General features: G+C 39.1%; 1 protein-coding gene and 2 long non-coding RNA genes across 3 annotated transcripts; 2 read left to right on the top strand and 1 right to left on the bottom strand.

Annotated features, from left to right (window-relative positions):
• Positions 1–36,712: 36,712 nt before the first annotated feature.
• Positions 36,713–134,954, top strand: CDH6 (cadherin 6). The gene is made up of 12 exons (XM_053942799.1): positions 36,713–36,793; positions 88,393–88,748; positions 110,117–110,411; positions 111,831–111,950; positions 113,915–114,082; positions 115,593–115,780; positions 117,195–117,448; positions 123,183–123,319; positions 127,734–127,855; positions 128,657–128,774; positions 128,862–129,113; positions 132,798–134,954. The coding sequence occupies exons 2-12, from the start codon at positions 88,521–88,523 to the stop codon at positions 133,286–133,288; spliced, it is 2,373 nt and encodes a 790-aa protein (XP_053798774.1). The 5' UTR covers positions 36,713–36,793; positions 88,393–88,520; the 3' UTR covers positions 133,289–134,954.
• On the bottom strand, positions 49,434–59,323 carry LOC128788070 (uncharacterized). Its single transcript, XR_008430953.1, has 3 exons — positions 58,832–59,323; positions 50,095–50,208; positions 49,434–49,565 (listed from the first exon to the last, which is right to left on the bottom strand). It is a non-coding gene; the product is annotated as an uncharacterized LOC128788070 (long non-coding RNA).
• A 391-nt stretch (positions 134,955–135,345) lies between the features above and the next one.
• On the top strand, positions 135,346–139,853 carry LOC128788066 (uncharacterized). Its single transcript, XR_008430952.1, has 2 exons — positions 135,346–135,623; positions 136,600–139,853. It is a non-coding gene; the product is annotated as an uncharacterized LOC128788066 (long non-coding RNA).
• The last annotated feature ends 4,326 nt before the right edge of the window (positions 139,854–144,179 follow it).

Raw genomic sequence — 144,179 nt, 5'->3', positions numbered from 1 at the left:
GAACTCAAAGGGACAGTGTGGGACACAAGCTCAAAACCATCCAGGGCAAATTCTTCAGTGACTGGTACTGGGGTTCTTATAAACCCTGAAAGCTTCTGCTGCAGCTGGAAAGAGAGGCCATGGTGGAGCACCTCAAGTCTTGGATAGCCTGAGGGAGGGAACATCCCACCTCATTACAAGTACTTGTCCCACCTTCCACCTGTGTAACGTCTGGTCATACTCTCCAGGACAATCCACATAGGAACCAGAGTGCAGATTATTTTCTGGCACAGCTCCCAAGTTCTGTGTAACTCAAATGACATTTTTCAAGGATGCTAGTGAGCAGACCAGACTTTTTTTTTTTTTTTTTTTTTTTTTTGGTCTGACCTGTCTCCTTGTCTACTAGTAATATATTAGTGATTATACACGACACATAACATTCTTCATCTGAACTGCTTCACTGCCCTGCAGAAAAAAAAATGAACAGTCTCTGTCTCTACATTACTAAGAGGAACGTAAGGGAGAAAGATGTGCTGACTGTGGTGACAGAGCAGAGCTCCTGAGTACACTAAGCAACAGGACTCACAGTCAGTCCTGAGACTTAACTCTGCATTTCTCCCATTCCACCTTACACTCAAAATCCTCCTCATAATCACTGTTTCCCCAGCACTTCTCTGTTGCATCCCAGGTTGTGTTCAGATTAGGGGTTCTGATGTGTGTTAGCCGGTTCTGTGTACCCCCGCACACCCCCGTGTTCCCCCCCCCGCCCAGCGGTGGCCCGCTCCAGGTTACTTACCATTGGAGCTCACCATTCCAGTCCTGTAACCACCCCCGTGTCCACTCCGGAGAGTTCTGTGCCCGTCACCCTGTTCCCGCAACCCCATTCGCCCCAGAGCCCCATGTCCGCCCCTGTCGCATTCCCGTTGGTCACCGTGGTCCACGGTGCCTGTCCTCATTGGGCAGGAGGGCTTCTGCCCTCCTTGACCAACCCCCTATGACATCCCGCGCCTCCCCGGTCCCGGCACCATTTTCATCCATGTGGCGTTGGGGGCGGGTTGCAGCTTCTCCACCGCAGCTCCCCGCGGCCATTAAAGCTTTCCAGCCATCCACGTGGACAGAGTGGACAATTCCTTCTCCTCTTTGTCTTGTCCCTCACGCCACAGCAGAACGCGGCCAGCCCGCCCCGGTGCTCAGCAGCAGAAGCGCCCGGGAATCGCGACAAGCCTCGGTCCTGCTGAGAAGCAGCGCCCGAGCTGGACGCTCTGGAGCTCCCTGGGACCGGGAAAAATAATGCAACGTCGCACTTGGAATTGTCTTCCCAGGGAGGTGGTAGAATCACCATCTCTGTATGTGTTTAAAAAAAGACTGGACATGGCACTTGGTGCTATATTCTAGTTGAGGTGTTAAGGTATAGGTTGGACTTGATGATCTTAGAGGTCTCTTCCAGCCTCATTATTCTGTGATTCTGTGATTCTGTGATTCTCCTCTTTTGTTTTCCCAGTAAAAATTTTCCCACATTTATATTGTTGTTACTGATTTATGTAATGCTTTCTTCCTCAACCACACAATTCACAGCCAGTACACACCAACCCTTCATTAACTCTTCTCCACAGGACTGAGGCAGTCTTGTGCTGCTGCTTGAGACAAAGAAAAAAATGACTGACAATGCACAAGGCAGCAGGGGCTGGATGCATCTTTCTGCCTGCCTAGACCTTCCTCACTTTAAACTGCTCTGAAAAGCACAGACAGAAAAAATAAGGTCAAAAAAAAAAAAAAAAAAAAAAAAAAAAAAGATGAAAATTAGGAATCATTTAACATGTTCCAAACTGTCTCACTCACCTGATAGACCCACCATGGAAACCTTGCATTCCTGCATCTGAATAAAATTTTCGGTTTATAGACTGACAGGATGACAGGAGTCCCAACATGCAAGTTCACAGGGCAGTGAAGAAAGCATGAGTTTTCCCACTAACATAGGTCACCATATTTCCTTAGCATATGACTGAAGTGCAGCTGTACAATGGTCCTTCTACAATAATAATTCACACGTCAAAGCATAATAATGTCTTAGTACAGATCCCACTGGAACATGAATTGACTTGGGTGTCTGAAGTATGAATGTAACTGCTGGCAGCCAAGTAATTTTGCTTATTACCAGGCATAGTGAAAGTTCTCAGAATTTCAACTTTTGTTTCTTATACAGGAGAAAAATAATTATCAGACATACACTCTGCAGGTTCTTTTGCAAAGAATCTTTTAAGTACAGCCTCATATTTTGTTTGGATATAGACAGAACTGTGCTTTGGAAAATCAGTCCAGAACTGTGCTTTGGAAAATCAGCCCAGAAAACACCTTTTTTAGGTGTTTTCTTCATCTCAGAATAGTCCATACAATGAGATTTCTGTGAAAGAGGCAAAGTATAGTTCAGGTTCCCTTGAACACACAGAAGATCAGCCAGTGTGTTCAGCTAACTAGTTAGTCAGTTTTTATTTGCAAAGGACAGCATCTGGTACTTAATCTCCAGAGTAGAAGGAACCATTTACACAGATCTGAGATCACTCTGTGACAGGTGCCAGAGAATCATCTCCAAAGCCTTGTGAGCTGACCATATGCTACATCTTTCCCAAGTTGGAATAAAGGCATTCAGCCATCATAAAATTCATTAGCATCATAGGACAAATAGATAAATTAGTGATGAAATCACACTAAATATATAGTAGGTATATTGATGTCTCAAACAAACTAAGCAAAACTAATTACAATGCCAAAAGTATGGTTCAGGATTTGATTCCAGAAACATGTAAAGATCAAGCTGAATATTTGGTTTTGCAATGCATTTAAAAATGGTACACCACAATACCACTTCTTTATCATAGTCTATGTTTAATATGTTACCACTCAAACAAGCCTGAAACCATACTTATAGAAAATTCTTTACCAAGATGTAACTAAAACATGGGAAGAGAATGAGAAGAATTCTCTGAATAATCCCTGCAAATAATTATAAAATCAGGAAACTATTCAATAATCAAAGTGGTTTTCAGTCTAATTTAACTAAGTTCGTGTCCCAGGACTGAATAACCAGAAGGAGAGGAACAGGAGTCTGGATACTAAAGCTCTACTTGTGGGAAGTGATGAGTAGGATCATACAAAAACCAATCATAAGATTTTCCTTATTATCATTTTTGTGGAAAAACTCTGACCTGAACTGAGGTACAAAAATTCTGCAGGCCTCTAATTTCCCTAAGTCTGACCTCAGAAGTCCATATTCCTTAATAGAGGGTAAAAAAAAAAGGAGAACATCCGCATGTTGTTCTCCTGGTTGTCAAAATCCCGGAACACTATATATCTGGGCAGCTATTTCTATCACTTTTTCAGAGGCACTGCTTGGGATAGAAAACTCTTCTACATTTCTCAGAAGACCTGGAGAAAAAGGGAAAGGATTGAGGGGTCTCCTGGGCAAGAAAGAAAAATCTTGCCTCTCATGACTGATGCTACACAAATGCTATGTCACACACTTTGTAATCTCTAGTTCTTATTCCAAAGACTAATGCAAACTGGAAGAATCCTTTCTAACACAGGTGGCCAGTGACAATGGGATGGAGTGGATAAGGAGTAGTTCAGAGTAACCAAGCAAGCAGTTTATCCAGAGTCATTCCCTGCAAAAGGCTTTTCAGGATCTGGACTGTGTAACCAGGATAAGCCGAGCACTGATGGGTTCAGCTATCATTAATTTCCAGCCATTTGGGAATAGGTGATTATTTGACAGTAAGATGTGATCTGAGAGAGGTGCTATTAAAATGTGGAGAGAGCTGCTATTCTTGCACTGCAGCAGTGATCTAATACAATGGCAGAGCAGTGTGACTGGTAAAATCCACAGGGGAACAGACTTCTTCCCAGGGCTCAAATTATCAGCACATTTTCATTGCTTCCTAGAAAGAGACATGTAATGCTGTCAGATGCTCTTTGAGTTGGGAGTTTTTAAAAAGAGATGGAAGTGTATGCATTAAAGAAACCAATATTTACACAAGGACATTTCTCTCATGAAATATAAATGCTGGAATTCTGCTGGTTACAATCCTTATTTTGAGCTTTTACATGAGGGCAATAAACTGAAGAGGATGCAATGCTCCCTTCCCACTCACCATTTTGATTATCATATATGAATTTTAAAGGGGTTGGGTAAAATCCAATCAAAGCTTCATTTATAAATGCTTGTACTTTACACTGCTGTCCTTGGTACACACTCATCCTTAGTCCAAACAAAATAACTCCAATTCAGGAAACAGTTCCTGAAAAGGAATGTGACTTGTATGAAATAAAAGGCTCATCATGACAAGTCCAGGTTGAAAATAACACCCTATCCTGTTGCCATTACAGAGAGAGACAGAAATATATCAAAGTCGCCTTGGCATTTGAAAGAGAATGGCAAATAAAAGGGACATGTCCAAGCAGCGCTGATGGCAGGTGTTGGAAAGTGAATATCAGCAGGATCAAATAGGAGATCTTTTCTCTGTTGCTTCTTGAAAAGGAATAAAAACCCCAAGACCCATAGAATTTTATTAAATACAAAGGAAAATTAGATTAAGGCAACACTAAAGGAAGAGCTTGGGGTTCCTATAGCATCGGCTTGCAGAGCTTGGCTTACTTGCCTCCCAGGACACAGTACAAAAGCAGAGTATTTGGCAACACATCTTTGCTAGCTTTTCCTCATGGACTGCCTCAAACAGCTTTTGGGTGGGCTGACAGATATGTGAAAGCGGCTCAAGGTGCATGAGGTGCTTTTTATTCCTCCCACTTTGATACAACCCTTTTGTGATGCCTCACTGAGAAGCAGATGTACATGCCAGAGACGTCAAGATTTCCCATCAGCTGGACCAGATTGGGCTCTAAGAATGCTCACCTGCTGGGATGTCAAGCACAGTGCTCCCATCCCTGCTCTGGAAGGCGATGACTCAGCTTCCATAGTTAAAGAACTAAACAGGGGCTCAGGAAAACTGTTTTTAAATCTCAGCTCTGCCGCATGTGCTACATGTGACTTTAATCAGATCCCTGTGGTCACTTGTATGTCACATGAATGTCACGTGTGTCACATGTATGTCTCATGTGTGTCCCATGTGTGTCACATGATAACTGGGCTGGCACCGCCTGCAGCTGACACCCTCGGTGTGCACAGAGCACGGAGCCCAGCGCCAGAAGTGATTCATTTGCATAGCGCTCAGTGAAATTACCAGCTTGGTTCCGAGCCAGCTTGGAAATCCCTGCATTGAGCTCCACTGATCCATAGAGATATGTCTGCACTTCTCTAATGGGTGATCAAGCTGGTACCATTATACTCATTAATATCGCTGAGTTGCGTGCCCTCCTATGAGTCTCTCGAATCAGCTGCCTTCTAACTTTACCCAGTTTAACCTGTTTGGCAGAAATTTTACTTGCCCATTATCTGTGCAGTTATTTATATCTTTTCCTGCAAAATTTCAGGCAATGCTTTCCAGTCATTTCTAAGAAAAAAAGTAATGAGAAAATACATTATGCTCTTCATGACAATCCTTTCTTTGGAAATCTCTTGAAATTTAGCATTAGGCAAAGACCAGAAATTTGTCTTGAGAGAAAAAGGAATAAATTAGGGTTGTGCCTATATGAAAATTAGTCCAAATGTAGCCAAGTTAAAAGCCTTTGAATAACTGGTGTTTGTGCATATCTACAATAGACTGCTTTGATTTTAGCAGATGAATTCCCCAAAGAATCTTCACAGGATATGCTGAAGGTTTTCACAACTCCTGTACTTGAAGGAAGCATTGCCTGTACTACTAAGCAGAGAACAAGGGAGCGTGTTCAAGCCAAGGGTCATAGGTATGGTTTTCCTCTGTAATGACTGCTTTGATTCAGACACACAGGATTGTCTTTCCTGTACTGTTGGTGCCCCTGCTGCTGGCATCCAGGCAGCTGCCCTATCAGAAGATATGTGAAAATGGAGAGAAAGGAGGCAGATCTGACACTGAGCTGGTACAGAATGCACGGGAATACAGAAGTAAAGAAAGAGACCAGGGAAAGATTAAATAGGGGCAGGACTTCATGGTGAGTGGCACAAAGGACACCTAATTGCATATGGTATTACCATGTTCATTTTATAAACATAGAACTGATGTAAATGCTTATCCCACACACAGAAAGTTTAAATCGTGACATTTCTAAATGTTTGAAAAACACGGGTTTAATTTTTTAAAAAAGTAACATTTTGTGTATACATCATCCCAAATTTATGTAAAAATAACTAAACAATAGAAAAGACAATAAAACATACACAGATATAACTTTCAGTATCTGGAGCCTTCCTAAAACACATGCAGGTCATCAGCAGAGTTGAAGGCTTTCCTGCCAGCACACAGATTTTGCCACTGAGCTAATGGAGTGGCTGCTTGCATTAATAGATTGCTGTCCTCCTTGCGGGCACATGCTGAAGGGGGATGCAACACCCCATTTTGGCAGATGGTTCCAGGCAGAGCAGCAACGTTCAGGGATCAAGATATCTGCTCAAATCTGTTCATGAGCTAGCTGGCTCAGAAAGGGAGTGTGCCAATGCAGCTCAGACGCATCTACTACTACTCATAAGCTTGGGTTTTTTTTCTCACTAAACCACTCCACAGAAGCCTGATCTTGCCTCTTCCTTGCCCTTGGCTCCTAGGGCAGCCATGTACTTGACTGGGGTCTTATACCCCCTTCAACGTGCTTGCCCACCAAGTCTTCATCTCACTGGATGCACAGCCTCTGATTTCTAGACCCAGAGCCCTGTTGCTCTTCTAATGCCATATCCAGCCTCCCCATTCCCAATCTATTCACCATTCTTCATCACCTAGCACCACATGTGCTCTCCATCTGGCCTTCCAACTCTATCCCCCTTGTCTTGATCTTGTAAATCACCTGTTTCCTTCACTCTCTCAGTTAGATCTGTCTCACCTTATCGCAGCCCCACTAGATCTCTGTCCTCCCTTCTCAATCCATGCAGTTTTGTCTTCCTCCCACATGCCCAGATCTTGTTCACTATCCCCAGTCACCACTCTTTTGTAGCAAGAATGGACTTTAATGTCCTGCCATAAAGATGGTGATGTCACACCTGATACAAACGCAAAAATACCCTGAGGGAATTTCAGAACTTGGAAACTTTAAGCCTCCTAAAACTGCTTTAGCACAGTCTAAACAAAAGGTTTCCAGCAAGTTCCTTTCTCAAAAAGAGTATCTTCAAAGCCATTTCAAAGGTACAAAAATTTGGTCTCTTGTTAAAAGACAATAAACAGAAATCGTTGAAATGTTCAGTCACTGCTGCTAAATGACAGGGGACAGGGTTGGTCAACCCTAAAATCAACTAATGTCATCAAACACACATTCACTAAAAGCAACTGCAAATAGAGTTGAAGAGTGTAAGATAAACTGTACTGAAGTCAATATGAAAAACAAGCAACTAGTCTTCCAATTTAAATGCCCTTTGAATTTCCTAGGTCAAGGAGCTTGAAGTCCAGACATTTATGTATGGCTGATCCATTCAGTGAACTGCAATAGCTATTTACTTGGTGTGATTCATGTAATTCATGCAATTTAGCTGACCAGTCATCATTTAGCACCATCATAAAACTGCAAATAGCTGTATATTAAAAGCATCAACAACAGCAAAACAAACAAAAACCCGACAAAAAACCCCTTCCATTCAAGGGCTGGATGTAAAACTGCAGCTGGAAAATTATAATCTTGCAACAAAAAAATCTTTTCACAAAAGAAAAAAAAAACACTAAATATGCAATTTCTTACAAATGAGTCACTCAGATCCATTATTAATTGGACTAACTTTGGCTACTTAATGGTTTTGATTGCTTTTGATATTGTTTATTTTATGATGCTTTAATTATTGTTGTTTATTTATTACAGTAATTGCATTTTAATTGTCTTTGGAGAAGCACCCTGACTGTCTTGGCAGGGAGTCACTAAATAAATAAAAGCATTATTATAAACATAATTGATGGTAATAGTTTTTCACTGTTATTGTTAGCAATGAATAAAGAAAAAAAATATATATAGTCTGTAAGATAGAAACAGTAATCAGAACCTCAAGGTTATATATCCAACTCTGCCACTGATTATATCTGTGACTTTGAAAAGTCACTTAGACTCCCTCTTATCTCAATTTATTCATCTGTGAAAGGATTATCATAACACTGTGGAATCTCCCAGGATTAACGTAAGAATTAGCTAATGTCTTTAAAGCATTTTGATCTCCTCAAAGGAAAAGTGGAAAAAAGCTTTAATCTTTAGATTATTAATGGTAGAACAGAAAAACTGGTATAATCTACTAAACTGGAATACTATTAATAATACTATAAACTACTACTAATATTTTAAATCTATAATTGATACATTTATACTGTCCATACACTTAAAAATAAATCATTCTACGACTAGCTACTAATAATTAAGGCAAGAATGCATTCCAGAAAGAAAACAAAAATGGCTTCCAAAGCTTCCAAGATGAGAAAAAAGGAGGAAAGTAGTGCTTTGTGGTACATAGAATGTTTTCTCCACCCTATTTCTACATCCAGACACTTTTCTTAAAAAAAAGAAAAAAAAAGAAAAAATGAAAACTACAACAATACAAACCAAAGCACACAACACTTTTTTTCTTAGGATAATCAAAGACAAAAGTTGTTTATGTGGACTCACAGAAGCAGAAATAAAAAAAAAAAATAGGAAAAGAAAACTTTCACAAGTTGTGCAGGAGAGGGACATGTAAAGATTTTGTTGAATTTTTTAAAGTTTCAAATATTTGGATTTCATTTAAACTAAGTAATATTGTTCTAGGCTCTGAATCATTATGCTGGGCTTTCACTAGATTAACTGGCTTGGTTTTTTTTTTGTTTGTTTGTTTTTTGGTTTTTTTGGGGGGGTTTTTTTTTGTTGTTTTTTTTTGTTTTTTTTTTTGTTTTGTTTTGTTTTTTTTTTTTTTTTTTTTTTCTAAGTAACTTGTCAGAAACTGCTGCAATTAGTGAAAAAAGCAGAAAGAAACACTTGACTACAGTAGCCTACCTACTTGCTGGGTCCCTAGCCTGAGGTGACCTATCTACTCCTCTTTCTCCATATTCCCAACCAAATTCTTACATGCCTTTTTACTGTTGTAATTAAGAGTTCTGCATAAAATGCAGTAAAATCTCAAACAAAATGTATTCACTTTTGCTATGAAAAGGTTTACTTGACCTCATCGAGATTCATTTTCCTTCTCATTATAGAGGGCTATACCCTGAGATGTGATTTGTCCATAACGGTTTTTTTTTTTGGTCCAGAAAATGCTGACCTGTCTTTCACAGCTGCATGGTTTGAGCCATCCTCCCCCCAACAATCTTTGCCTTGCCATGCTTCACTCGCACACATCAATACTGATGCCTGTTGACAGTCAAGTCCCTGTTCATTCTCCTATTAATTAAAAATTTATACAGCTGATAATTTGTTAACATTGAGAATATTGCAGCTATTATTAATGATATTTGGCTTCCCATCCTTTTCTCCCTCCAGTGCTATTTGCAATGTTATTGATGACTGCAACAGGACATCATCGAAACACTTACCAAATGAAATTCTGGTTTTTAGTAGACTATCTTACTTGTGGCAAAAAAACTACCTAAATTCTGTAAAGAATAAATTCATACTTAGACTGTGAACAAGAAATTAATGCTTTACACATATAGCATCTCCAATGCAAGGATTTAATGTTATTTATGCTTCGTGTTGGGACACCTGAGTTTGGCAGATATCACAATCACAATCAATTTTGTACAGTGAGCTTAGTCACTGTAAGATCATGACAAAATTTTATAGAGCTCTCAGAATACCTCAGGTGAGCCAGATAAACCTTATATGTCAGAAGTGCCAAGCCCTAAGTATCAGTCAGGGTCAATCAAAAGTGCAGTACCAAAGCACCTGTGAAAGTCAGACCCCAGATTATTTGAGCTGGGCATTCAAAAACCCAGGGACCCAAAATTGATGACAGTTTTCAGCAACTTGCCTGAGGTAATGGAGCAAAACCCTGGCAGAGCTAGGAATGTATCCCAGTCCCTGCTGCTCAAATTGCTGCTGCAGCTACTGGGACTCTCTCCCAAGAAAAGCCATGCTTCATGCGTCAAGCTTATCCACCAAACACAGTGTCAGAGCACTCTGCGCACACAGGCAGAGGGATCTCACCCCACTTGATCCCTGCATTTGACTCCTATTAGTTTTCAACAACAGCTTAAGTGTGTTAGAATTCAGGGCCAGCCAAAGGATGTGCTACATGTGGCTGCCCAGGGTCCTATGATCACCTTGGTTTCTATCTGTCAGCATCCTTTCTGGACAGCACCCATGGTTCACCTTTCATTGCAGGATGAATTGAAAAACTCAGTTCCCCAAGATCTTACAATCACAGCATCCACATCAGTTTTCTTAATGCTTTCATGATGAGAGTACACTTATTTTCCAGTCACTAGACAGTCTGTAACCACATTTTGATATCTATGAGCTTCTGAAACTTCACACCCTCAAAAAATGGGCCTCCCTATCACATAATCAACCACTTTTCCAAACCCTCCTTCCATCTCAGTTGCATACCTTAGTCTGCCCAGGTGTCTTCTCAGTCCATAGACACCTACAGAATTTTGCAGGGCAAATTAAAGTATAAATTTGCCCTGCAAAAGTATATATAAAAGTATAAAGTATAAATTGACCTCCTTTCTCCAGATTCTTAAACTTATGATTAATGCATTGTGTTTTATACTTTCTCTTCTTTCACAAAAGGATGAAATACCTTAGGTTACTTTAAAATTACCATGGCACAAGGGTATACATGCAAAAATGTTACCATGGAGCTGCTGAAACACTGCAAATTCACAGCTTCACTTCCTCTGTAGAAACTTATTTGGATGTCTCTACCCACAGCTTATTTGCACAAGTTCTCAGAGAGACCCGAGTCTGGCACCGAGAGAATCAAACCTCCCTGCTTATTATGGTGATTGGGAGTTGCATATGTTGGAGTCTGTGGGGCTCTTCTTGTCTGTGAATAGCTGCCATTAACATTTATGGGGGGTTTGCATATTGAGGAAAGAAGAGAATGGGCACCCACTGAGAAGAGAGCAGACTCCAGCAATTCTATTCTTATCACATTGTGTGCTTTAGTCTTCACTAATCTCAGCAAAGTATCCTCATGCAAGTATTCTGAAATGGTTTTTTTTTTCTTTTTATCTCCATGGAAATTGTATTTTTTTAATAAGAAAGGTGATGAACGGTTAGCTTATGCTCCAGTAAATCCACAGAGTGAAATTATATCATTTAAATATCTATTCAACGTTCAAAACAAATATCAAAGTTCAGACTTTGCAGGCTCATTCTTTGCCAGGGTAAGTAGGAAACTCTCCTTTATACCTGTTCAGGCTACTTCGGGGTCTGCTTATTCCCTCATATGTACACCTGTGTTGTCTTGTAAACATTTTAACCTGTCAAACAAAGGCCTCTTCCTTTGTCATAGGGCCAAGAGACTTTCACAATATGGGCTGTTTCTCAAAACCTCTGCAGCACTACAGCCAACAGCAGAGTTTCACCACAGGGAGGATAAGCACAGGCTAGGCAGTGACAGGATTTTTACTTTTGCCTTCTCTGAGCAAGATTAAAATGCCAGCAGCTAGTCCCAGTTAGCCCTTCTAACTGTTGTTATCACCAAGAGAGGTGAATCAGTGCTGTGCAAACGCTAGGAAATCTAATGAAAAATGTTAGTGCCAGCAGAAGCACAGAGGCTTAACTGAAGTGCTGATAGAGAATACTTTGGACAGCAAGAACTGATAGTTGCATACAGAGAGAAAAAGCCTTCAGAGCTTGCCTTTTCTTCTTCAAAAGCATGCACGAAAATTTTCATTTAGCTAAGATTTAAATTAAGGTTTTGATTTTTAAAAGTTTAACAGTTCTTTCTAGTCTGCAACCAAGGAACACTGGCGTGACTACATCAATATCAAAAGAAAAAGCAAATAGTTTCTTCTCTCTACTTCACACTCACAAATGATGAAAAAAAATCCTGCCTGAACTAGAACAGACTTTTCCCCCTTTAATTCAGAAATACCATGTTCCTTTCCTATAATACCAACTATCAAATGGAAAAACATTTAGTGTCTCCTCAGATTTAGCTGACATTTGAATTCTTACAAACTTGGGAAACAAGTAAATATACAAGATTACTCTTTGCTAGAAATCAGTCATCTTCCTATGAGGTTGCACCAGAAAGTCTCAGCACCACAGAACAAGTAGTGCTTGATGCAGGACAAGGGACAAGCTTGGACTTCAGCCACTCTTCTTGTATAATCTTTCCCCAAAATAATGAAGTCAGGAGCTTACTGAAAGTGACAGAGATGCAACCTAGCAGGACAATATCAGGTTCTCATTTGTCTGGCCCCTTGGCCTTCTGGAGAAGATGCAGAAGAGCATTCCCTGACAAACAACAGCCTCATAGAGATCATTTTGAGCAATGAATTACAACTCAAACACACAGAGTTTGGTTAGGTAGCCTATTTAATGAGAAGACATCCAAGCACACAGAAGTGCTTGCAATGACGCAGGTGCTTCAAGGTATTATGGATTACGTTAACTACACTTGTGCTATTGGGTCATTAAATCTTACTCATTCTTCAGAGATCTTTCCTGCCTACCAGACAGCGCTATGGAAATGAGAATGAAAAGCTCTTATGGCACAGCACTACCCTGCTTGGCAGAACAGGTGATGATGCCCAAGGCTATGACTGAGCAAAACAGAACTAAGTTTTGGAAGGAACATTTGGTAGAGTCTTCTCATTAGCAATATTTAGTCTCTTGACAGAGTTGAGTGATAAATATATTTTCCTTTATTTTAGAATGTTAATTGTATCACAAACCAGAGAACTTGGTTATAGGTGGTATAGGTGAAAATTTGTAACTGCTAGTTCTCTGACCTGCTGTCCCCTCTAGATGAGGAAAAGCCCAAAATGGGTCTTTGTACCCAGGTAATAGGAATATTGCAACCAATTAGGGATATAAACAACCAAATCAAGCAACTTGCTCCAGCCTGTGATAAACAATGATTTTGTGTCACTATAAATGCTCTCTGTCGTCCTGGTGTCCAGGCTCTATTGCCTATTCTCTTTTTATGAGTGCTGTCAATGGCTGCTGTAGTCTTGCAAACTAACCAGGTGCCAAATGACACAAACTTTCTTCCACGTGTCTCATTTCCCTTCAAAATACAGGCTTTTTCCCCAACCTACCACAGTCCTAATAGATGCTTTTCTTTATGAAGTTCCCACTAGGATGGTAGGTTACTGCATCTTCTCTTGTCTGTACTATGAAGTTTAGCACGCAGAGCAGTGCAAAACTGGCATGTCATTGTGACTGAGAACAGCTCCAGGACCTTTTTCTCAGCAACCAAGGCCTTAACCAGTAAGCAGCAAATAGAAGTTGCCATGCAGCAGGAACTTTAATTAGACCCAAAACAGACTGGCAACACTGACAGAGACAGATGACCTTGAGATGGATAGATGATCAATAGATAGATAGTCTGATTCTTTTGTTTTTCAATCATTATTGATAGTACATCTTAAATTAATCCATCATTCTGTAAATCTTCAACTCTTTTAGAATAAAAGCATTCTGGAAGTTTAATTTATCTTTTATATATATTTATATATTTTTTTTAAACTAACACATAAACTAAGCTGCAAATGAAAGGCAGGAAAAATCAAGTCCAGAGCAAACTAGCTGTACTCAAACATTTGTAATTAAGCATGATAACCAGTTACAGAAATATCTGGAATAGCTCCTGACTCACTCTCATATCAGAGGTTTCCTAATCAAATTGAAACAACTAAACATTGCTACAGAAAATAAGCAAGATCACAGCATTTGCTAATGATGATCAAAAATGGATTTTACTGCATGAAAATCTTCATTGTTGGGAGAAAGCCTGTGTTCCCTGAATCTTTAGGGTCACTTCAATTTGCATTCAACTGGAGAGAAGTCCTTTGTTCTTTTCTTCCTTCTTACATCCTCTACAACTCCACACTTTTTTTTCCCCTCTCTCCCTCTGTGAGTTGGTGTTTTGTATCAATGTGCTACTCTAACCGCTAAAAATACATCTGAATAAGGCCCTTTGCGCTGAAGTAGCTTAAATCCACTTCAATTATTATCTAATTTCTCTATGTTGCTCTGATTACTATGAATAGAAATTTGGAGATGTGTGATTTCTGGAAAATTATATGGCAGAAGATGCAACAGCATAACTCTGAAGCACACACCAGGGTAGTGCATTATGTTATGAATAATACCACTTAAACATTTGTAAAATGTAAAGCTTTTCTGAGCTCTTGTCCTTCCCCAGAGACTTGAACTCTTGTTGAACAAGCTGTTCAAAGCTCACAACACTGATAAAATTCTACTCCAACAACAGTGACAGTGACTTTTTTTTTTTTTCATTATTTTTATTACTGAATCACTTTTTCAGGTTGCCAGTTGCTTGGTCTTCCAGCAACAAAAAAAAATAAAACAAAAAAAAAAAAAAAAAACAAAAAAAAAAAAAAAAAAAAAAAAAAAAAAAAAAAAAAAAAAAAAAACAGGTATCCATTTGACCTACTTGTCCCTAACCCAGCAATGTTTGGAGCAAGATGAAATCTGATGATAATGAACTTTTCTTGAAAAAGGAATTGCAAACTATGTCCCAGACCCTGCAATCAATTATTCATGTGAGCAACTTTGAACTCAGCAGGAGCACCCACAGGCATAAACCTTCTTACAGGGGAACAGTTGGCAAGATCAAGACCCACCTCAGGAGGAAGACACACAACACAACATTTGAACCCTTTGTGACTCTTTTTATTTTATTATTTTTTCCCCTTTTTGTCCTTGTTATTGTTCAATTTCATTTGCTAGTATATTTTCCACTTCCAGCTGGGAGTAGAAGTGAAGATGCCAAAACAAAAAGACAAAAGCTGTTGTTATGCTCAGCTGGAAGAGAAAGTCCTAGAAATCTCTCTTTCAAAAAAAAAAAAAATAGGCATAGAGATTTTCAGACTAATTTTTAACTCCCCAATGGGACCATGATAGTTCAAAGAAATTTTGTAAAATTTGTAATGGAAAGTAAAGGAAGAAGAGCAAGTTATCGGTATGTTGCAATTGTCCTGCCTAACTTCCCTCACCATAATCTTTCTTCATCAAGATGTCAACAATCCCTACCCAGATGATGCTGCAGAGCCCTTGAGATGCAAAAAGACCCCAGGTCCACAAGCCATGTAACCCTCAGGCCTACAACAAGAGAAAAGATATCTCTTAGGATCCTCCTCCAAAAAAAAAGAGGCTCAAATACCCCTGGGCAGGGAAGCTGTCACCCTTAGAAAAACTCTCTGCTTTAAAACAAGCACTTCCTTGTCTTTGAGCTCAACAAACTCAGAGAAGGAATGAGATGACTGGCTGTTGATAAAACAAAGCTTAAATGCATAAGAACTATTTTTGTAGACCTGAATGTCTTATACACAAATGCAGAAACTTGGATTTAAAAGTAAATTACTGAGTAAAAGGAATTAATGTCTCACTTCCAGAAGTAAGAGGAAAAAAACCAAAGAAATGAAGACTTTCTAGGGCAAGGTTATAAAACAAATGAGGAACAGATAATGTTAGGCTTGTTGGTGTTCCTGAGGAGTAGCAAGCATAAGACATCTCAAGCTTGAAGCCCTTCAAGTAGACATTGCAATTACTGTCACAGAGGGAGAAGCAGGAGAGCACCTGTAAGCTTCTGCAAGGTGATTAATCTAGGGTAACTAACATACTTAAGTGCATGACTGTATAAGAATTGCTCAGAAGAACTGGAATATGTGGTAAACTAGAAAGGGAAGACATAATCCTGTACAGAGGTGTTCCAAGAATGTTGAAAAGCAAATACACACTATTCATGGCACTAGCCACATGTTTTTACAAGCCATGAAATGCCTCATGAAACACCTAAGTACTCTATTCAAGCTGTGTGGTAGCCACTAACACTTTCCAGTATTCAACTCTGTCAAAATCCTTTGCTAAACAAAATCTGTTCTTCATGCTGCTGCTGGGTAAATAAGCAAGAGGATCCCAGCTGAGATTAAGTTATAGGATGTAAGTGTTTTGCATTGTGTGAGACTACAGCCAGAATACTGTCCTGTTCAAATGTCCACACTACAGGGGGATGACACTAAATTGACAAAGGCTATGAGAAGAGCTGCTTGAATCTTTATATTCAGTGAATCACATGCCCTATAGTGACATGTCATAGCCTTATGACAAGGGGATAAAGGCATGGTTTGATCAAAAACAGGGGAGAAGCAGAAGAAAAGTCAAAGTCTGAAAGTCAGAGCTAAACAAAATTCAAGCTAGCCATAAGGCAGACTTTTTTAACAGTAAGGATAATTAACTACCAGAGTGTTAGAAATATTGCAGAGTGTAATCGCTATCACTGGAAGTGCTTTAGAGTAAGGGTGGGATGTCTTTTTTTTTTTTTTCTGACAAGCTCAGATGATAAGTCAATTAGGAAATTCCTGTGGCCTGCATGATTACTGAGGTCAGAAGAAGTGGCTGACAATGTTTCTTCTGGCTGTGCATTTTGCATGCTGAATGCAAGAAAAAACTCCTCCTGCAAAAGTCCCACAGTGTATAGCTGAATGCCATCTGTAACTCTGGGTTTGTTTTCCTTTCATCCATTGTTTTCCTTTCATCTGCTGAGCATGTCCTAAAGACTGCCAGTGGTTAGGCTTTATATGGTGCTTAACAGCAGTATTCCCACCATGTCCTAATTATCAGAGCTTTAGAAAATATGAAGGAGATCAGTCATTCCCACCAGCATATAGAAGCTTTGAAAAGAAGAGTACTCATAACTGTACATTATTCTCATTGTAGCTCTTATGCTGGATCGAAGTAAAAAGAAACATTCCAAATCACTCTGCATCTTTGGTGCTGTGGTATCAATGGGTGTCTTTGGGATCACAAATTGTTGCTTTGTCAGGGAGAAATTAATTCAAAAGTTAGCTCGAACATTTATGGGTCTATATGAGCCAAATAGAGCCATATTCAGTTCTGACAAGCAAAGCCTGTAGACACAAGGAGGCTTATGCATTCCACTAGCAGCAAGAAAACCTCTTCATTTTGGGGGCTTAGTTCAAACTCTGAGAAGAGATGGAAATCTCTTCAGAAAGAAGAGATTCTAACATATCACTAGTTAACTGAAATTGCAAATGATGCAGCAATAAAGGTAATTTCAAAACCAGACTTCAAGAACAATATTGTGACTATCTCTTATTTGGGAGGTGAGTCTCCCAGGCAGTCAGGGAACATAAGGTCCTGATGATTGTGGCCTTTGTGACTTTAAGCATTGATGAATGAAGGATTATTGAAATAAATAATTCCGTATCCCTGACAACTGTAGTATTCTAAGATATTGCAAATGCTTATATGACAGAAATATAGCATACTCTCCAGTAGCAGAAAAAAAAATCTTCATAAAGGCTAATAAAAAGTTGGCATCTGTATATGAAAGATTTAAATTTATACCAAGATCATGCCAAAATAGTATGAAGAGAAAACCGTGAATCAACTGAGGCAATAGCTTAGAAAACGTGCTAGAAAATTAATAAATTACATTTCATTTTGCTTTAACCAAAAATTTTAGAAAGCATAGAAAAGCAGATAGATAAACTCATAGTATATCGACTAAAACAAAAACCTATGTTCAGCTTTAGTTAAATTCTTCATGGCTATTCGTATAAAAAGCCTGAAAAGAACACCTGAGAGCATGACTGCATTTCATAGAAATAGACGTAACTGTGAGAAAAATGGTAACTCCCAAAGCAGGAATGGCTTTCCAGTGGAGTTTTATTTAAACTCTAACTAAATAACCCCCAGGCTCTCTGATGAGCTCAATGAGGCCAAAAGAGCAGTATCTCACCTCTGACCGAGCAAGAGGTAACAATATGTGTTACTCAGGCTACGGAAGTGATCCTGCTGACTCTGCATGCTGGAATCCCATTTCATTGATAAATTATGACATGATCATTCTTGCCAGAGCCTTCGTCGTCAGTTGGAAGAAGTTACGACTCAAATTATTCACGTAAATCAGGTCAGATTCATTTCATTTTCATGGTTTGGACAGACCACCCCAGGCCATTCATTGAAACAAGTACCATTTCACAGCACTCACAAGAGCCTTTGGGAGCCTTTTTGCTAAATTCTTTCCTTAGATGTGGCTGGGATGTTCCCGTAATTTCTTAATGGCCTACAGTTTGGTGACCAGTGCCGATTAGAGCGGATTAGGCTGCTTCACACCCACTCCTCCTGCCTGTGTGTTTTCTTGCATGGTTACAAAGGCAGGACCACTTCATCCCAACTGGCTGAGTCAGCACTGGTACCACTAAAATGAGCAGCTGTGGGGATTAGAGAGTGCAATGTAGGGGTAAAACTGACCATATAAAATGACGGCAGCAACAGACTGCTTATTTGGACCCAGCACAGACTCAATTCTTGAGCTCAGAAAGCTCAGTGCCCAAACTGTTGAACAGTTTGGCTTCTTGCCTGGATATGGGATTAAAAACAAAAAGACATTGGTGGAATTTCCAATAGCTGTTTTGACTGCCAGGTGAATTTATATATCTAGGAATTACGATTTCTGGAAATTTAAAACAAATGCTTCAGTTATCATACCAATCACAGATAAATGAGCTCTATCTCCATAAAATTTCATAAAATCCTGCTTCAGTGAAATTGTTGCCCAGACAGATCACATGCAAGTAACTCCATTACTATGCTCCACAAACCACACAAACCAAAGCGGCTTTTTCTATTATAGTGTGATACTATTTTCAAATCTGTTTTCCAAAGTGCTACTGCTGTTTGTGTGGATATTCATCCCTCCAAGAGCTTGTTCTTAGCATGACTTTTGAACTCGTTGGCCAAATTTAGACAAGCTGAACAAAAGGGCAGAGGCTGTAACAGTCTTAAATTCCTGTGAGTTTGATGAAAAGAGATGACAGGGTAAGGAGATCATACTACTGAATGGATCACTGAAAGGCTGTGACCTAACCATAAGATACAATTCTTCAACCTCAAATCACCCACTTCTAAGACAGAAGGTTTTCCTCCAGTGCTCATAGGCTACCTTCCTTCTAGAAGAGGGAAATATCCATATGTCTATTTTAAAGAGACTGTACCTACCAGCTGACAATCAGTAGCTAAGATTCCCAGATCTGAGGTGGCATTATGATGCCCTTGTAACTAGTTCAAAACATAGTTTTCTGAACTGTTCTTAATAAAGCAAAAAAAAAAAAAAAAATCCTAGAAAGCAAAAGCTTTGGAATTTTGTAGATTCCAAACATTATGGTGAGTTTTGGGCCCTGACACTGCTCACTGCACAGCAAAAACTTGGTCCACTGAAGTCCTTCCCACTGGCATTAGCAGATCTCCAGGTATGGCTTGACATTGCAGCTTCACCCATGGCTCAGCACAGTGTGGAGATACTTAATCAAGTTTCCACTCAATTAGAGTGAGTACCAGGCACAATAAACTCAACACAGCAACATAGAGGTCAATGTGGGTTATTCATTCTCACTGAATTGTCTCCAACCCACATTAGTCCTTTCATGATAACTTTTCAGATGTAGTCAGTGCAGCAGAACCAGTAGACTAGAAGTCCTGAATAAAGTCTGAATATAAACCCACATGCTTTCATTCTCTCTCATCCAATATCTCTAATCCCAGAGTTTGGCAATACAGAGATGCATGACTGCAGTGCACATACCCCCACATGGGCCAACCTGCACATAATGAGCTAGCAAAACCTAGGAAGGCTTCAAAAAAGCATGCTTCCCACCTGTTTGGGATTGGAATACTCAGTTCACCTCAGGTAGCAACACTCTATATTAAACATATCTGAAAAAACTCAAAATCTGCACACTTGCATCACTGTTTCAGACACACCAATGTGCACTCTAACCTTCAGTGTCACTGCCAGATTATCCACTGCCTCCTTCTTTTTCCCTTTCCCTTTCAACTGCTAACTGCTTCTGCATTTGAAATCACTGGGAACAATGAGAATCCAAGCACTGTATGAACACATTTCACTCTTTCTCCTTTCTAATGCATAATATTTTGGTACCCAAAAGATGCTTGTTTTGCAGTACTTGAACACATAATGTTGGGACCAGGACCCTCAGGTCATTCCCTGCAGAGCTGCTCCCCAACAGGTCAGACCATATTGGTCCATGGGGTTATTCTCCTTCAGAGGCAGGATCCTGCCTTTGTTGAATTTCAGAAGGTTCCACTCTGCCCATCTCGCCAACCTGTCCTTCTAAAGACCTGCACAGCCCTCTGGGGTATCAGCCACTCTTCCCAGTTTTGTGCCATCAGTGAACTTGCTTATCTGGAAGCAGTTTCTCTCATTAGAGGAGGGCTTGTAAACTTGTATCACACCTATGAAATTCCCTTCAAATTTTTTCTTTTCTTCTGATTTTGTCCATACTATTGTAGTTTATGGAAGAGTTTGTTTTAAATACCTCTAGTGTGACAAAAGGGGAAGGAATCCATATGAGCAAGACATTTCAGGGTGCTCTACCTACATCTTTAACTGAAGAACTCCCTCTAAAATCAAAATGCTCTGTGGACTTTAAACCTAATTTTGATTAGAACATAAACTAAAACAAAGTAATATACAGGAAAACTTGTGTAAATTTGAACCTGTCAAGGGGCAGTTTCCAAAATAAATAGTTCCATGGCAGAAGTGTTGCACACCTTCAGTGAGTCCCACTTCAGAGCAGAACATGAACTTTTTCTGATGAAGTTACAGTGAACTGAGAAAATTCACAATACCTCTAAAGTGCTCAGATATTATGATATTACCCATGCAAATAATTAAATAGATAGATTATTTTTTTTTTTTTTTTTTGCAATTGAGATCCCTGTTTAGCTCACAATTCTTTTTTACTTCAGTCAATAACTTTTAAACTACTTCACTTTTAGTAGTCTCTTATCCTTAAAATTTCCAATTAAATTTATGGTTGGAAATTATAGACCTTTATATAAAAAAAAAAAAAGATTGCATTGTTCAGCTCACTCTACAGTATAATTCAACTGGCAGCCTACAGCCTGATTCCTCTGAGATCCTTGGACAGGGGAACAGGGGAAGCGTTTCTCTATTTCCTGTGAATAGGCAAAAGCAGAAAGATAATGGCATCTGCTGGAGTACTTCACACTGCACTCTTTGGGCAGATGCCACTCCTGCCACAGAGGCATTATTCATTTTCCTACCGTGGAGCTGCACTGTCAGCTAGAAAGGGACCTGGGTAACCTTGTTGCCACTCCACCCTCTGCAGGAGTATGTAAAACTGCATATTCTCAGCAATAAATATCGCAGTTTAAATGTGCAACTGCACCTTTTGTTCATACACCTTGCCTACTGGTAATGGCCTGAACTGGAACTAGTAAGGGACCAGGGAACTGGAGAAGTCTTGACATTTGTTTAAACTTTGTTGCAGAGTTTAATTAAGAGTTTAATTATGCAACTCTTTGTTGCAGAGTTTAAAGAGTTTAAATGCTCTTGATATGAATGCAGTGGCAGGGCAGGAGTGAAAACAGAGTTGTCCTCGCAAATGATGGAAACTTCTCTTAGGTGATATTCAGGGCAATGTTTTGGAATAGGTTACTCTGCATAATTACAGATTGCTCATGCCTGGTTAAACAGGAGAATAACCAAATCAAAGAATTACAGAATGATAGAATGGTTGAAGCTGGAAGAGACCTCTGGAGGTCATCTGGTCTAAGTCTCCTGCTTAAGCAGGATCATGTGGAGACAGTTGTCCAGGGCCACGTCCACAATACTCCTGGTGTGGTCTCACAAGCACTAAATAAAGGGGAAGGATCACATCCCTCTACATGCAGGCAATACTTTGCCCAGGATAACCTTAGCCTTCTTAGCTACTAGGGCATGTTGCTGGATCATGTTCAACTTGGTCTTCAACAGAACCTCCAGGTCTTTTTCTGCAAAGCTGCCTGCAGCTGGGTGGCACGCATCATCTGTTGGTGCATGGAGTTGTTTCTCCTCAGGTCCAGGATTTTAAACTTCCCCTTGTTGAACATTCTGAGATTTCTGTCAGCCCATTTCTCCAGCCTGTCAAGGTCCCTCTGGCTGGCAGCATGACCCCCTGACCTATCAGTCACTCTTGCACTCATTCATACCAATACCAGAAAACCACATTGGTACACTAGACCTTGCTTTTAATTCATAGGTGAAGATGAAAAAAAGCAAAATGAAACACTATATAGGTAGACCCTCATAAGTATGGGGCAGAGTCAAAAATGGGATTGGTAATAACTGATGCAAGTGATAAACTTTGAAACTATAATAAAAATTGCTAGTAAAGGAAGTAGGGTGACTATTTTACAAAGCAAAATAGGGTTTGTGTTATGTTTACTTGTTCATCTGTTTTGGGTTTGTTTTTTTTTTTTATTTAGATTTAAAGACATCTATATAATATCAGTAGGAATTAATGGATACATAGCAGGGATTTGAATTTGTGCCTTATTAGTGAGTCGGTTACAGAGAATGCAATATTTCTGCAAACAGAATGTGGTAAGGTAATATGGAAAGACAGACAGAAAGGGATTTTGTTCTTCACTACAAACTAGTCATGACAAGCTTTTGTTTTCTGTGATTACAAAGCCAATGACACAAAAAAGTGCCTTGCAGCCCAAGAACACCTTGGTGACAGCAATAGATCATGCATGGATAGGTAGCAATACATCTACCACATACATAGTAACAGGGGACAAAGCACTGAAAAGAAGAGATAAAGAAAGTTTGTCTACTTCCCAACTTTCTAGTCATCCAAACAAAAAATAGAAAACATCATATTTGTGTTTTTTCTGCTTTTGTCTGCTCCACACCATATCTTTCATCCCACTTCTTGGATAACTCAGTGTTTGAAAATGAAGTATAAAAATTCAATGAGTTTCTCCTGATTAAAGGACCATGAAGATCCAACTTCAAAGTTTAATGCAAACAAAATAAATGGAGTCACTGTGTGAGGCAACTGCCACCATGCTGGGCTTATGATTCTGGCAGCTACTTTCAATACTAAGGAGCAGGAAACAGGATAACAGAGGCCTTTCTCTCCATACCAGACAGACACTTCAAGCCTTTTGTTAACATTCAGAAGAGTTTCTCTGTGGTCTCGGAGGAGAGAACAAACAAGAATAGTATCATTTCTGTTGCAACTACATCAGTTGATGATGATGACAGGGAAACAGGAAAGGAAGGGTGACCTTACCTCCTCTGCCTTCTGCTCATCAGCAGTACAAAGGCCTAGAAAGGCAGAGGGAAGTATAACATGAAAAATTCACATAACTACAGTCAGATCTAAAGAAAAAAAGAGGTATCTGTTTAGCCTGTGTTCCATCAGGCAAACTTTTATTAAGTACTATTCATATGCACTGAATTGTAGTATGCTAAACCACATTAGCAAATATGAGTACATTTATTATTCCAATTAGTTTCTGTGACTGCCCTGGAAGATATTAATTTGAGATCTAATTAAAAAAATGGGATAAACAATTCTTTTGTTGAAAGGATGATGAACAAGACTGGTACAAAGTTGATTAAAATAAGTAGAAATCACTGCTTTCTAATCTGGGATTTTGGCTAATTCAGAGGAACACTGAACACCCATTTTACAATCTTTTTAGCCCCAAGCAGGAGACATGAGAGAGAAAATCCCCAGCAGGGGGTAATGTAATGTGACCTCATCGGGATGTTCCTACAGAGATGATAACAGAAGGTTTTGATCATGACAGGGCACCCTGCAAATGTACTAGTTGGCTAGGATTTGGTAAAAATTTTATGTGTGTGGCTTTTTTTTTGTTACAGAAGTACCAATATTTTATGGAGTTGTTATTGCAATACTAGTGGGAGAATCATATATTTACCTGATCCCTCTAATATAACAACCATTCACAAAATAAAGGGGGAAAAAATACTGCCTGGAATCCTGTCATTAATTTTAAAGGAAGAAATAAGAGTTTACCACCCAAATGCCACTGAAAAGTACAAGCAGTTTGGCAGCCAAGTCTTAATGTTGTCTAAATCTGTCTAGGCTAAATGTTTACGTGCAGTTACATGCTCTTTTAATTGAAGAGAAACTGGAAGAGTCATAGATGAGCCTGAATCACAAATTAAATACCACAGGACCAATTTGCTCCATTTAGAGCTTTTGTTTTAGTGTAAACAAACATCTCTTAGCCTGCTCTATTTTAAGATGAAGACTGTACAGTGAGAAGTGGCTGTTCCTATGATACCTCTGGGAGCAGTGCTGTAAAATATACACCATATTCTTCAACTCTGACACGGAGAGATTGCCAGAGAGCTCAGAGTGGTTGGGTCAGTGCAGTTGCCTGCTCTGCCTCTCACTTCCTGCTGCAGCCTTGCTCTTCCTGATGAGCCACAGCAACTGTTTATCTAACTGCTCTGTAAACCAGATCACTCAAATGCTTGGGGTTAAAAGTAACTCTGAGAAGTTACAGCAAAATAATTTCAGTGACCTAGCTCACTGGTTCAGCTCTCATTGAGCTGTGTCAGCAGAGCTGGAGGAGTTGGGACGGTGAACTGCAATGCAGTCTTCAGCATTTCCCAAGCATCTTTCTCAAAAGTAACACGTAATTACACCCTCCTCAGCCTCTGCAGCCCTAGGAGCTGGATGACTCTTACCAAAAATCCCAAAAATAACAAGGCTATGCTTTAGCAATACAGTATATTTGGCTTCAGAGTTCATCTTAGATCATGGATGTAATATATTAATTCACTCTGCCAGTGGTGACAGGTGAATCTCTACCAGTTGGCTGTATCGGCTGCTGTCTGTTGCCCTATAGCCAGCATGCAGCCACTGTACCAACACATCATAATTCATTACTGTGAATCTGTGCTCTGTTCAACAACCAAAGAAAAAGCAACTGTGAGCCGGTTCTTGATCCAGACCAGATGTCTGTTTTGTAGCAACCTAGCCCACAGATCCATTGCTTGGGAGTGCAGAATTACAGGCTGGGCAAGGCTGGTGTGAAGGCAGCCTCACTCCCACCCTGTGCCTCATGCCTGGCTTGTCCCAGCTCTGTGCCAGCAGGATGGGCCCACGCAAGAAAGCCCAGCAGCTTTCACCTGATATCACATCAGCTCGGCCACAGGAGCTCTCAGTGCTGCTATGGCAATAGATACATTGTTGTGCAAGCTTGGGAAATTGTTTTCATCCAGCTCTAACAGCATTTTCCTTTAAAAGTTTGCCCGCTGTGTAAGAGAGTGAAAGCAGTGATGGATTGCTTTCTACCTGGCAGCTGACACAGTCGGCGAAGGCCAACTGGAAAGGCCTTCTTGAGGAGGGAGAGCTGATGTGCCATTCCAAAAGCCGTACTGGAAGGGGAACTTTTCCATAAAAGGTAATGCTGCAGCTTGGAGATTTTGCAGGGAGATGTTGCAATGTGTCTAGGGCAGCTTCTGCGACAATCAGCTCCCAGTTCCAAACCAATCCTGGTAACAAGCACAGCTTAAGTTCAGATGACTGGTTCAGAAGTAACAGGGACAAACCCTCTTCAAAGCCCTTTGGTCATCTTGTGACACAAACTACACTTTGGTGAGATTACTTTGTGCTTTCAAAAGCAGTATTCACCTCCTTAACAAATATGGAGCCTTTGTACGTGTCACTATTCATTTCAAAATTTTAGATCCCTGAAAAAAGCCCACCTGTCTTTTCACAATAATATTGATTTTTTTTTTTCTGTTGATTATGCCTCTACTCCTTGCAGATTTCAGAGAGCCAGGTTTTGTCTTGCAAACTACCCAAGAAAAGAAATGGAAGTATCTTGTAAATCCCAAACCAAGACAGCACAAGCTAGTGAGTACAAAAAGGATGGAAAAAACATAATATTCTGTAGATGAAATATAAGGGTAAGAAAGGATTCTGTGTGTGTTCTTGCCTCCTTATGTGCATTAGAATTCATTGCAGCCTTTAATTGCTGGTGCGGGTAGATAAAATAGAAGGGCTGAAGAAGAGAGCCAAGGAAAAAATAATGGAAACCTGACCAGTGACAGGAGCTGATTACTGTTGGCAGACTGTATAGGTTTCAAATTCATGCTGTGACTTAGGAAATAAGTCCTGGCTGGGATGCATTTTTCTAGAATATCCCTAAGGAATATCTATCAGTGATTCATCTAAGCAGCCACTGGATATCATTACCACTCTACCAAAAATGAGGATAAAATAACAATCTGGAAGAAATGAAAGAAACAAGTGCCCCAGATTTTCTCTCCAGCTGTAGTAAAGAGATCACAAGGGTGGGTAAAGAAAGGAGGGGGAAATGAGGAAAGGGCTGAACTTTTCATCTGCATGTCCTCAGTTTGCCTTTAAGCCGTGCACATCTAGTTTACTCTTGTCAGAAGCTACCACCACCGTACTTTGTAGCTCTAAAAGAAAGAGATAATTGCCTTTTTTTCCAGTCACATGCTTACTAATACAGAACTTTATTTCTTTTTCCCCAGCCCTACACAGTAGGACCTCCATCATTCAAAATAGCATAAGCTTTGCTAGAGATGTTAATGCACCATCCAGAGCAAATACAATGCACAGGCTTTGACAGGTTCACATTTTGAAGTCCCTTTTGAACTCACAGTTTCTTTTTTGTCAGATGAACAGTAGCCAATTATAAATTATGGCTTTTTCCAAAGGCCCCATCCCAACAGCTCCTTTGAGTTATGTTCCTACTGGGTGTCTGTTACATTAGGCTGATTTTATGTCTCCAGATAGTTGTTGGGCATTTTCCTTGCTGTGGTGGTTAGCTAATATATAACTAATCATATGGGAGAAAATAGAAGGGGAAATTAATTCTAGTAATAAAAAGCCTTATAAACATTTTTTTTAAGGACCTGCCAAGAAAGCTATTTTTATCTATAGCATCAGATACTCATCTGGACCTCAAACAACAGTTCACTAATTTACGTCAGATGCCCCATAGGGTCTATTTGATTTGCAAGTTTAAATAGAAGACTGTTATTGAAATCAGTATTCTTATATATAAGTATATAGCTGATCCAAAGAGAATGTAAATACCTACCACAAACCAAATTCACCCTAGATTCTCTGAACCTTGCAGGAATTAACTGCAAGAATTACACTTTGGAGCTTTTAAAACAAGAGATAATTGCCTCTTTTTTCTGTCATGGGTTTACTAATACAGAACTTTATATTTTCCCATTCCTCCACAGTGGGACTTCCATAAGTCAAAGTAATGTAAACTGTGTGAAAGATGCTAATGTTAAGCACTACAAAAATATTCAAATAGGCTATACAGTATTTCAAGTGTGAAACAAAGTCTGTGGGTTCAGGAAATATTTCCTCACCCAATTCAAGGAGAACATGTAAACACGATTTTTTAACTTTTTATAGTCTCCAGTGGAGCTTTAGTGTAGTGCTAATCCCCATAGTACCTTGAGCCCTTACTCAGCAAAGATGTAAGCTGAACACTCCAGACTTGGGTGGACTACTCCGGTGTCCTAAGTTTAGTCTGTTTCTATTAACTTGCAGAGCTGCAACCTAGGTCAATAAACTAGAATTTCCAACAAGAATCCCAAAGCAGCTACTGTCTTCCCCTGCATTATCATGGGTCCTTGCTAGTATACTTATTTTCATTCAGCTATGAGATGGTTTTTTCCTACAAGAGTCCACCAGCATCACTCTAATTCCTGCTAAAATACTTCCTACCCTAATAGAAGGTCAGCTGAATAAAAGGTTAGAAGGAGGATATAGTAGAGGATGTTTAGTGTTTTCCTTTTCAGTATAGTACCTATTAACGGGATCTAGGTGCATCCCACAGCATTGCAGTCCCTGAAATAGCTACAGGAAAAGGAGACCGTGAAATGCAGAAGGCAGTGTGTTAATTCTCTTGTGAATTACTATTACAGTTTGCTACTAATTGAGAATGTATATAAAAAAGGTCCTGACAATACGTTCTTTCCTAGTGGGGACTATTGTCATTAAATGCAAAATAAAAGGCTCCTGTTTCTCTTTCTGACTGGAAATCCTTAACAGAGGCAAGAATACTTATCTTCATTCAAGGAAAAAATGGTCCAAAATTATATTAACACCAGGCTGAGTAGCCAGCTGCATTATGCAGTTTCAATATTTCCTTTGCATTTCATAGCAACCATTAGTGAGCTGCCTCATCCTTAGGGACTTTACTTCTAATGTCACACATTAGGGTAGTTGTGCAACTCCATTTGAAGGGAGTCATAAAAAAGTCTGCTAAAAGTTTGGCTCCTGGTTTCTACAAGTTCCTTGGAAGTGTCAGGGCTTGAGGACGCAGGATACAGGATGACTCGGGCAACCATGTAAGTAACTTCTGGAGCATTAGGATGAGGGGTCACAAGTTACCAGCATGGATGCAGATGAGATGGAAATCTTTTCAGTTTTGCAGCCTTCTAAGAAAAGTATATGTATTTATAGACACTGCATGGACATTTGTACATTTTCATCTGCAATCACACTTCTATTTGAAATTCAGACATCCGCTTAAATTCAAAGTACCCCCACCTTCTTATGATGAGATTAGTGTCAGTCTCCTACAGTAACAAGAGTTACAATCACAAGAGATAGGGACAAAAAAGTCACAAAAATGTCCTGGTCACTCGACTTCATAAACTGGAGTCACCAATTTTGCCTGGTGGCTTCAAAGAAAGGCATAAGGAACTGCAATTTGCATTCTTCAGATGAAGGCTTTTGTGACAAACCAGATGAGAGGAATTCCAAAAAGAAGAAGGAGGGAGATAAAAAAGACCCTTTTGTAGGGAAGAATAAAATAGTCCATATGAAATGTCACAAGAAAAATTTGCTAGGCCCCTAGCTTCAGCCAAACATCAGGAACAGCAAACTATGTTCTTAGGTAAAGCAAATAGCATACAAAGAACCCACAAAGATGTGGTGCAAAGGGTGTTTGTTTCTGCTGGGATGACAGTATCAGTTGTCAAGTAAAAGGGCAGCAGCAGATCCACTGATTAGCTCAAGTAAATGCTAATACAAAACTCTAGGTCACTTCAAATTATGTGTATAGCTAGAGAACAATCTTTCACAAGTGTCCTGTGGATTTTTCATCATTTTTATTACTATGCTGCTGTACAGCTTCTCCTGAAGAGGTAATGTATCTCTTAATGTATAATATGACACTACATTTTTTCCAGTGACACAGTCATTTAAGAAATTTCCCCCAACCACCACTCTCCTGCACATACACAAAGGTGCAGTAGTTCATAATCCACTCAAATTTACCACTTCAACAAGTGACTCAATTGGTCCAAATTACAAAACTAACTTTGTCAAGAATATTTTGTGACCATATTGATTTCTGTGCCCAGGTTACAGCACATCCCATTGATGTTTTTGATGACAAAACTGGAAGGAGGTGAGCAGGGGCAGAGGCAGGAATGATAAGCCCACAGGTAGAGGAAGGGGAAATTACTTAAACTGCTTTGTCAAGAAAAATGCAATGTGCATTTGCAGACTTAGTGTAAGGGAGGTTTTTGGGTGGGTGGGTGTGTTGCAGAATTCAGTGCTGGTGTAACCCCACAGGTCTCTGCAGCCACACAAGGAACATACTTGGGACTATATGAATAAAAAGTGAAGGAGATGGGGGAAGCAAACCACCACTTTTTAGAAAACTACTCAAAAATTATCTACTATTCATTGTGTAAATGACCCAGCCTGACAGACAGTGTATGTGTCAATATTGTTATCAGGAAAGATTAAGATTTGGGCTAAGTCCTAATCCTGAGAAAGAGGAACTGATCAGCCTGGGGGAAAAGAGTGATCTATGGTTCTCAGCAATACTTATGTGAGAAATGAGAAAGATACACGTGGATCAAAACCTTCGGTAGGGACCTGCCATGACAAGCACTCTGAATAAGAGGGTAAAATACTGGTTTGAGCTAGAGCAGAGTAGGAGCCAGGTTTGAATTTTATCCTCAGATCTAAACTGACCCATGGCATGAATCTAAACTCACTTCATCTCTTCATTTTCCTTTTTAGCATTTGCCTTTCCTCTCTATTTAGGTGACAAATACTTTGGGCCAGGAAATCTGCAAATGGATATGTGTATGTGTGCACTACTGAAAAATACACTGTGATTTTGATGTATTAATTATTTGCATGACTTTTTTAGTGCTTTTTCTCCCATTGTATTAGGTACTGTGCAAGCTGAGGTAGAAACAACAGTTATTTCTCCAGAGGTTATTAAAATACAAAGTATGTTCTTGTCAGACTCACACGCAAGTTATTACTGCACAGTGAGTAGCCTACATCAGCTGAGGCATAGTACCTGTTCAAAGAGGTACTCTTAGCCAGGAACACATGGAAGAGAATTCTTTTTAGCCCAGTCCACAGTGAAAAGGGATTGACAAAATCAAATTACATGGTGTTTTCCACCATCTGACAGTACATACAGACAGTCACTGTGGCTCAGGCAGTGAGAAGTAACTGGTTAAACCATGGTAAATTACACAGAAACTCTGAGCCCCTAGAGAAGAGAGAATGATGGATACAAACAGACAGGGGACTGGTAAGAACATTAGATTCACACAAAAAAATAATAGGTTCCTTCACCAAACTGCGGCTTTGTGACAATAAATGCAATCATGTAGAAGAGTTCTGCAGGTTGCACAATAAATTAAAGGATATGTTTTACAGAAAACTGTAAGTAAGTATTTCTTGAAAAATGTTTATATGTATCTGGTAAAATATTCCCAAAGCATCCAAAACTTTGACCAATGTGGAAAAATGCATTACCTTCTAATTTTGCTACAATAGCATAGCATGTGGAAAAGGGAAGCATCTCCAGATTCTGACTGGTGCCCATGACTAACAATTCCTATAACAGCAACATCAGATTATTACTGATAACCTTTTGTATCAGTTCCAGGGAAGCTATCAAGATTCTGACTGCAGCTGGATGACAGAGACTGAAATTTGGTCACGAACTGATTCCATTGTATAATGATTATTCAGCTAAAGGGATAGAATCTGATTTTTCATTTGCTGCCATCCCTTGCATGCAGATGTGTGCTGGCTCCTCATTTATCCTAATGATGTATGCTTTCATTTTTAAAGACCAAACTGGTTGAGGTTTAGTTGATCTCCATGGTGTTTTGCACAGAAGAAGTCTCTGTCCTTTCAGGCCTTTTCTATGGCAAGTTGAAGTGCTGGCTGCTTGTAGGAATGCTGATTAGTGCAATTATAACGTCATGTACCTGTTGAAGCAATGAAACTCCCCAGGCATTAGCTGCTATTTACCCATCTTATTTGTTACAGTGACATTTTTATGCTTCTGTCAAGAATGATCAATCCGACATATTGGGAATGCAAAAGGTTAAGGATGCTGTTATATTACTTTTAACAGCAGAGTTTCTTGCTTGCTTGGCATGAGTGAGGGGTGAACCCTGAAACACAAAGGTTTTGTTCAGCTGAACCTATTTAAACTATCTGTGTGTGAAACTTACCTGCCACCCTTCTGCTTGTTACTTTTGCAACACAATTCTGTAATTACTGATTCCACAAGCAACATAACAACAGCTGTTCTTGTGATATTTTAATACCACTGGAATTAGGAGAGCTAAGAAATTCAGAGGTATATGACAGTTTTGAAAATATCTGTTTCAGTATGACTTTAATCCAAAATGAAATTGTTTCTGCCATCCATCCCTAAACAAAAAAGGCACTGAAGAAAAAACTGGTGAGGGACCATGATGGTCAGGATTATTCAACTCAGAAGTAAAGCTATTCCTTAAAGAAAATCTGTGTTTCTTTTAAACACAGAGAAGCATAGGAATAGCCACCATGGTAGTTGACTGGAAAATTGAATTTCCAGAATAGTTTTGAAAATAAATTTTCATCTTCAACCTAGACAAAAGGACCAAAGTTCCGGTTTGCTCAGAGGAACTGCACAATTAATGAATAAATGCAACTACTTCAAGGATAAACCAAAAATGTTATTACTATTTTCTCATTACTATCATTCCCTGATTTACACCACTAAAATGGGGAAAGACAGACACTCAAGAAACCATAAAACTGCAAGAATTTGCAGTATCAGGTTCCCTACTTGAGAAGCAGCTGAGAGGTTCAGAGAGCAAGCTAAGAAAACACAGGCAGATTTCATAATGTTTCCACAAAATCAGCAAGCTCTGATTCACATTTTGCTTCTTTGTTCTTTTGTATCTCACAGTGGGAATATTTTTCACCCTAAAATATCTATGGAATATGCAGAAATTGAGTAGTTCCTTCCTCATGTGGCTTATGAAGGAACCAATCAAACCATCTGCTGCTTTTCTTCATCACTTCTAGAAGGGGCTAAAACATGTAACAAACTCAAATTAGAACAAGGCATTCAGATTCATTGGAATAATCTCCTCCTACAATTTTGGGGGCCTCACTGGAAGAAGGACATTGACAAAGAACAGAACTGTTCAGAAATTGAGAACAAATATGCTACTCACGGCTGCATGCAATCACTGGAATCCATTAGGCAAACCATTACTCTTCCAGTGGCCAAGAAGACCAGGGTGAATTGACAGAAGATGGGAAAGTAGTTTGTGCTATCCTGTTTCTTAGGTATTTGCATCAGACTAGGACTAGGAAGACACTAGGGCTGTTTCAGTGCTATGAGAAGCACATCTTGCTCGAAGAATGGTAAAATGTGGTGTTATCTCAACCTTTACAATTGCCTGGCTAATCCTTGATCACTGCATATAGATCTACAGGACTGGGCTTAAAGACTTGAAAGATGTGTCATTCAAGCTTGAGAAAGCAAGGCTTCCCACCCCTAGGAAAAAAAAAGGCAGAAAAGAGGGAAGAAACATTTTCTTAGACTGAGGTTTCCCCTTCATAAATTCAGAGTAAGGTCCCTCTTTATTTCTGGAAGAGCCTGGGCAAACTCTGAAGTGTGGAGTTGCAAAGTGAGACATAAAGATTGTTTTGTAGATACTGCAGCTTGTAGTGAACTATAAGTGGCTGTTTAGTCTTTAAATCCCAAATAGACATCTTCTATTGTTTGGAAATAGTATTTCACCTAAATAGCTTAGAGAATATCACCATATATTCCTAGCTCGCACCGTATTTTGTTTTTGTGGTGGTGACTGAGACTGGACATTTTGGTCAGAGTTGGAAGGGTTTGGGCACTCCACAGAGACTGCAGAGGCAGAAGTTGCCACTCAAGATCTTCGTTCTGGCTAATTCTTGTCAGTCCATGGGCTGGAATGCTTGCTTAAGAGAACAGCCACAGACAAGACAGGCATTGAGACAGTTGTTTTACCTTGAGTACTCATTCTGATTTCCAAATACAAGATTGGTTCAAGAGCTGCAAATAATGTTTTTCTCCTTTCTGGTCTTGGAGTCTTAGACTCATGAACATTCAGTTCTTCTTTGAATCTTCTTATATTCTCCACTTCATGGCAGGGAAGTTGTTTTCAGCCAATCTTGATCAATTTTCACAATCCTAGCTGAGCCTTTCACTCAGCTAATGTATCAGGTATACAGGACTCTTCATTGGCTAATGATGTGATCTAATCTGCTAATTCTATTATCATTATGGAAGAGGGCTGAGGAAGAAAACCATCATCCTGAAATATCTCTCAAAAATGAAAGAAGTTTTCTTCACACAGCTATGGACTTCAAACTGTAAAACACAAGTTCATATAATTGATTAGAACATAAATATCTTATGCACATGTTATGGAGAACACAACAGTTCCTGTACTACCTTTTCCTTTTTAACAAAAATAGATAAGTCTTTCTTGGATATAATTAATTCCATTCTGTCTGAGAAAATTAAAATAAAATAAAATAAAATAAAATAAAATAAAATAAAATAAAATAAAATAAAATAAAATAAAATAATAAAAGCAGCTGATCATTCCATCTAGGAATGAATAATGCCCAAGGAGACCTCAGGGTTAGAGTGGGCAGTGAATCAACAATGCAATATGGCAGGGAACAAGAAAGCCTGCAAATGTGGTCTGTCATAAAGAGAGATAGACTGTGTCCAGAAGGCTCCTGTGGGAATGCTCTGAAAATATTCACTGAGTTCCTGACCTGTCATTGCTGAAAAAAAAAAAGAAAATAATGAGGGAACTAGAGGAAGTTCAAAGAAGAGCAACCAGAATGATCTCCAGGCTGGAAAAACTCAGCCATGGAAAGACTAAAATGGCCAGATAATGGCAGTGGTACCTAAGTGGGTTTTCAGGGTGATTTGCTTGAGTTCACAAATATATGCAAAGCAGAAAGCAGCTTCTTTACACTGCTTTGCCTTTTGTAGTACCATACAGTGTCCTTAAAATAATTAATTCTGCCAAAACAGTGGCTGTGGGAAATAGCTTGAAGGTTTTCTTAAGGAGCCTGTTGTCCACAAAAATCGGATTCGTTACCTGGCGTGCAACAAGCCAATAATTACACACTCAAAAGAGACATTGATTATTTATTTCACAGCTGCACAAGACTGGTTGCTTGGTGGTATTCCACAAATCAAGCACATCAGCTATCAAATTTTTACTATTTATACATTTCAGCAAACAAAGGAGGTAGTGTTCATTGGCGACAAATTACATAGTTCTCTATTAGTTAGTATCCTGTCTTCTACTGGTTAATGATTTTCTTGCTTCTCATGCTAATTAATCTTTATGCTCAATCTTTTTCTTGGGTTTCTTGGGTCGATGGTCCGTGAGTCAGTGGTCATGATCTCTCCCTGCCAGAATTACCTTTTACCCAGTTGGAGCTGATTTCAGCACAATTGCTGAGTTATCTTTATTAGTTTCTTCCTTACCTTGGGAGTTCTGCCAGTTGTCCTTGTGGCCCGCAAATTCTGCATTCTTTGTGTCCACTAATGGAACATCTTTCTTCCCAAGCTCTGGTAACCTTCCCCTAGGTCCAAGGTCACTGTAGCATGTCAGGCCCTAACCCTTAACAAGGCAGTTCTACCAAGAAGTAATTTGTTTTTCGAACACCTGGACATCACTTAGAGCATGCTTGTTAGCTGAGTTTCATGGATTAAATCTCCCTTCTTGTGGACTAGTCTTGAGAGTACACGAAGATCAAACATTAAAGAACATCCTTCCTTAAGAAAATTTTACATATTTCACATTTTACAACAAGCCCAGCACCAGTTTCAGCTGTGCTGTGAACATGGTGCTGCAGCACTGTAGAAATTACAGCACAAGCAGCAAGATTGCTACCTGAATTCCTGGTGTTCAGGGTATTTAAATTATACTAAAAGCTTTGAAATAGTCCAGAAACACGACACAAAGATGGCTTAGAGCCAGCACAGACCCATCCTTAAGACACACAGCATGCAGAAATTGTGAAAGGTGGGTAGGAGCAAGTGAAGAAAAAAGGAAGAGGTGAAGCAAAAAGGAAGAGAAAAAGAAAGAAAACCAAAATGACCTTAGATTTACTAGCCGGGAAAAAATCATAAAGGTCAAACCTAAGATTGTGGAGATGCGAGAGGCAAATGGCAGAAAGCTTCACTTCTTGCAACATTTCCTATGAATCTTAAGGGGACACCGTGCAGCTGAATTGGAGTGGACTCTTGTCAGGTAAATAATAAACTGGCTGGCAATTTCCATCATGTAATTTAAAATATAGATCAAGAAAATGTAAAGCCTTATTTCAGTCTGTATTTAGGCAGTTGGGGGCTGTGGGGGGAGAGATTGTACAAAATGCATGTGTGCAGAGGGGCTCCATGAGTCTCACAAGCAAAAGCTGAGATTTCAGTCCGTTCTGCATTAAGATTAGTCATAACCTCCTGAATGGGGAGCCCTCTGGGAAAAGAGGGACCCAGCAAAGGCAGGCACCTGGAAAATCCCCCTCCGCTGCTTTCCATTCACATAGAAACTGCCACATGCGACCACGAAGTGTCATCTCCATTAATAATTCACCGAAATATCTTGATTCATCAAGTCCAGGAACTTCCTGGGAAGTGTGGGAAAAGACCAGCGGGGCATCTCAGATGTCGAGAGAAGGACTTAAGACGAGCTCGGAGTATGAGAAGCCGCACAGCACAAACACACAGTTCACAACAGCGGAGCGTGCCTCTGCCTCCTCTTTATCCCCCCCTCCCGCGATTTTATTCCGCTTTAGCTATCGCTACCAAACGACTGGGAAGAGGCTGGCTGCCCTCCACCTCAAGCACGGAGCTGTTCTCGGGGGGGAAGGGGGTTCGTTGGCACAACCCTCCCCCTTTGCCCTCCCACCGCATTCAGTTGCAAATCCCTGCCCGTCCGGAGGAATCGGCTCCGCGCCCGCTCCGCGCCCCCCCCCCGGCCCCAGTGCGGCAGCTCCAGCGGCCCCGGCAGCCGCAGCGCCGGCGCCAGGGGTGCGGGTGCGCGTATGTGCGGGTGTGTGTGCGCGCCTGCCAGGGAGCCAAGCCGAGAGGGAGGAGTTTGGCTTTTTTTTTTTTTTCCTCCCCCGCCTCCTTTTTTTTTTTTTTTTTTTTTTTTTTTTTTTTTTTTTTTATTAATCAGGAGCAGTGAATGGAAACCAATCAGATAGAGAGCCCCCTCGGCTCGGGCTGCCTGCATGCCGGAGTTAAAAAGTGCTGCTGGCCGAGTGGGAGCCCTAGTGCGAGGCGGGGAGGCTGAGCGGCGGGAGAAGGGGCCAGGGAGCTGCGCTACCGCGCCGCCAACCCGGGCGAGGCTCGGCCGCGTCGTCCCTGCGTGCCGGTAAGGAGATGCGGCTCTGCACCTCTGGAGGGGCAAGTTGTAGCTCTCACCAGCCAGCCGCCTTCTGCTTTTTTTTTTTTCCCCTCCTTTTTTCTTATTCTTTCTGCCATGCTTATTGGGAATGCTAATTAAGGGGGGGGGGCGGACGGAGGAGGGGGACAGCACTTATTTTGCGAAGTTGGCAGCTGCCTTGCGGAGGGCTCTGCCCCTGCCGCCGCGCCGAGGTGACCCCCCCCCCGGGTTCCGCGCCCTGCCCCGACGCTCAGGGGCGTGTGGGGACCGCGTTTGCTGGCGTTGTAAGTCAGGCGAAGGGATGCGGCGTTTTCCTGGGGGGTTGTCATCGCCAGCAAGACACTTCGGGCGAGGAGGAGTGGTGAGAGCGGGAGAAGGGTCGTGTGTGCTTGGAAGAGAATAATAGTAATAATTAGTAATGACAACAACAAAAGGATGAATAACTAGAACATAATAATTTTTTGAAGTCTGTCTCTCTTCTTGATACTATGTATTGCTTTGAAATGAATACAGGGCAAAGCCCTTCGGATCATGAGCGAAATCCGAGGTAAAGTGCAGAACTGAATGTAGAGCACAGTTGAAATGAGGCTCTCCCTCAGTGAAAAGAAGGGGGCAGAGCGAGCAGATCGGGGGACGTTACAGGAATTGACAAATGTGAAGTCTTTTATTTGATAAAAGAACGGGATGAGGAGTGCTAGAGGAGGTGGAAGTAAGAGGGTAGGCGTATAGGCATTTTTACAGGAAAGAAGTTGGGTAATTGCAGAAAGCAATCGCTGAATTTGGTGGTGTAGTAAATGTTTCTAAGGAGCTGGTAACATACTTTCTGTGTCAGCTAGGTTGAACTATTTATGTATTCATATGCATGTAATATCTACTTACATGCACACGCAGGGAAAACAGTTTGCATACTACATCTGTGTATTCTTATGCAGAAGGTCGAGTCAAGAGATAAGCAATAACAGTAGAGGTCAGTGGCTGTGGAAAGGAGTCCTGTCACTGCTGCAATAAAATCCATATTTTACGGAGAGTTAAATGCATACTTTTTAAGTGCAAGTGGATGGTCACCTAAGTAACTCCTGGTGACATTCAAGGTTCGAGAAGTTTAACGACCGAAATTACTCCCAGCATGATGGCACAGTTACTACTTTTATACAAATCGAGAAGAAAGGGCACCTTTTTCCTTTTATTTGTGTGTGTTTTGGGATTTTAAAGTTCTGTTAGCAGTGCGTGAGAGATTGATTGAGTAGCACAAATTACTTACAGAGTGTAAGGTCAGTCCTTTCTCCAAATTTACTGTTCTTCTAGCACAGCTGGAATAAAGAGTACAGTTCTTGTCTATTCAAGAATCTCAGAGGATGGAATGTACATCCTACATGTGTACCTCATGAACTACATGCATGAACATTTGCGCAAGGAGAGCATCACAATCAAGAGCAAGGTTTTTTCCATTCCCTTTTGTCACAGGACCGTGTGTAGTAGCATTCTGGAAATGACATGATTCCAAGGGAATAAAATTGCTCAATTGTGCAGACTTCTTTGGTTTTAATCAAAATAGACATAGCTCTCCTAGTCAAGATAAAGGCTTATCTCCTGTATTTGCTGGGCTGAAATCTCTATTATGCAGACAGTTCTTTACAAAAGTACTTGCATGTTACTTAAAACATTCCATAAAATTGATTAACATCTGTTCCTGAGCAATATAATGCTATGGGTAATGGTGCATCCCTGTTCATTTCTTTTTTTCTAATTCCTGTTTAAAGGCAATAAGTTTGCATGTCACAGGAGAGTCGGGTAGGGCTCCGAGGCTTGTGATCAAGATTAAGTAGATTCCTTTATCATGGATATACACAGTTTTAAAGGCCTGGCAGCAATGACACAATTGGATAGCTCCTTTAAAGAGCCTAAACATGCTAATAAAGACTGCAAAGCTGAATCTCTTTTTTTCTCTCCTCTCAGATGTTATCTGACACAGCACCAGTAAATATATAATCTCATATGCTTCTGGCTTTCAGCTGCACCATAATCTTTCTGGACATATTTCTAGTGGTTTGCAGTTGACTTTTGAGCTGAGGGAGGGAAGAGGAAAGCAGCCAGTCTTTTCAGAATAACGTAATCAGATCAGCAATACTTTTTTTTTTTTTTTTTTCCAGGGAAAATGCCATTGATTCAGTCCTGTTGTAGTTCTCTGCAATTATCCTTTGCAGCCATTTAAGTAACTGGGGTCCCCATAGGGACTTATTAGTCCCTGTAGGTATTTTAATTTTCACACCAGTTCTCAGCTCTTGCATATCTCCATGCCAGCACTCTAAAGTGCACTCTATATTTATAGACACGGTCATCATTTTCTAACCAAGTTGTTTGGCTAGAAATGTGCATCTTAACTTCTGACTCTTCTCTCCCTCCCTTCCTCCCTCCCTTCTTCCCTTGCACAGCTCTTTCATGCAAACAGTAACCTGCCGCTCAAGGCAGACTTCCCTTTCATAAAGTTTGCATTTTGCCATCTGCTGTTTCAATAATATTTAGTTGAGAGACTTCCTTCAAAGCAAAACATGCACATGTTAAGAAATGTGGGTTTTTTTTCCCCTGCTTTCTGCAGAAGATCTCAAAACTAATGTGAACTTGATAGAAGTTATGAATGTGCCAGCTGAGATCCTTCTCTAAATGAGCAGCCCTCTTCTCAAGGGCATACTGGGTTCCTCTGCGCAGGAGCCTCCCTCCAGACCACTCTCCCCTCAAGTGTGCTACATCATTTTTGCTTTGACTGAAGAAGTTTTCAGCACACTGATATGCTGCTTATTAATAAACTCCTACAGTATTTTGGGTTTGGAAGGAACCACTGTTGGGTTTTCTGGAGGTTGCCTGTGTGCTGTGTGGTGGTCAAGCAACATTTATCTGTTGTTAAATGAAATGGTGGTCACTATCTCATGTTTTAACTGAACTTTTCAGTGTGTTTCACCTGCCCTTTGTTGACTACTTCTAAATTGTGTTACCTTTCTAGTGCAATCTTTCAGCATTATGGCTCAAGATGTGCAGGAAATTACTTATGGATCTCCTTGGAAATGGTGGCTAATTACTAAAATGAAAGGTAGCTGAAATCTATAAAAAAGAGTGGGTAGAATGCATTTGAAGCAGCAGGCCCCACTGTGATGGTGCCTCATCTTACATAATGGTTACAATTCCTCTAGTGGCTCTGCTGCAATTAGACCAGAATGAAGTAGAATTGGTTTTCAGTATCTTTTGATTATCATAAGCATGTGGGAAAGACTTTGCCTTAGAAGCTGGGCATTAGGGTGACTTCTTCATTAACCCCTTGAAGACCTAGTTAGCTGCAGTAACTGTTCCTGTGTCTTCAAAGGCTTTGCATCATTTGGGGTTTACTTCTTTTTTCCTTTTTCTTATTCCTATATAATTTCTTGGGTTCATAACTCTTAGAAACAGGGCTGGTAAAATCAGTTGTGGTTATCCTGACTGCCATGGTGGGGCCAAATTCAGGATCTTTTCAATGTAAATCTTTAAAGTGAGTCCCCCATCCTGTGCAGAAAGTGAAGAGTTCTGTGGCACACAGAGCGAATCTCTTCTGCTGACTTGATGCAGGATTCAGTTTGCAGTATAAACACCATTCTCAAGTTTAGATGTGTTCTGGTTGAGATAAAAGTCCAGTAGCAGCTAGTTTGCTCATGCTACATGCTTAGTCATGGCAGACCTTTCCAAGGGGTCTGAAAAAAACTATGCTGTGTGATAAGAAAGGTATGGCATCTTGCCTTCTTTCATTCGGGATGGGGAGAGTTGAGATGTAGCATGGAGATTTAATATTAATTGCAGCTTTTAGTTGTCTTTATTGCTTAACAAAAGGTACAGGGCAGATTATTAGTCCCTGTTTTAAAAATACCCTTGAAGAATGCATAATTAATACAAAACATCAGCAGAAAAAGTCATCCTCTCTGGGTTGTGCTGTGAGTGTTGCTGCAGTGGAATTAGGTGGGGGAAGTGCTGGATAAAAGCATTTTTAAAGTTTGAGTGTGAGTACTTTATATCCAGTTGTGCTTTCTATGCCATAAATCTCAGCCTAAGAGTCTCTTTTTGGTTCTTCCCCAGTGAAGATATGTGTTGGGGGTCCATCGAGGTTCAGGTTCCTAAGCTTCTCTAGGGCACTCCTGTGTGTCCTAATCCTGATCACCCATCAGCTACTCCCCCATCCCATTTCAGGCAGGCTTATACCTCTTTGTACCTATGGCCATCTCTTTATTCCAGGTGGGGCTGGCTGCCATCATTGTCTTCCACTTTATTTTCCTGCTTGTGCATTTGGCACTGAAACACCCAAACAAAGACTGTAAACATTTGAGTTTATGCTTTTGTTTGTTAGCAAGAGCATTCCCAGAAGAAAACAGGACAACTGAATTTCAGGAATGTTTATAGAGTGGTGTGAATTAATGTTATTGGTCGGTACATCCAGTCTTGTGAGCTGCCTACTCCTTGAGTATTTTTCTCTCTCAAAACAAACTAGAAAGGATAGTCTCCTCCGCAGCTGCAACCCTCTGAGCAGCAGTGAGGACCAGTGTTGATGGGGAAGGGTGAGGGGAGCCTGTGAGCCCTGTCAGGATGAAAAACGCTCCACTGGTATGGTGTCCTTCCTGAGTTAGGGTGTTGGATCTACAAAAAAAATCTTTAAGCAAAGAAGTGATTGCTTAACTGTGATGGTGCCAGAGCACTTGATAGCACCATGCTGAAACATCCAATGTAGAGTGATACTGCATTATCTTTCTTCACACCCAGCCACAAGACACCCTCTCCATACCCTCCTCTGCACCAGGCGCATAGACAAAAAGTGCATATACATTTCCATCTGGTCTCATTCGAGAACACTGCCAGCCTTGCTATGTTTTAAGTAACCTGTTCAATAATGGCTTTATTCTGGCATTGTGGGCAAATATTTTATGGGTTAATTAGCCTGTCTTGTCAGGATGTGCATATATATTTATATATAGTCAGAAAATGCTTAATTCTAGCCAGAATGTGACTATTAGGTACCATTTGCAACATCAATACCTATCATAACCCCTCAGCTCTTCCCTAGTGACACACCACAATGTACAGAAGAGAGCACTTTATGAATGAGATCTGTCCTGTACTAACTGGGTACCATAATTCCTCTCAGCTAAACTAATTTCATTATCATGCTGTAATGTTTACAGCTGCCTCTGAGATAATAGGTGGTGTATCTTTCCAGCATTCCCACTTCTGCATCTAATCTCAGAGTCAGAGCAGGAGGACCTAGGAGAAGGGTCAGCAGGAATTGAAAATTAGCACAAAAATTAAACAGTAGTCAAGTTTCCCCAGGTACTGCAGGTTCGTGCCTATCTGGTGGAGAGCAGAGCTGCCTGTTCCCTCATTACAATTGTCAGCTAATAGCTTCTATAAGCACAAAGGCTGCTTAATCAACACGATCATTACCATGTAGCTCTGCTTTGTTGTGAGGGTAACACCAAACTCAAAGATAATACTTGCCTCTGATGGTAATTCCACTTAGCATTGAAGGTCATAGTGATCCAGACTTGCATGAGAGGCTGTGGAGTGGTGGGAGAGCCACGTGTGCCTGTGGGCCCCAGCTGGGGTGCTGACACTGCAGCTCTGGGGCCAGCTTTCGTACTGACAGTCTCACTCCAGGGAAAACCCTCTCTTAGAAAGATGTCTCCTCCTCCCTCATCCTCTTAGATCCAATACCATAGCAAAAATAATTAAAAGCACGGTTGCTTTTAGTTTTGCCCTGAGGACTCAGGTGAAATCTGTTTCCTCACCGAATTGATCCACTTTGAATGCCTGGTGGTTTGTAACTTTAGGGTGTCATTAGTCTGGCAATCATTATTTGACACAAGTATCTTCGTGGACAAAAAGATAATGATATAGTTTATCGTAGTCTGCAAAAAAACCCCTGCAAGAACCCACAGATACCTTGTGCACATTTGGGAGTCTCCCTTCAAGTAAGGGACAAGGTGTACTTCATTGACATGAAGCCTTCACTCAAAAGCTGTTCAAGTATTCTAGAATTCCACATCTTCACCACAGGGCCCCACTGTGAGGCTGGCCTGTATAATTGGCCGTGTTTTAGCGAATGACCACAAAGGTGAGTGACTTGCCCAAGGTCACAGGAGGAGATCCTAACACAGCAGGGATGCTGAACCAAGCTCTTATAGCAAGTACAGCTTGCAGTCAGCCCGCCTGCCTCTCTCTTGCTCTCTTCAGTTGTTGTAGCTGATCAAAGAATGGATGGGGGGAAAAAGTCAGATTTGGGTTTCTTTTTTTCATCCAAAAGAAAGCCAATTATTTTTCTCAAGGACTCCTTGCATCTGCTTTGACACTCTCTCCCCAAAGGATTTTCTGGATGTTTTTTGCTTGTTTGTTCAGCCATGTTTTCTGTGGTGGGGAAGGGGGGGAAGCTGGATAGCTCCAGAGCTGTCTGAGACAAGACTGAGTATCTTATTCCCAGGAGAAAGTAATCTGAGCTGTCCCCAAGCAAGGTGGCAATGACCTTACTCTCTGCATTGGCCGAGTTGGACTGGCCACAGAGTTTCTTTACCATTCCCTGCCTCATACATTCCCACCTACTTATGCCTGTGGGAGAGAAGAGGATAAAAAAGAAATCTCATAAAAGGCTGCCTATTCTGCATGCTGCTCCCTGTGGTTTGGGGCAGCCAGAGGTCATATCACACTATCTCTTGTTCATGTCCATGCCTGCATGAATTCATTTCAAAGCACCCCTGCTTTGTAAATATCTAAGGAGTAGTATTCCTAGCACATAGATATGAAGGTGAGTCAAAGAGAAGTTACTTGAATAAGGACATGGTGTACACCAATACCCCTGACACAAGTATTGATCTTAGTGTAAATAAAATAGAGGGAGAAGTAGAAAAAGACACATAAAAAAGACACATTAAATTTAAAAGTTACGTGGCCAGTTTAGATCGAAGCAGTACCAGGTCCTGAGCTCTGTGCCACCTACTATGACCTAATGCTTTTGGATCTGGCTTGACAAACTGATCAAGCTCTACAAAAATTCAAGAGAACCTATTTCCTCACTTCCATAGTGTGAAGAGTGCCCTGGCAGATCACAGAGCAGGAATATATAGAGGTAGAATCTCTTTCAGGGAGCAAATTTCTTTTTGTGAAATTGGTGCTCAATTTAGTTGTCAGGGCTGAAAGGGAAAAAGATGCAGAAGCAACTCTTAAGTCCACCAGCCACATCCCTTTAAGTAATTCATGCTGTGCCAACCAGTTTTATAAAACCCTGTATTTAATCTAAACTCCATTTAAGTCTAAATAATATGAATGCTCTGCTATGGCATTTCCCTTCTCACTGCTGTTAATTACCAAGTTATTTCTGCCATAAACAAAGCATGTTCTTCTCTCTGACTTATCATACCTGGTCCCAGAGCAGTTTGCTTTTGAAAGTACCAATAAACTGCACTGAAATCTACAAGGCTGTTTGAATATTTAAGTGTCGTTCTGGATCAAGATGTCAGGGTTTGTAATGAAGTGTTTACAACTTTGCAATTATTTTCATGGTGACCACAACATGACTGCCAAATGTTTGTATAATTTGTATTGCTAAATAACAGACTACTCAAAATAGGGATGGAAAGAAAAACTGTGTAAGGAATAACTATCATTTCCCACTGATGCCAGCAGTATAGCCCTGGATCATCTGTACAGCATGGAGAAGGATTCTCTGTAGTCTCTGTCGGCTCCCATCAGCAGTTGCAGAGGGGATAGCGAGGACTGGACTGAGATTTTCACTTCCTGGCTGTTTCTGCTGGCATGTAATGGGGACATCCTTCCTTTGTGCAAGTGTTATTGTGTGTTGCATCTCTAAAACCAATTCTTAGCTCAGATTCTTCCTCTGGTGCCTGTGTCTTCAGGTCATCTGCACTTAAGAGGAAGAAGAGCATCTGAAGAAGAAATCTGGTTCGGTGTATCATATTTATTAATATTTACAGCCATCAGCACAATTTTGCAGACAATCTAATCTCAAGCAGCTTTGAAATTCAGTGCTTTTCAGAGCAGTGTTTCCCATCAGAAACAGAAGTGTGCACTCTGATTTATAGGAAGGATTTCTGTTCCTCCTGGAAAAAAAAAAACAAACACAACAAAACAACACAAGAACAGGTTCCCACTTTTCTCAGCACATAATTTGTATTGTTATTAAATTAAATGCATTACCGCATGTAAGGGTCTCTTTTGCAGGATTTCTGAAGCAGCTCCTCATTAATCCACCATAATTCATTTGTCAAATATCTCAAAGCTACTTGATATTGGAGTTACTTCAATGTATGACAGAGTTTTCCTTGGCAGCAGGTTGTAATTTCAACCAGGCTGGTAAATGTGAGGTCAGAGGCTGGTTGCTGCAAATCTAGAAGGTTAAAATATGCACATCCTTCTTCCCTGTTGCAAAAACATCCTGAGTCCTGGATGAGCAAAAGTAAATACTGGAATTATTCAGGAAAAACAGGTTTCATCCTCTTGGAATGGTCACTTAATATTGTGTGTTTTTTGTCTATTACAAAAGTATTTATATTTGTCAAGCTGGCATTAAATCCAGCCTTCATGTGATGCAGACACCTCAAGCTCAGATTTAGTTTCGAGCCCTGACCCGGGCAAGTATCTGTTACGTCTCAGAGGCTGTGGGTCTCTACAGACAGAGCTGCTGGAGCCGTGGTGGTGCCTGATGGGGTTGCAGTGTTTACAACAGGCATTCTGGCATGGGCAAGCAAGCATCCCAGCACTAGAAGCAGCCAGAAAACTTACTTCTGAAGGCTGAACTGAGAAAGGCAAGTGGAGAGACTAGCATGTATGAGCAACTGCAGCTTCAGTAAGTGTTTGACTGGGGCCAGCTTGGTGCAATACAAAACACCAGAGGTCTTTTGTTAAGTCCCACAGTTAGTGTGCTTTGCTGCAGATGGTAGAAAGTACCAGATTATGGCAGCAGCAGCAGTTTCCAGCTCTGGGAATGGTGGGATCAGCATAAGCAGGAGATATTCAACCAGATAGTGTTCAAGTCCTATTTTTCACTTCTTCAAAGGTGACATGGTGGAATGTCTGATACTTTTTTATATACACTACTGATGGTAGTGCAGGACTCATGCTGATTGCAGCTTTATTTCCAGGATATGTTGCATAAATGTTAATGAGGACATGCTTTCAGATACCACCTAACTTTCCATATCCTCCTTCCCTTACAGATTTCTCTTCTTCCATGGGAATGTTGTTTTATAAGATAATAATTCTTTGTTCAGCCCTGTGCATGTTCTAATCATAGAATGTTTTAGAGAAGACTACTAAGATCACCAAGCCCAAGAGTTAACCCAGTACCGCCAAGTCCTTGTCTCCAAGTGCCATGTTTCCTCAAGAAGAGTAAGGCACACCAGGAAGCCAAACGTTTAAAAGACTTCAGTGTGTTTGTCCTCACATTGTGGGTTCATCATGAGGCTGGATGAGCTCACTCTTGCAATTGCTGTTTTACCATTGACTCCAAGCTGCCCAAAACGAAGCAGAGACCAAGCAGAATTCATCTGCAAACTGGGATAGGATGAATTATCACAGAATATTCTGAGCTGGAAGGGATCCATAAGGATCTTGAAATCCAGCTTTTAAGTGAATGGCCCATACAGGGATTGAACCCACAACCTTGGCATTATTAGCACCATGCTCCAACCAAATAATTGAACTGAGCCATTAGAAATAAGTTGCTAATGTAAGCAAGATTAACTTGATATGCTGCCTGAAATGAGATGTTAGAGATGATAGGGAGGAGAGAAAACTTTTCATTTAGATGGAAACAGGACTGATTAATTAAGCAGTAACGAACAGGGAACCTTGCCTTGAATTGATATGAGGCTTGCAGTGCTAATTTAACACAGAATATAGCTCCCAATTTGTTATTAAATTAAAATGGCTTTTAAAATTGTTTACTTTTTTTTTTCCCTTTTCTGATTCTGTGTGGCAAAGTGATTATTCTGGCTAGTTAGAGAAACCAATCAGAGCAGCAGAAAGTGTAGGTTGAAAGAGGAAAGATTGTTCTGTTGTGTAATTAAGAAATATACACTAATATCCATGACATCATGAATAAGCACTTCAAAGTAGCAAGTATGCTGTGTATTGCATATTAAATGAAACTATTAGTATGCTAACAAGCTGCTCTGGACATACACTAAAAAGACATCACACTTCAGGAAATGACTGTTCTTATTTTTTACTCTAAAGATCTGCTCACCTGAATGACAAATAGTATTAAGAAATAATGAGGAAGAAACATTCTTCCTTTTCGTCCTTTCCCCTTTTCTTGCAATTTTCAAAGCAGTTTTAATTTTGGAGACTTCATGGTTACCCCACACAAAGGAGCTTTCTCTATCCCAATCAAATTATATGGTGGAAGTGTGAGAGATTGTATGTGATAGACAAATCCTATGGAACAAGAGGGAAAACAACCTTGTAGCGACATTGCTTTTTTTAGCAAAAACAAAATACACTCTTGACAGGAGTGATTCTTTGTAATTTATTGTAGGATAGCTCAACAGTAGCAATTTGTCATGCGTAGTTATGTAATTTGATGGGTTCATTTCTTAAATGAATTATGGATTATGGATTACCTCTGTATATCAACAACAGAGCTGTATCTTTTATGTAAATATTCCCTCAACTTTTCCTTCCTCTTCCAATCCATTTTCTGTCATACAGAGATGACTTTTTTTCCATCTAATCTTTCAACTAATAAGGTGTTTAATAATTTAGCAACCTAAAAAATGAGCATATTTCAAAGGAGTTAGTATCAATGGTGTAGTCTAAGAGCCTCAGGCTACAAAAAAGTGGATGAGGTTACCAAAGTTTTAGAGTCAGGATCCCAACTGTCTTTCTGCTTCAGGCAGCTATTTTATTAAAGTTGGTATTAAACAACACTGCCTAAGGTCTGATTAACAATTTATGACTTCCTAAGAAGGATTAACAGAAGCCTATCATTTTTATATTTAAATCTTGATTTGCATCTAAGAGAAACCATACCCAGATTGATATTTTCATTATTTATTATTTTTATTATTTTTATTATTGCTGCCTCTGAAATGTTGCTTTTGTGAATATTGCAGGCACCAATTTGTTGTGCTGATCTGTTGGTACCTCATCCCCACACGTGTGTCAGAGGGACAACTTGCTTCTTGCATCCTGTGATGGGCTGATGGCTTTTGTCTCATGCTGGGCTCAGTTGCTCTTTTCTGTCCCTGGAGTCCATTGGGACAGAGGGTGATCTGCAGTTGGCAGTCACGCTGAGATTTGCAAGACCAGGAGCTAAATGTTGTTCAGCTAACATTACTTTGGAGAGTAAAATCCAGATGTACAGGACAAAGGCTCGCCTGACATACCTTCCCAGAGGGGAATTTTCCTGTTTGACATTTACTTTGTGCAACCAGTAGCAGTGTCTCAGTTTTTTATAAGCCTCCCAGTCCTGCTTATGGTCCACCTCTGCTAGGAGAGGAGCAGAGGGTGATTCTGCTGCTATGTTCTGGGATGCAACAGAGAAGGAGCTCTGTTGTTGCTCTTTTCTCTTACAGAGGCAGCTTAGAAAAAGGCATGCTACCAGGTGGGAAAGAGGTGAGTAGATACCTAAATCTGCTGGCCAAACTTTTCTCACTCTCCTGTACAAGAGAGAGGCCAAAGACATGCAGCTTAGTGGAGCAGAGTGGAATTTATTCTACTTATGGCAAAGATATTTTGGATTATTTTTGTTTTAATGTTCAAATAGAAAATAATAACAATGGCCTGTTCTGTTACCTCTTTTCAAATTGTCCTAATTTCCCCATTGACTGTCTTTTCCTAGTTCAGTTGCTTTAGAAAATTGTGTGGCTTTTTTTTTTTTGTTTTAGTTTTTTTTTTTTGTTTGTTTTTTTTGGGTTTTTTTGGTGTGTTTTTTTGTTTGTTTTTTTTGTCTGGGGTTTTTTTGTTGTTGTTTTCCCTTGTGTATTTCCATTTCTGATACTCTTCAGTGAATTTAACACTCATTTCACCAAGGGCTGGATGTGGTGGTCATAGCATGTAGAGCTAAGGGAAAAATTGCCAGCTAGAGGCTATGAGCTCCACTGGCTCACAGCAAGGGAGACATTATTTTGGTTTTCCTGAGCTTCTCTAGTCAGTAAAACACTAAAAGGTTCTGAAGAAATGTTGATATTTAGGGATCTTCATTACTTTATTTGAACTCTCAGCATGTCCATGGTTTTCCTTATAACCAATAGCATGGTTTTTGTCTTGGTCTTAAGGGCTTTTAATTTTAAAATACTAGAGCCATAATCTGAAAACTGCAGGTTCTTCAGAGTAGAAACAAGCATTACCACATTCAGAGAAAGATTTCTCATTTTCCTGGTTTTTCAGGATGTGCTAAACTGAATTTAAGTTTTAGGGCTGCATTCACATTTCAATAATCTGCTGTTAGAAAGAGTCCAAGAACTGCAGTCAGAATATTTTCTTGTGACCCTTGCCTTCGGCCTGTGCTTGTGGGTCATTATTGACAGAGGGATTTAAACAAATGCTCAAACGATTGTGCTGAATCAGGGAGCAGTACCTGAGAGGAATAAGCCCCTTAGATGCTGGATTAACAACACTCAAGGTTTCTAGTTTATTCTTCAGTTCTGACTAAAATTTTATCCAGTCATATTCTCAGTCAAAAGCGGACAAACGAATATTATTCCATTGACTTCCAAGGAGCTGTAATGATAAATATGAGCTGGAAAACCAGACCAAGGAAGCAGAAGAAAATGCATGAATAAATTATCAACAATGGACATGCCCAGGAACTTAGAGCAGGCAGCTCTCCCCACTTTCTATTCTCTCTCTCCTATTAAAAAATCCTTAGCCATGTGACTGGAGAGCAGGAGCAATATCATGGGACTTCTGTAGCCAGAGACACAGAAATCAACAGTGCGAGTGGATAGTTCATACTTAATCTGTGCAGTGAATTAGTTATCAAAACTGTTCTACAGCAACACATATTTATTTGTATGACATTAATGTCCACAGGTCCTAATTGTGGGAAGCAGTGCTCTAACCTAATAAAGTCCCAGCTGGCAAATATGTTAAGATAAATCAGTCTTAGCTGCAGGATTATTTGACCAAAATACGACTAACTTCACCAGAAATCATATTAGAAGAGAGTGGTTAAGTGAGTTCTACCTTATAATAGATGTGTAAGTTAAACACGTCAGCTACACTCTTGTCCAATTAAAGCATACTTATTAGAAAAGATAGCTGAATACCTGCAGTACTGTGATTCATTCTGTAGCCACAGGAATGATTTTATAGTCTTCTGTGCACAGAATTTGCAGGTGAGGTCTGTGATTTTTCACTCACAAGAATGGTTTCCTGGTTCTCTTAAATGAATCAAAAATAGAAAAAAAAATATAAGAACAGGTCTGACCATAAGACAGACAAAAGATTGTCTTATGTGTAGGAACAGCATGGTATCAGGCATAACACAGAATATCACAATTCTTTAAAGAAAATAACAGAAAGAAGTAAGAAATAAAAAATGAGGTACAAAACATTTGCTGGGAGTCATGGAAGACCATGCTATGTGACTTCGGTTGTCTTCAGGATAGATTTTGCTCTGAGAATGACACATCTTTCCCTTGTATTTGTGGGTAGGATTGTTGCCAGGAAAATGACCTCTTCTGAGCTTTGATTTTAATTTTATTCCTATTCTGTGACTACACTGTCGGAACTACATAATCTGTTCAACCTTGGTCAATAGCTATTTTGTGGTTATCCCAGGTTGCTTTCTGCAGCAAGGTTAACAGAGTTTGGAGGGAAAGGTTGTCTGTGTCATCACAGTTTGCAGATATGGAAATACCGTATCCGTCAACAGAACTGCTAGATGAAAACAGTCTGTCAGCACCTAGTTTGTAAACATCTCTCAACATCTGCTTTTGGATGCTCATTGCTAGTTGATTTCTACCACACAACAGTGCTCTAATATGTTCTCATGTGGACATTCTTTCCAGGAGGGAATGTGGATAGCAGCTTGCAGTGGAGTGTCAGCTAGCCTGAATCCAAACATAAAGCCAAGTACCTTCCTGTTTTGAGAGTTTTGCAAATGGTCTCATCTTAACATGACCAAATGAGGGAAATATATAAAGTTGTGATCTCTTAACATCTGCTCCTGCCTTGTTTTTTGAATCTCTTTTGAACGAGCAGACACCCAACCCTGCATTCACACACCCGGCTTTAAATGGGTTACTGGTATTCTGCACTCTGCTGCTTGAGTCTTTCTGCAGCTTCAACCCAGCTCTGAAATGTGTCCCTCCAGGTTAGCTTGCATAAACATAAAGCCCCAAATTAGCATTGCAAGCAACCATTGCCCTCAAAAAACAGTAGTTTTTCTGTGCTCAGTGCATATTTGCCATCTGCTAATGCATTAAAAATGAAAAAAAATCTCGGCCAAGTCCTTAATTTGGAGTAGATCTATGTCTAACTCTAGTAACTTTAAGGAACTGTCATTGCCTTTACCAGCTGGAGAACAGGCCTCTGCAACTGCAAAGGAGGGGATGCTTTGAAGCATTTGGGCTGTGCATTGTTTCTACCTGCCTGAAAGGATGACAAAAAGACTGAATACGTTTTCACGGAGGCAGCCTTCTGGTTGCTGTCCACTGTGCAGAACCGGGTATGTACCTATGCACTGCAAGTCTTCTGTACTGCTTGGCTCTAGGCACAGCTCACATACCTATGTGATAAAAATACTCAGCTTTGCTTTCTCAGCTCTAACCCTTCCCATGCAAAGTCAGAACTGTGGACACTGTGCCAAAAATAGGATGCTGAATCCTAGCTCCTTGCAGAAATGATCTCTTTAAAAGCCACAAGCAAAGAGGGAAAATGATCTGGAACCATCTCACACTGTAAAGGATATTTTGGTTGTCTAGCGGATTTTTCTCTTCTATCAGGAAAAAACGCCCCAAACACAATTAAAAAAATTAAGTTATAACACCAGTGGACACAGGAATGTAGACACAGGAATTAGCATTTCTTGTTTCCTGTGTTCTTGTAGACACAGGAATGAAGATTTTACCCAGAGTCCTGCTCAGAATAAGTACTGTGTGACTCTCTGGCTTGTCCTACACCATTACTATTCAGGCCACTGGCACTGGAAAAAAATAGACAATGTCAACACAAGAAATGTAGAAGGGTAAGAATTTGTAGAGATTATGATTGTATTTTACATCTAAAATTCTGTCTATTTTCAAAAAGAAAAAGAGGAACTCCTAGAATTTATATTTTTCCCCGCAGTATGATGGATTGATAAATCACTTTGGGGGAGTGATATTTGTGGACAGAATAATATACTCTCTAGAAGTTTTTAAATAATGCTACCTGGACAAGGTAGTTCACTAAGAGTATTTTAAAAGGCCTCACAAGAAATTCTGCATCTTTATTTCGCAGCTCACCCTCACTTGTCTGTCTCTTTCAATAAAGTGTTACTCTGCCATTGAGGTTACCTGGCTTGCTGGCTGGTGTCACACATCTTTCAGTATGTTGATACCAATGTAGTTGTTATTCCTCAGGAGATTGGCAAGCAAACTGGTGTTTGAAAGCCCTCTACCTTCAAGGCCCTTATTCGAACCCCATTTAGAGCAGATGCTGGCAGTCAAAAGCACAATTAGTACCACCTAATGGCTCTTCACAGGACTGTGTAAGCGAAACAAGTATTTTATTCCCTTTCATACAGACAAAAAAGATAAATAGTAGTGGGTTGTACTAATAGCATCATCTATTGAGAACTTCAGTGGCACTGGCCCATGAACCAGAAGAAGAAGTGGTGTGGAGGATGTCACTGCCAAGTGATCTCTAGGCTCCTTAATGAGATGGGCTGAATAAACTCTCATTGCTGCTGTTTATCCATTATCTGTTCTGTGGACAAATAAACCTTCAGCCTCTGAAGGTGACAGTGTCTATAATGAATAAACATTGCACCAATAAAAAAATGTAAAAGGGAAAAAAAAAAAAAAAACCCTGCACATTCTAAGGTAGGTGATTTATCATGGGAAAATGTCCTGTACTTTTGGGCCCCTGAGTTGCTCAAAGCACCTGTGGCCTGTGTTTTCTCATATCTGCAGAGAGCTACAGGGAAGTCTCTAATCTCAGGGTGGAATTCACTTGTCTCACATTCTTGTCATACAGTGAAAGACCTGAAATATATAAATATGTACCTGATGCATTTAGGCTACATTTTTAAATTGTAGAACTTTGAGTTGTGATATCTTCTCTGATGGAGGAGGCACAGCAAAGGAGCACAAAAGATACAGTTTTGCAACCACCCATTAGAGACCACTTTTTAAACAAGGAATTGGATAACTTGAGGTTTGAGCGTCAGTGCCCTTCCCTTCATGAGTGAGCTCATGCTGAGTTCAATTTTTTTTTTCCTAAAGTGCATTTTACCACTGCCTTTTAAGGTCTTTATACCCCAGAGCAGATCACTTGCAAGTTTACAATGGAAAATTATTTCATTAAGCTGGTGATGACTCACTGGAATAGGTATTTGCAGACCTGGACACTGGGGTTTGAAGATTGTCTGAGTGCACAAGAGAAGCACAGTCATGTAAAAACAAAATACTATATGGCATGTAATTGTAAGTAGAACTGATTTTTGCCCTCACACAAACAGATGTATATGCAACTAGAATGCATGTATCTGTTCATCCCATACAAATATATTTTTCTTCCACTTAAATCCAAGTCAGATCTAAAACTCAGCCTTAAGTTTCAGTTAATCAGACAAGCACATCAGTATTCTTGCAAGGAAAAAGAAAAGCCAAACCCAATGAAATTTATAAAAGGACATTATCCTGTTTTTTGTCATTTACATTGTCTGGCCAAATGACAAGACCTACAATCACTCTTAGTTAAATTGAATTATTGGTCCTTCCTCTCTACTGGAGATCCTGGTGACATTTTCAGTGGGCTTCTAGGAGTTTGCAAGGTTGAGATTTTAGCTCCTAGATTTTAAGGAAATTGTCAGCTTATGTGACTAAAATTAATTAATATGTAATATTTTACAGTTTTGGTGGTGTTTGTTTCTTCTGAAAATTTATTGTGTATGTCACTCCTTGTCCACTAGAATTGATTTCCTTAAAGCTCTGACCTGTTAAGATAAGGATGTTATTTTACATGGATTTTACTAAATAAAGTTAAATCCATAGCTCTTGCATGTGAAGAAGGCCTTGAAAACATGAATTCTACCAATGGAAAAAAATGTAAAAGAACAATCTTGAGTTATTTTTAAGTCAGTCCAGCTTATGATTAATTTGGAGACTTGGAGTTGGCAATACAGTAAATTTAATTGAAAACATTTATAATTTCTTGCTAACTAGTTGCTTATTATCAGCAAACTTACATCTTAGCTTTCTGGAGCAAGGCATATTTCAGGACTCCACTTTTCCATTCCTCATGGAATGGACCATTCCTAGTGGTCTCACTAGTTCACCCATGTACAGCCCGACCAAAGACATGTGGATGCCTTGGTCACAAGTAGCTAAATAAAACAGAAATGTATTAAGTAAAGGTGAATGATAATGACTGTAACACTTAACACTTGCCTGTTCCTCTGTGTCCATGTGCTTCGTAAGCAGAAATTAATTACCATACATTCAGTAATAATGGTACGTTCAAAAAGATGCTAAACTGTGCTCTTCCTGAAATAAACTGTTGTGCTGGGAAATCACTAGATTACAAGATAGAAGGTAGCATCTTTAGGAGAATCCCTATGTAACCTCATGCACCCAGGTCCTCCCATGAGATGGCACACATCCACATTTCCCCACTAACTCCTGTTCGGGAGAGGTTTGTACGTTGACTGTGTTGCCTTTGCTTCAGCTTTGTTGGTGCAAAGGGGCTGCAGGGCTACAGGAACTTCTGCCTTCGGCTATTTGTGATAGGACACAGAAAAAGGGTTGGGAAAACATTTTTTAATGGCCACAGCTTTAAAGAAAGCTGACTAGCCCCTAAAGCATTTTAAGTTACACATTTCAGAGCAAGAGAAAAAAAAAGGCTTTGCTGCTCTGCTGTATTGCTGTAGCAGAGTCATCCTGTGTTTTCTCCTTGAAGTATGTGATGTCACCAAAAATTGATTACTTGGGCAAGAAGAAATAGGATTGCAGGGAAAAAACAGATTTGTTATATTAACTTGATTATAGCTTCAGGTAATAGATAACCTTATGCTTTATTTCATGGGAAAAAAGATAGCTTTTTTAAACACTTAAAAAATTACACATTTTTAATGTGTCTAGAAAGAAAGTAAAAACATTGGAGTTTTTTGGTTTGTTTTTTTGGGTTTTTTTTTGTTTGTTTGTTTGTTTTTTTTTTTTTTGTATTTGCTTACTTGTAAAAAACCTTCAAGAGACAATTCACATTTCAATATAATCCTTTTTTAACTTTAGCCAATAAGCCTTTCCAGGAACTAAGTCCACTGCATGGGAGAGGTGGTGGCAGATACTTTCTTAGAAGTAACTAAATTGTGCATGTTGTGCTTTTCCAGTACTGAACTCCAGGCTCTGTGCAGCTGCCCTGGAGCTGCTCCTTGGGGGTGCCAGGATACATTGATGCAATTGCTGTGGCCCCTCAGGGACCAAAGGCATTTTGGGTAAGAGGGACCCTACAAAGTTTTAGGCATTAAATGAACTTTGGCAATGTTTCTGTTGTCTTGGCTATGCCCCCAAATAACATGTTCATGGCATTTCTGAGCTTGCCCAGCACATGTCACTGCAGGCAAATTTGCCTTTCCTTGTAAGGGATGGTGTGGAGATGAGCTTTGCTATCCATGGATGCTTCAGGCATGGATGTTCTTAAAAAAATATACAGCCACTAAACAGCAGTGGTGGATGTCTTAGTTACTGGAAATGTTCGGGGTTATGGAAGAATACCCACCCCCAACTTTAGTTTCTTGACATTAAAAATTGATCTTGAAATACCAGCCCTGTAAAATCCATTGATCACTCCTTCTAATGCAAGAGGTAAGGCATTCCTGAACCTCTTCAGTGTTTAGAATATAGATTTAATGAAGGTGGATGTTACAAGTTTCATGGATGGTAACAGCTTGAGTTGTATTGTTTTTGCTTCTCATTCTTAAAGCAGCATTGATGGCAGTTTCCCTGGGCTAAGATGCTGAATGTCTTTTTCTCTTCTCAGCTTTCTAAAAATTAAGTGTAATTCAACTCCTGTGAATGATAGCCTGCAGATAACGACCTAGCCAAAATTCCAACTGGAGGTCATTTTTCCTTTTAATTAAATAAAAAAATAGGAAGTTGGTCCTTTCTTATTGGCAAAGAGTATGAATTCTTTTTTTCATTGATCTATGTTCAGTAAATCCTATAACTTACATGAATTCTAAAAGCTATTTTTGAAGGTATTACAGCACAATTTTTCACAAGTAACATACATGCTGAAATCCTATCCTTTTTTTTTTCTTTTTTTCTTTTTTTTTTTTAAACCTTCCTAAACCAGTATTTATTTGACCTAAGCTTTCACAGTTATCAAAGCACTAAAAACATCATGGAGGTTATTGGATTATTGGCAGAGCTAGCATAGCTCATGATCTATTTAACTAGAAGTTAATTTTCTAAAATGCTGATTTAAGAAAACAATAGCAAACAGAAGGTGTTTACACTCAGACGAGGGTAATACATTAAAAAGAAAAAAAAAACTCTACAAAACAGGGTCAAAAGCAAACAAACAAAAAAATCCCCAGCTACCCAAATAGACTGTAGAAAATGGAAATGATTAAAAAAAAGTCTCTGATCAAAAAAAAACATCTGCATGCTAATCCTGGTGTTTTCAAATGGAACAACAGAGTAAGAGGAAAAAACCCACACATTTAAAAAGAAATGTGAGAAGCAAACAAAAATATAATGATGAATGGAAAAATAAGACCAAGTCAGAAAAATTCAGAGAAAGAAACAGATTGAATCTGTGTGTTCTTTCACAATAGAGCTTCTGCTGGTGTGACTGCATATTCAGCAGTATGAATATTATAATTAAAGAATGTCAGCTCAAGCAAAATGTTTTAAAACCTTCCTATTAATAAGCAGATAAACTGCTTAAAAATACTGATTACATTAGGAAAAAAGGGAAGTGTTTGGGTTTTATGTTTCCATTCCTTTCATCTGCTAGAATATATTTAAATAGCAGATGTCTCTCCCAGGCAGTGTTCGACAGTGGTGGTGTTGATTTTGATACCGAGGTGATAAGACCATCTTTGCGGAGGGGCTCAGTGCTGTGCTGCAGGTCCCGGCGCTGGCTGGTACCTGTGCAAGCGCCAAGTCCGGCGCCAGGCAGAGATCCCTCAGCAGCAGCCCATCAGCAGGATGGAGGAGGTGCTGCTCCGGCGGGGCTGCTGACAGTGCCGGGGAGAGCTGGGGGCTCTCCTCAGCGCCCTTGGCTGCGCAGCCCTGCGGAGCTGCAGACAAAGAGCACGGCTCCTCAGGATGCAGGCAGCAAGTGCTGCGCAGCGCCTTATCCCGGGCTGGGAGCAGAGCAGGAATGCGTGACAGCGAGCTCCTTGGCGCTGGGAGGTGTGGATGCCAGGTCAATGCAAATCTCTGTCATCTCAGGAGTTTGGAATTTTTCTCCAACCGCGTTGCAGTTTGAGTCGCTGTTTCTTTTTGTACTGGCAAGGCAAAGCTATGAAAGTACTGGACGAGTGAAAAAAAAAAACTTAATTTAAGCTAGAGTGAGAATAACTCTGGTGCCTACAAGTTAGCCTAGACAAGCCCAATCTTGGAAATAGTTATGCACATAGATAATTTTAGAGACGCAGTCTGAAGCCCTTACATGTATATCCAGTTGCTTATCATTCAGAGATTTAGGGAAGATCTAATCATTACATGCAATGATCTCAAGGAAGATCATCATGGCAGTGTCACTTAAACCCACACCTTTTTATGTCTCTTTAAGATATTGCTCCAACACAAATAATTCAAAGTTGTCTGAAGTGTAAAAAAATAGCAGCTGAAAAATAGCTGCTGGTGTATATATTCATCCTAGGCTCAAAGGAAAACATTTGTCATTTGGAAAGCCACTCTGAGCTTGCTTTTTTAGCACTCAAAACTATCAGAGTACCTTAAGGTTTTGTCAGGTTCTACATGTGAGGCTGCAATGCACTTTTTTCCCCATTGTGGCCAAGCTCTGTGTTGTGAGCAAGACAGTTTACCTGAAGTGTCATTACAAAGCATGAGAAAATTGTCATCATAAATCATCAATGTGAAAATAGAGACAGCCTCTGGGGTTGCAGGATTTCTTCCAAATTTTTCTCCTAGCTATGAAGAGAATTGTAAGCTAGCACTAGGTTTCAGTCTTTCTTAGTTGCTAAAGTGCTGCTCTGCATTTCCAGGTTTCCAGAGAGTCACCATGGCAGTTAGACTGTTAACCCAACCTTGAAGAGCAAACAACAGCACCAGTAACAGCCTGGTTATGAGTCTGTAAACATTGCCTCATCCATTTCAGAGAAATTTTAACTCTCTTCTCCACTCCAGACAGTGACATATGAACTGCCCGCTCCAGTGTCAACTGTTTAGCGAACAAAAACTTTAAACGTTACAAAAAACAATTTTAAAAATTCCAGAGTAATTAAAATGCACATAATCACAGTCTGGTGACACCATGATTAGGCACTTTTTGAGGCAAAGACAAAACTAAATAAATGTTTCTTACTGTATATTGTATTTAACTTTCTTTCCTATGGAAATCTCACCAAAAATGACTTAAGTTCCAAGTTTGGCAGATGAGTAGAAAGGAATGCATTCCACTACACATTTGTGTAGCAGAGCTATGTGATGCAGTATGATGCACATCTAGATAAACAAAAGCTTCACATTTAACAGGTAGAATTTGGAGAGAACAGCATTTAGTAATGTCAGTTCTGAGCGTAATTTTCCCTTCTCATTCTTTCATCCAGTTGTTGCCTTTCCATGCTGTAGTAGTTTTATGGTTTTGTATCAGAAATTTATTTACCTCATGTTCACGGCCGGTCTCCCTTCCACGGTTTGGTCATCACTATTCGGCCACTGTTTCTTGCTGTGTGCTGTTCTGTTTTAGGCTACTTAATTAGAAATGGTTAATTGGCCCCAGAGTCTTATGTCAGGCAAAATAACAATATTTTAACTGTATTAAGCTCCCACAAATATTTCACTTCATGCTAATTTCCTTGCTTCCATCTGAGCTGTTTAAAATGCTAAAAAAGAACACCCTTTTTGTCACAGTTAAATAGTTTACAAGGAAATAGCGTAAGGATTAGCTGTTTGTAGTTTAAAATGTGCATCAGTGAAGAGAGGGTTTTGTTCGTTTGTTTTGGGTTTGGGTTTTTTATAAACACTGGCCATCCTTTCCCTTTTACTCTTAAATTATTTGCCGATATCCCATCAAAGCAGCCATTTAATTATTTCTTTCCCAGAGTATCGGCGGGCCGAGCCTGAGGCCGAGTCCCGGGCCGCTGCAAGGCCTGGAGCTCCCCCGCGTGGCGGCCGCGGCCGGAGCTGGGCCGGGAGCGGGGCCGGGTCCCGCACCTCCCGCTGGGAATGCTGCACGAGTCCGCCAGAATTTCAGCCCTGCCACCAAATGCGAACATGCGTAGTTAAAGGTGCACCGAAGCACCACTTTCAGGGTTTTGTGGTTGTTTTTTTGGTTTTTTTTTTTTAATTCATTGTTTCTGCTGTGTCTCTTTTTGCAAGGTTTTCTCCTGGAGCAGTGAGGAAGGGGAGCTAGTCCAGAGCGTAGTGCAGTCAAACTGGGGAGGCCTGAGCACCCCCTTGGGCTGTACCTCATCTCCAGCCCCGCAGGTCCCGGGTACCACGGCCCGTAGGTGTGATCCAAGGGGATGTCGGGTGCCATGGCAATTGTAAGGTCACATCCCCTAACAGAAGACGGGCCTCCATGCAGGGAGAGCTGACGGAGCAGACACAGCACAGGCAGGTAGTGGGGGGCTGAAAATACCTTATCGTTCTATTGAGCATGAACAGGGGAGGCACTCAGCCGTGGGACAGGAGAGCACCATGGAAGTGCCATAAAAGGTTTTTGACACCAGCTGAATGTCATCATCCTGCTACCAGCAATTGCAATTGAGAGAGCACAGTATTAAGTTCAGTGCCTAGACAAACTCAAAGTATTCTCCACTGACATGTAAATGAAGTGTGCTTTGTGGCTCAGCGGCACCTGTGCGGACCTTGCTGTGTTCGAGTGTGGGGACAAAGACTGTTCCATCTGAAGTCCTGTACCTGACCTGGTCTGAGCTGTGCAGAGATGCCTCCACCATCTGACTACAGCCCTTGCCTGAGCGAGCTCCTGAACCTATGTGTTGGGTCAGCCTGTGCACACCTCGAGTAGTTTGAGTAGTGAAGAGGGTGGGTTTGGCCCTTTTTCACCACTTATATTAGCAATGTGCAGGTCATGGAAGATGAATTTTTTTTTCTTTTTTTTTTTTTTTTTTGATCAAACACAAGAAATAAGCAAGTTAACAAGCACAAGTAGTCACAAGAGCTGATACCATCAAACCCTTCATCAAGTTTTTCAGTGTTATTTTTTTCAATACATGTAATAAGGCAGCATACTTTCACCTGGATGCACTGCTGCTTCTCACAGCTTCAATTTACAGTTGCCTAGCGTCTTTTTAAAATCCTGGCTTTTGAATCACACATAAAGCTTGGAGCTTAGAGATTTTCCCTCAAACATCCCGGCCCTTCTTTACTTTTTACTACCTATAGTGAGAGTATTGAAGGAGCACTATATCATGCTCAGTACATTATGCCCATGTTTAGAGTAAAAGTGCAGTAATATGGACACAATTTTGCCTATCCGTTTCTATATGATGGTTTCTTTAACAGCTTGTTAAAGCACTGATGTAATTCAGTTGCATTAAAGGGACTGAAAATGGTTACATTAACAGTTTAATGAATAAAAAATCAAATACCAAAAAAAAGCCCAGCCTCCAGCCAGCTAGATCTGAAATATCAATCCTTGGCTTTAAATGATTCTTCTATTGTTATTCCCTTTCTACATTCAGACCATGTTTGCATTACTGTAGATTTGCACTATTCATCTAGTATAAATCTGCCCTCACTCAGTCCTGGAAAGCTTGTTCCAAAATAGGTGAATTCTCAGACTGAGCAGAGCATTCCTAGCAATTTTTGTATTACCTCCCTGCAGAGAGTGTAAGTCAGGACTTCATCTAAAATGTCCTTTATCACCCTGTTGAATCCCTGCTGTGTTTAGCAGCTGGCACAACTTAAAATAGCCTTCAGACTACACTAAATATTGCTGAATTTCTAGTGTACTTTCTAGTGCTATGTTCCCATAGCACTAGAAGAAATCATTTGGGACACTGAGTCCAGCTTTTCCATAAGCACAAGTCTCCACGTAATACACATCTAGTTCATGGGAGAGCACAGTTCACCCTTCACTTCATCCTGTAACTCAACTGAGACCTGAAATACAAGATGCAGAAGCAGTTTAAAAATGGCAGAAACATTGCAGTAAAAGAAAGGAAGTGATCAAGGCTATGACCTGGCAGAAACTGACAGAGAACTAGTAGTATATAAGGATGTCACAAAGCCACCTTTAACCTTACCTTTGCTCCCCAAGCTGCTCTTAGGCCACAATTCGGCATGAGTCAGGCTCCCCTATGCTGCTTTTGTGCAGTGCCAACTTTATAATCCTTTCTAGAAGTCTAAGGCACTGACAAAAAGATCTGTGGGATTCATTTTAAAGCCAGAGTGCTTTGCAACCATGTAGGAGTTTGTACCATGTGGTTTCTGCTGAATCATGTAACGTTGTACTGGTAAGCTGAAAAATGCATGATAAAATAGGTTGGTTTGATACTGGCCAAAAGCAAGATCTTCCTCACCATGGTGATGTATGCCCAAGTCTTATATCCCTGTCAAGATACCCTCTTCTGAAACACAGGAAATACATAGTTCTAAAATCTTTGACATGACAATAATAACTTAGGAGTGCATTCCTGCAAACTGTACCTATACTTTACCTACTTTCTTGCTATATTTCCACTAAAAGAAACAGCACAGTCATAGTTAATATCTGATTAATTTTTAGGGCCCACTGAGAAAGATTGTGATAGTTTCAGTCATTCTGGTTTCTTTTAATGAATAATTAAATATGTGAATGTGAAATGGATTCAGAAATTATTTTCAGGAGCTTGAATTTTACTTGCCAGCTTTTCTGTTGCTTATTAGTTCGATTGACAATGACATGTTGTTGCTCACCCAATAAACTTCTATGCAATACTGACACAGTGGAAATGTTTTTTTCATTTTTCATTTTTCCCAAGAAAGAAGCGGTGCAAAAGCAATAACAATTTATCTTCTTCAGAAGTCTAGTTGTTTGCAAAAGTCTGGAAAAGTTTATGTCCTCATTTAGCAGTATGCCTACAGCTTTGTGTTGCAGCGGAGCCAAAAGAGGCAAATGGAAAGACATGTTTAAGAGCACTAATAGGAATATGCCCCAAAAAATAGTCTCATCAGGGCACACATAGCTGTTAGAATCAGTGATAACAAGGGAAGGATCTTGAAATTTTCTTCTGTGTGAAATACAGCAACCAGAAGGTCTTGATGAAGGACTTAAAAAAAAACCTGTTAGCAGTATCTGTAACATGCAGGAATCCTGCCCCCGCTTCCATTTCCTTCTCTCCCTCATGTGCTTGCAATATGTTGTAAGGGTGCAAGTGTGAAAAAGAACACATACGGAGTTACTTGTAGGCAGTGCAAAGACACTTGTGGATTTTCTTGGTGTGTATTTATTTTTGATGGCCAAACATCATAATTTGGCCATTTTCTTGGAGTTAATTGGGCAAAAAGGTTTGCATCTGACATGATTTTTTTTTTCCCTGAAATCTTGCAAAGGTATTAGAAGTTATAGTCTCACTTGAGGTGGATCACTGGGACTTAATTTTCTCTGTAATCTGAATATACTTTACACTGAAAGTCCTCTTATACACATACTAATATACCCATATACTGTCACCATTCACTTAAATAAACCTTGTAAAAATCAGTTTTATATAATAATATGGATAATCTCCATATGGATATGGGTTTGTTGACTTTTATAATAAAGCAAAAGGTCTTACACTGCTTTGTTTGCTGGACAGGGAGAGAGTAGTGTGGTAGGGTTTTGTTTGGAGTGTTCTGACAAGTACATATTGTTTCACACGTTGTATGGGCTTGTCTTGTCTTGTGTGTTTGTGCGACTGTGGGATCAGCAGAGACGAGCATCATTTGTCAGGTATCTGTGTTTCATTGGTTCTCATTCACATTGCTGCTGTAATTCCTGCTGTGTTCTACTCTTACAGCTGCTTTGCAGAGCCTTCCACTGCTCTAAGCTTTATGGCCTCATCCCTAAATGTATAAATTCAGAGTATAGGAAATTTGGGTTTTCTGATCTAACAGGAATATGTACTGCAGGAACCGCTGCTACACATAATCCTGCTAAACCCAACTTTGCTAGTGTCTAAAGAGGTGTGTGTGGACAAACAGTAAACTGGGAATGAGAATTCCTCAAGGTCCCCATAACTACATTTGGAAAGTCCATAATGCCTCAGATTTTTGGAGCTGAAAGAAGTCTGTAACTCTACCAGATGAGGCTCCCCATGTGGAAAGCAGATTATCCCCATAACAGCCTATTGCTTGGATATCTGACCATTCCTCTAAATGCAGATCATCCACCAGATGCTGGCCACCTTCTGGGAAGAGACACCAGACTCCACCTGCTGTGTGCTCATTTTCACAGTGCTCAACAGCTCTAGTCCTATGTTCCATATATTTTGTTCAATGCTTCAGGAGTTCAAATTCTGACTCAGGTTGAACTCTGCTATAATAAAATAGCCATGGCCTGGAAGTGTTATGATAATCAATCTTTTAACAAACCAGGTAGAAGAGACAGAAGAGCACAGACGTAGCAAATGCCACTGCACAGTGTGCTCTCCCATTACCTGGAGGCGTTAGGCTGTACAGAAGTATAATGTCAGCAAGCACTTGGTTGATTCAGCTCCTCCTCATCCTCAATACTACCTTGGTAAGAGGTATAATAGAGTTCTAATTTCTGTTCTTTTCAGACTTTGTCGCCATGTGTTTTTGTAAAGTCAAACAAATAGGAAAATTAATGACAGCATGTGAATATACCACAGAATAATGCTACTTAGGGACTGCTGTGCCCTTGTTTCCATTTAACCTTAGTGTTCATCATAGGTTGCAGCCAGCTGCATCTATCACAGTTACTTGGGTTGGGGGAGAACATGCATCATTATTACAGCCACACAGAGAGATACACATTATTTTCCTAAAGCATCATAATCCTCCACTTAACCAAAGAGGGCCTGGGATAGCTGGGAGGAAATGAGACTCAATTTTCCCTCACATCTGCTTCAGCCTTTGGTATAATCAGCACCACATGCACTAGGCAAGGTCACAAACTTTGGCAGTGTTCATCACAACATGCAATTTCCCCATTCTAGTGCCATTAACTGCTCAGCAACCTCTCTTTCTCCATCCCACTGTTTTTAATCTCCTAGAGCACTTCAGAGCAGGATTGGGAGAGCTTGCAGCACAGACCTGTTTCTAAGATCACTGTGACACACTACACTTAGAGAAAGAGTCAGCAGTGAACTAGTACCCCATTTGTTTCAGTGGAATAAGGAAAAGAACATCACAGTGGGATGCAATTTCAAGTTTGCTGGCCAGCACCTGAATCTGGAAAGAGAGTCTGATGGCACCAGCATTACAGGCATTGTAGTGTTTCCTCTGAGTAACATCCTGATAGTTTGTAGGGACCTGTAGCTGACATGTACAGACAATGGAACCAAAAGCATATTTTTTTCCTTTTATTTCTAAAAGGGTAGAGAGTCATTGTTTTTATTGCCCTCTGTTACAAAGCTGGTTATTTGCAGGATGGTGTGGTCAATGATGCACTATTTCTGAAAGCCTTTTTGCTTAACCTGCATTGTTTTATCTGAATCTTTGTTCAAAGCCTGTAGTTTGTTTGAAGCAGAAATGAAAGTAAAGCATACATCACTTGAAATGAGGGTAGGAGGTTCTTGTGAATCTTGCCTTACACTATTTCATATGGTGCTTTTTGTGCTGCAGTTGCTTCCTTTATAAAAGCAAACCTTTCCCAAGCTACCTCCCTGTAGAAACAATGGATTAAATGCACTCCCATTGGCTTTGCTGACCACCTCTCTCCCAGACATTCATTGTACTCTCCTTCCATGGAGAGCCTTTCCTCCCCATCGCACAAGGCAGCACCTCCACACCACCCTGGGTAAAGGTTTGCCGTGCCAAGGGTCAGAGCACCCCAAACATCAGCCACTTGCTTTGAAGTTGCCCCTAGCTCAAACAAGGGGATGTAAAAGTGAGTAGAAGCATTATGAAATAGGCAAGATAGGCCACAGGTGCACAGAAGTAAAAAGATAACCAAGTCCCTGTCTTCCAAGCAGCAACATCAGCTCTAAATAGCTCTGTATGTATCCAGCTGATGAGCTGACAGATACTTCACAGCCCTCTGGCTGAGGATTTGGTTCTTATGCAAACCTATGCCTTCAGATTGCATTCATGCAAGAGGATCTGGGATTTTTATAGAACCAGATGCATCTTTTGGCAGGAGGTGTATAAGCATGTGTGGAGGGGGGCACATTCAAATTCAAATTCTCCTCTCCCTTCTCTTTCTCTGTAAGGGAAATTGTTAAACAGGGAAGACAGTTATGTTCCCAGAACATTGTTTGCTTTTCCTAGTTTCAGAAATGCTACTGTACTTAGCAAATGCTGTGCTGGTCTCCAGCACAGGGGATAAACAGACATCCTGCTCCGGGTTTGCCAACATGTAGAACAAAATGTATTACTGGAGAAAAACTAAGGCCGTTCTGAACTTGCAGGACAATCAGAAGAGTTCATTCACCTTTTTTCCTACCTGACTCAAAACCAAAATGCCTGTTTGGAAAGAATAAGTTAAAAAACTTGCTGGAAACATAAAACCATTTGTTTCAATGAGTGAGAGATAAGATGCAGAAATCCATTCCTCACCTGTAATCCCTACTGTTTTTATGTGCACTGAAAAAGTACTTCTATCAGCATGATGCCAGCCCATCATTTCTTAGATAATGATCAGCATTTTCTCTGTTATGCTCTCCTTTTTAGGCCCTGATTCAGCAAAGCATTCAGGTACATCTTTATCTGTAGGTCCTCTAACAGCCTTCAGTAAAAGCATACAGTTTGAAAGTAAAGTGCTCTGCTAAATTGGGTCTTTCACAGAATGTAAGAGAAAGCTCACACAAGAGCAAAGCAGCTTTGCTTTCCTTCCAGTCACACTTGGTTTATTCACTTGCTCTTGCTGTGTACAGCTGTGGATTGCTGGCACTGTACTTAGATGGAATTTGCAGGATTCACAGCTTCAAAAATGAGATGTGCCAGCCTTTAGAACAAGCTTGTATAAACACAGGAAACCAAAGCCTCCATGTAAACAAAGGGAGGTAATACAGATATTCACACCTGAGCAAACAGACACACTCGTACACGCAGCAGCAATGCTCCAGCAGGTTCTACAGCATTCACTATATCAGCAGACACAGCTCTCATTTCTGCTATTGCTTTTCTCTTGGCTTTGTTATCAGAGAAGCACTGGGGCCAAGACTGCTAGTTTTGCAGCACACTGTAAAATGTATGAAGAGGTCTCAAAAGCTCTGACAGGGTCTCATCTATACTGAGCTAGCTTTATAGTTGTGCTCAGGGAGTGCAGTACGCTACATGGAATTCATACCTTATTTTTTGTTGTCCGTGTACTTTTTGTGCTTTCTATAATTTTTGCCTGTGAGTGTGAATTTGCCAGCTGTCTTGCTGAGATCTTGGAGGGAAGGAGTTGTTGTTTGATTTTTGAGGAGACAATGAAATTTTAAAATATATCCTGTAATTTGAAAGACATGACTTAGAGACTAAACCACTAAGTGATGTATAATCATAGAGATCAGAAGAAGAAAAAAACTTAGCATCACAAAGATTGAACACTTCTGAACTCAGGCACAAAAAAAGCTGCCAGGTATCTCAAGACTTCAGAAGAAGCAGGTTGCTTCATTGTAGTCTTTGTTGTCTCAGTGCCTTCCCTGCCCTGCCACTGCCTACACCAAGAAGCAGCACTACTTTTATTGCTGGTGTAAGATGAGCTAGATAGTACTTCCTGTTCCATTACAGAGTGGCATGTGCTAGTCACCCCAGAGGTGACTTAGTCTTTTGTGGGCTACCCAGGGCCACCTTCAGTACCAAGTAAATATTGATCCTGAACACACAGTCAGAACATGTGGAGCCTTTCATATCTGTCATACTTGGACAGCTGGTGTGGCAGGCTTCTGGATTACCCAGGCTCACTGTCATCTTGGAGCTGGATGGGCTGACCTTTTGTATAGCTACAAATCCCATTTACTGCAGTGAGAGGTAAAAACATTCAACCATAATCACAGTTAGCTCAGACTTGACATACTCTTCTGTATGAGATTCACAAAGATTTAATGTTACTTCAAGAGACTTGCAAAAGTCCCTGAGGGAGTTCATCCACAGGAGTTAGATTCCTTCACGGGATGCATTGAAGTCAGATGGGTGCCTAATTCCCATTAAGGTAAGTCACACAAGTATTTTTATAAGTCCCTCTCGGCACTATTCCCTCTTGGCTTCCCTTCCCTCTTCTTCCCCCTTCAATCTTTTAAATAAAGATAGCACTTAGCATTAAGATGTGTTGCAAGGCTCTTCTCAGTGCCTATAAAGTGCTTTTAAACTCTGGCAGAAGTACCTAAGTGTACAGTGTTCAGTGAAACTGGAAACAGTGGGGATTTTTATGGCGATGATGTGCAAGCTCTGCTCTATCCTATACATTCATCTCAAATTTCCCAGGTGTCAACATCAGAAGGCTAAAAGATGGTGCTAATTCCCCAGGGCTCTCCCTGCCTTTTGGCACTGCAATTAAATCCCCTAAGTCTGATTCCCATTTCATCCATTTCTGCATGACTGAAGCAGGAGATGTGGTTTTAGCAACAACATAATAGGAGACGTTTCAGCTAAAGCTATGTAGCTAAGTCTTAGTTATACTTTGTTATCTTCAAAGAAAAGACAGATAATATACAACCACCTGCATTACAAACAAAAAACACAGAAAGAAAGTAGGGAAGGGTGGAAGCAGACAACTGACAAACCACTAATATGTTAACAGGAGATTAAATGCAATAACAGATTTATTTATCAGACCATTCTGTTAACCTTGAATGCAACATTTCATCATTTATAATTAAGCTTTCCATTTTGTATTAGACCTTAATAGCTAAATTGGCATCTTGCAGACTAGGCCAGGAAATACAAGCAAGCACAGGAGTTCAGGCACAATTCAGCCCTTTCATCAATTCTCCCCAGAAGCTGCGTCAGCCCCCATTTTTCAATGTGGCTGAAGTCTTGTTCCTGTATCCTCTTCTGTCTATGCTGTGCTGGTGAAGGAGACCTCCTCACTCCTCCACCTGCAGGCCACCTTCCCAGAACTGTTCACATGGACCCCTCCCTGGGAGCCTTCCCTACCTCCTTTGTGTCGACTGTATAGGTTTGCTTTGGGATCTGCAAGCTGCAGTGAGTTTATTTCAACTGAGATTGGTTAAGGCATTGTGCAGCTTAACAACCTTCTTTCCTGGCAGGGTGTACAGATGAGTATTTGGTGACAAAAACTAAGCCAACACAGCTGCAGATGAGAGAGAACATGTGGACAAGACTTTGCTCCTCCATCTGAGCTCATTCAGTTGTGTAAGGTAGAGCTGCAGTACTCTTTATGCTCCATCCATTTAGGCAGGAGCAGGGAAAAGGAAAATAAACAGGAGACAGAACGTGAGCCAAAACCTTCCCTTTGCTACCATGCCAAAGAAAGGCTGCAAAAGGGTCTCAGATGTGGTGGTTGTGCGCTCAGATGGGCAGCCTGGGTGCTATAAATATTAGAGTGTGGTACTCAGCTTTAGCACAACCCAGTTGGAAAGGATTTTCCTCCAAGAGCCCCACCAGATCTCAGTGGCTGGAGGTGAGAAATGGACTTGCATGCCATTCCAATTTGGTAGACACAGTTTGATGTCCCAGCTGAGGCTCCTGAAGGGAAATAGGAAAATGAGGGTCTAGCTTGTGAATCATGCCAAGTGCTAGCTGCCTGCCACATTGCCTGCCACATTGCCTGCCTGCATCAAATTTGCATAATTTTGCCCTTTCTCAATAGCAGAAGTGCACGCACCTGGAGGGTTTTGATGACAGAAGTACAAGTGCCTGGGGAATTCTGGCACCACCAGGGTCAGCTGGCAGCTAAGAAGAGGTTCAAAGGCTCTAAATACTGAGCCTCAGGGTCCAAATTCTCTGTCCAGGAACACTGATCATATTGGTTGTTTCATTTCAATGATTGGACAAATATTACTTCCATAACCTGAAAGTTGCTTTTGCACTTTGAGGAACCCTCTTTTTTCCTCAAATGTCACTAATCCATTAAAAATCCCACATAATAGCCACTCTTACTCCCATTATCCCATTCTTTCTGACGTGCTCACCCTTTTAAAAGGGGACAAATTAATAAAGCTTGTTCTTAAAACTCTGCCAATTACATAAGTGGCAACTGTTATCAGCTGTGTTTGGGAGATAAAAAGGAATCAAGTTACCTAATGCCAGGGCAGATACTATGTAAAATTGGTGTGTTTCAACAAATGATTCTATCCAACAAACTAGGTCACTCCATGACCGTCTTCCATGAGATTGTGGCAGGTTTCATAAGGTAGGGAAGGAAGAAAGTACAATTTGCTAATCAGAAACAGATTCCATTCTCCTCCTCTTGAAGTCCGTGTAAGAAATCCTATGAAATTGAGTAGGCATAAGAAAAAGGCAAAATCCAATGAGTAATAAAAAATTATTTTCTGGCCAGTAAGAGGTTTTTATTAAAATATTACTGAGTAGTAAAAAACAAACTTGAAAGCTACAGAACAGCACTTGACATGAATGTCTTTTTAAAAATAAACAAACATGTTTGATTATTTGTAATCCAGTATAATCCACTGTGTAACATTAAATATTTTAAGAGAATTTTTCTTCCATTTGTTCTCAGCATGATTGGCCTGAAGCCAAAATCTTGTTATTTTTAAAGGCAACACTCCACTAAGGGTTTTGAATTTCTTTCATGTTGGCTCTTTTTATGACATTTTGAAATTGATTGTGCATAGCAAATTCATCAGAGGGGAAAAAAACCCAAAAGCCACAAACAAACTATGGCAGCATATTTCTCTAATGTAGGTAAACTCCTAGTCTTGTTTCCCAGGTTTCTGCAGCGGGAGAGACTTTACAAATAGTTCTTAGGATAAATAAACCTGTAAGTATGGAAGAATGGTTAAAATCCTTCTTCCACAAAGCCAAAATATAACCAGTTCCTCCCTGTGCCACTACCAGAGAAGGAGAAGCAGGTGGGTTTCTGAGAACCCTTCAGAGCTGAGAGTGCCAGTGGTGAAAGAGTTTGCCTAAGCCTCAGCCAGATGTAGAGGTCTGGGGAGAGTACAGCTTTGCTATGGACTGAAACCAGGGCCTAGTTCATTTAATACAGTTTTGAATGCACTGTTTAATGGCATTTTGGTGCCAAAAGATCGAGTAAATCAGTCTCTGCAAGAAACTGGATTCTGCAGTAGAAGGCAACAGAGCAATTTTTCTCTGATTGTGTTTCAGTCCCTGGCAGAAAGCGTGCTTTTGCTCTGTCCTGGATGTACACCTAGCAGATCAAGTTCGCTATGACTGCTCTGTTGCTCCTGGTCACAAGTATTTTGCACCCCTACCACATCCTCCTTCTCACGACAGCCTCTTCTGTCTGCCATTCTCAATGTCTGCACAATTCAGGTCTTGAATTTAAACATCCAGAATTAACCATGCCCCATTTGAAAGTCTGGGGCCAAGCCCCAATGTGTAGTAGTTTGGCTTTCCACTCAAGAGGTGTTTTGTCTCAAACAATGAAAACATATTGTACATTCAGATTAGCTTTCATTGCATTTGAGACCAGCTAGCAGGCTAGGACACAGGTTATATTTCCAAATATTGTTTGGCAAACATCAGACTAGAAACATACTTTCCTAAAAGAAAATGGAATTTCTCCAACATTAACCTGTCTCCAAGAGCTGAGACTTTAATTAAAATAACAATTACTGCAAGACTTGTAATGAAATTGCTAGTCTGATCATCTCGCATTCCTGCCCTACTCAGGCTTCTAAGGTGACATCCCTTTCTTCCTAAAACTTTCTGCAATGTAAAAAATGACCTGCATGAGCAGTCCAATTCTCTTGTAAGGTATTTGTATAGGCCTATAACCTCTTTCAGGGATTTCTTCTTCATTTGTATTCATTCACAACCAGCAGAGAGAATGAAAAGTGTGGCAGGGAGAAACTCATTCCAGCAGTTCTGCAGCACCCTGCAGCTTAGCAAAGGTAATTTGTGTAGTTACAGCTCTGCTTTTATTGAACACATCTGCAGCAGTCATTGGATTGGGATGTTTCCTTTATGCCTCCTTGAGAGCTAGTACATGTCCTGGGTGGAAGGCTGAATTTGAGAAATGTTCATATAGCCTGTGACCAGCTATGAGAATACAAAAGTCAGATTACTTTGATCCTATTAAACCACAGAGATACTATAACACCCACGTATACACACACAAAAAAAGAGAAACAATAGAAAGGACTCATGGGTAAACAGCTATTTATTTGTTATGATCTCACCCTAAAGATTTTCGCGTTAAGGCTTAATGTGATTCGGAACAGAGGTGAGCTGGGGCATGGGGCATGAGATCAAGCCTATAAATAACAGTAAGCACAAAAAACAGTTTAAAATTTTGTTCAGATCTTTTTTCCTTGTCTAAAATAGAATTTATGGATTTTTCCCTTCTACTATTAGGATGAAAAGAAAGTAGGATAAAACAGCCTTAAAATGCAATTAGAAGCAATTCAGGATAAAAAGCTAATCATGACTAAACAAGTGCAGCTGCAGACAAAAGGTGGAAGAGGACTGACCCACAGCCACAAGGTTGATTTTACTCAGCCAAGCAGATTCGGAATAGGGTTAGATACCTGGGGTGGTGTCCCCTCAGAGTGGGTGAAAGAGATGCAATGGAAGCACTCATTCCCTTTTAAACCCAGAAGGAAATTCTGTTTGACTAAACCAAAATTGTCTGCCATTCCTTTCCCGTCCCTCCCAGACTCTGAAATGTTCAGAAGCAAAATAGTGACCCATTCTACTTCTGATTTTCTTCCTGAAGTTTTGCATTTTAGTATAATTCCTGCTACACCTAGCACTATAAGTATTATGTTCACATATATCCAAGGAAAGAAAAAGACATCTAAAAAGTGTAAATTCCACACTACACTACATAGAAGTCTGTCAAAAGTTTGCACAATAGACCAGCTGACAATTAATCTTCCTTTCACCCCCAACCACAAGCTGTGCTTACATCCCTCCACGTCAGAAAAAGCACATTCATCCATTATCTGTCTCTTTCCCATCTCACTCACTAAACAGCTGTAATAAAAAAATCCCGCCTTATAAATTACTTCAGAATACAAAGGGAAATCTCTCCATTTTGTAACAGCTTGGCTAATTTAAAATGGAATGAGGATTCTTTTTCCCTCATGTTTTATGCGAGCATATGCTTTCTAGGACATCATACCTTGTTATCAATTTACAGCAAGTATTCATCCAGATTACTACAGGGTCCTCTAGCAAATGCAGAAACAAATTGACATTAAGAAGCCACACATTTTCTGTAGGGAGTCACCTTCTGCAAACCTTGCCTGCCCATAAGTATGCATAAAAATGCAGCTTCTGGGAAAAAAAAAGATTGAATTCTTATCTTGGGGGAATGGAAGAGGGAAGTTGTGCTATTAATAAATCCAAATGTTGGGCTTAAAAAATTATGCAGAGTTTAAGAAGGAATGATATATTGTACTCTCCCATTTGAGAAGGAATGGCAAGGCAGGCCAGACATTGCCATTTTTTCCTTGAAGACAACTCATTTTCTTTCATATGCTTATTCAGGACTCAAGTCTTGAGTGCCTTTTAAGTGGGAGTCCCCACAGGAACTGCATCCTGGCCCTTTTCCCACCATGTCAGTTCAATGGGTTTGCAACTCCACTGAATGTTCACTGAACACTGAACTTATGTATCAGCCTTTCCACTGAAGTGAAAGGCTCTCTTTCCCCGTTTAGCTTTCAAGAGCAGTAGGCATGTTATTTTTTTCTTTTTTATGACTGAGGAAACCAACTTGTCTGTCACACCTTTTGCTGCAATTGGATATGAATAGGGACCCAGCCATCACTCACAGATTCCTTGTATTTACCAGAGGGTCTGTTTAAGGAGCTGATACAGGAACTTTTAGAAGCCCCAGACACCATCAGGAAGGACATGTTCCCTCAGACTGCATTGCACAGGAACTGAATTTCAGCAGCTCTGCTCACATACTTTATCAGCCATGGGTGCATGTCCAAGGATGGTCTTGGATTCGGTGAGGTGGAGGCTAAACTGCAAAACCCAGGCTGGTGTGGTGACTACAGAGCTCTTCAGGACAGTCTAGGCTTTGTCAGAGGCCACTTCAGGCCTCAGAGCATGGCAGAAAGCAAGGCTGCCTAAAGTCACCCTCATCCACATTTCCCTCAGGCATCCATATGGGCTACACCTCTGAGATGTGGCTCTGAATTTCAGTCAGCCTTGACTAATGAATTGACACTGTCTGTTTTGGCATGGGCCTTGTCCCTGCACTGCAAAACTGCTGAGAATAGGGGCTGCTTCAAGAGCAAAAATTATCTTGTGACCAAGAGAGCAATCACAGCCCTCGTGACACACACAGTGCCCTTCCTTCAATGCTGCTCCGAGAGAATGGCACAGGGGAGGGACACCCACTCAAATCACTTGCTGGGCTGGAACCCAACCCCTGCATTGACGGTCGGTCGGCATGTCAGAGTGCTGCTGGCATGAGATTAATATAAATGCATGAAAAGGTACATCTGAGGGGTGTGCCCTGAGTCTTCCTTGTCTGGCTGCATCCCAGGATCACAGCTGGATAACCAGCTGTGTCCCAGCTCTGAAGCGCTGCCAAGCTGGAAGCCTCTTTGCTGCCACTCCTCTTTCTCCTTGCTGCTACTTATAATTTTCCCTTTTCCCACACTTCTGCTACATAAAAATTGCCTATCTGACACAGAGTATTACAGTCAAATTCTCATTATAGGCACAGGAGGACCCACCTTTTATGCAGAGCTGACAATTAGAGTTTATTGTTATTCTAATTATTATTTCAATAGTAAAACCAACATTAATCAGTTATTCCAAGTCCAGCTACAATGATGCTAATATTTATAGTTCTTATTAACTAATTATTGCTAATTCCCATTAACAGTACAACCCAATTTGTTAGTCACCAACTTCCTTGTATATACCTCCTTTTGTTATATCACACTCACCTTTCTTAAGAGTAGAAACAGCAAATAATTAGCACCTTAAAATCTTCACTGGGAGGAATATCTTTAGTTATGTGGTAGGTTGGGTTTTTTACACGGTCTGTTTATACCATTTTTTTAATTGGTGCCCAACTTTAGTTACCAGTTACTCACTTAAGAGGTGTTGGAACAACATGCATGCTATAATTTCTCTAGGGTAAAACCATGAAATTTTACAGAGTGAAGATAACACCAAAAATAAGTTAGATATTCATCATTTGTTGGACAATTGCTGATTCAGCCAAAACAAGCTAATGTAAGCTAAGGATCAGGTAAAACCTGAAGTGGCCTGTGTTAAGATAAAACAAAATCTGCAATTTTTTGGTAGCAATGGTAATCTTATTTCCTGAGGTGCAGGGCTATAAAAGCTGTGCTTGCTCTGGCACTGCTGATGCAGTCCTGTACATGCCAATTACATCAGTGCTTATGTCAGTAAAACTCTTCTTACCTGTTCTTTTTCCAGCTACAGCCAAATAAACTTCAGCAAAAGTGTTCCATGTTATTCCCCCAAACACCTGAGGTTTTCATTGAAGCTGTTCACATCTGATAGAGTCACACTTCCATTTTGAGGAACAGTGACTTGTGGTTTTAAACCTCCATCCTCTTCTGGATACTAACATCAAGGAATCACTTGAGCTATTCAGCACTGAAATTAAAGTTCATTTCCTACTGACAATAGTAGGATTACAATAGCCATTATCAGTTTAGGTAGTAGGGTATAGCACACAGGTACAGGCTTAAGTATATATATTTAAATACATATATATATACACATGTAAGCTCAACACTTGGAATATGGTACTATGTGACAATGTATCACATTTCTTACAAACTTCAGGCATAGATAAGCAGAAGGGAATGAACATCTAAAACCATAAATCTTAGACAGAAGTAGATTGAATCTTGTTTTTCCAAAGACAGACTGAATCTTGTGTAATCCCTACTGCTTTACAAGTGTCCATACTTGGAAAACAGTCGTATTACCACCTACAAGTTAAAACAGGTTGCAGTAAATCAGAAGAAAGGGGTATTGATTAGTTATCATGAGAAGGGAGACAAGGCAGATAATTCAGGGGAAGAACTCCCCTCACATTACCTGTATGTACCCAACACCTGTGTGGTGGCTAATTTGGGAGTTTGGCTAAGTTTTAAATAGGAGAAAGAATCTAATTTCTGGTTTAAAACAGAAAAATCATGGATTTTTTTATGCAACTGAAGAAAAAACATTTTGTCACAAGGCAATTCAATAGATAATGCATAGATAGAGCTAATAAACTGCTGGTGTAACCTCAATTTTGTTTTTAAACTTGTCTTCAATCCAGCAGGCAAGAAACATCATAAAACTGTAAATGTCTTACAGCTTCTTTAAGAAGAGATCATTAAAAACAAAGTTGTCAAGACTTATGTAGAAAAGCATTAAATCTTACAGAGTAATGAAAAAGAAACATGTATGTATTTCTGAGTATATCCATGTTCAGTTTATGATAACTTCTCAGATTTTTTTGGTGTCCATATAGTCTTCTGTTTCTGCATTAGGTCTAAAATGTTAGGGTATAAGAGGCTTAAATGCCATTGACTTGATTGCAGTACGAGTTAGGTTTTTTAGTGCTTTTAAAGGTCTGGTCTTTACATTGACTTTCTATGTTCAGAAATGGTAGCTTTACAATTCTCACAGAACTACACTGAGAATAAATACAGCAAAGATTATTAAGTGATCAAACTCCTTGTTAATAGAGACTATGTGGGTGCCTTAGGTGAATAAACACTCATGTTCGCAGGACATTTTGACAATTTTTGGCTTACATCAGTTTGCCCATAACTAGAGGTGAGATGGAAACAAGAAAGCAGAAACTGGGAGGACCTTAGGATCAAAGCTAAGTGACCTTGACAGGAAGAAGACTTTTACCTCTCCAGAAGGAAGCAGCCCAAGCTAATGACAGTCAAAATGCACTAAAAGTGCATGTAATATTTAAGATACTGAGGTGGAGCATGTTATGAGTGCAAATAAGTCCAATTTTTAGGAATGATTGAGATTTAATTCATTGCATTCTTTGTTGCAAAAGCATGGATTTCTCTGGATATAGTGAGCAAGCATTTGGTCACTTCAAGTTGTATTTAAGTTCTAGTCATTTAAGCTCCTGTCATAAAAACCAGGTAACAGAAATTTTGCCAGTAACAAAAATTGAAAGAAGCAATAGGAGAACTAAGAAACATTTTTAAAAAAATTAAGAGTGACTTGCTGACTCTACTGACACAAAATTCTTAACAGTTTCAACAAGACTGAGGCTGATTGTTCCTGTTCACTGCTTTCTGTAAGAATGTCAGAGAAGTTTAGATATGGCTCAAGAAAATTCTTAAGACACATGAAGTCTTTCCATTAGTGGAAGAATAGATGATTTACCCCTCTCTGATGTGAAGGAAAGCATCAGAGATTATATTGGCACCTCAGGTGGTCACGTTTCTTTTCTTACTGGAACTCATTTTCTTAAGCATTAACTGCTCAGGGGAACGCCTTATGAAAAGGATTTTCTGGAACAAAAGTAAGTCTATCTCGTCCAGATGAGTATCTCACCGGCTGTTTTTTTAAACAGGGACATCTGTTTACAAGCATAAAAGCTAAAATTATACAGAAATTATTTCTTTTAATTCTGCTCCTCCCAGACTACTTCTCCAGTGGTTTTGATCTTGGCTATCAATCCTGGCAAGTCCATGGAATTAATTCAGAATCAAAACCAAATACTCCAGTGAGCAAAGGCCAATTTTGCTGTATTCATTGGCTTGCACAGAGCAATGTTCTACTGAATCCTGGACTGAGAACAACCACTTGAATCATATGTTCTGTATTTTTAGGATTAGCTCCTTCATTTGTCTAAAACATAAAAGCAGAGTTGTCCCAGAAGCTTCTAATCCCCAATTTGCTGTATATGATGATCACATAGTTATTTAGCATTAACAATATAGTTAAGAGTTGCAGGATGGCTCCAGTTCCCTTACATGGAAAACAATAGAAAAGAGTCTGTCTGGAACAGATTTTAAAAATAAAGCACCATATTCAAGTCTCCATTACACAAGGGGAAGATTTCAGTAATTCCATTATAGACTCCACTTGCAAAAAAACCAAACTCTCTGTATCCCAAAGAGATTCCACATATAATTACAAAGAATTTAGTGATACCGGAAAAACCAATTGTTCTAAGTCGGATTGCAGTCTTTCCTGATGTTCTTTTTTTTCCATTCCTAAGAAGAAACATTTTAACAGGGATTTGATCACATACATTATATTGGTTTCAATGCCCAGAGAAAGCTCCTCACCAGAGAAGTATGCTGTAACAAAACAAGTAAAAGGGTTAGCCACCTGTATAGTATTTGCTTTTCCCAATATATATATGTAGAGCTGTATGAACCAAGAGAAAAAGAAAATTGTGCCATTCAAATTTCCTCAGTATTTCTAATTAAGCAACTCATTAAGGTTTTTCAAAGAAATATTGATGTAAGTGGCATTATTAAATACTTCAGAAGCTATTCAGTCACAAGTAACATTATTCTTTTATACATTTTCATATTCTGAGAAACATAAAATTACTAGGAAAAATATATTAAAAGACTCTTCTCAAAGAAGAAAGCCACCTCTCAGATTAGTGATTTGAAAAGCAAGTATGCATGTTTCCTATTCAAGAAACTTCAAGACTTTCAGAAACATCACTCACTGTTCACAAAACCTCAATTAAATAATGAGTCATCATGGCTGGAAATATACACTGAAGTGGTAAAGTTTATTGCCTCACCTGAAGTCACAGGTTGAGTGTAGCTGCTTCTGCCATGTACTTGAACAATGAATAAATATCATCCCTTCTGGAAACAGAATGTGCTACTTGTCAAATTGCTAGAACATCCCTGCCAGCATAGCATGGTATTTATTCACCCTGAATGAACCACAGCCATGCCTTATTCCCATTTTAATACTCATTATTCAGTCCTAATAACTCTGAAGTCACTCAGAAATGGTCAGTCCCCCTCGCTGCCGCAGCTGCTTCTTCATGCTAGTCCTCCTGGTCTGTCGTGGGTATCGACACCCTCTGCCATCCAATCTAGCCCTGCTTGAGAAGATCTCCTAGATCCTTAACAAGATCACAAGTAGGATCAAAAGATATAAGAAGGGAGACCAGCCCATCTTCATTAGCTCTCCTCTCTTTTGCTACAGCTTCTTAAGCTGTGTAATTAATAAGGGTAACACTAGGAAGCTTTTAAAGAATCTATAGTGTTTTAGTGTAGCCAGTTACTATCATGATCAAAGAAATAACAGACCTTTTCATCAAAAAAGAGGCATGACCTCCTAATCTACGGTTCTTTTAATAGCACATTCATAATGAAATCAGTCTTAATGGGCATCTCTGCATTTTCTAGTTGACTTCTCCCATTGGAGCATATTTGCACAAATGGAGTTTGTTTGCCCACAATGAGCTGAGCATTGCAGGCATTTCTGATTTGGTAGCACTCTGCACCCATTTCACATTGGTAAATGGCCATGAAAGTCTATGAGAGATAAGAAAGCTCCTGACAATCAAATGCAAAGTCAAAGTTTAGCTATTTCTATCATGCCCAGGTTTCAGTACCTCATGTCCCACCTCGTTTGTTTTCACCTAACTTCAGAGAGATAAATTAGCATATGTTTCTGTCAGGATGTCAGGAAGAATGAAATGAGCACTGAGCCTCTAGCAGAGAGGAAGATGCAAGCAGCAGCTGGTGAATAGAAAACTGCTTGAGAAAGACAACTGCTTTGCTCTACCACAGATGAAATGGGGCACACTGGGAGCAGGGGTAGTGTTCCCTGTAGCAGGGAACAGTGAAAAGTAGGCAGAAAAGATTAGGGTCACTAAAAGAAAAAAAAAAAAAAATAAAAGGGACAGCAGCCATCCTATTTGGCATTGTGGCCATCCTAGAAATGTGAAGTTACAGACAGTTGTAAATAAAAAATATAAAAGAGCAATCTCCTTTGTGCATAGGAAAAGTGCATAAATTCTAAAATGCCTAAATTAGAATTGTGAGAACTCTGCTTACCTGTTTGCCCTCACTTGCTAAAATGATTCTGTTGTTAGAGTATCTGGGTTTCTTTTGAAGGGAATAAATCAGGATTTTAACAATTAATATCATATTTCACAACAATATATACTCTGCTCAAAACATCCCTGTCAAAGAATTTTCTTTTACTTGTGTCTGTTACTGAGCTGCCTAATTGCTGCTGTCAAAAATAGTCGGTCTTTGATGAGAAGATATGCCTGTGCCTATTGAAAAAGACACCGTACCTCCTCCTTTCTTTTATTCCTGGCTATGCGTGTGGCAGTATAGCCTCTGCCTTCATTATCACACTACAATACTTCAGGGAGAACTGCAATGCCACTAAAGCATCTGCAAGCCCAGATTTTTCTCCTGTGTGTGGAGAGTATCGCTGACACTTTGGCTTTGAGTAATTGCTGATCAGCGCAGCAAGGATCTGTTGCCTGTGGTTCCGTCTTATTTATGGGAGTTTGTGGATAATTTTCCTCAGATGGCATGAGAGTAGATACCTAATAAATGGTAGCCTGAGTGTGCGTGGAATAAAGCAAAACAGGGCATCTCCCCTAGAGCAAGAGAAACAGTTTTAAGGGCTAAGCTGACCAGGTTTTTCTTTAACATGTCCAAAGATTTTTAATAGTTTCCTTACCAAATATTTTTGAGTAGTGGCATCTCATACCTTTCTCAGACTGGAGTCTTGTTTAAAATAGCTCTGGTTTTTTTTTATTACAATGAAATCCTAAAATGTCACTGATCACTTCTAAGAGCATGTCTAGGAGACTTCCAAACTCCAGTGTCTAAACAGAAATACAACAACAGGTATTCAGGACATTTTTCAGTGGGAGACAAAGAACTTTAAATTAGGTACTTGATGGTTACCTGAGAGTCTTTCTATTATCTGGATAGGAAGGCTAGGCTCCTTTTCAGACATCAAATTTTGATGCATAGTGTAGACTGAATTTCTTTTTGATGACATGGATGTTTTGAAGAGCCTGCTAGTTCTCTGTTCTAACATACTTAAATAAATAAATAAAAAGGGTTAGGGAAAACCACAACCTTATAATTTTATAGTGGCTTATTGCATGTCTGAGAAAAACAGTAACTTGCACAAGATGACAACACTGCAGATTTATATCAAGAACTGCAACAAGAAATAAGATTTTCCTACAGCATTTTCATGGCTTCAGGGTTGCTTTGGGTACTTCTGGAAACTCTGGCTGTAGTTCCATGCACATCTGCTACTCTTTGCCATTAAGGTATTCATCAGGAATAAAAAATATGCATATCAAATATGCATAGAAGTAGGAGCACTGCTGATTTGTTCTTCTACTAAACGTAGTTGATTGCTTGGCTGTTTTAGTCTTCTATCAAGGAACAACTTAATATAATTTACAGTATTAGTCTGTACTATCTGCTAGTCACATACCTGAAACCTGGTTTAGATTAGAATACAGCATTAGCAGGGGGACACTGAAATGTCGTGGAGGTCTGTCCCCACATCACCTGCAAAAGGCAGAAGAAGCTGGAAGCCTTTTGCAAGACCAGTTCCTGCTCCGTGTTAGTGCCACCCAGAGTAACTCACAAAGAGGACAGGATCACCTAGGGCTGTGTCTGTCCTTCCTCTTCCATATCGCTCCTTGCAGAGGTGACCAGCCTGTGATACCTACATAAGGTTGCTGCTCTTGCTTCCACACCCAGGGAATGCCAGATCCTTTTCCAGGTGCTCCAGCTACAGTGTCCATACACCCTTCAGCTCACACCAATGTCCAGCATTGTGCAGCAAAGCTGCTTGTGGTGCTTAAAGAACAGGTAGGATGACTTGGACTTCCATCAGAAAGGAAGAATAGCCTGGTGATTATAATACTCCTGTAAGCCTCAAGAACCTACATCCAGGTTCCAGCCCTTCCACAGATATTCTTGAATAACCACAGAAATGTCACTTAATGCAGCTATACAATGAAAACAAGATTTCCTTTTCTGTGCCATTCTTCTGTCTTGTATGTTGAGACTGTTTTTGAACAGTGGATAAAAGATACTCTCCCAGTGTGGCCAACTACAGAGACTGAGAGTGGGCATCTCTGGAACAAGATGACACTAAAGATCTTTTCAAATGCCAGGTGAGAAAAAAAAATCAAAATATCTGAGAACAGGCAAATACCATCATCAGTTCACACAACAGCTATTGAATAAATTCATACAGTCATCTTTTGCCATGGCCATTCATGAACTTAAGAAGGAGATACACTTCTCACTTCCCCTGTTTTGTCAGTGTGTGCTTTTCTGAGGCCTGGTTCTCTCACTAGGTCCACTAGGATTAAATCAGTTGTATTGTACAAAACCACCATGTTAATAGTTCCCAGTGCAGGATGGAGGTAGTAGTTATCTTAGTATTTCTACTGCATTTAGTTATTTTTATAGTTCTGCACCTTTTTCCTGCTGAGAGAACTGAATAAAAAAATTACTTTGAAAGACATTATAATCAACGGCTGCTGGCTGCAATTACATTGTGTACTTGATGTCTTCATAAAGTACCTCTAGTTTAAACCCACAAATCTTTCAGTTTGAATTATCTCCTGGCTCTGTTCTGTTTTGTTATTTTAGTGGTGTATTTACAGGAATGATCGCTAGAGTATATGGGTTTATATAACAAAGATATAAAAAAAAAAGTTATCAGAAGATTAAAATTTCATCAGCTATCTTTACACTGAAAAAGTGACATTTTGTTCCATTTATGACTGATATTTACAAAGGCAAGCCTTGTGGACAATAAAGAAAAAAAGCATTTGGGTTTCAGTGCTGTAAAAGCTTATTGACACTTGCGAAAATTATTAGATGAAGACTTTCAGATTTAAATTGTCATAAGAGAGACATAATTGTAAAGTAAGCTCAAACTTAACAATGGCGTTTTAAGTCCAAGTCAATTATGGACAAGTCTGCAGTGTTACAGCTTCTGAGCACATGAAACTTAGCTATTACTGAAAATATCCAGCAAGAAATTCTTTGCTATATATGAAAATGTATTAATATGATTTATTAAAATATATTAATATGATACTGAAAAGAAGCGACTATGATAAATTTGGAAGTATCTATTTTTTTGAAGTTATCTGGAATACTTTTTTTTCTCTGAGCAACTAATGTCATTTTAACCTTTACCCCTCCACGGTAAGAAAGTAATTTTTTTGCAGATTTTCCTTAAAGACTTAATAATTTCCTTGCAGTCTGCTTCCAGGCTAGCAGAATCACATTCTTCACATTAGATAGGATGGCCCCAAGGACACCCTAGGGTGCTGGCTTCTCTGACTCATTCAAATTCTCCTAGGGACTTGGACATTGCTCCTTTGGCCTTGCAATAAGGTAAAATCCAAGCACCAGACCACCAGATCCTTACCTAGAATGCCTCATTCCGTACCCCAGACTCTCACATCTGACACAGTAAATGCGGAAGTCACTATTTAGCCATTTTTCTCCTCCTCCATCAATGCTTTCCTCACCTTTGGTTCCTCAGGCTTTGACAGTGAGTTGTTGATATCTTCTCCCGTCGCAGACCTGACAGATTTAACACTTGCACGTGACGTTTGAGCTGGGGAGAGCCCTTCCAGCAAGACTACATGAGTACAGAGAGTTTCTCTCACTGCAGGGTCTCTCTAGGTGACTAGGAAATGACTCTCCTGCATAGGGAAACTGTGAATCCAGAGCCTGTAGTCCAGGTACTGTCACTGCCAGTTGGCTCTGTAGAATTGTTTGGGATTTAAGCAGGCTCAGTTAGCCTGATAGACTTAATTGGTGCTGATGGGGTAAGCATCTAGAAAATGATGTCAGAATATTTTTAATGTGTTCCCACGTCATCTACAAAATTAAATATAAACTAGAGTTTTCAGGGTAGAACCCTTCTTTTCTTCCAAAGATGCTGCTGGTAAACACTTCATATGATGATGAAGCCAGGGAGTAGTTTGTATCTTTCTAGCAACAGCTCTAAATTAGACCTGATTTGGGGGCAGTAAAGGTACCTATACTTGTGCATTCATAGTGTAATCTGCTAGAGTGAGAGAGTAGGGTCTATTCTCTGTCTTTGTGCATCTTTCTCCAAGAACTTAAGCAAACTCCATAAGGATAGAGGCAATTTGTTGTGTCACCAACATAAAGAAATTAATTAATTAATTAATTAATTAACATGCCTCAAGCCCTAAAACATTTCCCATGCTCAGTTTCCTATATCTGATGCCAAAGCGAATATTAACTTTCACCTGCTCATCCAGTTTCTGTGCGAGAACAGCAGGCCCTTATCAGTTCTTCAGAACACAGTTGGTGCTCATTCCAGTGTACCAATGGACCTTAATCCAAACCTGCAAAGCTTTGTATTCAGTGCTCGAACAATGAAACTGTACCTTGATGACCAGAGAATAAAAGATCTATTAAACTGTCACTTCTGTTTGAATAAAGGTTGTATCAAAAACTTTAGAGATGTCAATGGTTGCTAGCCTATTTAGAAGCCATTTAAAATCTAATTATCAGCAGCCCATAACATCCAGGATGTAGAAATTCATACAGAAGCATAATTGAATGCATGGGTTCAGAAAAGAAATTTTCCTAAAGTCCAGACTCTAGTACACTTTATAAAAGCGTACGCACTTTATAAAGAATATTCCTCTCAGAATCTGCTGATGGAGTGACTACTATGGAGTTGGACAGAAAGGAATGAGGAAAAGCTGTTTTCCCTCTCCTTACTGATGCCTCTCATGGGAAGGCTCTTTGCTAGTCTGGTTTATTTAACAACCAGCTGGGAAGACCATTACAACCCACAGAGCTGGGCAGGAGCAAAGGTGGAACCTCTTTGGGGCTCCTCATGTCAGGAATCTGTACCTGATGCCTGCCACTATGCCAGAAAGGCTCTCCAGGGCAGGGCTCCCTGATTCATAGGAGTAACTCCAATGGATGCATTTCCTTCTTGATTTATAGTTGAAATACTTGGATATTGCTCTGGAAGGATGTAAATTTGCACTGAGTTCTCACATTAAGACATTACATTAATGAAGTGTTGGAGAGCATGAATATAAAGGCTGACTATGACTACTATCACCTGGGGGAAATAATTTTGAAATTGATATTTATAGTGATTAAGCAATTGTCTGAGGTTTAAATCTTTCAAAGAGCCATGAACATAAACTTCAGATCTGCATCTTATCACACTGAAGAAAGTTCTGTGGCTGTAAGTGACATTGCTTTTGTCTTAACTATGACCATAGCTAAAGTTAGACTGGGATTTTTTTTAAGCTTGGATGTGCACATTCCTCCTTTTCTAGTAAAAAGCCCAGATTTGCTATATGTTTGAGTTGGCAGAGCTAAGCCAGTTGTCTCAGGCTGTTGTAACTTAAAATTGTTTTTCACTCTTTACAGTTGATTACACAGCAAGTTCCGCAGCCATGATGGTTGAGAGAAATGCCATGTTTAAAGTGCCTCTTTTTACCTGACTTGTGCAACGTGAAGAAAAAAAATTTTAGCCCTCATCCCCGGGTCCCATCAGTTATATTTGCGCAGCTACACTTAGAGAAAATAAAATCTCCACAGTGAATGACTTGTTTCTAGAATAAAGAGAGATTGCACAAGAAAAACTACTCCATTGCAGAGACCTCTCTGGAGCATGAGACACTGCGACTGGAGCACAAAATGGCATTTAAGAGCCACAAGAGCTCACTCTACTAAAGGCTCAGCTCAGAGTGTAGTGCTCTGTCCTTTTTATTCACTCTACTAAATTTATCAATATGACCCATAAAAGAGTAATCAGCACCCATAGGGCAGAGACACCCTGGATTCAGTTGGTACTTACCCCAGTCGCATGCTTAAGCCAGGGTCTGTACAGGTGTGTCTCCTCTCTTGCCACTCACAGGGAAGCTGCTGGGGCTTAGCTGCTCTGCTGCATCACGAAGGCTGTGCAGTCAAGAAGGACATTACAGGATCATGCCCTTATTTCAGCATTTTGGACACATCTCTGCAGGGAAGAGTAAAGGGCTGTATTTCACAGCTATGATATCATTCTTGTAAGCTATAATTCAGCATGAGCCACTATAAAACCTTTCCCATGACATCAGAGCTGTGAAATATAGCTGACTTCAAGTGCAGAAAATTCCCCCACAGGAATAATTGTTTCCTGGCAATTGGTGTTTGAAGAACTGGTCCTTTAAAAGGCTGGCACAAATCCCATCTAGGTAATGTTGGTCCAGGCAGCACTTCTCAGGAAATGTTATGTGCAGGAGCAGAGGTATAGAGCCTCACCATAGGATCTGGCCATAGAGGTGGTGGTATGGGCACTAGAGGAGCCTGTCAGGTGATGATTTTCACTTCCTTATGCCTCAAAAATCCGTGCAGACATCCCTAATAGCAAAGCAGTAGGTTTGCTCATGTGCTGCACTCCCTACCTCAGACTCTGCCTCCCCAGCAAGGGAAGACACATGTGCACAGCCAGAACCACTGTCTAATACATCTTTCCATGTCTGCCTTCCAAACACAGATCATCCTGATACGTCCATCCTGATACATGGCAGCTCACCAGGTCTGCCCCCGCTTAGGGAAGTACTTAACTCCCACAGCAAGCTAGCAAGAAAATGGAAGTCCAAAAATGTTGTGTGAGATGCAATTTCCTCTTCCATATCACATGAAGGAAGATATCCACTTGAATACAGTCCAGTGAGAGCCAGGGTAATAATCAAAGTTGGCAGAGCCATAAAGGACAAGACCTTACACAGGTCAGAAGGGTACAGAAGGAGGAGAAAAGCAACTGTAGACAATGAGAGGGTTAAAGCCACCTCATGTCTCCCTATCCTGATGGCTGAATCTGCTGAATCTGCTGCCTGTGTCCTGCTCTAGCAACCTGCACTTTAGTTTGCCACTGCTCCATCAGTTACACTGAAAGCAATTGTTGAACACATTGTAAAGCTTAGTCATGCCAGCTTTTCCTGTTTCTCCTCTGGAAAGGTCTTTTTTGTGAACGCAGCTCTGTTCTTGCTGTTCTGTGTCCATGGTTACGTGTATGTGTGAATACACCCAGGGGTCTGTGTCTCTCTCACAAACTCTCAAAGCTGTGTGTGGACACAGCTCCCATGACCTGCAGGACAGAGTTGTCTTTCCCTGACTAATAAGAAAGCTAATTGCAACCCTTCCTTCTTCTCCAGAAGAAATTACACTGTGCCAGAATTAATTGTACTATTTATATAGTAAGATGGTAAAATCTTACTCCTTCTCACATAGAAGTTACCTCTTAAGAGTATTTTACCTTTTGAAACAGTAAAATAATATTGTTTGAACAGTCCTGTTCCATTACCTACTATTCATATCAAAGCTAAGTGGTATTTCTTTATAGAAAATTATTTACTAACAGGAACTCTAAAAGACTTGAGGTTATTTTATGCAATTTATTACCAAGAAAATGTCAGCCAGATGAGTAGCTCACCCGAGGTATTGCAGGTGCTGTAACTCCTACAGCATAGCTCAAAGGCTAAATTCTGTCTAATGTACACCTTTAAATAGACAAAAACATATTATAGGAGAAAAAATGGTCTTTGATGTAGAATATGATCCAAATAGTGTTTCATGAAACACAATGAAACAAACAAAAATTTTCTTTTCCATTTCATATAGTCAGATTCTCATTCCACAGTCTTCATTTACAAATACTGGGAGATGCTGTATTGAATTTTGAGCTGGTTCAGAATGATTTATTGGTTTTTTTGTCAGAATACTGAAAAAAAAACCCAACAAAACCACTAAACTTTTTTCCAAAGATCATCAGTGAGAAAGAAAATGAAAATTAATCAAATTATCCTTCTCTAAGGTTATAGATCTGTTTGAACTAAAAATTCAATGAAGTGTTTACAACAAAAATATGTGTTGTGGAATGTTTCTATCTATCTATCTATCTATCTATCTATCTATCTATCTATCTATTTCTATTCTAACTAACTCTGATTTCTTCATATTCTAAAATGCTCCAAAGCGGTTCATTAGATATTTTGTGTGACTGGTTACCTGAGACACATAGTATATTTTCTTTCTTTTGAATAGAAACCTTCAGCTTTTTTAAAAACAGAAGAGCTGTCCACAGCACTCTGGAGTACTGTATCTGTAGCTTTTTGCATGTTGAAAATTATGTCATATTCAGAGATAGAGATCATTTTTGTAATTATTTTGTAGGTGCACCAATATTTAGTATTAATAATAATAGGAAGCAGTAGCTAGTAAAGACCCACAGGTAGCAATGAACTAGCTGCAGTTTGTTTTCTATTTTTAGAAGTTATTAGTGAAAGCATTTACATACATAACTATGTATTTAAAGATTCAAAACTCTGGCACTAGATAATGAGAAAACCATAGTGTCCACTTCATTTCCTATGCAATAAGAAGCAGGTCTATTATGTGTAAAGTATTGATAAATACACACATTTATTTCACTAACCTGATAAGCTGAGTTGACTCCTTTCTAAATTGAGTCAAAGCCAAAACTCCTTAAATGTGAGAGAAAAATCCTGGAGTTAAGTCCAGTCTCTTCAGTCCATAAATATAGCAACAGAATATCTCCTGGGAAGACAGTGTGCAGTTTTGCTAGCACTTCTTTAATGTAATATGGTAACCTCATCAATATCCCCAATCAGAAAGTAAGCAGTTACATCCCAAAGTTCAGGCAGTAAAAAGAGAAATATCTGTCTTGCCTTTATCAATGAAGGGAAGCAAATAGGGTTAAAGGGGACCCACACACACCCTAAATCCAAACATCATGACTCCTTCCCCATACTTCATATAGACTCATTGTGATAATTTGAAGGACTATTTGCAACATTTTGAATCAGAAACAGACCAGGTTTTCAACAATCATTATTACTCGTCTACTGTGGACTTAACTGCTGCAGTGATGACAGTTAAGCAGCTTTGGAAATGCTAAAATAGTTGTTCTTTTTCTTTTTTTCAGAGATCCTTTGAGACTGCAAAGACTATTTAAAGAAGGAAGACAGCATGAGATTGGATTTAGTGCAGTAAAGTAGGTTAATTTGAGGACAAGACAAAAAATCATTATTTAGACCTTCTTGTGTTGCAGTTATGAGAACTTACCATTGCTTCTGGCTGCTGTTTTGGGCTGGTCAGCCCCACCAAAGTTTCTTAACTCCGTTATCCAAAAGGACTAGTGGCTTTCCAGAAAAGGAAAAGGTTTTGGTGTTGTCTGGAAACAGCAGGCAAGACCTCCATCGTTCCAAAAGGAGCTGGATGTGGAATCAGTTCTTTTTATTGGAGGAATACACAGGAACTGACTACCAATATGTTGGCAAGGTAAGTTTCTTTAGTATGCATCTATGTTTTGATTTTAGAAGCACTGGAAAGCCAGCAGTAGCAAGTAGGGAAGAAAAATGCCTGCTACAACTTTTAGTTTGTGTTCCTGTGTGCCCAGCTTCTGCTGAGGAGTAATTCAGTGGAAAGGTTAGTGTGCTTCAGCTTCAGAATGTAATTAACAAGTCTTCATTTAACCAGGAAGTCCCGTGGCAAATCACTGGCAATTCTGTTAAAGATTTTGCATTTTATTTTGTGTCTGGAAATAATGCAGCTTAATTATAGGCTAGAGTTTTAGCTTTAAACTGGGATATGTGTTTTCCCTCATGCTCGCTGATTTTGCTGCAAACTATATAAACCAGGAGAGGTTTCGATCTAAGTTAGGATTCACTGTACCTACATTTTTGGTGAGGAGTCTACCTAGCAAAAGGTAATTGCTTTGCTTTTTATTACCCACTGCACACAACAGTGCTACAGCCATTTTCTGATGAGGTTTTGTGGTGCCACTGAGGACTGTGTGGTATGACCTTCACACCATCAGCAATGCTACTACAAAGCATGGTTGAAGCACACTATGCATATATACTAAGAAGCAACAGGCAGATGAAAAATTCTAGTCTCAAAGCATGCTGTCAGTTGGGAAAGGGTCAAAAAACAATTTTAAAAAGAAAAGTTGCAGCTTAACTCTGAGAACATCTGCCTCCCTGAGCAGCAGATCTCCATGTAGGTAACAGACTTTATGTGAGCTGTAGAGATAATGCACCTGTGTTAAGAGCCTAAAGACAATCTATACTGCCCCAGGTTCCACAGTCTATAGGAATATATCTTGCAGAATGCAGAAATTATGCTACTGATGATGACATTCAAAGCAGAAACAATACAGCTTGGTTTCCCAAACTAAAATGGGGGTGTATCTGATCTTGTTTGATCTCTCAAGCCTCTTAGCAAAGGCTGCAGATCACAATGGTTTGACATTTTATCTCCCTCTGCAAGTTCCTGAGCATTCCCATGAGAGATGGTGGCTGCTTCTCTTGCCTGCCAGTCAGCTGTCAGTCAAAGTTGGATGCAACATTCCTTTCCTGCTAAATGGCTGCAAGGCATGATTCAAATGAAGAGCTACTCAGCTGGTGTAATACTCATAGAACTCAAGCCAGGATAATCAGCATTCATGAAAGGTACCATTGAGCCCAATCTACAGGAAAAGGCCAAAGGCAGAGAGTCCTCAGAGAGGAGAAGTAGAGAAGGAAGATAAGAGGGTAAGAAAAGATACCAAAACAGAAGAGAGTAAGAGGAAAGAACTAGAAAGACTGAGATGGAAGGAACAGAAGCTTTACAAAGAGGAATCAAGATGAAAAGGAGGGGGAAAATACATTAAATGGGGGTAGAGGATAAGAGTTGCAAGAAAGTTTACCTAAAGAGAGCAAAAACAAAAACAGAAGATGAGACAGTGAAGAAAAAAAAAACAACAGGTATGAAACATGGAGTCAAGGACAAAAAAAAAAAAAAAAAAAGACAGCAAATTGAAAGACAGAAGTCCTTCACACATTTTCCTGTTTCACAGTCTGCTGAGGGTAGTCAGGGTAATGGGGATCTTTTTGTTCAAAGATAAAGCATATGGTCCTGAGGTGATCCTACAGTCTCTCATTGTCACTGTGAATTTTGACATTAAACCTCATCAGCCCCCCATTCTTTCTACTGCAGAATTAGAGTACAAGCTATTGACTTCAGAGGGACGGATGGGGAAGTGAATATTCCTGCAGGATAAGTTTGCTGAGAGACAGTTTAAAAATCGTCTAGTAGGATCAGAAAACCAAGACAATTTCAATAGGAGTCAGAAAGATTAAAAAATTTATGTTATTTTTAAAAGTTGTTCTTCCACCTATTTGTACTTTATTACACTTTCTGTTATAAAGCATAGAAACAACACATAATGTATAAATGTCATTGATTTTGTGTTCCTAAGCCATTCACAAGTGGCCTTTCACACGTCTTTCAAATGCCAGAACTGCTCACACTGTTTTAACTGAACAATTAGCCAAGAGGCATGAAAGAGCAGCCTTTTATTATTAAAGTTGAGGATTGGTGTAAGGGGAAATGATAGAAACATCTAAATGTCTCTAAATTGAGGTAACTGGGCAATTTAACTGAGCAATTAAACTTGATTGATGTGGGCAAATGAGGATTATGAACATTTTTATGAAGCATATTTTTTTTTCTAAGAGGACTAAATGTTAACCTTAAATATGGACTTAAAAATGGTAGGAATACAAAGAAGAAATGTGAACAGCAAAATCTTTTAAAACAATAACAATATATGTATATAAAAGGGAATTGTGCTTAGGTCTTACTATATAAACAGGCAGACATGAATCTTCTGGGGTTTTTGTGTTTAGAGGTTAAAGCTGGTGGGCATTAACATCATAACCATAAAAAGAAAAGGTTCTATATAAGCTACAAAAAAAATCTTTTACTTATGCTGGTTTCACTTTTGCTTCTTCATTTTTTCTAACATCTGTTTAATCCAAACATCTACTTCAAAAATTTGAGTTGTAAGAAGTCTGTTGTGAAAGATTCTAAAAAACATTATTTGTATGAGATGCCCAAATTACAGTTGTGAAATCCTGTAACTGTTTAAACTACAAAAAACAGATTTGCATCATAGTAGTTTTAGAGTATAGGGAAAGAACAGTGAAAGGAAATGCATTCAGGTTTGGGATAATAAAAGAGAAAAGTAGTCTCTCTGAAGACAGAGCTCAAGCAGTACTGAAGACAATGCTGTAGCATCATCTGAGTCACAGACCAAAGCATTGTTGTTGTCTATACCCTGTACACTCTTTATTCATTGAACCCAGAGTTTTTCATCCTTTAGGAGTTAATTGTCCAAGCATATATGAAACCTGTTTTTTGGTAGCTGTGGGTACTGTCAGCTATTAAAAACTGCTCCCCAGTTTTGTATGCCACACACTTCATTGTCAACCCAAACATGCAGCTGTATCTTGCTGGACAAGGATGTGCAGCTGCCAAGAAGACACTCACAGTGTTATAAACACAAGTTGATGTTTGCTGTGTCACTGACACCAGATCGATCGCTTTATTACCCATCCTTGTATTCCTCAATTTCATTCCTGTATATTTGTGAAATAAAGGCTTTTTAAAAAGAGATGAAATTCACGCCCCCAGTCACTCTAGTCTCAGACCTTAAGGAACTTGAAGAAAAGTTCTAGACTGGAATTATTCATTGCACTGCTGAATAACTTGTGAACTATGGCTATGCATTGAAGTGTGACTGATGGGCACAGTGACATTTTAACCTGAATATATCTTTTCTTCTGGTTCAGAAATTGTAGCACTTGGCAGGGACTCAATCCAAAAATAAAATAAAAGAATTACATGAGCATCAAAGTCTAGCACTACTACCTAGCCAAAATTTGCAACATCTGAGTTGGTTTTTAAAAGACATCTAGTTGTACACATGGCTGCTTAGTACAATTTGAAAGGGCTGAGGTAAATGCAGCTTTAAATCACAGGTAAACAATGAAGTGGTAGTACAACTGTATATAAAAATATATGCTGTGTTTCCTAGAGATCTTCAGATACACCAGGGGAGAAAAAAAAAAAAATCTGCCCTATTCCAAGATCATACTCATAGGTATACTTACTCTTTGTATACACTTGACAGCTTTGACATGGCAGTCCCAATGGCTACATAAAATCCATGTACTGGCATCCATCACTGAGTTTAGAGCACAAACCTAGAATCATTGTTACATAAAGGGATAGGATTGCACTTTCTTTAAGACTAGAAAAAGATCTGAATAAGTCTTAAATCTTACTGGTTAACCCCAAGAATAGCTTTTGGCAGTCTGCAATTGAAAGGACTAACCTGCTTTCCTGGTAACAAGAGGCATAACTGTGGAATTGTTTTGTAACACTCTGGCTGGCTGGCACTAAAAGGAAACTTCCAGACATACTTTTCATTTTTGCTGTGTCTTATTGATGTTCATATAGTTCAAGCAGTATTCTCACCTGGAAGCTATCTGATGTTACTACCTGTACAACCCATCATAAACAATCAACCTCTGCTGACAACTCTATTTTTCAAGGAAGATAAAGTCAAAACTCCTGCTGGTATGTGGCTTGGCAAAGCAAAAAGTATACTGTGTTACTGTAGGCAAACCCAGAATCTTTTTGTTTGGTGTTGAAAGAACCTCTTGGAAAGATGAATTCCCATCTGTCAAGGAATGATTTAAGGTACTGTTGACCCTGCTTTTGAGGAGGGGATGAACTAAATTTTATCACAGTATCGTTTCAGCAGTGTTTTGCCTTTTTTTTTTTTTTTGTCTGATTTTACTTTAGGCTACAACTATTCTGAAGGCAAGCACAGTAGCGTATTTCAGCCGAAGCAAATGAAGCAAAAGGCAGAATCTCTTCCAAACTATTGCAAGTAGAAGGACTAAGCAACATGCTGAGGCAAAATTATCTGCCTGTGAGCACACACAAAGGGCTATTTAAAAAAAGAAAATTATTGTCATGGAATACAGTCCATGCCTTTTCAGCATTTTAGGAAGTAATGGGTAACATTACTCCAATGGTTAAAAGGTACCATATCTTAATTGGATGGCACGATAACTAGCAAGAGAAATCTTCACTTTCTCTCAGATTTTAATGCACTAGTGTTCTGTACTTACCTTTAAAACTTTTGTACCCTGAAAAAGCAAGATGTGAAAAGGCAAACTAAAATGACTCCCCCATCTGCACTTTTAACATCCTTTATGCTGCTTTATTGGCACTTGGTCAGTATTTGCTTTCCTTGCCTTGTAACTTGCACTATGATATATACTTGATGCCTTCAGTTTCCTGTTCCAAGCACAGTGACTATTTGTTATTTTTACAATGCCTAAAGTTAAAAGTTATCTTTGTAACTTCTGCTTATTCAGAGAGGATCACAAATGAATCTTCCATTCATTTTTGATAATTAGAATAGCCTCTCTCATTGTCTAGATTTTCCACTCTGCACCCAGAGGAACCGTAAGCATTAAGACTGGCCTTTTGCATGTGACAAAACTGATGTACAGGGAGGTTAAGTGGCCTTCCACACAGCTAAAAGTTAGAAACTTCACAGCAGAGATTGGAAAACAAAAAAAAAATCAGAGTTCTTAGCCCCTTCCCCCCCGCTTCCACCCCCCCCCCAGTTTCTATGATTAGGTCACCTGCCTCCCTCTTCAGTAGGCCTAGTACTTGTCATTCTCTTAAAAAGTAGAACAAATGCTGTGGCACATCTGCGCTTCCATTATTCCTCATCCATCAGTCATATTTTATGTTCCAGCACTTGACTTTCCCAAGTGCCCTTCATTTCTGTATTGCACTGCACACACATACACACACTTGTCTTGTATTCTTCTTTGAAAGATTTACGGTCGCTGGTAGCAGTTCTCTGTGCTGTCGGTCCCTGCGGAACAGAGATAACTCTGTAATGAGGGACAGTTGAGAGGTTAGAGGCCCACAACGACAATCCAGAAACAGCTTGCAGGTTTTAAACCATCACACAGGGGCTAAGAAATGAGATAATGAGCAATGGGTGGGATGGGCAAGGATGTTATTCAGAAAATGAAAAGGCAGGAAATACAGCATGGTTAATGTTTACGATCATCATAATTGTGAATCTACTTGGCATCATCCTTGTATCCAAATATATTACACAATATAAGAGCCTTACAACCATCTGCTTCAAACAAACCGCATTTCCTTCATTACGGCACATGATGGTACTTACAGTGTAACGATACAGAACCTCCTCCCCTTCTTCCCATTCTGCCTACAGAAGCAAGCAAATCCTGGGACCCTCAAGGCAATATTTCTGTTAATTCTTGTTTTTCATTTTTGTGTCCCAAACAAAACAATTTTGTTTTCCACATGCTAATTACCCACTTATACCATGCTTACATTTTGGATCACATCTTTTCACTGATTATCCTGTTCTACTCTTGTTAGCAGTCTGCACATTGTCCTGAATTGTGTGTCCCTAGACTTCCAGCTATAGAAAAACAGCTGAACATATTAATCTTCCTCTCTAGGGAGAGACTACATGTGAAGTTCATGCTTGATTATGGATTATTTAAATTGCTGTTATTTGGAGCTGCATTACTATTTTCTTATTTGCTTGTACAGCACAATAGCATTCCCACTATGAAGCTGCAACATCATGAATATAAATTTTGAAGGCTAGGGACAGCTGAAAAATAAAATCCCTCTTTCAGGCCTAAGACAACCATTGTTACTCCACCATTTGTTATTTACAGTTGGCTTACCAAATATAGTAAACCGTAAAGCTTAGAGAAATCTCTTTATTAAATTAAATATATTGTCTGTGCCTCCCTTTTCTTTCCCTGCCATTTCCCTCATTGTTGAACATCAGTTCACAGTGGGGAGCAGCAGGTTGAGAGCTGTGGCCAGTCAGTGTAACATTTCAAAACACAAACTGAAAATGTGTTGTGATGTGAATGCCTACTGTTGATCCGTATACGCTAATGCAGACTGTGGCTTGCTTTCACCATTAATGGGGTGAAAGAAACTTCAGCATGCACTTGCAAGTACTTCAGGATGCAGTGAAGCTTGTAGTTGTCATGAAAGTCGGAGGTGGCAGATGAAGGAAAGGAAAGAATTGCCCTCTGAAAGGAAAAGAGAAGGGAAAAATATCAGTCCTTTCTCTCCTGTCTTCTAATTTCATAAAAAACCCACCTCAAAGCAGAAAAACAAAGGTTGTAAAGAAATAAAATACTGAGTGAGCTGTAAGTTAAAAACTTACATTAAAGGACAAGGGGGAAATATTAACAAATGTTTATATTAGAATTTGAATTCCCACTGTTTTCTCAGCAGAGTTGTTTATTTTGGAGTCGTATCTGATGAAGATTGCAGTCCTTCTATCCCCAGCTTACTTATGCCATGTGGTACAGGGCAGGGCTCCCAGAGAGCTCATCTGAAATGGCCTCTCATAGGAATATTGTCCTCTGGCTTTATTTCATACTTTGTTTCTTTGTGAAACATTAAGTGATGTTTCACATTAGATGTCTGCTGGAACAAAGGAGGTTTTAATGCATTGCACAGGCTCACATAATGATAATTTAGTCATCTTTAACATATTGGTCATCTCTGCCCATTCTGTATCTTCAGGTTGGAAGGCAACATCAAGTTCAGTCAAGTCATTTGTATAACTTTTGTGCTTAACATCATGTTGTCATTAGTGAAAGGTTCTCCCCAAAAGACAGAACCAAACAACATATAATTTGGCTCTTTGACATAATTCCTCGTACCTAACAGCCCTTGCAATCAAGCTGATCAGGGTACTGGCAGAGGATTTAAAGGGCATGCAAACTGAGGTGTCAGAGCATTCATTCATAGTTCCTTTCCACTTCGTGTAGTTTTACACATTTCAGGTCAGTTGCTTAAAGCACAGTTAATGCTGCTTACATCGGCTAAAATTGCTCACAGAATGGGAATAACATAATTCCCACATCTTGGGAATAACAACTGCCAAGGGAGTTGCAGGCAAAGAGTAAATGCCTGTGGAAGAAAACTCTTGCATGTATATTTGTGGTATTTGTAAACTCAGGTGAGCTTGACCCTCATGCTACTTGCAGGTAGATCCTGTCAGGATCTACACCGTTCACCTTACAAATATCTGTTATTTTACCAGCAGAAATATTTTATGAACAATTTCCTTTAGAATTTTTAGACTGATAGTATCACAGCAATTATATGTGCTTCAGAGAGAATTCTTTCCTTTCATGAATACAAGATATTATATCATTAGGAGAGCATAGACACAAGTATTCTCACCAAAGGAATTCCAGGTTCTCCAGTCAAAATTAATATGCATTCCTAGATAGGCTATCCTTGATCTTGAACCTGAAATGGTGTGACTTTCCCTATTTTCAGAATTTAAGAACTTTCGCCAAAGACTATGGCTTTTCAGACATTATAGAAAAAAAAAACATTTCATCACTGTCACTGTCCTTAGATGCATCTTTTTTTTTTTTTTTTTTTTTTATGGAAATGTGTCCAATTTACTTAAAAGGTTCCTGATTTATTGGTTTTCCTCTTCTGTGGGTAATGCTTCACTCTACCAGAATTTTCTGCCTGACTCAAGGCTCTTTGGGGCCTGTGGGCAAAGTGCTGTTCCATATCCCTGAGCAGTTCTCCTTTCTTCATGACGAATGGGTCCAGCAAAACACACCCTTTGGTCAACTCATCAATCACCTGGGTGAAGAAGTTGTCTTCGGACATTCTGCAGAAACCTGGGTTGCTTGCACACAGACATATTGCCCTTCCAGAAAACATAAGAATGATTAAAACCCCCCAAGAGTACAGGGTTTACTCCATCTGTTTAAAGAAGGCTGCATCTGCTTCATCTCTTTGAGCAGACAGTCTGTGGCAGATACCTAATGTGATGTCTTGTGTTGGCTTGTCCTCTTTCTTCAAGATCTCAACTGATTTGTCACCTGTTTCAAAGCAAAGCTCCATCTACATGTGCTGATTATTTGCTAATCCACCTCCTTGCCTTCCTAACCTGGCCTCTGTAAGGATCTACATTCTGCTGCAGCATTCAGGTCACTTGAGCTGTCCCTTCACAGCCTCACTAATGGCACTTTGAGGAATACTTATTTGAAAGAAGAATCTACTCAATGCCAGACTTGCCTAACATTTTCCATAAACATTTTTCTAGGTTGAGGAGTCTTCCTCAAAAGGGTCCTATTGAGAGACAATTTTGTATTGCATCTACTGCCTCACAAACCCTTTATTATCTGGTTATATAACACAAACTTGTGCTTAGAAACAAAGTTGGAAAACATAACAGAATGGAAATACTTCTCATTTTCCCAGCTTCTGACCTATAGAACTAAATGACAGAAGCATGAAAATAGATTAAAGACTCAATTAAACTTATGGATATGAATTAGTATCCTTTTTGTTAAGTCTTCATTTAAATCAGAATGTGGGTTCTCATTTGTTTTAGTGTTTGTCTGTATCCTCCCTTCTCCATCCCCCTTCTTCCTCCCTGACACACACACTTTTATACAGCATATAAAATTCATACACACATTTCAGGGTTTGATTGTCAGCATCAAGCACTCAGAATATCAAAGGGTCACCTTTGTCAGTAAGCAAAGGATGAGCATTTGCTTTCAAGCACATCCATCAGGGAGTAGTCAGAAGCTGTTACTTGCTGAAGAAGCCTGATGTTTTATTCAACTATATCCCAGTAAAAACATTTCTGGATATTAGGCCAAGGTTTTGGGTTTTTTTTTTTTTTTTTGTTTTGTTTTTTTTGGTTTTTTTGTTTTTGCTATTCATCTTTCAGCTAGGTTCTCCCATACCGCCACAGGAGAAGAGAAGTTTTCACGGACTGAGAAATATATGTGCTCATATACCTTAATTAAGGGGCTGTATTTGCTTACAATTTAATTATGAAGCATTTTTGAAAGGTCATGATTCCAAAGAAAATATTTTGTCAGTGATTAAACAGATAATTCTGACCACTGATAAAGAGTAATCAACTGTCCCTGGGTATATTCCCAGAGAAATCAAAGATAAATAAATCTGGACATATAATACAGACCTATTTCACTAACTATATACATCACATAATTTAAAGACTAAAGCACATATACTAAAATTATTATTGAAGTGCATGTTTGCTGAATGTACTCTTTAAAAAAAATATTTTCTCCTAATCTCAACAGAATACCTGCTGCCGTCTTCTACTATATGAATTTCCTTTTCTAATTGACTAATGCAGTACAGGACAGAAGTCCCAATATAGTCAGTGGAAGGATATCAGGATATTGGAATTAATTTCCTCTGACTTGGAAAAAAGCTGTAAAGAAAGTTGGTGCTCTTGAATTGTAGGCACAGTTCTAATTGAAGAAAGGAGTTTAGGCATGCATCCTTTATGAACTCTGTATTCCCATTGAATGTCATTACAAGTCAGGCACTTAATTTTCTTTAACCTCTCAAATGAGAGCACACATATTCCTTTTCAAGGATTTTTTTAAGATACCTCAAGCTACTTTAGCTAATATAGACAACCTTGGAATTCAGAAACCCCCCTACCTACCCATCCAAAACTTTGGTGATGGCAAACCTTCAGCTGGGGGATAATAACAAAAACCTGAGAACAATTAGATTTTCTACCATTGCAGCTGCAATGAGGAGAGGCCATCTGCCCCACCCTCTAAATACAGTAAGCTGTGGTAAAGCCACAATATTGCTATTCTAGATTCTAGTTAAATGATACCCAGTCTTTCCATAAACACAGAACAAATTATACCCAAGGTTATACCAATCATGTTATAGTTATTACATACAGAACTGGACATTGTTAACATTTTACTGCAGGGAGAATGCAGAAGCATCAAATAGCGATCTGTCTAAGATCAGACAGGAAGACTGTGACAAAAGCCATATAAAAACTTGAAGCCAATGACTGACTATTCAGTTAATGTGGTAGATTTGCAATGCTAGCAATGTCTGTCTCCTAAAATTACTCGTACAGCTCTTGCAAGAATTCAGAGGCTTGAATTATCATTCCTGATCACTGATTTGTATATACTAGATAAAATAATTTTTTCAATCTATTCTGTTCAGCTATTCAAGAGAGTTTCCCTAGTACCTGAGCTAGGTTGTGAGAAGTCTGAGGTTGGCTAAGCCATTTAGACTTTTTAGTAAGTTAATGCTGATGTCTCAACTAAAGCAAATCTTCATGTCTACCAGGTTCTTTTGCTACCCCACAGTTTGAAAACACTGGCAAGAAGAAATAATTCTTGCTTTGACAAAGAAATCCAGATGTTTAAATAGATGGACCAAAAGCATAAAATAGGGATTTTAAGCTGCATTGGCCTGCCTTGAGAGAACAAGATCTTCACGCTTTTGTGAGGGTAATTGCAGAAGTCTGTATAATGCTCTATTGTTACCATCACTACTGTTTAGCTGAAGAGAGCTCTTTGATCTTTCAAAGGCATAATGAAACCCAACTGCTCTAAGTAAAACTGGGAAAAATCAGTATATAACCATGGATTGTCATATTTTTTTTTAAGTGAGAGGTCATTTATTACTCAGAGTCAGAATTGTTTTGAGTTCCTTATAGTCTGAAAGGAAGACTGCTTCTTTCTAGTGTTATACAGTAGTTCAAAGAAAAACAAGAAGTTTGATAAAAGGACATGAAATTCAAGAGCCCATATGTATAGAGATGAGACTTGACACCATGGTCTCTTGTTCTTTACAAATTAAAGACCTGTTTGTCTTTGTAAGGGCAAACTTTGTAAATTCCTGCTATAACTTGGCTTAGAGATAACAGGAAGAGGAGCAAATAAAGTACATTACCACAGAAGTGCTTAGCAGCACTCAGCTCAAGAGAACATGAAGATACCTTTACCTAGTTTGCAGCTTTGCCAGATATTCATTAAGATCTGATAATCAGTTGAACCTAGAGACAAGGGCGATCAGAATAAGGTACCTTGCTAGTCTGGTGTACTGCAGCACAGGACAAAAGCTCTTGTGCCACTGTCCCTGTTTAATCACAATGAAGAGCAGAAGCAGCTGGGGAACCCAAGAGGGAGAAGCCTTGAGAGGTCCCAGGCAATGTTGAAAGGATTGACATATTCCAGTTGATTTTTTGCAAAGCTGATTAGCTGTGGTTACATGTTTGCGCATCAGGTTAGAAAACCCATTTGTGATTTTGAAGGGTGTGTAATGAAGGTGTGAGTCACCAGAGTATGGATGTTTATTCTTAGCTCAATACATTTGAAACAGAACAACAGGTTCCCAATTACACTTTGGGCAGCCTGTTCCTTAAAACAACGATCCCAGCATCAGCCAAACTGTAGTCCCTGTCTGTCTCAGGCCTTGTGGCCTCCCATATTGCCCTCACAGAAAGAGACTTGCAGCCTGCGTGGACCTTCCAGCCTACCTGAAGGGTGTGAGCCTGAGGTTCCAAAGTGAGAGAACACATTACATCTTGTCTCTAATCTAATGACAAATTCTTATTCCACTGCCCTTTATATTTCTTATAATTTTTAATTTTTTTTCACTCCATCACCCTCTAGTCTTATTATAGTGACTTTTCTGTGTTGTATTTGTTTTGAAATCAAATGCCACCATCTTTTATACTCAGTTTGCCTTTTGAGTACCTGGTTGCTTGAAATATGCTTAGTGCTTTTTGATCTGTTCGTTTTCTCAATTTGTTCATCTCTATGAAACTGGTTTTAGCCTCTCTTGCTGTCATTCATTTACAGGGAACAAATTGTCACTGTTATTTTTGCGAATGAATGATAAAGTTCACTGACATTTTGATACTCTCAAGAAACAGAAAGACAGCATCACTGTGATATTTTTTTAAATTCTCCTGCAATTCTTAATATCAGGACAATATGTTTTGCAGATGATAGCGCTGCTGCAGAATGCTTGTAGCTTTTTTCACTGTTTGCAGTGGGTGCAATTTTTGCTTTTTTGTTGTTTTCTTGAATCCCATAGCTGCTTTTTTTTTTTTTTGTTTTGTTTTTGTTTTCTTTTAAAGAGCTAGTACTTAAGTTAAAGGTTACCCTTAAAGGATATTTTTGTTTTACCCTTTATGCTATGCACCAAGGTTGTTATCTTAATAAAGCATTTAACTTATGTTTAATAGTTCAAGTATTGAATTCCTATATCCTTTAACATTTTTTCTTACTATTATTTCAATATCAATTTTTCCGCTAATTTGCCTGTTTGCATGCAACCAGAGTTGATACACTTTTTATAAACAAGGTATTTTGCAGATATGTTCTTTCTATAAAAACACAGCTTGCTATGTATTATTATATTAATAGGATTCCACAGATGAATGAGACAGGTTTTGAGGTATTCTTGTGTTTGCTATACAAGCTCTTATGGATCAAAAATGTAAGCACAATCAAATAGACATAGTATATTTTTAAATAACTCCAAAGAAACCAACACACTAAAATGCAGGAACCTCCTATAACCTCAGTAATTCTTCAGTGTTCTATTTCATTAATTTTTTATAGATTTAATGTTTTCAATCAGGACTTGGACTACTCGATGATCCTGTTAAATCCCTTCTAACTCAACATATTCAGTGATTCAATGATTCTTAATTTCATTTTATTTATTTATGTATTTATTTATTTATTTCATTATATTTATTTTATTATGAGAATATACTACAGTAGAAAAAGAGAGCTATTAAAAATGGAAGGAATAGAAACAGGAAAAAATACAATGTTCATGAAATAGGAGTCATTAAGAAAAAAAATCTAATAGACAATGCATGGTCATAAAATGGAAGGAGAAGGAACAGAAGAAGGAGAAAAAAACTGAGTGTTTTAGTCTAGAAGAACTAGTTTGATGTAGCAATGAAAATAACAAACCTTTGTACTCGTTTCAAATGAGGGTAGGAAAATATTAACATTCCAAAATCTATGTTCATTTGTACAGAAGGAAGGCCAATTGAAATGCAGCAATTACAGAAAACCAGCTGGAATATCAGCCCTCCATATCTGGCCTTTTCTTCACTGGCTCTTTTTGGAATCCACTTGACTTGAAAACAAGATACTGAGGTTGTAAACAGGTTTTCAGCTGAGGACTTAGAAGTGCCTGTTTTGCAAGCAAAAGCTGTGTATAGGCTGGGAGTCTAGAAAAAAAAAAACAACAAAACCAACAAAACAAAATAAAAATTTTAAAAAAAAAGCATATGGAATTATTATCTCTAAATGCAGGATGAGGAAGAATGTATGTATGTGGGAGGATGCTCTTAAGAACAGAAACATAATGCTGGCACAAGAACAACACATCTAGTTTGGGAAACAAGATCTTTTCTATTCTCCACAGCAGCTATTTCTTTGAACAGGAACTGTGAACCCGTTGCAGCTTTTTCTTTGCTAGATATGGTGAGAGCCAAGCAAGATAAAACTACATTAATAAATTCAAACGCTCAGGAATCAGTCACACCGAACCATTTTCACGTTTGCTGTATTAACTGTGGTATAGGAACTGTACTTACCATATTAAACAAACACTTACTATAGTTAACCCATTCAGTTACTCCATAAACTGTGACATCTGTAAAGGCAAGAAAGTGATCAAAAATGAAAGTGATTTTCTTCACTTCAAAAGTGAAGAAAAATAAGCCCTACTGCTGATGGCTTAGGACAGCAGATCTCAGGTGAGTGAGGAGATACAAAAGAGTGTGAATCTACTGTAAGTACGTATGGTAACAGTTCAAACACAGACCCTGTGTGAAAGCATTGTTCCTGACAGCGGTACATCAGGCATCATGGTGCTGTGAACTGCTAGCACAAGTCTATTTGTCTTTCTTTTTAATCTTATAGTTTTTAATTGTTTTATTTTCTTTGAAAATGGCAGTGTTTGAACCTTACTTCAAAGTCTGTCTCTTGATTTTTGATGCTATAGAATATAAATTTTATTATAATCTTCAAATTGCTTTATATAAGAATGGAAAGGAACATCTCTTATAGTTTCTGTAAGCACCAAGAAGATTTGGAATCACTGTAGCATCTTTCTCCCATTGTCTTCAAAATTATTTTTAAGCATCTAGCCATCTAATAATCGGGTTCAGCAGTCTAGCCTCTATGTCTACCCATTGGCCTCCTCTAAATAGCTCTATAGCCCATTAACTTATTGGAGTTTAATTTTATAGAGGAATAAAGGTGTCAAAATCATTCATCTCATGTACAGTTTGAAGAACAGAAGCTACATCAGGCAAACAAACTTGCTTTTTGCCTTGACTGGCTGGTCAGCTGGCTTTTCCATAGATGCACATATAAACCACCAACCACTGTGGCCCATGGTGGTTCTCCAGGAAGTTTGTAAGGAACATGAGAAGTATCACCATTTTGCAGTTTCTAGAGGATTTAAGGACAAAGGCCGGAGCAGGAAGTGTCCAGAACCATGCAGTGATGTGAGGGATATGAGGTAGACAAAAGGTTTTGACTTAGGGCTGAGTTAGATAGGTTATGTGGTGTATGGAAGGATCCATAGCTTAGCATGATTGAGACCAGAAAAACATGGCACACACATCCATGGGAAATCTGGCATTTCTAGTGATGCTGGATCTCTTCATGGACCTTCTGGAAGCATCTTTTATGTCTTGAAATAAATGATTTGTGTAGGTATTGGCCTTGATGATACATGATATGTTTTGTGTATATGGAGGTATATGGAACCCGTATGTGGTGTTTTGGGGTTATTTTTTGTGAGTTAGAAAGAAGTGTGTACTTAAACGTCACCAAAATATACATAAATACTCATTACCTAATGTGCAGAGCCAGTGACATTTTCCTTTTAACACAGAGTCACCAAGTACAGTAAAAAGTTTGGTGCTATTTGATGATAACCAACTAAAGGAGTTGGTTATTATAGTAATTGAGGGGTTTTGTTGGTGCTGTAGGGGTAAAGAGCACCAGGAAAGCCAAGGAAGAGTGCGAGGTTGTTATTGCTTTTACTATTACAGCATTAGCAGTCTCTTTTTACATGCTTTGTTTTTATTAAATACTTCAATATTGCACTATGTAACCTCAAGCAATACATATAGTCGAATTTGTTCATTACTAGACAGTAGTTTGGTGTTTGGAAGCAAAATCATGTGCTATGAATATTCCCAGGAGTAAAACCATGATTCTCTTCATTAGCTACCTACCAACTGCTTGCTTGGTCTCTATTTCATTAATATGTTAGGAGACAAAAATGGGACCACACCAACCCCAGAATATCAAGTCACTCTTAAAAACACAAACTAATAATAAGACGCAACAGGCAGCTTATTTGCACATAATTGTAGGTTGATGGTTCAGTGTGTACATCCCAAGGTCAAATGACTTTGATCTTTGCAGAGATTCAGTAACTGCTCTGAAATTCAGCAACAAGCATGTAATATTCACAAAAGGGAAAGGAACTTGGTCTGTAGGGTGAATATAAAACCATTTTACCCACTGAATTGCCAGGTATCCTAACCAGCAATATGACATTAGTGTGAGCTAAACTGCAATTTACAGCTGTCTTTCATAACCTAAAGCCACTTCACAAATGAGATTAACTATGCTGTTTAAATCAGTGTTACAGAATGAGGTAGAGGAGGGGTGTTATTTAACTCTGGAGAATAGTCACGGCCTGCAATTTCAATTTTTTGGAATTTAATTACCACAGCTGTAAAAGTACATTTTCAGTACAACCTTGTTACAAATATCTGTGCTAGAAAGCCACTTCTCTCTGGTGTATTCCATTTAAACACACAAAATAAGTTAGTGGTTAGTCTTAACCTATTAAAACATATGGGATCTCACTTCAATTATTCAGTTTTGGTTCTGATGTTTCATAAAGTTTCATATCAAGGTGAATTTAGCATGTTGAGAAAAGGGCCTCAAGTTCACTGCCCAGGCCTGACTGTCCCTGTCCTCCTGCCCGGATCCCAAGACCCCAGGTCAGCCACATGGCCCTGCCCCAGAAACACCACACCAGGGCCAGTCTCCAGCTCCTGACAGCCCTGCCCAGCTGTCACCGTTCCCAGGATGTTCCCAATACCCAGCACCAGGGCTCTCTGGTCACCTGTGGCTGCCTTGCTCCTGCCTGGGGGGTGGGACAAGCCATGGCTGCCAGGCCCTGCCATTGCTTACCTGGGGAGATGCTATTCCCTGCACCACAGCAGTTTGTAGCCTTACTGCAAAAGCACTTGGAAGTTGCCCTTAAATTCTTCCCATATGCTTTGCTGAAGGAATTCCTGAGTGTGTAGAATGGATTCAACTTAATTCTTAAAATACCAGTAAAATTTTCCTGGAATATTACTTAAAATGAAGCAATGCTATCTGTTGATATGATGTGAAATGAACACAAATGCTGTCAATATATTCAGTCCAGAAATAAATAAAAAATAAAATGCTTGTGTAAAAACACTTTGAGCAGAGATTTCACTTCCCTTTTCTTTGATGTTATGCTGAAGACAATCCATGGCTACTACCCTTGGAGATTTTGGAGGGCTCTGCCAGAGATACTGTGGAGAACGAGGCTACTTAGATTGTAATTTTAATTGCTAATTTTAAGGGAAAAAAAAAAAAAAAAAACAGAAAACAAACAGCTCTCACTTTAAAATAGTTGCGTATATGACAACAAGCAGAATGTCCAATCCAGGGAGCTGTTGCTCCAGTCCTGAATGCACTTTAAATATCTCTTCAATTCAGCCTTCTCCATGTCCCGGCAAATGTATTTGAATGGTTTGGGCCAGGACATTTGGGAGGAACAAAAGAAAGATAGAGGCTGGAGAGTTTTTATCTGACTGTAAGTTATTAAAAGCAAACCAGATGGCTCACTTTACAGTGGTATTAAAGTAAAATGAGTAAAAGTATGCCTAGGGCATAGTAAAATCTTTAATTTGTCATTCATCCTCAGCCTTAGCCAGTGATTGATAGACAATGTCAGAAGAGTGTCCAGATTAGATTCTAAGTGAATCAATTTATTATAATATTAATACAGTGCAATTGCTGATGCATTTACTTTTTATTACATAGACTTAGTTCTTCACCATTTTGCTTACCTTTGGGGTATTTCTCAGTTCAGCCACCAACTGAAATGAACGCCAGTGAGTAACACTGAGTTCCAACAGAAGTAAAAAATCTGTCCTAAAGTGGAGTACTTAAAAAATTGGCTGCACTAACTTTGCCTTGAGGAATGGTTATATGGTACAGCCCAGATTACATCAGGGCTGTGTCTCAAACATTTAATGCTATCCCATGACTATCTGCCATGGCCCTTTTATTTGGCTAACTTTATGCAGAGGATAATGGACACCTTTTTGCAGTAGAGATGAGTAAACAGAGTGAAGATGTAATATCATGTATTGGCTAGTGACCATCCTGCTAAAAGCATCTGCAGTATAATTTATGCACATATTTCATTACAGCAAACTTTCTTTACAATGACATTTCCAGATAGTGAAAAATAATTTCAACTGAAAAGGAAAATGGGGTTGCTATTACCATTCATTTCATCCTCATAACCTCACAATGGTGTTAAATTTTATATACAAACCTCATCAACTGAATTTTTAAGTACATCTCACTCCCAGGCCTTTCTTCAGGACTCAATCTGCACTATTTTTTTGTTGTTTGATGTTATTGGCAAATTAATTTTTTTAACCTGGTAGTAGTAGCAATTTCCCTCTTCATATAGGTCACACAAACAAAATATTACTTCCAAGATAAACTGACACTTAAAAAAAAAATAATATTGTCTTTGCCTGGATAGATCTTTTCTACCAAACAAACAGTCAAGGACAGATAAAATAATCTAAAATAATATTTTTTTTTAATATTTATTTTCCTCACAAGGGAATGTTGCAAATTTGTCATCTGTGAGAAACTTTTCTAGAGATCTGCTTGGCTTTTTTTTTTTTTAATATATATAAGCCTTTTTTTTTTTCTGAATAGAAGGGAACAGAATCCAAACTATTTTGATAATATATTTATTGTCCCAGCAATTAAGCAGGTGGTGTGATACAGGTCTATCCCACAAAAACCTAATAGTGAGACCTATCCTCCTTTACTGAAATCAAATTGATTTCAGTCATACTTTTAGGGACCCTCTGTGAGCCAGATTGATGAGGGCACACATGATGATATGCTGTGCGTTCACTGTTTGACGAGCAAGTATTGAGCCAGCCTTAGCTCTCTGTAATGTACATGTAGGACATGACCTCCCACAGGTCAGACTCTCACAGTAAATAATCCACATACAGCCTGGCTAGATGAGCACTTAGTTTGTTCTGTCATGTCTTTAAAAAGTTGTAAAACTAAAGATATTGTAAAGGATTTTATTCAAGGGAGCATTTTTTTTTTAAAGATAGTGATTTAGATGGAGGTCTAAAGATTGAACTGTGGATGAGGATCACCTCATTCTCACTGTTGATGACACCGAGGCATACTTTGTATTGGTATCCGGAGTCACAGTCGGTCTTACACAAGTGGGTAAATTTTGGAGGAGAAGTGGTAAGTTAATAAACAGTTGACAGGAAAGAAGTCATACAAGTTTACATTTTTAGTTCTTTAAGTAGTCTAGGTGAGTTAAAGAATATTATGGAAAACTATTCCCAGTGGTTCCAACACCTTTTCTATCTTGACCTTTTTTTGCTACTTTGTTCATTGAAACCGAGTTTAATTAAAATGATGATAAAAATGAGCTTGGGAGTTCAGCCTTTACCAAGTCTCAAAACAGCACTATTCCATGACTCATACAAATTAATGATAGTCTCGTACTGAGGGCCGTTTTTGTCCCATTCTGATACAGACAAAGTTAAACAGGCTTTCAAGGCAAACAGAAGTTGACTTTTTGATGTGAAATAATCATAAAAATACATAATTTTAAAATTATTTTCATGCCTTTTCTGTTGCAGGCTGCCTTTGAGGAAAGTTCTATTCAAATAACCAATTGAAATTACTTCCTGCAGTAGACTTCTAGTCTGACTTCTTAACAAGCTGGTCTGATAGATGGTTTTTAGAGTCTGAAGTTATGTCTAGTAAATAATAGAGTTCCTCTAGGCCCCCTAGCCAAGGAAATTGGCCAACTGAATAGGACTCGAGAGACCTCAATTCTATTCCAAATTTCAAGACTAGCCTTCTGGGAAATTTTGTTATCTAAAAAACAGAGAAAATGGTATTGACTGGTTTTGTGAAGGGATATGAAGATTGTTTAAGAAAAATTCTGCACAGAACCTACTTATTGCTATTCTTATTAGCAAGAGAAAGGGCTCCGTGCAAAATTACATAGAATGCCCATTTTATCCCTGAAGGAGAAAATTAAGAAGAGTGCTTCAGCATGTGTGCTAATGATTAACCATACCACAGTTATGATATTTTGTATTATTGGACAGTCTTGGAATGTGTGGTGACAGAGAGTTTTGCCCTTAAAGGCAGACTTTTTGCATGGAACATGCTTTCTCTAGGGATCATTGGCATATGTGCGCACAGGGGAGCACTCTGCCACCAAGTGTGTTGTCTGTGGTTTTCTGATTTGAGCAGAAAGTTGAAGGAAGCCCAGAACATTGACCATATGGTCTTGCTGTAGGCTGCCCTTACAGCATGGTAGGGGCATAGCCAGGCACAGCTGGAGTCTATGCCAAGATTCTTTAATTCTACAAATCTTAGTGTCCTCTGCATGCAATCCAGCAATGCTGAGTGCTTTGCAAAACATTCAACCAGAGGTTTTTTTTTTTTTTTCCTAACTCTTATTTAGGAAAAGATAAGCAAAGAGCTGGTTGAGAAAATCCAGCTCTCCTGACTCATAAACAGGTTTTTTCTATGAAAGAAATTATTTCCAGGAATCTGCTGCCTAGCAGATTTTTTCCCCACTGACTTCATTACCTATGTTCTCACGTTGGAAGCCATTTTAATGTTTCAGTTTTATAATTTTTGTTTTCACTAATGTAACAATAAAATAAGTTGTAGTTGAGTAGCCTGCATTTTAGCCAGGGGAATAAATAAGGCTTTTTTAAGGAATGCCCATAAGGGTATGATTTAATCAGTTATTCCTTTTGTGTCACTCAACAACATTCCAAGAGATGTGGAAATCTTCTGGGGAGATAAAAGATGATGGTTTGGGCAGCTCATACTTTGTACACTAATTACCATCATTCTTTTCTTTCCTTTCTCCCACCATGTTTCAGCTTTGTCTCTGCCCCTTTGGATTAGGCAACTGATCTCTTCACTTCCAGTGCTGTAATGGTCTGTTACAATTGCCTGACTCTGGCCTTAGTTTGCCAGATCTGTGAACACATGTATTTATCTGCTGTTTGTGTATGTATTTGGTAGGTTAATTTATTGTGCACTATATGATATATTACATAATGTCTATGGGACATAAGAGCCAAGCATCCAGAATTTAAACCCAAGAAGTGGCTTGGCTAGCCACTTCTTAGTTCTTTGCTTACTGCAATTCCCAAGCACATTGGTTTTTCACTGTAGGATATCATTGCCCTATATATTCCTAGGATTCCACCTAAGTCACTAGAATTTGGATTTTATTGATGTATATTTAGCATGGGAAAGTGGTCTGCAGCTTCAGTTCATGGTTATCCTCAGGCAATTTCTTATAATACTGCTGACCATTTTAATTCTGACATCAAGACACAACTCAATCTATTCACTGCTTCTACTGTAGTATCAACTCATTTCCCAAAAGCAGTGTGCAGCCTTCTGGCTGAGTGTTACTGATAGGAAAGCATATATCATTATATCGGTTAAAGTATCTAGAATTGTGCCCAAATTATTTATTTATTTTCCTTTTTTTTTTTTTTTTAATTCCCATTTCACCACCAGCTGCATTCAGACCAGGATAAAGGAGATGGATCACTTAAATACATCCTTTCTGGAGATGGAGCAGGAGACCTCTTCATTATCAATGAAAACACTGGTGACATCCAGGCCACAAAGAGACTAGACAGGGAAGAAAAGCCTGTATACATACTCCGTGCCCAGGCTATAAACAGAAGGACTGGAAGACCAGTGGAACCAGAATCTGAGTTCATCATTAAGATCCATGATATCAATGACAATGAGCCAATGTTTACAAAGGACGTTTACAATGCCAGCATTCCCGAAATGTCAGATGTTGGTAGGTGCTAACTAATAACTGGTTTCAGTATCTGGTCTGGCTTCTTTCTGTGGAGTTATTGAAGGGCCCAGACTTTACAAGTGTTGAATAGAGACATCTGCTGTTTGAGTCTGGAGTAAAAGCACCTGAGACATTAAAAAAAAAATTAAAATCCAGGAAAATAGTGCAACAGTTTGCTGGAATCAGAGGTGTCAGCTGGGTGAAATGTGCTCCCTCTGTTGTACCACAAAAAAATGCAAGTTAATACCATCTGGTTTAATGTCAATGAAATTGAGTTGACCTCTGTTACATGATACCTGAGTTTAATATGTGTTAGTAATATGGTATTTCATGGTCATCTGTGTCAATATCACTCCTAGATCTGTTCAGCAACCCCTTATTTAGTTCAGGAAGGTAAACAAAATGGAAAAGGGGGTGCAGAAGGGGTTGTACACATTTCTGTCACCCATTGGTTCTGAGATATGCCATTAACTTCCTATGACCTTTGTTGTTCTTTCCACGCAAAAGAGCTCCAAAGTCCCTTGAAGTCCACCAAAATTTTTCTATTGATTTAAAATATATTGAGCTGCAAAAATCAATCAAGATTAGAAAAAAGAAAAAAAACAAAACAAACTTCTTTGGAAAATTATTTTAAGATGACATCTTTTCCTGAGAAGTAGACAGGTTTTGATTCTTAGATTCTTAGGGAGGTCATTTTGATTTCTTTGTCAGAGAGCAATGGATGGTTGAATTCCAAGAAGCACATTTCTAATTTGAAATAATGTCCAGGGAGAGAAGCATTAATTAATCATGATCAAGAGTGAGATTAAAATAAAGCTCAAGCAATATGAAAATAAAGACTTTGGGGCATACGCTCTCCCCTCATTCATGGGACTTGTCACATGGATGAAAACTAATCTGATGAAATGAGAACCTAATATTCACATTTTAATATGTGAACACTTTATTCACAAATGGTTTTAAATGCCAAAATCTAAGCTAATTTTTTTATGTTTCTTAACACTTTGCCTAAGATTCAACACCATTTCTTTTTCTAGAAAACACATGATGAACCATATTTACATTCTTATGTCAAATACTTTACAAGTATGAGTAGATTGGCAAAAGTATATTCTTGACCTAGATTCAAGTTCTGAATGCTTACAATATCTAGAGAGGGGTGTATTTCTGTTTCCTTCATGAAGGAAGGATCCACATACCCAGTCAATAACTGTATTTTAATGAGTTGAGAATAAGACAGGTATTATTTTGAGTTTATGCCCTTCATGAGCAGAGAAAATTCTACAAAATAAGAATATTTCTTACTTCCTGCCACAAGTCTGACCTGAACATGAATTTTTTTGTTTTCTCTACATCATAAACTGTCTTGGCTGTGGAAAAAAACTATTAATTTTTGTTTTCTTTAATTTTTCATTGCAGGTACCTTTGTTGTGCAAGTCACTGCAACTGATGCCGATGATCCTACATATGGGAACAGTGCTAAAGTTGTCTACAGCATTCTCCAGGGACAACCATATTTCTCTGTTGAATCTGAGACAGGTCAGGGGATATTATCTGTCATTCTGTGACGATGTCTGTAATTCAAAATGACATGCTAAGCTGAGCTAGGATATATTACTAAAAAAAAACTTTGAAGAGATTACATCTTACTCAGTGCAAAATCTGACAAATTTAATAGAGCAATACATCTGTAAACATGACACCTACATTATTTTAATCTTACCAGCAAAGTCTAATAAATACAATTAGTACTAGTTGTGAACCACTTTTCAATCATTTTTAACAAGCAGTGGGTACAGAAACTGCAGTGGATGCTTAAATTAAACCAAATAGGTTGGCTTTTAGATGAAAGGGAAAAACAGGTGGGTGTGGAAAAAAGTGCTTAATCCTCATAGATCTTCATAATAGCTGAATTAAGACTGAGGGTTTGTTCAGGTGAGTTTTCTTTCTCTGTCTGCTTCTTCAAAACTTGTTTTAAGTAATTATAATTTCTTGCATCTGCAACATATCACTTTAATGCTAATTTTATGAAAGAAATCTTAATTAAAAGTAATGATAGAAGAGGTAAAATTGACTGTTGCGCTAAAGTAGAAGATCACAAATAGAATCCCAAAGTTCTGAATTCTGTTTTTGGAAGATGTTTAAATTATACACAGTGACTGGAATTTTTAATAGTCTGACTAACAGACAGCTTTGGAACCTGTGCATATATATACTGTCTGACTGAATCTGGTGCACCATTGACTACCTGACTACATAGATAGTCTCTTCCCAAGCTTTTTGACTAAGTTTTCCAAAAAGAAACAAACCATCTCAAGAAACTCTTTCAGTGGAAACATCCACTGTGTTATGTTGCTGGAAGCTAGGGAAATCGGTTCTTCTCAGCATCCTTACAGGAAAGAAATAGATTATCCCAGACAATTCAACAGGTTTAGGATTGTTTCTTAGATAAATCTTAGAGACTCAGGCAGGGAAAAGGAAGGAGACACAATACATCTGAAAGTGAAACCTCAGCTGAAAGGGTGCACACAATTCTGAAAAAAAGGGAAAGCCAAGATCAAAGGGAGCTTCCCTTCAAGCATAAGGTATTAGATAACAGAAGCCAGATTTTTTGCACTGATGCACTCTTTCTGACATGGACAGTACACTATGTACTCTTCTAGAGTTATAATAGGGATAAAGTAGCTGGGAGTTCACCAGTAATAAACTTCGTTCAAGAGGTTTGTGTGAGGGACGGGAAGCTAAGTAAACCACAGTCTTGATTTTCCTGCCATGGAAATCAATTGCAGAACTTCTAGAGTGAAACATGTCTCTTTCAAAGCCACTGTGAATTTTGTCATGGATTTCAGTACTTGAATTTCACCCCTTTTGCCTACAAAGCAGTCAGTTCTTACCTTGAGAGACCAACTGAGAATGCAAACACTTTGCTTCATGGTAAATCTGAATGATTGAATTTCAGTAGTAGTTGGCCTTATAAGTGGTATTTGTGCCTTTGAAGAAGGAAGTAACTGGCAAATCATTTCAATCAGTGTATAAATAGAAGTATATATACTCAGGCATGTTTGAATGCTCATAATTTTCTTAATTAATTTCTTTTCTTCCATTTAATGCTGCTGCACTCTTTAATGGTGTCTTGCTGAAGTGATCTTTTCTTTTTTTTTTTTACCACATGTGTCAAAATAATGAACAAATAGCCTTTTTCCAGTGCAGTGAGAGATTTTCGCATGGAACTGAAAGAGGGTAAATAGTTATGTAAAATAACATGGCTCACAAATAAGTTGAACATTTTTCTGTGGGTACCACTTATACTGTGTCTCTCACGTAGGCAGAAGCCTGAGATGTGACATGACAAGTCTGTAATTTAATGAACCATCTCATAACAGTAAATACTTGTACTGGGCAAAGTTTACTTACTACGCAGAGTTTTTTTTGTTCTTGTAATAAGAATTTCCATCAAAGTCACAACCTGTGGCCTCTCCACTCTTTAATTTTCATGTTTACAGGCATTATTAAAACTGCTTTACTGAACATGGACCGTGAAAATAGGGAGCAATACCAAGTGGTCATCCAGGCTAAAGACATGGGAGGCCAGATGGGCGGATTATCGGGAACCACCACCGTGAACATCACTCTGACTGATGTCAACGACAATCCACCTCGCTTCCCCCAGAGTATGGCATATTTACATTCTATGTTCTAACACTAAAATTGACAAAAATGGTTCTTGGTTGTTTTTTTTTGTTTGTTTGTTTGTTTGCCTTAGATATTGCTTCTTCTATTGTGAATTTAGTGAGTATCAAACTTCCTTTAGGAAAGCAAAAGAGAACACATAACTAAGCAATAGCATCATGCCAAGACTAATTGCAATAACTAGGAAATGAATATTTAATACTTTTACTCCAGTTGCAATTGACAGTCTGAGAGGTGAATTAATGTGCAGAAACAACTTCTATTTTTCCTACTTTTTAAATAACTGATCAACGTAATCTATATTTCTTGTTCATTACTATTTCTTTCAGGCTTCATGATTGATTGCATTTTAAGGTATCTGTTGTAATCTAATATATTACATTTTTGAAACAAATTTATTTAAGTATGCAAAAATATCCCAAGAACAATTCTATAGAAAGTAGTATTTATAACCAGAAAGCATTTGCTACAATGAACTTTCCTATATTCTTTACATACAGAACCAAAAGCATGTACATAAATATACCAGGTGTTTCTGCCTATTTACTTCCCCTCTCTCAAATAATTCGGTAGATATCTGTGTGAGGCTTATGGGAATCAATTGTGCCAGCTCTCTTAGAAAGTCATTTCTATTAATGACCATTCATTGCTGTAAGGGATTCAAAGTGATTCAGCTTTCATCCTCTTCTCTGTCCCTCTCTCTTTACTTCCTTCTTTCTCTCTCTAATTTTTTTTTCCTTTTTTACTGTGTGTATCGCAGTGTCAGTGTGTGTCAAAGTCAAGAGCAGCTGTTACAGAAAATAATTGCGGATACTATCAGACAAATCAGTGAGCTTTGGCAGTTAAGTCACTGGGAAAGTTATTGGAAGCAACTTGTCATTTAGGTTCAAAGTCTCTTCTTAGCTATGGGCAAAGAGTTTCCATTTAAATTAGAGCAACTTAAGGAGAAATATAACACTCTGCACCCAATGAGTTAATTATACATCTCTGGACATAAGTGTCTTCAATGTAAAAAGCAAAGATACAGCTTCATAATGCCAACATTCTAAAACTAGAGGATTTTTTTTCCAACAAAAATTCAATGTAGTATATTTTTAATAGGTATTTGAGCTGGATTCAGTTTTGATGTTACTAAGCTGCACTAGATTCTGACAATTCTTAATATTTGCCCTTTGGCCTCAAGACATTTTTCAAACACACTTCTGATACAGCCAACAAAAACCATGAGAACATCCAGAAAGGGACATCTGTTGCTAAAGTTACAGGTTTATAGCAAAGCAAAATGCCCATCCTCCATATGAGAAAACAGGTAGAAAAATAAGTAACTTTTACCCACATGAAAGTATAGCAGAAGCTGAAGTCTTTTGGTCCAGGAAGACACAGCAACTTACTAACTCACCCGCACATGCCCAATGTGGACAGTGGACCAAGAGATGGTGTCCAAAGCACCTTGAGACTGACTAACCAAGTTTCCCTCTCTGTCTGCTGTAGGCACATACCAGTTCAGAGCTCCTGAGTCTACGCCGCTCGACTCCCCGGTTGGCAGGATAAAAGCTAACGATGCTGACGTGGATGAAAATGCAGAGATTGAATACAGCATCACTGAAGGGGATGGATATGACATGTTTGGAATTACCACAGACAAGGACACACAGGAAGGAATTATAACTGTGAAAAAGGTACACATCTTAACACACTTAATCCCAGCCTCTGAAACACCAGTCAAACCTTATCTAGCACATATTTGGTTTTCATTTTTAGTGCAACATGTATGTTTTGTTAATTCAAATTCTATCTGTTGGGAATTTCTACATATGTAAAGTTTCTTTTATGCAAGCAATTGGTAACCTTTCTCTTATACCTTCTTTACTAAACCAATGCACAAACTTTGGAGGACCTGAGAGAGTAAATTACCTAAGGAGTGGGATGCAATTGAGAAAAAATTCTGCAGCCTGAATATACTCACAGAAAAACTCAAGGAATCTCCACCAACCAAATGTTTTTCTATGTTGCTTACAGGTTTTGCTCACTTAGGAGAGGATACTCTGTTAAGACCACAGAAATAATGAGTATTACATTGCCTATTTTTCATTATAAGAGTATGTTGATTCTGCAGCTATAATATATTATAGTATGTGGACAAATTTCTTTTGACTCACATTGTGTAAAAATTTAATATATCTATCAGCATGCTTTTGCTTTGGAAAAAACAATCAGTGCCTTGCAAGATCACAGTGGACATCATCTACTAGGCTGCACATTGGTTGTCAGAAAAGGTTTGAGAAATATTGTTTACAGTGGGTTATCAGGCAAACTTGATAAGGTTACAGATATCATCCTTCATCAATTCAAGTTCAGTCATCACTAGATAGACATTGTGTAGATTTTCCAAACATGCACTTGCTTGTTGATATCAGTACGACACCTGTCATTACTTGTTTTTTAGGAGATGCCTTCCAGGGTCTGATTAGGATATCAGTCTAACTCCGTTTGTATTTCTGTCTGTTGCTGACAGAAGCTGTGAATTTTCTACAATGTAATGGAAAAACGGGGTGACTACTGTCCCCACATTTCTCCAAGTAGTAACAGAGTCTCTAAATGCTGTTTCTTTGTAGTTTTAATGGTGTATGCTATAGTCATAGCCTGTCATAAAATCATATTAGGCTTTGTGAGTGGTCCTGGATATCCAGACACTAGATGCCACGGTGTTTCATTTTGGTGACGGAATGCCAGTATCTAAACAAGCAACACCTAGAAAATCTTCCCTCCTTTAGTGTGTGGTGCCTGTGGGCAGGAAATAGATAATAAATCATCAAAATACCAAAAATTACTGAATAACAGACATGAAGGGTTAAGGCTGTATGAGAAAATTTCCTGGTGTTTAGGAGCTCCAGGTGTAGAATTCCTTGAAAAAGTGGTTTTCTTCCTAATGTATTATCTGGGCATATAGCCCTTTCTCCTTTCTGCTGGCATTTTAATTCCAGGTCAGGCTCCCATTATCTAGCACAGGCTTCCCACCATTCATCCTGCTCATCTGGCTGAGAATCACAGCAATCCCCACTGACTTCTTAAACTTTATTTTTTCCTTCCCAGGCATTGGATTTTGAAAGCAAAAACTTGTATATTCTCAAAGTGGAAGCTACCAACACTCATGTGGACCCTCGATTCCTGTACTTGGGGCCATTCAAAGACTCAGCCACAGTCAGAATTCAGGTGGAGGATGTAGATGAACCTCCCATGTTCAGCAGACCAGCATACATAATGGAAGTGAAAGAAGATGTTCCATTAAACAGTGTAATAGGAACAGTAACTGCTCAGGATCCAGATGCTGCCAAGAATCCTGTCAAGTAAGCATATACTACTTCAGCTTGCTGTAAATTTTTTACAGCCTTGATTTTGCTTTTATCATGTCAGCACACACAAAAAAATCCTCACTTGCAACAATGTGAATTGTAGGGCATGCTTGAATATGGAGTATTGTACATGGTAAATGATCTCTCACACTTGAACATATTTAGGTATATGTGAATGTGTTTGCATGGCCTTTGTGTCTTGAATTATATCCTAATCTCTTTAGTAACTAATGTGTGCGGTTATTTCTACCATGAAAAAATTTACTGCAAGAAGACCACTGAGAAAATCTTAGTGTTTTCCTTCCACCTTCAACATTTTCCAGTGCAGTGCAGTGCATCCTCTTAGCTACATGACAGGGGAGTGATTCAGCAGTCTTTTCTTCTTCTGTCTTCTGTCCAAACCTGTTTGACAGAGGCCACATTCATCTTTTCTAAATCACAAGTAGAAATGTCTCAAAATCAGCTCATGTGCACACCCAGGTTCTGATCTCACCTACATAAGTGCAAGGCTTGTAAGATAAGAGTCAGTCTCATGAGCTTCATAAATTAAACTTGCCATGAATCAATAAACTGTTCTTAGAGGAAGTGAAGGAAATGTTAAGGTTGGAGTAGCTATACCTAAGTCTTCTTTTTTTTGTGAATTGTGTATTGTTTCAGTGCATACTGGAGTACTTAAGTCATACTGGATAGAGTATTAAAGAACTTTTAAATATTTGTGTTCTTTAATTAAAGTTCATTGCTACTGACAAGGCAGCAAGAGGGGGAATCGAAAAGTGCAGCAATATTAAATCCAGGTCAATTTTCAGCAAGTTTCTGAGTTGGGCTCCTTGGAAATTCAATAGTTGCCTTTGATCAAAATAGAACAGTGCAGGTTTAATAAAATCTAATCTATCAATACTTTACACTTGTGCAAACAATTATCTTTTATCAAGATTTCTTACAGTAATGAGTATTTTTTAAGCTCTTAGCTCATCTTGTGAAAGCAGTAAATATAATAATTTTAATTTCCTACATGAACAGGCTAAATCTAAAATGTTTCTGGCAGGAACTATCTTCAGTTTGCATAGCATGCCCTATACATGAATTTCTCTTCAAGACTAAGCCTCCTAACTTTAATTAAAGTTTTCTTAAATTTATATCATGACATGCAGCAATTCTCTGGCATTCTGGGCCAGCAGAGCATAGTCACTTAAGGAGCAGCATAATGTTTTGCTGACTTTGGTGAGGCCCCAGGACAGAATGAACATCTTTTGTAGCATATTTTCATGGGCATGGGCATGCTAGCATGAAGATGAAAAATTGGTTGGGGTGACACCCAGGCCCCTTGCAGTCTTCATAGGAATCTGCTTTTTTATATCTAATGGCACTGGAGAGTAAGGGGAGTGCTTCCCTCCTTCCCTGTGGTGATAACTACAACCATTTGCATTTCACACCAGCACCAGCTCCTAATTATAAGTGATTTACAGTGGATAGGGACTATGCTGTTCATTGTTGAGTACTGCCTACTGGCTCTTTGCTATTAATTGAATATGTGTGCTAAAACTTATCTAACTTTCAAAGGGCACTTCTTTAATACCGTGTAAGTACTTTGCATATTTTAGTATCAGATAGTTATTGAGCAAAATTTAGCAGAAATGTCAAAACTGATGCAGTGCAGCAGAAAGCTTGTCTACTTTTTACCTTAATAGCATGAAACAGCCAAGTGCAAGGAGAAGAAAAATAAAGATCAGAAAGAGATTAGAGTAATAGAAATAAACATAGCAAGATAAAACATGAAAATCAGTAAGAAAGAAAGGAAATCAGCAGAGAGGCTGAGAGATGTTAACTTGCAATAAATGTAATTTTATGGTACTAATATCTTGGGTATTTGCTAGAATTTAGGGGCATGGGTTGAGTCTGCATCTTTTTGACAGGGTAATTTTTTTTTTTCTCTCATGCAATAGAGATGCTAAATCCTATTTTCACTCTGAGCTTTGGGGAAGATGCAATTAGACTGTATATATATGACTTGTCACTTGCTTGTCAATTTTTCTTGACAGTTAAAAATAAAATCTTTAGACACTTGATATTACAATGAAAACTTTCCATTTTCTCCTCTGCTCAAGTGAAGATTTCTCTTCTTAAACAAACTGAGTCCTAACTCTGTTAGATGAAAGCCCCTTTGATCTTCCATTAAAGGAATATCACAATATCATTATGAAAATGCACTATGAAAAATTCACACAGACATCCCTTCCTGACCCACAAATCTTCCTGACTTGTGGTTGCATTAGACAACAAGCTGCTGAGCATCAAAAGACAAAGTGATAGCAAAATATGAAGCGGTTATCTGCCCTGGTTGTAAGGCTGCATAACCATTTGTGACCTGTGTATTGGCAGAGCTAAATTGCATCAGTCTAAATCTTCTAAGTAAGTTTTGCTCTGATTTGACATTGAGATATTACAAAAATGCACCAGTACATGTTTGGCTATATTTGAATATGTGTCCAAGTGTAGTAATATTGAGATGCTCTCAAGTAGCACTCTACAGTCCAGAGGTATTATAAAAAAAAAAAGTTTTGCATTCTACTTGTGTTTGATCTACTCATATAAAATATGAACCTCTGCATACTGATAAAAAAAAAAATGCTGAAACTGGCACTGCTGTATTGTACATCAGATCTTTTTAAATTGCTAGCTGAGTTTTTTTGCTATAGTAACTCCTCAGAGGCATAATGAAGTTCATCAGTCACTGGAACTGTCTTCCTGCTGTGATTTGATTTACTAAAGTACCCCAGATGAGAATGATCTGCAAACAAATGTAAGGCTAAATTTTGTTTGTGTATTTTACTGACAACATATTTGCATGTGTTAAGTTCTCTCTTTTACCCTTCCCTTCTTCCTGTTATGTACAAGGAGAGACTGGAGTCTACATAGATATTTTTTAACTTCCTAGCTTGTCAAATCCTCAGAGCTTGAAAGAGATGAAGTCCTGAAGTCTGACAAATACACACCCGTAATTTCATTAAATAAATGTAAAAATTAGTTTGATGTTGTCTACTTAATTCTTACTAGGTTGTGATCCAGAAGTCAGAATCAGCACCAATTCAACATAATTAAAAATCCTTGATCAAAAGAGACTGGATTATGCAAACTGAGAAACAGAAGTGACAGTCTAGCTTATTAAAATCATCCTTCTAGAGCAGATTTAATGGTATAATTGGAATATACTTTAAATGCACTGACCTTGTATGTATTTTCTATGGGATGTGAAGAAATAAAATTAACATTCCATTAAGAAACTGTCTCTGCTGGGTTTTTTTTATGAGTTTGAGTTTCCACTTTACAAATGACTGAATATACATATGACTTTACAAATACTTGTACTTAAAATCCTTAATATCTTGAAGAAGAAGAAGACCTCAATGTTACAGCCCTGATAATCATAGAAAAAGTCCAGAACCTTTTTTTTTTTCTTCCAGATACTGTGCCACAGATTGAATTTGGAAATCTTTCAAAGATAGTGATTTCAATATAACAAGGCATTAAAATGTGCTAAGACAGTAAGATATTTTAAGTGCATTCAAAATACGAAGCTGGAGTGAAAGTAAAATTGAAGCAAAAACCCCCAATGAACAGACAGCTCATGCCTAAAGCTAGTTGCTTATTTAAATGTCTTGCTGAATAAGAGTTTGAAACATAGTATTACAGTTAGCTGGAACAGCTAAACTGTGGAAAATCCTGATATTTCATTTCAAAGAAGAATACAGAATTTAGATTTAACTGCAAAATGGAAATACCAAAGTATTTCAGCTGAAAGGTGTGGAAATGAGCTACAGAATATCGAAAATAATTGAATTCACAACATAACAACATAATATCATATAAAAACCCGAATGAATGAAAGTTAAAATGAAATGTTTACCATATCAAATACTTAGTCAAAATATAAAAGAGTCAAACCAGTTTGTATAAACTTTTTCCTATTAAGCATTTCAGCCAAGTCAACAATTTCACACGTGCTGTTTAGATTTCAACAAAGTAGCACTTTTCAAGCTGATGGTAAGTCACAATGCTACATAAAGGAACGAAGTTAGTGACACCACAGCTGACTTCCTGTAGCCAAAATTGCAGTACTGCCAGTGAAGTGACAGCAATGAATGAAAACTAAATCTGAACTCCTGAAGAATTAGCTAAGTTTGCCCTTGCAAGTCCTACAAAAATATATTAGCTTTTTGTGCTATTAGCTTTGAATGTCATTTGGGTGCTTCCCTAGGAATTACCATGGAAAAAGAAAAAGAGTTCAGTGCAAATAATTAATACTTGCCATTGTTTTGTTTAGAAAGGTATGCTTCACTTAAATTCTTATTTTGGAATAAGACCTAATAAGTCTAATTTGCAGTAGGCATTATATCCCACGTTTTATTTGCAAAGAAAAAAAAATCAGTTACAAGATAATTAACAAGTTAGTTCATTTTAAAATTTTGGCAGAACCACATTTCAACTAGTTTCTTCTATTCTTTCCTTCTTTCATGCAAAGCGTTTCTCAGGATTTAAGGGACACTGCACAGACACTAGGAAATCTGAGCAGAATGGAGGATATGTCTTGCAGCTGCTTCTAGGGCAGAGCAGGGGAGAGAAATTTTTCTTCAGCCTCTGCATTCTCCTGAATTCTGTGGTGGCAGTGAACTCTGCCAGCCATTCTCCTGGCCCAGTTTTCATCTGACTGCTTACCAGCTCAGCTGTTGTCTTTACCATTGTCTGGACACAAGGGACAGCAGTAGCTGCCTTGTGTCCATTGATGTGGCGTGCAAGGAGACCAAGGGAGCACACTAGGTTTCCTAAGGATCTGTCCTGCATTGTACATGAGCACACAGTTGGACTGGAAACAAGAGCAGAATAATGCAATTGCATTCTTGCTTTGGCAACATCAGAGACATACTTCTGTCAAAAACCTCCATAATTTATGCAAGAATTTTCCCTTCAGGAGAGATGAAACCGAGTCACAGCATTTGGATCAAGGTAGTAGTGCTCTCTCCTGGGAATTGGAGAGTTCTACTTTTAAACTTGGATTTAGTACAGCTGAAAAAGCAAAAGATCAGATTGAAAATTTGAATCTGTATTTAGACTCTGAGCTCATCCAGAGCTTGTTAGCATTCCTTTGCACATATAGATACCATCAAGCAGGGCTGAGAATGTTAGTTTTAATGAGTTACAACAAACCATTTTGTGATATGTACCGTGGAATAATGAATCTCTGTTCTGTGCTGACTTGATTTGGGAGAACAACCTTTTTAAATGCTGGGAAGTGAAAGATACAAAAGCATCCCAGCTGTCACATTTTGTATCAGAAATGATTTGGAGTAGTTGAGATATCAGTCCATACAAAGAGGGTTTTATAAAGGAAAAGCCAACTCAGCCTTAAAATAAACTTCGTATCTTTCAGGACACAGACTTCACATTTTTCACTAAAAACAAAGCTTTGATGATTCTCAGAGGTATGCAAATTCCGCAGTAATTCATTTATTCAGTGACAATACTCCACCTTCTAAATCAAATCTCCAATGTGTCATTATCCAGTAGCTCAGAAGTACCTCTTTGTGTGAATACATAAAGACTCTGAAGCCTGTGCTGAAAACAAAAGGAAACCCCATTTACTAGCTGTTTGATGTCTAGTCTTAGAAAATGGTTATAGAACATAGAAATTAAAAGGAAAGCATTCCTCTAACCCCTGTCTCTGCATTTGCAGGTACTCTGTAGATCGTCACACTGATATGGACAGAGTATTCAACATCAATTCAGGCAATGGTTCGATATTCACTTCAAAACCCCTTGACCGGGAAACACTGCTGTGGCACAACATTACAGTAATAGCAGCAGAGATCAGTAAGTTAAACCTAAATATGACTCCTGTCCCTGATGTAATGAATTTAGCCTTCTAGCTGAGTGTGTGGAAAGCGCAGCTGGGCACATGTCAGGTTTATGGATAGCCCACTCAATACTAATGAAGAAGCAGTAACTCTGCAAGAGGTCATCTGCAGTTTTGTGTTTATTAGGGACAGAGTTCATGAAGAGGTAACGTAGCAGGGAGAAAAGGTGGCAGTTCTGTGTTCTCTGATCAGTTATAGCCACTTTAAATTTTGAACGTGGTTGTTGAATTCTGAAACTGTTATGCAGCAAAACAGATTATTTAAAGCCAAACTGCATTCCTTGGCTGAATTCAGTCTCATTCAGACTGGATATTTTCAAATAAGGCTAAAATGGCTGGGCTGAGGTGGGTGCTCAGATCTTAGTCAGTTTTATGCACCTCAATTTTTTACTTTGTGTGCAACCTTTGAAACTACAAGCTGCAGCTACAAATCAGTCTGTCACTTAGTTTAGATTGTTCCAAAGTAGTAATCTTGTGATAACACTAGACACGCTGATTTTAGAAGTCGAAATGCCAGGGGTTTAAGATAAGGACATGTGTTCTTGGCATTAATAAACAATACGCTTTGTTTTAATACATTATCTATAAGTACATCACATGCTCAAATATCAGGGAATGCAATTCTATTTGCTTTTGCAGAGTCACGGTGCCTATGTTTATGGTGGAATGGTAGATAAGTTTAATATAAGCACCAGTTCTGTGACTGTCACAATGTCTCTCTGCAACTCAGTGGCTAAAAAGCTTTTGATTTTTCTGAGAAAATGTAAGCCCTGCTTTTTTTGTATGGGTATATGGCTTGATTACCTGCTTAGCAGTGAGAAAAGTGTAATAAGCTCAAGATTACTTGACTCAACTTTATTGTGTAAGTCTTCTTTGAAACTGAAAACTGATGTAAAACAATGCTACTGAGGCAAGCAAATGGGGTTATATGAAGGAGTAGTGGGTATGAGCCTATAGGAATGACAGGACATTAATAGTTTCTCAGTCTCATGAAAGTTTACACCATTTAATGCTAGGTATGGGATTTCAGCACACCAAACACTGAATGTTAGTTACATGGCTGTGTTTCTATTAAATTCTTGAAGTTGGTTCTAGGGTCAAAAATTGTACACTAAAGGCAGCTTCTGGGTAGAGCAGAAGGGAAAAATAAATGCCTAAAAGGAAAGAATAGCAAGAACATTTAGCATTGACAATAGGAAGAACACTTGCATTGACCCCAGCTGGGCTGAAATAACATACAGTATAGAAAACTGTCCAAAATCCAGCTTAGCATCTATAGGAAGTACTCATTTGATTTCTTGCTTCTTCCCCTAAGCACAGACCTTCTACTGGACCAAACTTTCTCAACTTAACATCCTGAGTCTAATACAGGCTTCTGTCTTAATTACCATTCCTCTTTATTCTGAATCATTTCAGGCTGGAACAAACCTGCTTCCTAGGGTGTGCTTTATTAAGCCTAGACAAAATTTGGAATAACTAGCGTATATGTCTTCCAAAGGCAATTTTTTTGGTTGAAATGTACTTTTCTGATCCAGGACAATTCACTAATTTTAGTCTCAAGAGACTAGACTGGAAAGTACCACTGCTTATTGTTCCTGGCAAACCCAGAAATTTCTAGCAAGGCTACTTGAAGTCCCATACCACTAAATTACATAGAATCATTTATTACTCTCGGTGACATTATCTCATCAAGCTCCAAGTATATTTCATTGAAGTAATCTAAAAAAAAATCCAATCAGGTTACAGGCAGGGTATGCATTCAAATGTGTGGGTGCTCCCTTTGATATAGGAAAAAAAATAATTATAAAGTCATAAACAGAAACACCTTTCAGTGATGACTGCTCTTGATTTGGCTTTACAGTTAAAAAAAAAAAATACAGAAGTTGTTTTGCCTTTGTCTAGAATTGTCAGTAAATGTAGATTGCTCCAGTTCTAAATGTTCTCCTTTTTCACCAATATGAGCTGCAATTGCTCAGCAGCGCAGAGAATCAGTCATGCTGTGACTGCTGCACATAAATAGTTAGTGAAACCCCAGGTCAGTACATCTGCCACAGTGAGACAACAAACTGGCATTAAAACGTGGGACACAGGGCCAGTGAGTCACAGCTGCAGAATTACAGCTGATTTACCAAAGACAATTCCCAGAGTGTTTTTAAATATTTGCTACTTAATACTTATGGGTAAGTCAAACATTGGCAGGACTTTGAGTCTGTATTCTGGGAAAAAAACACCTCTGTAACAGGTTTATTGCTGGCTCAGCAGAAAACATATCTCTATACAAAGAAATAGATTTAGGCAGTATGTTGAGTCTATGGAGATGGAGCTCAGCAGTAATTAAGTGATAATGCTAACAAATGAACCTACATGAATTAATTTGCACAAATAATTTGAAAGATGATGACACAAAATATTACAAAAAAAGACTTGAAGATGTATATTGATTTCCATTAAATCAGAGAAGAGGTGTATGTTCATAGAGCCTAGAGTTTATATGGAGCTTCTGTTTATTATAATATGATTTTTAATTGTGAGAACCTTAATCATCTAGAAGTAAAATGAAAATATATAGGTTAAGGTTTAAAAAGCAGGAAAGAAAACTTCTCCTTCTTTAGAGGAGAAGAAACATGTTTGTCAATATATTTGAATGTATTTGTTTGAAAAGTATACCCTACAAAATAGTCTTGCCAATAGTCCTGTGACTTCAAATGAATGCCTTTGATTTCTGCCTCTTATAAAAATTCAACTCTTTTATTGATGTATTTTAGCAAAGAATTCAGCTCAGTCCATATTATACATAAACTGTTATTTTATACATCGAATTAATTTAGCCCAATGGCTGATATTAGAAAGAGGTTTATGCCTAATGGAATCATATTAACTTCAATGGGACTGTGGAGCCTTAAAGCACAATGTTTTGTCCAAATGACTGAGCTCTGTAATACAAATAACCAATGCCAATTTTGGAGAAGGCATTTTCACATTTGTAAAAGGATGATAAACACATTAATAGGACTTGTATTAAAGTCAACAAGTTACTATAATGAATAAATAGAATCTGCTATAATGAATAAATATAATAATAAAATCAGCAAGCTACTATAATGAATGCTTGTAGAAGAATATAGAGTCTTAGTTCTGCTATAATGATAGGTTGAAATGCATTGATAAACCATATTAGCGTGGGTAGGAGATCAACATAGGTAATTCAGTGGGAGCCCTCATGTAGGAGAGGGGAAGGTATTTGTTCTGAAAGAAATTATCTCAGTCACACTCTTTTCCTCAGATTTCTCTCTCTCACATTCCCATACCCACATAATCCTAGGTGGATATTGTGTGATATGCAGCACAAAGGAGATGGATCAATGGTAGTGTCTCTTGGATTTCCTTCAGCTAGTGATGACAAATTTCTTTGGGACCAGATCTTGTCCATTTTAGGTGTCAGTGGTTGTTATGGTGTGACTTTTTGCCTCAGAATCTTTCCTATTTCACCATGCTTGGCCCTAGGCAAAGTTACTGCCACTGCTTTTCTTCCTTATTCTGTGTATCATTTTGACTAAAGCCTGTCTCCTCCCAGCAGGAAAAGGAATGGTCTATATAGTATGGTGTGCTTCCAGATGTTTTTATTTTTATCCAGAAAGATGATAGTGTTTTCTCTAATATTCTGTGTTCAGGAATATCTCTGTCAATTTCAGTCTCTTGACACTATGCAGTCCTTATAGGTTAAAAAAAGATTGTTTACATAGGGGGATCTGCAGGTTCTATATTATATAGAGTTTATGTTTTTCAGCTGATACAGTTCAGTATTTACTCTAGAACATCAGACAAAAAAAATCACAACAGGTTAGAAAGCATCTGTGATCACAGCTGCAGTCAACATTTCTATAAAATAATGATAATCATGGTACCTTAAGGAACTGTGCTACAAGATTTGTAGGGCACAGAGTATTATATTTAACAAGTGGAGGAAAAAAAAACCACTCAATCTCATCCTCATTACTCTTCCTATTGGAGAGCTAAGGAAGGGAATATGTTCTAGATACTTCACAGCCACCAAACAGTATCAGTCAGGCTAATAAATAGATTTAATTTAGTTCCATTATTATATTTACATATATCACACATACATTCATAATCACACTTGGAATGATCAAAAGAATTTATAACTCCTGGACTCCTACTCCATCATAACTCTATATTTACACAGAATTAGAGTAATGATACTACATTCATCCCATAACACACTCACCAGAAATCAACAAAATGTAAGTGAAGTGTTCTGAATGAGGAGAATTGAGCCACCAAGTCTGTCCTTTTTTTCCACTGCACTGAGTCAGTAACTGGGCTAAATAAATTCTGGTTTTGTCATTTCAGACAACCCAAAACAAAGCAGCCGTGTCCCCGTGTTCATTAAGGTCTTGGATGTAAATGACAACGCTCCAGAGTTTGCCATGTTTTACGAGACCTTCGTCTGTGAGAACGCAAAGGCAGAACAGGTGTGTTGTCTGCTTGTACTAAGAAAATATTCCAAATTAAATGAGTTTTACTTCTACTCTTGCATTACCTCATCAAGCGGTGTACTTTGCATTGCATCAAACTTAATTGCAAAATTAAACAGTGGCTTCAAAATATCTGAATTCACTCAGTATTCTTCCAGCTGACATGACGGTATGTTTTTGAGCATTATTTTCTGTACTGCACCTTGTTACCCCTGATTTATTTTCATTCTTTCATCCTTTGCTTTATTCAGGCACCTCCACTGTCTTCTTCAAAAACAATTTCATGTCTGTAAATGTTACAGGTCCTGTCTTTGATACAACTATATCCTGCTAGATAACTCTCAGTCTACTACTCCTATTGTGAAGTAGTTCAAAGTTGCAGATGATTTGGAAGATTCAGCCAAGCAATTTCTGTGACATGAGATTTGGGTAGATAAATATAAATTCAGCTTGGATTGTCTCACCTTTCATCTTTTTTCCTTGTCACATGCAAAGGTTTTCTGCCCATCTGCAGTGGCATTAACCCAAGCCTTCTGGTGAAATCAACATGATTTTCCTGCCAGCTTTCAAATTCATTATGTCACTCCCTAATGATATAGGATATAATAGTATGGTGACCCCAAACAGCATCAGGAGCATGTGAATGACTTTTCTTGAGCTCACCATAGCAACATCTCTGCCTTGAAGCAGAAGAAAAAAATTATTACGAAAGATTGTTTTTACAGATTTTTTTTTAGAATATGTAAATAAATATATAGTTCACTGACTTAGGAGATAATTCTGTTCTTATTGTTTCAGCTGATACAAACATTAAGTGCTGTTGATAAAGATGACTCTTACAATGGACATCAGTTTTCATTCTCCTTAGCTCCCGAGGCTGCCAGCAGCTCAAACTTTACACTACAGGACAACAGAGGTGAATTTCTAGGAAGATTTTTCTTTATTATCTTATCCTTGCTTTCAGTCTTCAGATGAAGATTTAATGCATGCTTTGTGTTTCCAGACAACACAGCAGGGATTTTCACTCGAAAAACCAGATATAACCGGCATGAAACAAGTACCTACTTCTTGCCAGTGGTAATATCAGACAATGATTACCCCATCCAGAGCAGCACTGAAACGGTGACTATTCGGGTGTGTGCTTGTGACCATCGAGGAAAGATGCTGTCCTGTAATGCAGAAGCCTTGATTCATCCTACTGGTCTTAGCACTGGGGCTCTTATTGCCATTCTTCTCTGCATCATTATATTACTTGGTAAGTAGCTCAGGGACATTTTGTTCCTTTCATGGCCATTTTGCATTGCTGTAACGATTATTCCAAGACTAGGACAAAGGAAAAGTAAAGACATCATTGTCTTATCCTGTACATATATTATTGTATTTTTTCTTCTGAGGGCTGCTACAGATGGGGTGTATAGGGCACAACCAATCTAACCTTAGTTATCTAAAAGTTAGTGATATATGAGGGATAGGAGACAGCTGGGCTCCACTCTCTGTTCAATGGAAAGAGATACCTGTAGAGAGACATTTACCCCATCCCATCCCATCCCATCCCATCCCATCCCATCCCATCCCATCCCATCCCATCCCATCCCATCCCATCCTTTATTGGTATCTAAGGAGGACCAGACACATTACTCATAACCCTCTGCAGGTGTCCATCCCTTTCTGTTGACCACAGAAAGAGGGCAGATAACTTAGTTTTGAGGAATTAACTTTCTATTTCTAAACTGAGGAGAAAAAAGTCTCAGTGCTTTTTTTCTGTTGGAAAAGGATGCTGAATGATATTGAGGGACTCTCTCAAAGGCTGCAGGGTCCTCCATTACAGCCACCTGTGATTAGAAAGAGGTTGAATCCTGAGTGTGAGGATGTGCAGAGGGCTCTGGCTATGGCACTTACAGGTGGTCAACTTTATACACACACACACACACACACACACACACACACACATACACACACATATATATATAAGGACAGTTTGCAACCTCTCTCACATACCTACCAGGTTCCACCCCTCTTGTACTGCAAACAGAGATAGTTGGCCACTTGGCCATTATCTGTACCTGTTCATTGGGGGCAACTGTACAATACAACATAGGCTGTTCTCTGGGATGTGTTTTTAGGATGATAAGAGAAAAGAAGGGTGTCAGACCAATTTTACAGTGGGGCCAGGCAGGGAAGAAAATGTTTCCTTCATGATTCTACTTCTTTTTACCATACTCCTATCTTCCTTGGACATGCTACTCACTTCTGCAGAGTCTTCCTGATCTTTACTTTTAACAAAATTTCCCTCTCCAGTAATGAATCCAAGATGAGGTTGTGGTTCTTGGACCCTAACAATATAGTCATGACTTGCTCAAATAAGCTCTATCCCGTTTTCAAAAAAGATTCCCACAATAACAATCTGATCTTTAATTCACCATTAAATTCATTTCTCAAAACACGGTATCATTGCCCCTAAGGGCTGAGCTCACTTTGTATTAAGTTCCTTACCAGAAAAAGTAATGTAATGCTGCAGGTAGTCTTGCACTCGTTAGTACAACTCTGCTCATTAATATCAATCTGACATTAAACGATTTCCTGTTTTATGTCAATCGAAAATAATTGATTCTGTGTGCTAAGCAGCACTTTATGTCAATTACTGCTCATGCCACCATGCACCATAAGCAGATTTTCAATTAACTCAGCTATATAATTTTCTATTTTCAGGCTGGTTGTAGGGTTTGAATGTGCAACCACTACTGAGTGAAAAACAATACTCTGGGCAGACCTGAACCACAACTCAAAGTTTATGAGCAACAAAAAGTGCCTGTAAATTGCTAGGTTTATATGCAGTTTGAGTAAGTTTAGCATCTTATCAGGAGTTTTCAGATACTGCTGAACACAGACATGCAAATAAAGGTGATGTACTTCAACATGTAGCTTATGATGAGGTCTTTTTCCTGCAAGTTCAGCACAAAACAGTAAAATCCACAGATCAGACGTGAAGTATTTATCAAAGCCTCATCCTTGCATGTTTTGTGTAACACTGTTTTTGTAATGAGATACTTCTGCAACTCTTTGGTATAAAATCTATCATTCCTTTGCTTTCTCAGACCATTCTACCGGTCACTGTTCCAGAAGCCCATTACAAATTGACACTGTGTTTTTCAAATTCTCTAAAATATTCTCCAGATATCTCTCTTCTTTCATACACATCTTTCACCAGTCCTTCCACACAGTGCCACAGCTTTTTGCTCTTGAGGAAGACAACTACAATTTTGTACAGCAGCACAAAGAAGCATCACTCAAACTAGGACCCTTCTCTGACATGATAAATAAATCCTCATAAGTAGGCTGAGATCTTAATGCAATCTGAACCACCTCTCCTAATCCTTCAACTTCACCATCCATTTCCTTTCAACTCATACTGACAGATGTTCTTCCTTATTCACAGTATTCCTATGGTAAAACACAGCATTTTCCTACTTTATCCTGTCTTTTTGGTGACCTTCCATACTCAATCTACAAGACGCCCAGGCACAGCTACAGATTGTATTTTGCCCTAATCAACCCAAAACTGGAACCAATAAAACCAACAAAAATCCAACCAAAACAAACAAAAAACAACCACCTCCCCTGACCAAAAGAAAAAAAAAAAAAAAAAAACAGCAAAATTTGTCTGTCAAAGGAAACTAAGAATAAGGTTCAATGGAATAAAGTTTTGGGTTGGGTACAACCCTAGTCCTTGATATTGATCTTAAAAGGTTACAACCGAGGAAAGGACTGAAAAAAAATTCTTTAACAGTTACTGTGCTTAACTCACATGCCATTTTAGAAGCAAAGCTGACATAAAGGATCATTGTGATCCACCTTATCATCTCACATCAATGAGTTTAGGCATTTCTGCTTTGCTTTGCTATGAAAAAACTGTAAAGACAGCAAGATGTGTCCTTCCTTGGAGTTTGCACATCAGAGCTGAAATGCTAGGCACTGCGAACCTCAGACTACCAAAGCAACACTGACAGCAGAAATGCATCCCTGTTCCTTGCTACTGTTAATTTGTCAGTATTCAGCCATTTACATCTCCATGTAGAATACAGCTAAGAAATCTGAAATGAACTTCTATAGGAAAGTGTTGACCATATCCCTTTCCACACTCTGTGTCCACTTCTCCGTCACTACTGAAAATCATTAGTGAGTAAAAATATTAAAATTTGCATCAGGATCATGGAAAGAATTCCTTCCCTACAATTAAATGAAAAATATGTGTATGCAAACACACACTTTAAAATGAAGGACATAAAATATGTTCTAGAAATCTGCCTTTGTCAGATTAAAAAATACCTTTATCATATCTCATCAGTTCATTATTTAATTTGTGTACTTTTCAAGGCAATGTACATTGTAAAAACCTTCCAGGGAAGTTAATAAAACTCAGACTTTGTGGTGGCTGAAAATCCACTCCATATTCCAAGCTTTTTTCCCAGAGGAGCATAGATTTACTTATTTTGAAATTCTGCTTTGCTAAGATCAGTAGATACCATCCTTGTCCATTGCATATTGTCCAAGGGGTTCAACATAAGTAATACTGATGTTACTTATTCTGGAGAAAGTGTTTCTTCCTTCCCAGCTGTCATGAAACTAGTTCTGTTATCAAGGTGACAAAATTAGTATACGGCTCTGGGTAACAAAGTGCCTACCAGCAAAAAGACACTCTGCTTGGCTTTCTACAAGCTTGACATCTCCTTTCTGCTGTGCATCCATGCCATTTCATCTCCTAAGGAACTCACAGGCAGAGCAAGCGCAGCTTGAAAATCTGATGTGCATATTTTCAGTTTTTTGAAACATCTTCTCAAACTTCAAGCTCAAGCAGAGGCGCAGCATTTCTTCTGGGCTTTAATGGAGTTGGGGATTAATCTTCTTTCCCTTTCTCTTTCACTGTTGTTTTTGTTTGCAGTTACTGTGGTGCTGTTTGCAGCACTGAGACGACAGCGGAAAAAAGAGCCTTTGATAATTTCCAAAGAAGACATCAGAGACAACATTGTCAGTTATAATGATGAAGGTGGTGGAGAGGAAGACACCCAGGCATTTGATATTGGCACGCTGAGGAATCCCGAAGCCATAGATGATAATAAATTACGCAGAGACATTGTGCCAGAAACGCTTTTTCTGCCACGGCGGACTGCAACAGCACGAGATAACACGGATGTCAGAGATTTCATTACCCAAAGGTTAAAGGAAAATGACACTGATCCAACAGCACCCCCGTATGACTCATTAGCAACCTACGCGTATGAAGGTAATGGTTCTGTGGCCGAGTCCCTCAGCTCCTTGGAGTCGGTGACTACGGACGGAGATCAGGACTACGATTACCTCAGTGACTGGGGACCTCGGTTTAAAAAGCTGGCAGATATGTATGGCTCAATGGACAGTGACAAAGACTCTTAATATGCTGTCTTATTTTATTTTCCTCTTTTTTTTCTGTTCCTCATTCCCAGAAACAGCACTGGGGTATGTGAAGTGGCTATTTCTTTCTGTTTCTCCACAGTTGTTTGAAAGGCTTCTCTATTCTACCCATTTGAATTGTCTAATGACTGCAGTCTGTGTGGGTTAGCCATCAGAAAACTTTCTCTAGTATCATTTTATGAGCTTCCAAGAGGCAAAATCCTTATTTTTTGAGTGCATCCAGTTGACCAAGCCAATCTTACAGGCACAGCAGTAGTGGAGGGAAAAAAAAAAACAAAGGATCAGATGGGGAGCAATATTTTTACTTGTTCTGCTTATATTGTAAATTGGAGTATATTACTGTTTAAGCTCACTTGCTTTTTACTTGTATTCAGACTATTCAGCTCAGACGACTGCTCTGTCGATTGTGTATTGCACATCCCAATGTAATGAGGTACCCTAGTTTACCCTATGTATTATAGTCAAAAGTAGTGGTGATGGAATGAAGGTTTATTATACAAGTAGAGTAAGCTGAGAAAAGAATATCAAACACACATTTTACTCATGAGGAGAGTAGAGAGGCTTAATGGTCATTTAAACCTGAGTGTTTCTCTAGAACTCACCGCTTCCCAATTGCACTGAATCATACTAACACACACATATATATAGTTCATTGACTGCTCTGTATATATTCTTTGGACCTAGCATTGCTGGAGAGATGTGTGTGTGTGCACGTGTGTGTGGTCAGTAGCCCCAGTATATAATTCTTAGATGGTTTCCCCATTCTAACCCAGGCTTGCTTTGCAATACAGGGAAAGTCATCAAATCCAGCTCTGGATTAGGTCATGGCTTAGAGGAAGGAACAGATCGTAACTGTGCTTTTGCTTGCACTTCCTCAGTCGGCCTCCACCTGCACATCAGTTCAGTGATGTTGACTGTCCTGGGGACGTGGTAGTCAGGGTGTTCATATCCAGCTACTCCTGCCTGTTCTTGTGTGCAGGTGGGGGAGGAGTGACCTCAAGGCGACTGCCACCCCCTGGGGCAAAAGGAGCAACTGCAGAGGTGGGAAGTGCTTTTTTTGTCCAGACCTTCTCTGCCTGGATGTCCGGGATGGATTCCTGACTGACTCTCTGCCCAGTTTTGCTATCTGTAAAATGGGGAAATAATGCCTACCTCATCAGGATGTTGCAAGAACTATGTAAGACATTTGGAAAATGCTTTAGAAATGGAAAACACTGGCATTCTGCCACATGAAGTAACTTTTCATGCTTTTGGGTAGTTGTTTCCTTTTTTTTTCTTCCAGACTCAAGCCCTGAATAAACAAATAATGGTCATTCCAGTGGCCTGAAAAGTGGGGTTTATAATTATAATTCATATTTAAAGTAAACTACTCAGTCAGGGTTGTTAAAGACTTCAACAAAAGGTGAAATTTTAACTGCAAGTTTCTCTGTGTATGTTTATCTGCTTTGCCAAACGAAGTAATTTTTGTCCAGGTGTGGAGTGGGGGAAGTTGCCATAATCTTGGGCCAAAACAGTTTTCTTTATAGCTTGCACACCACTCAGTATTTCAGATGGTTTTTCAAACATGTAGTGGCTGCTCTTCAAACCCAGACATCTAGGAGAGGCTCTCTGGAGAAAACCCTAAGGGGTTGCCATGGGGTATATCTGATTCCAGGAGTTAAACGCCACCCTGTGTCCCAAAGCAGGGAACCAGCCCATGGCACTGTGCCAAGGAAAGAAGGAATTATTATTTTTAAAATACCTCATGTGTATCTATTCTACTTTATTTGAAAAAGTATTTAATACCAGAATTACAGGAATGGATCTATTTTCGTCCTCCCCCAAATTTTAAGTTAATCATTTTGAAAATTAAACAGCTCCAATTTACTCCAGAAATAAAGAGAGATGAGAAAAAAAGTTAATAAACAGAAAACTAAGCACAATTAAAAATTAATCCCTGGAATTCATTACTCCTTGTGAGTTAAAGAGAGCAGTGAGAGTCCCAAGTATTAGACTTGTACAACCACAATGACAGAATTTTAGGTTTTGTGGACCAGCTCAGAGTGTTTTAAGTTCAACAGAGTGTAGTTCCCAATTCCATCTCTTAGTGGGGAGCTGAGCTGTTGCAACCATCATAATGGCAATGGCATGGCTAGAGCTTTATTATGTCATCTTCAGGTCCCCTAAGTTATTTAAGATGCTAAAAGCCTAGCTCTTCATGGCTTCCTTGAAATTGGAACTTCTAGGAAACAATCTGTCCAACAGCTGGCTCTGGCAGACAGGAGAGACCATCTGGATTTCAGATACGTGGAGGAACAGCAGATACTCAGCACTACAGGTCCCTTACTTTGGGCTACTCCCCTCACACAGTGTCAGTGGGGTCAGCAGATCCTGCCAGGGGCTCTCCCCAGTGGCTTCCTAACACATCCCTCTCTCATCCTTCACTCTGGGGTTGCCTCCAGCAAATAGCCCCAAGCTCAGAATCCAGCTGGATGCCTGAAGTGCGCCAGTGAATTGTCCCTTCCCTTCCTTAAGCCTCAAGGAAACAGACTGGTGTGTGGAGGGATGGCAGAGGTGGCTGTGATGTTGTTCAGCCCTGCAAGCCACCCCCAGCTCACTGGGAAGAGGGAGTTGGTGGCATTTGACTGAAGACAGCTACAGTGCCCTGAAGGGGCTGGGCCACTCTACAACTCATCAGCCTGCATTAGTCACTTCTTGGGTGGGATAATGGGACAGAAGGATCATGAACTTCTTGTAACTATTTTCCTATGTTTGTACATTGTGATTTAGTGATTGTTAGTAGCAGTCCAAGCGCAAGTGTTAGGTTGGTTTGGGGTTTTTTTTTATTCAAAGCTGGTTTTATCTTGTCCATTGAGTGACAGAGTAAATAATAGAGTGGCTACTCGTGCCTGTTATGTAAATATATTATATATATAAAATTATGTTATGTCACCACAAATATGGTGCCTGAATAGCAAATGCATTCTTCTAAGAAAATTTGAGGCAAACTTGCATCCAAATTATTATTTATGCATCTAGGTTTTAAGGTCTATTTTTTTCTTGCAAATTAAACAGATTAGAATCTCTCACACAGCAAGGAGAGTTTAATTCTTTCTTTTCTCCTTGCTTGGCAGTACCACAAAGTGCAATTTATAAAATCAGTACTGCATTCTAAATATTGAAAGTGCCATATTGCAGTGAATACAAAACTTTGCAGCAGTATTTCTTTGCACTTTGTTGCATGGTGGTGTGCTAGATGATAGAAATGAGTATTTAACAATGCTTTCACACAGTGCTACAATTGTCATTTGTAGATAACCAGTTGTTGGACTATGGGCTATGAAGTGGCTTTCAAGGCTGTTTTAAGCCTGCTGCCTGCTCTTCTTACAACCACACCTACTTCAGAAGAAAAAATATTATTATGCAGTTTAGCTAAGCCAGGTAGAGAGATAAAAATGCAGTCGGCTTTTAAATTGGGAAAGCATCTGACCTAACAACAGGAAATCTATTAAAAGATGTCAAGGAATTCAGGGCAGTCAACATGAAACAGGGACCTGGTAGGCTATGCCAGTCATGCTACTGCAGAACAATGACATCTCTACACCTGAAACGGAATAAGATTTCTACAGTAACTATTTCATCTCAACTCCCAAGAGAGTCACTTTACCCCAGAAAACTGGTGGGGAGTTGTTTTTGTTTTGTGTCTGCTAAGGTATTTTTTACCCCAGGAGAACTACTTCAGGTAGTTCTCAAAAACTCTCAGAAAGTTCTTCAGAAACCCAATTCTATGCTACAGCAGCACCAATGTAGGGAGACACAGCAGCCTGTGCCTCCAGTGCAGCTGTTTCAGGACATCTCTCTGTGCAGACAAGTGCTTTCAAGAGAGCTGAGGCAAAGACTTGCAGAGAGCTCTGCACAAGGCTCTACCAGCAGTATCACAGAACTGAGATGTGTTCCCAAACCTGACAGAGATGGAGTTGTGTCTAACCATGAGACAACTAAATTGTGGGTATTTTTCAGTTATATCTGTTAAAAATGTGCTGGAAAAGATAGGTAGTAGAAGAACATGCCACCTATACCAACCAAAATGTTTTCTAAATTTTTCCTAAGAAACATATTTGTCTGGTCTTGCTGCAGGTGTTTCTTCACTGCTAAATATGAAGGGAAGAGGCAACCTTCAAATAATTCACTTTAGGAAGTAGCAGTCCACATTACAAGTTACAGCTTTTCCATTTCTCTGTTATGAAAACAAAACAAAACAAAAATAATCCCACAAAACCAAGAGAATAACATCTGCAATACCATAAAACTCAGAGCAGTTGTAGAGAAGTATAGCAGAGAGAAATGGCTTTAGAAATGTATGTCTACACATGTACAGTTTGAAAACCAGAATTATCCATGTTGAGCAGAACCAGCAGTGGACTTCCAACACTTTCAGGTTTCCTGACACACCACAGGGAGATCTGCATGGATAGGGAGAAAGACATTTCTTTTACACCGAGCAACTTAAATCCAGGATGTTTCCATGTAGATCTCTTTGAAAGAAAGTCGTGTTACATTTCTGCAGCAGAACTATCTTGATGATCTTCTGCAGGGTGAATTCCAGATATGGTTTTGAGCAGGTAACTCTCTGCAAGCACCACTATGTTAGTTCTACCTGCCACCATCTGTTAGAAAGGTCTCTCCATGTTTCCTTTGGCTATAAGAAGCATTGAAGTGTTTCAGAAGACCACTGTCCCAAATGGATGCTGCCATCCCCTGCCTATTTGCATTTCAATTAACTCTGCAGTCTGAGCTGCCTCACCAAATGAGAGCTGACAAAGTAACAGTCATTATGCTGCTTCCAGTGGGTATGAAATATGTCATAAGCTGTGAAAGGCAGGATTTTTCCAACCCATCTACACCTTTGAAACAGCAGCCTCATCCAATAAATGTCAAAGCCACTATATTTTTTGCTTTCAGTTCAGTCTTTAGAAAGATTTCTTTTCTCAGAGATTGTTTCTGCACTTAAAGAGGAACAAAAGCATATTTAATGTCTAGAGACTCATGCGTTGCTTCAGAAAGAAAAAAAAACACAGGACTCCAACATAATGCTTTAATACCAGTCTCTGCCCTCAGCATTTTTATTTAAGCCAGCTGAAACAATCTTGATCCTGCCCATCATTTTGCAATATTACACTTTTGAGCCCAGATTTGTGTTTGTCATACATTAAAACAGTTTCCTGAACAGTTCATAAAATTCAGTGGTAGGTATCCAAAAGCTGTGGCTGGGGTTATAGGAACTACAAGTGTCAGAGAACTGAGCATTTCAGGAAGAAGAACAGGAGGTGAATTGTGTGGGGGTGAGGGGAGGAAGTCAGTCATATGCAAGGCAGGTCCATGGCACTTAAAAGCCACAAAGCTATCATTTTGTGCGTAGAGTTACTGGATTTCAAAGGAGTTTTTACAGAACCTGCCCTTATCCTTTTTTCTTCATGTATCTTTGGCTTTCTTTAAAAATAAATTTTAAAAGAAAAAAAAGAAAAAAAGGAAAAAAAAAGAAAAAAAAATAAAAAGGAGTGCTGCTATGTTTAAATTTCTCCTACCACAAAGTCAATTTGACAAATAAGGCATAAGTCCAGCATACAGAGAAATCCTTTCCATTCCCATGGGCTTTTGACTTTTCCTATGAGACTGCACTATTTATGTAAATATACTTGGAGACACTTTCTATAAGCTTTTAGTTTTCTATGATCTATTACTTTAGTGTTTATTAAAGATACAAACTTATAGAACTATTAAGCATTCAGGTGAACACAACAAAGAAAGAACACTGCAAACACAAAATCGTTCTGGATTTTGACACATAAAAAACTCTTCAGAATCACTGTACTGTTTTAATTCTGTGATAATTTTCATTGCTTTGAAAAAATTAAACTTAAAAGAAAGGCCTTATAATAAATGCTATGTGCATCTTAACTGTGTTACTGAGCGAAATCAATCTGGCAAACTCCTATTGCGATTTGTGATTTTTTTTAAACCCTTTAAAATAAATGCTCTTTGGTATTGATTTTTTTTTAATTAAAAATACTTCCAAGCATAAATTGAAAATGATGCCTCCACCTGGGAAGATTTACTTGCTGGCATGCTCCAGCCACACAGTCTCTCATGATGTCATCCCCTGGTTGTGCCAAGGGAGCCTCAGCATTGGATGGATCTGTCATTGCTCAGCAGAGAGCAATGAGACATTTGTGGGTGACAATTTTGTCACCCAAGAGGTTTACACCTATAACTTCCCTGTGTTGCAGAGGGACCCATGCTGGAATGATAATCTCTTCTGCAGCGTGGATGGGCAATTTTGTTTTTGTCAGATAGAAAGTGTGCACTCTCTCCCTTATATTTCCTGTTCACTGTACTGGCTTCTTTTTTGGGGGGGTTGGGGGGGGCAGGGGGAAATGAAATTTAAGGATTTGATGAGAAACCAATTTGAGCAACAATTTCTCACAGACAGAGTGAATTTGCCTTTTTGCAAATTGATTTTTGTAACAAGTTATTTATATGATATTACTTAATAAATTGTTTTTTCTAACTTGTTTTTTTCCTAATTCTCTCAATCTATGTTATGTATTTACAACACTATCATAAAGATAAACCTTTGAAAAGATTCTCCAATCACCTTAAAACAAAGGGCGAAATTGACTCAGTCTTTGAAATTCCATTCTTAAGTGTCTGGTGTGCACCATGCTAAAAAAGCAGTAGGATCACTATTCTGTGATCATTGAGGCCTCCCAAGAGTGGTGTAATTCCAGAAGGAATCATCCACAAGGAGGATATTAGTCTGTGATCACAAGTCTAATTTTGACTAGCCAAGGCTTCCCAGGAGGGCAGCAGAAGCTTTGTCAAGGTAAAGCATGCAAAATGCCTTTATTTAGGCATATAAAGATCACATAATTTAAAATAGCACTATTCAGTTATTTGTCTTTCATCATGTGAGATTAAAAAAAAAAAATTAGTCTCATTGCAGTTATGGAGAGTCCAAATGTCATTTGCAGTATCTTTTTACATAAGAAGAACAACCTCCAGAGAAAATTCTTCATTTTAATACTCCCTTAATAAAAGAGCTGTCTATATCTCCAGAAATTCCATCATATTTAACAGACAAGGACAAAGAAAGAGTGGGAAAGGTCACAGCAAAGTAATATTTCATTAAAAGTATTACAGTGAACCACAAAATCAAACAGTTTAGCACTGAAACCCATATAGGGTTTATAAAAGGATTAAGTTTTCTAACTGATGAGAAATTAGCCCAAATATCTACTTGCAAACTTTGGTGAAGCTCCAGAAGAAACCGTCTGTATGAATAGCCAAAAAAATCCAGCTTTTAAAACCAATAGGAGATAGGATATATAAATACAAAATAGGATATATAAATACAAAAGTCTACTCAGTTTTTATTTACCTCCCTATCTGAACAACAAGCCAGGGAAACTGAGCATGGCACCGTACAGGAGGATGCATATACTGCCCACCCACTCCCTTCAGCAGGGGCACACACACACACTTGCAGTTGCAAGCACAGAGAGGCTGCAGCAACCCCATCTCTCTTACTTTGTGCATCAGAGCAGCCCTACAGGATTCACAAAACATCAGACTGAGCTTTTCATCTTCTAGATAATGGCAGTAACAGCTGAAGACATCCTGATTGTCCACCTGCTGAAAGGTGGTCCAGACTCTGCAACCCTCCCCATGTGCTGAGAGCAGAACCACTTTTATTTACATGATAGAGGAATCTGTTCTATTTCTTATCTTCTTATTTGATTTACTACATCAAAGACCACTTCAGTCATAAAGAAAATTCAACTAAAGGGCAGCATTTCAGCCAGAAAAAATATATTTGCTTTTCCAACATTAATTTACCAGATTTATCTATGTAAAATTACTCCCCCCCCGCCAACAAGCAACACACCAACCACAACCCCCTTCACATATTAATCTTTCATTAATACTACCAAAGTCATTACAGAGATAAGTCAGCTAAACAAGGCATTAAAGACAACAGCCTTTTAATTTTTTAAAGTTCTTGTTGAATTTGTCTCCTCCTCCTCTGCCTCTCTGCTCCAGTCTTGTGAGACCTCACCTGGAGTGCTGCATCCAACACAGGGATCCCCAGCACAGGAAGGACACTGACCTGTTGAACTGACTTCAGGGAAGGGACACCAAGATGACCAGAGGGATGCACTTCCTCTCCTGGGAGGAAAGGCTGAGAGAATTGGGATTGTTCAGCCTGGAGCAGAGAAGACGTGACCCAATTGCCGCCTTCCAGTACCTGAAAGGAGCTGGAGGGACAAAAAAGATGAAAACTGATTTTTTACAAGAGCAGGTGGTGACAGGACAAGGGGGAATGGCTTCAAACTGAAATAAAGTAGGTTTAAGTTAAATGTCAGGAAGAAATTCTTTACTGTGAGGATGGTGAGGGACTGGCACTGGTGTCCCAGAGAAGTTGTGATGCCCCTTCCCTGGAAGTGTTCAAGGCCAGGCTGGATGGGGCTCTGAGAACCTGGTCTCGTGGGCCTCTCTCCCCCCCGACCCATGGCAAGGGGGCTGGAACTAGATGATCTTTAAGGTCCCTTTCAATCCAAGCTATTCTGTGATTCCATGAATTTCAAGGACAGCTTAAACAAGAATACCCAAGAAAAGAGCAAACATTTAAGATGCTTTAATTATTGCATAAAAATTGCAGGAATGATCATTTAAATGAGCAGACAAGTGAATTCAGTGTTGGCTCTTCCAATCTTATTCTCACATAACATTCCTTTCAATGCTGTAAATGAAATTTGAGTTTGTTGGATAAGGCACAAATTAAAAAAAAAAAAAACCAACATATTCTTATCCAAAATCTTAGAAGCTTTTCCTCTTTCTTGCCAACACTAGTACATCTTTCCCTGACTGTAGTACAGATAGTTACTAGCAAATACCTACTCTCTGTGTTGTTCTCCAAACTGACTGCTACAACTAACAGTTTTTCAGCATTTTCTGATGTCTATTTCCACATCACATCCTCAAGCACCTCTGTCCCTCCAATCAAAAAGGCTAATTCCACTTCCTTTATTCCCCACACAAAAGCAAACACGAGCATCATCAGAGTCCTCAGTCACTCACTATTTCTAATTGCTCCAATATTCATGACACATTTTTTGACCTTGGCAAACTACAGAGTGAACAAAACCATTTATATTTTTCCTAGTTGTGGAGACACTTATGGCCTGATAGGACCTTATCATCATATCCTACTTTATGTAAGCAAAAGAGAAACAAACTATCATGATCAAGAGAACAGAGTCAGGAAGACTGTATGCAAGGGGACATGCTAATCTGAAAATTCCAAAAACCTTTGAGGCTGTTCCCCCTTTACAGAAGGAAAAAACAAGCAAACACCCAAAAAAAAAAAAAAAAAAAAAAAAAAAAAAAAAAAAAGCCAACACCCTCCCCACCCTCAATCAAACAAAAAACCCCTAGAACTCCAGGAATCTCCTAAATACAGCTTTCTCTGTACCCCTTGTTGGAATTTTGCCTTTCTTAACTCAGAACTTCGGCTGGCTGCTCATGCATGCATCTTAATTAATAACCAAATGTATAAATCCCCTCCTGATTGCTTTTACATGTTTTTCTAAACATCTGCTTCTACCTTCATTGTTAGCAAAGCTGCTCTCTTCTACAGCTCAGCTGGGGAACTTATTTCTCTCTCTCTCAGAGTGCAATTGGGTATTTCATGTCAATTATCTTAATTGGAAGCAAGCTTAACCCATTTCCCAATTACAGCTCCAGCTTATTAGAACAAACAAACTCTCAAACCTTCTCTAATAAAATAAACCCAAAAATGCCCCCAAAGAACAAACCTAAACTTTGGTAACAAAACACTGAAGAGAGGACTGAATAAAAGAGCTCTGGTAAGCGAAAAGTGAGTAAGCTGGTACGGGAATGTAAGGAGACAGTGCGGTTCTGACTGGCTTGGTCTCCGACACAGCATTCCCTTAAGTCTGTTCTCTGCAAGCTCACAGAGGGAGCGCTCCTCAGTCTGGCAGTGCTTCACGTACTTTTATCCCCCACATACCAAGGTGGTGGAGCTGTCAGAACAAAAAAATAGAGGCAGGTGCATCTTTGTTTTGCCACTGCTGGGCACTGTTATGGCCTAGCTTTTTTGAGCTGTTTGAGTACAGAGCCAGGTTCTCTCTCCCTTCTCCGGCTCACACTGCTCCCAGACTTTATCACTCATGTTCAAACAGACATCAACTTAATGACTGTTGCCAAAGACAAACAGCCTGAAGAGAAAAGTCATCCAGAAACAAGAGGGCCAAGCCACCTGCTCCTGCTATGAGTTATGGCTTGGTTAGCCATGGCTCTTCACATGGCCTTCACCCTCTTGCTTGCCCATTTTTATGTTCCAGTGTCAAATGCACACCAGACATACCCTTTCTTACACATCTGTGAAAACAACAGATTAAAACCATTCTATTTGGCTTCACCTTTTTAATTGGCACCTTTTATGCACACACTGGATACTAGTCTAAGAAGCTATGTGTAGAAATTATTCCACATGTTATACTATCTACTTGCACAGGATAAATGGGCCAAACATTTAGGCCATGAAGTTGTAATATTCTTGCCTACCTGCACCATCTGCCAGGTACTGATTCAATGATGAGTGTTTCCCCCTTGCCAAGATTGCATGTTCAGAGATATTGATTATGATACTATTTTGATTTTGTTGTTTTCTGGTATTGTCAACATTTCTCTAAGTAATTTCTACAGTTGTTTTTCAGAAACAAGGAAAAGTCAAAAATATACTTTTGAGATTCACCGCTCTAATATCTTAGTATTTAATCAACCTGTAATATAATATTGATTACAAATACCA

This window comes from Vidua chalybeata, chromosome 1 (assembly GCF_026979565.1).
Source record: "Vidua chalybeata isolate OUT-0048 chromosome 1, bVidCha1 merged haplotype, whole genome shotgun sequence".
In the NCBI taxonomy this organism is placed as follows: domain Eukaryota; kingdom Metazoa; phylum Chordata; class Aves; order Passeriformes; family Viduidae; genus Vidua; species Vidua chalybeata.
The sequence above is the reverse complement of the archived record's forward strand: the minus strand, read 5'-3'. Positions and strand labels throughout refer to the sequence as shown.

Coding starts and splice junctions, on each gene's coding strand:
- CDH6 (XM_053942799.1), top strand. CDS start 88,521: ATGAGAACTTACCATTGCTTCTGGCTGCTGTTTTGGGCTGGTCAGCCC. Junction 111,951..113,914: donor CTCTGTTGAATCTGAGACAG/GTCAGGGGATAT, acceptor TCATGTTTACAG/GCATTATTAAAACTGCTTTA. Junction 129,114..132,797: donor CTGCATCATTATATTACTTG/GTAAGTAGCTCA, acceptor TTTTGTTTGCAG/TTACTGTGGTGCTGTTTGCA.